The 135,273-nt window shown below is 62.7% G+C and overlaps 6 protein-coding genes across 8 annotated transcripts; 4 read left to right on the top strand and 2 right to left on the bottom strand.

Moving 5' to 3' along the window:
- The first annotated feature begins 29,713 nt into the window (after window positions 1–29,713).
- CBFA2T3 (CBFA2/RUNX1 partner transcriptional co-repressor 3) lies at window positions 29,714–81,860 on the top strand. Its single transcript, XM_060000409.1, has 12 exons — window positions 29,714–29,748; window positions 62,709–62,855; window positions 65,805–65,882; window positions 69,940–70,181; window positions 70,300–70,389; window positions 74,627–74,808; window positions 75,453–75,676; window positions 78,476–78,561; window positions 79,135–79,333; window positions 79,759–79,827; window positions 80,140–80,330; window positions 81,561–81,860. Exons 2-12 carry the CDS (start codon window positions 62,735–62,737, stop codon window positions 81,858–81,860), a joined length of 1,782 nt encoding a protein of 593 aa, XP_059856392.1. The 5' UTR covers window positions 29,714–29,748; window positions 62,709–62,734.
- A 7,896-nt stretch (window positions 81,861–89,756) lies between these two features.
- On the top strand, window positions 89,757–92,520 carry PABPN1L (PABPN1 like, cytoplasmic). The gene is made up of 7 exons (XM_059999308.1): window positions 89,757–90,005; window positions 90,421–90,559; window positions 90,880–90,932; window positions 91,432–91,538; window positions 91,635–91,722; window positions 92,209–92,351; window positions 92,481–92,520. The coding sequence occupies exons 1-7, from the start codon at window positions 89,757–89,759 to the stop codon at window positions 92,518–92,520; spliced, it is 819 nt and encodes a 272-aa protein (XP_059855291.1).
- A 4,385-nt stretch (window positions 92,521–96,905) lies between these two features.
- On the bottom strand, window positions 96,906–101,349 carry TRAPPC2L (trafficking protein particle complex subunit 2L). 2 transcript variants are annotated; one of them, XM_060000382.1, is made up of 5 exons: window positions 101,273–101,349; window positions 99,341–99,567; window positions 98,177–98,342; window positions 97,960–98,039; window positions 96,906–97,113 (listed from the first exon to the last, which is right to left on the bottom strand). In XM_060000382.1, exons 1-5 carry the CDS (start codon window positions 101,303–101,305, stop codon window positions 97,068–97,070), a joined length of 552 nt encoding a protein of 183 aa, XP_059856365.1. In that variant the 5' UTR covers window positions 101,306–101,349; the 3' UTR covers window positions 96,906–97,067. The 2 variants fall into 2 exon arrangements, with proteins under 2 accessions (XP_059856365.1, XP_059856366.1); XM_060000383.1 differs by having other exon boundaries at window positions 98,177–98,264; window positions 99,395–99,567.
- Window positions 100,833–122,905, top strand: GALNS (galactosamine (N-acetyl)-6-sulfatase). Of its 2 annotated transcripts, none has more exons than XM_060000380.1 (15): window positions 100,833–101,346; window positions 101,441–101,684; window positions 107,435–107,558; window positions 108,283–108,357; window positions 108,866–108,968; window positions 111,410–111,553; window positions 112,318–112,384; window positions 112,465–112,592; window positions 112,840–112,979; window positions 114,586–114,689; window positions 114,975–115,111; window positions 115,697–115,799; window positions 118,763–118,884; window positions 119,408–119,525; window positions 121,546–121,976. In XM_060000380.1, exons 2-15 carry the CDS (start codon window positions 101,568–101,570, stop codon window positions 121,705–121,707), a joined length of 1,644 nt encoding a protein of 547 aa, XP_059856363.1. In that variant the 5' UTR covers window positions 100,833–101,346; window positions 101,441–101,567; the 3' UTR covers window positions 121,708–121,976. The 2 variants fall into 2 exon arrangements, with proteins under 2 accessions (XP_059856363.1, XP_059856364.1); XM_060000381.1 differs by lacking the exon at window positions 121,546–121,976 and adding an exon at window positions 121,989–122,905 and having other exon boundaries at window positions 100,839–101,346.
- A 757-nt stretch (window positions 122,906–123,662) lies between these two features.
- APRT (adenine phosphoribosyltransferase) lies at window positions 123,663–125,961 on the top strand. Its single transcript, XM_059999677.1, has 5 exons — window positions 123,663–123,818; window positions 123,953–124,059; window positions 125,082–125,215; window positions 125,469–125,547; window positions 125,659–125,961. Exons 1-5 carry the CDS (start codon window positions 123,739–123,741, stop codon window positions 125,799–125,801), a joined length of 543 nt encoding a protein of 180 aa, XP_059855660.1. The 5' UTR covers window positions 123,663–123,738; the 3' UTR covers window positions 125,802–125,961.
- A 181-nt stretch (window positions 125,962–126,142) lies between these two features.
- CDT1 (chromatin licensing and DNA replication factor 1) lies at window positions 126,143–131,696 on the bottom strand. The gene is made up of 10 exons (XM_059999675.1): window positions 130,407–131,696; window positions 129,856–129,987; window positions 129,628–129,779; window positions 128,916–129,113; window positions 128,673–128,818; window positions 128,416–128,516; window positions 127,807–127,995; window positions 127,380–127,520; window positions 127,103–127,304; window positions 126,143–126,741 (listed from the first exon to the last, which is right to left on the bottom strand). Exons 1-10 carry the CDS (start codon window positions 130,995–130,997, stop codon window positions 126,578–126,580), a joined length of 2,016 nt encoding a protein of 671 aa, XP_059855658.1. The 5' UTR covers window positions 130,998–131,696; the 3' UTR covers window positions 126,143–126,577.
- Between the last annotated feature and the right edge of the window lie 3,577 nt (window positions 131,697–135,273).

Raw genomic sequence — 135,273 nt, 5'->3', positions numbered from 1 at the left:
ATGGGCATTGCCCCCATGCTGCTGAGCTGCGCCCCTGCCCAGGTCAAGGGAACACACCCAGCGGGCCAGGGCCAGGGCCAGGGTGGGTGGGGTGTCACCGGCCGGGTGGTAGGAGGAAGTTGTTGGAAAGTCAGGACGGAATGGCCGTGAAGGAAAGCCGGGCAGGGCTGGGCCCAGATGGTTCCTGTTGAGGAAGCAGTGGGCACAGCTGCACGACTCTTCCTGGCCTGGCCACACTATCACAGCGACACAGCTGGCTGCCTTGCTGCAGGCTGCAGGCGACCTCCCCCACCGGCGCGTCCCCAGGCCCGCCCCGCATCACATGAGCCCCTGCGGCCGCCCGCCCCTTCCCCAGGCCGGCGGGCAGCGACTGCTAGAAGGCCCAGAGCGGTCTGGGGGACAGAGGCCTCCGGCTCGGAGAAGCCCAGGCTGGCTGAGGCCCCTGTCTTTCCCTCGAGGGCTCACGAGGTCGGGAAGGACGCCCAGGGCCGTGCTCAGGCCCGGCTCCCGCCAGCAGCAGGATTCAGTCTCCTGGACCCACCTCCAGCTCCATGTCCCGTGTGTCCCCCGTGCTGGAGAGTGGGCTCACGGCACCCACCAGCTGCTCAGCGCCTAGGGGTCCCAGGAAGGGCGGCCCAGGTAAGGGGATGGGGCAGGGGGAGGGGCGGCCCGAGCAGGTGGCGAGGCTGTGACACCTCCACGCTGCCGCCTGCCTGGCCCTGTTGACTCACCCCCACCGTCAGCGCGGCCTCCCACCGGGCACAGGCCCGCACAGCTGGGGCAGGTGGCCGGGGAGGACCCGGCAGGTGCCAGGCCGGTGGGCAGGCCCCACCCAGAGGCGGATGCTAGAGGCGGGGGCGGCTCAGTCCTCTAAGAGGGGTGGGCTCTGTCGGCCTCAGGGAGCAGGGCCCCAGAGTCAGCAAGGAAGAAGGTGTGCAAACTGGTGGGGACCCCTACGACTTGGAGGTCGGATGAGGAAACTAAGGCCAGATAGAGAGGGCCTCGCCCAAGGCCCCGGGACAGAGTGATGGTCCAGGACCCAGCCCTGGGCCCCAGTGAGGAGCGGCCCTGCCAGGGCGCCCACCCAGTGGAGCCAGTGCCAGGGAGAAGTGGTCACATAGGGCTGCTGACTGGGGGGTGCAGGAGGCCGTGGCCCTCCCTGACACCGACCCCAGCTGCAAGGTCGCCTGCCCGGCTCTCCCAGGACTCGGGGGCCAGCAGGGCTGTAGGCAGGTGGCCCCGCTCCCCAGCCACAGCCATGTGCCCACGGTCCCAGGAGCACAGAGTCCCAAGTCTCACTGCGGAGTGCAAGCATGCCCTGCCACTCACCTGGCACCCCGACCCCAGACATCCCATCTCCCCTGCAGAGGGGCCGCCTCCCCGGGGCAGGTCCCCACCTGCCCCATCCAGGGCCCCAAGGGCCAGCTCCCTGCACAGGCTCTGCCAGGCGCTCAGCACATCCAGGACTAGAATCCCGGCGTGTAAGGCCCGCCTCTCCACACAGTAACGAGCGTGCTGCTGGCTTCTCCCGAGTGTGGGTGATTCAAAGACATCGCCAGGGAGGCACCAGTCACTGGCCTGGGACACGCTCGCCCTTCCCTCGGGCTGGCCAGAGGCTGCAGTCCCATCTAGCTCCAGCTGGGCCCCACACAGCTCCCCTCCTTTCCCAGGGCGGCCCCGCCTGACCCCACTGTTCTGGGACCACTCCCCCCTCCTCACCTGGGGCCGGCCCCTCCTCGTGGCGGCCTCAGTTTCCTCATGTGGCAGGCCCCGTCCTTCTGCCCACTGAAGGGGTCAAGAGCGGCTTCTCAGAGGCGGGGGAGGGAGGGGGAGGCAGACGAGACTGCTGGCTGCTGTGTTTGGATGGTGGAGTGCCAGCCCGTGCAAGGGGTTTGAGGCCAGGAGACACGATGGGCCCTCTGCGCGCGTGATGTCTCCTGCGGTGCTGGCCGGGCTGCGGGCCCTTGGAGAAGGTGGTCTGGGCGGGCCTCCGCTGCAGGATCCCAGCCGCCCCAATGGGGCACTTCCCACTTGGGAGGCTTTGCTGGGAGGAGGGAAAGCAGTGGCTCGTGCATTTGACTGGGGGCTTGCCTGGGCGCGGGGGTCCCAGCCCTGGGACATTGGCTTCTAGGAGCTCACGGCCCATCGTCTCTAAATCCCCTGGCCCCAGGTGATAGGCACAGCCACACATCCTGCTCCCCAGGTCTCCTTACGGGGGCAGATGCTGGGCCGTACAGCGCCAGGCATCCCCACCGGGGGAAGTGGCAGGTGGAGCTGGGCTGGAGGGAGCCCATGGGGGCCGGGGCCCGGGGAGCCTGGGGACTGGGGACGGGCCCGTGGATCAGTGCTGCTCCGTCCTGCAGGCTTCCCACGATCCCGTGAAAACCTTTGAGACCCTAAATGTTAAGTAGCACCCAAACCACAAAAAGAACAGTAAGCAGTATCTTCTGAAGCTGAGCCTGTCCCTCTGGAGAACAAACGTGCGTGAGCCCTGCGGCTTCCCTCTTGCTTAGCAGGAGGCGGGGCGGGGCTGAGGCGGGGGGACGGCAGACCTGCTGGTGTGGCCGTGGCAGAGGGTGGGGATCCGTCAGGACCCCACAGTGCGGTGGGGCCGCCGGCAGCAGGTGGGAAGGAACGGCGCTATTTAGTGCTGAGTGCTCACTGCCCTCAGATTTACTAGGTGCCGGGCCTCCTGGCGGCCCAGTGGTTAAAACTCGGTGCTTCGAACATCATGGTACATGACTCTTTCTGAATTACGGTTTTCTCAGGGTATATGCCCAGTAGTGGGATTGCTGGGTCATATGGTAGTTCTATTTGTAGTTTTTTAAGGAACCTCCATACTGTTCTCCATAGTGGCTGTACCAATTCCCATTCCCACCAGCAGTGCAAGAGGGTTCCCTTTTCTCCACACCCTCTCCAGCATTTATTGTTTCTAGATTTTGTGATGATGGCCATTCTGACTGGTGTGAGATGATATCTCATTGTAGTTTTGATCTGCATTTCTCTAATGATTAATGATGTTCAGCATCCTTTCATGTGTTTGTTGGCAGTCTGTATATCTTCTTTGGAGAAATGTGTATTTAGGTCTTCTGTCCATTTTTGGATTGGGTTGTTTGTTTTTTTGTTATTGAGCTGCATGAGCTGCTCATAAATTTTGGAGATTAATCCTTTGTCAGTTGCTTGCAGCTCTATTTACAATAGCCCGGAGATGGAAACAACCTAAGTGCCCATCATCGGATGAATGGATAAAGAAGATGTGGCACATATATACAATGGAATATTACTCAGCCATAAAAAGAAACGAAATTGAGCTATTTGTAATGAGGTGGATAGACTTAGAGTCTGTCATACAGAGTGAAGTAAGTCAGAAAGAGAAAGACAAATACCGTATGCCAACACATATATATGGAATTTAAGAAAAAAAAATGTCATGAAGAACCTAGGGGTAAGACAGGAATAAAGACACAGACCTACTAGAGAATGGACTTGAGGCTATGGGGAGGGGGAAGGGTAAGCTGTGACAAAGTGAGAGAGAGGCATGGACGTATATACACTACCAAACGTAAGGTAGATAGCTAGTGGGAAGCAGCCGCATAGCACAGGGAGATCAGCTCGGTGCTTTGTGACCACCTAGAGGGGTGGGGTAGGGAGGGTGGGAGGGAGGGAGACGCAAGAGGGAAGAGATCTGGGAATGTATGTATATGTATAGCTGATTCACTTTGCTATAAAGCAGAAACTAACACACCATTGTAAAGCAATTATACTCCAATAAAGATGTAAGAAAAAAAACGGTGCTGCAGGAGGCCAGGGTTCCGTCCTCGGTCGGGGACTAAGATCCCGCGTGCCGTGCCCAGCGGCCTTAGATTTCTTAGGTGCCAATTGTGTGCACTAGAAGCTGGGCTCCCGCAAACAAGAGGTGGGAACCAGGACACCAGCCGGGCTGCCTCAGGCAAAGGAGGTTTGGGGGCAATGCCCCGTGACCACCCCCGGGGGAGAAACTGAGTCAGGCCTGTTAAGTGTCACCTAAGAGGGACAGGTGGGGCCCAGGTGGCAGATTTCCAGGGAGACAGGGAGTGTCCCATCACCGGAGGGTCCAGGCAGAGGCAGCTGGGGCCTTAGGGGGTGTTGGGCGAGATCCCATGGAGAGCGCTGTCCTGGGAGCCTTGGGTCGCCTGGTCTCAGGGGGTGGGGTTCAGAGGTCAGCACTGTCACCAAGTGGGCTTGCCCTCCCTCTCCCCCATCCTCATCCTCCCCCTCCAGCTGCACCCCCCACCACCACAGGCTCTTCTCTGGAACGTTCTCTGCCTGGAATGCCCTTCCCTGTTGTATTAATTTCCTGGGGCCGCTGTAACAGACCACCGCAAACCAGGTGACTTACAACAGAAATCTACTCCCTCCCAGCTCTGGAGGCCAGAGACTGAAATGAAGGGGTCGCAGAGGCTCTGGGGGAGGGTCGTTCCTGCCTCTTCCAGCTCCAGGGGGCTCCAGGTGTCCTTGGCTGGCGGCCACGTCCTTCCAGTCTCTGTTCCCGTCTTCCCATGGCCTCTCCCCCATGTCTCTGCCTCTTCTCCTCTTCTTATAAGGAGATTTAGGGTGACCATTCCAGATGACCAGAGCTCCGACCGTCCCTTCTGCATTCCAGGCAGCAGGGTTGGGGCGAAGGTACCCACAGCCTGCAGCCAGCCACCTCTGTCACAGCCAGGGCCAGGGCTTGGGCACGTGGGCTCCAGCTGCCAGGGGGCCCAGTGGTGCATCCGGGGCCGCGTGGTGCAAAAGGGGAGCCAGGTTATCAGAAGCCCACATGGTCTCCCAACTGCCCACTGCCCCCTTTTTCATTCAGCCGAGGCCCCTGGGACATGCTTTCAGGGCTGTCAGGAGACGGTCAGCTATGGACGCTGGGGAATTCACACAGGGAGGGCCCGGGGCTTCTGGGGTTGGTGTGTGCATGCAAGGACGGCAGAGTCCACAGCCCCTCTCTACGATGCGGGACTGGGGGCAGAGCCCCACGGTGACCATCCATCTGCGTCTCTGTGCAAAGTACTGCAAGTGCTTTGTCATTTGATTTCTTCTGTACCGTCGTCCCGCTCAGGATGGCAGTCCTGTCCCTGCTTTGCTCACACTCTGAAGGGCCTTCTCCCCCTCCTCAGGCCTGTCCCCACGTCTTATTGACCACATGGTGCTGGGGGCTCCTGTGTCAGGGTCATGGCTCAGGGCTGCCAAGCCCCACGTGCTGCTGTGACTGCCATCTCAGAAGAAGATACCGAGGTTCTGAGGGGCACACAGCAGGCGAGAGCAGAGGTGTGATTGAACCCGGCTCTACTGACCCTGCAGGACCGATGGAGTGGGGGCCTATTTTGGGTGGAAAGCGGGCCCTAGACACCCTGCCAGATCAGTTGGTCCTGGCAGGAAATTGCTAGCACGACCGCCGGGCAACGGAGTGTGGACTGTGGGATGAGGAACCACTTACACAGGTCAAACAGAGCAGCCAGGTCAGCACAGGAGTCTGGGGGCTGATACAGCCTGACCTGAGGGGTGAGAGGGGAGAAGGGGAGGGAGCTGAGAGGGGCCAGGAAACGAGTGAAGTGGGCTGAGCCCCAGAGAGTGGACGGCAGGGCAAACACCCACGTCCTCCTTCCCCACCCCACATCTCCTGGGCCTGACCGGTCCCGGGCCAGCCTCCAGGGCACAGGGCAGGGGAGCAGGGGTGCAGCTCTGGGGCAGACGGAGGCTCTGGACTGAGTCCCCATCCCCCCACGTCCTGTGTCAGGACCCAGAACAAGTCTGGGGAGAGAGGATTCCACTCCCCTCCAGGTCCTGGGAAGAGTGGGGCTCCCTAACCCCCCTGCCCCGGGGTAACTGTGGAGCGTTCTTTCCCTGAGACCCGCAGTTTCCATGCTGTCCCTATCGCACAAGCCTGTGGGGCAAGACTTCTGGGGGCAGCCAGCAGGAGGACACTGGCCACCCGTGTCCTCCCCACCCATCAGACAGCAAAACTGAGCCTCAGAAGACAGAGCCGCAGGGCGGGGTGATGCCCAGGGGACAGGGTGCAATCCAGGCCAGCTTCCTGAAGGAAGTGGTCCTGCGGGGGCGGCGGGAGAAGGCAGAGACTTTCACTTCTTGAAGCGTCTTGACTGAGAAGAAAGGCACTGGTGCTAACCTCTCACACCTTCACTTCCGTGACTGCAGTGGAGGAGGGAGAGGCCAGGGCAAAGAGGGGCCTCCCTTGGACTCCGTGATGGGGCCAGAGGTGACGCTGCAGTGGTGCTAATGAAATTCCCATTGTTAAACCCCACCTAGGTCACACTGGCACAGCCAGGGCCGGCAGACACCCTGGGCTGGGCAGTGACCGTCAGAGTGCAGCCCAGGATGGAGGTGGCCTCCGTGGGGACCCCATCCAAAGGTCTTCTGGGGACGGGGTGGGGAGGGTTGACAGGCTCTTCTCGTGGGGCTCTGGGGAGTCACTTTGTCATTCCGCCGTTTGCAAGAGTGAGCCCAAGAAAAGGCAAGTGAGATCACCTCTAGCCTGTGTGCACGCCGGGCGGGGGGGAGCTTCCCCCACCCCGCGTCCTGTTCCCCCCCTGCCGTGCCTCCCTTCAAGTCTTTGCTCCGGTTACCCACCCCTCCCCCCGCACACGTGCACTCAGTCCTCCTCTCCTGCTGTTTTCTCCTTCACTTATTGTTCCCTCCTACAAGGGGGCGGCTCAGGGTTACTACCTCTTCACCATCCGTCTCCCGGGCGTGCTGGCCCCCCTGCCTGCTTGCCATGGCGCACTCAGCGCCCAGAGCGGTGCTGCTGTGGTGCCGGCACCGGGAGGTGAATGCATCCCGTGTCCAGATGACTTGACCACCCCGCACACAACAAGCCTGCTGACCAGCACGGGGGCTGTGGGGAGTGGCTGCGTTGGTCTCCAGATTCTAGATTTGCCATCACTGCCACTGTCAGACAGGACCTGAGGCCCAGAGATGGGGGCAGACTGCCAGGGGTCACACAGCAAGCAGGGCCGGGGCTCAGAGTTGGACGCGGGCCTAGCGGCCCCTCTCAACCCCTCCCAGCCCGAGGGCCTCTCCGTGGGCACCAGGGTCCCCTCCCCTGCAGCCTGAGGCATGGAGGGTACCAGACCACCTGCCCTCCCATCTTCTCTCACCGCGTCCTCTGCAGGGGGACACAGGGCCCAGAGAGGGGATGTGACTGCCAAGGCCACAGGGTGCAGTCACAGGACGCCCCAGGTGGGGTGGTCTATGAAGAGCAGACATTTATTTCTTGCAGAAGAGGAGGCTGGCCATCCAAGGCCAGGGTGCTGGCAGGTTTGCTGTCTGGTGACAGCTCCCTGGTCCATTGCCCGCTTGCTCCCCACCCTAAACAGCACTTCCGGGAAAGGGCCAGGGAGGGGGCTGGGGAGGGCCAGCGGGCAGAGGGCGATGCTGACTGGAGGAAGGGGCAAGCACCTCCGGCCATCCCAGCGGGTTCCGTTGCCTTGGAAACACTGACCTGCTGAAGGCCTCTGTCCCAGGCATGGAGGAACAGCCCCCGCTTCCTGCCCCCTGTCCCAGCGCCCACTTGGCCACAGGACCCTGGTGGGGCGTTTGTGCCCTCGCCTACCTGGCCCTGGGGCCTGGCTCAGGGGCCTGGGCATGCACACACCCCTCCCCCGGCTCCTGAGTCGGCAGGCGGCCCCCCTGCTCTGGGCGGGAGGGCTCAGGTGGCACTGCCAGGAGCTGGGCAATCCTTGGGTGACGAGTGGGTTGTGCACAGGAGGCCTGCTCCTTGGGCAGCAGAGGCTCCCTGAGTAGGCCATGACCTCGGATGCAGCCCCCGGGGCAGCGACAGTAGCAACACAGGAGGGTCCTCCGAGGTTGTTCCCTGAGAACAGGCTGCAGGCCTTGGACAAGCGGGCAGAGGGGATGGGCCACTCCATTCCAGATGCGTTCCTGGCCCTGGGCACAGCTTCTTCCCAGGAACCCTTCAAAGGCATCATTGGCCTGGCTGTACAGATGAAGACAAATCAGAGGGGTCAGGAAACCTGCCCAGGGTCACACAGCAAGTCACTAGCAGGGCTGGGGCCTCCCTGTCTGCCCAGCGCCCTCCCTGGGAGGAAACGCAGTTGAGGTAGGGCCTCAGGAAAGGGACCGCTTTTGCACCCATCATTCCCCATGTGGGAGCTGCACCCAGCAGTCCAGACCCTTAGCTGAACCCTCTGAGAGCCTACAGTGGGTCTGCTGGCTCTGCACTAGGGAGCCCAAGGCAGGTGCCGTCTGGCACCCCAGCTGACACCTGGATCGAGCGCTGCCCCAGCTGATGCCCGCAGAGCCACCGCCCGGCCTGGCCCTCGGGGCGAAGCCCTGTGCTGCCTGCTGCTCTGAAACCTTTGGAAGCGTGGGCCGGGCCTGCCCCGGGTTAATACCCCGTGTTGATACCCCGTGTTGAAGCGCCCGGGCCTTCGGAGGGCCCACTCCGTGCTGCCGAGGCCTCGAGGAGGGTGTGGCCTCTGGGTGTGGCTTTCACTCCATGTGTGCAGAAACGGGTCCTTCCTGAGAGGAAGCAGCGTCCGGCCACCTGCTCCGTGGGGCTCACAGCCTAGAGGGGCCGGGGTACGAAGGCGCACACGTCAGGGGGCAGAGGGTGAGGCCTTGCAGGTGGCCCGTCCTCGCCCTAGAGACGTGGCCAGTGTCCAAGCTGCCCTGGGCCTAGGCAGAGGGGGCACCCGAGGGCCTGGCCCTCACGCTGCCCATGTCCCTTCCCTGGGCCTCTGGAGCTTCACAGACGCTGCAGGGGAGGGACATGAGGTGCAGGGCCAGGAGACACGAGAGGGACAGGAGGGGTCTGCGTAGCCTGGCTCCCCCGATCTCAGTTTGCTCGTGGCAAGGGCAGCCGGTTGGACCAGATCATGGCCGGGAGGGGAGGGCTGGGCTGGGAGCCGGCTCCACCACTCACCCCGGGACCCAGCAGGACTGTCTCCTCGTCTGTGACATGGGGGTGGCATCCAGCCCCCGAGACGCTGGAGGATGGTGGGGGAGGACCCCGGCACCTACCTAGCCCTCCCCAGGTCCAGGCCTGCCTTTCTCGCCCCCCACTCGGATCCTGGCTGCGACCCCCTGCCTGCACCCGCTCCCCGGTCAAGGGCCCTCGCAGGGGTGAAGAGGGAGCCCCGTGGAAGGAACTGGGGATTCACCCGCCCTCGGACTCCCAGCGCTTCCTACTTCCCTCCCAAATTGGGGTGCATTTTGAGTGAGTGGAAAGCCCCGACCTCACAGGGCCTGGGAGGGGGCAGCGCGGTGGGAGGGGAGACAGTCAAGAGGGGTGCTGGGACCCTCGCACCTCAGGCCAACTTCAGAAACGGGTCCCCTCTGCTGAGCTCTGGGACTGGGGCGGCAGGGGTCTTCCCACAGCTGGGTCCTCTTATTAAGAGAAAAGATCTAAGATTCCAGCCTCACCCTGGGCAGAGTGGCCGGCTCGGACACGGGACCACAACACCCAGACCCTGGAGCTCAGAGAGGTCACAGTTTGCCGAGGGGTCCCTGGGCCTACCTCCCCGGGACGCTGCCTGCCGCCGCCAGCCCCCCACTGCTGGCCGCACGCCCACTCCTGCCTCAGGGCCTCCGGACAGGAGACATCCTCCCCCTGGAGGCTCAGGGCACCCGGCCCCTGCCTCTCCCTTCCTGTTTCTCAGGAGGGGGGTATGGCCTTGATGTACCCCCAGCCCTGGATAGATGGACACGCAGACATCAGACTCGTTCCCACCCCTCCACCACCACAGCGTTTTCTAGACCCAGGGTCAGGACCCGACATCCTAAAAGCAGGTGACAAAAAATGCAAGTCAGAACAGTATCGCTCCCATTCATGGCCCCCAGGTGTCCCACCCTGAAGTCCTCCGGGGCTCAGGAGGCCGGCTGAGAGGCTCTGCTTGGCCCTGGCCCCTCAATCGGGGCTTCCTAGTCTGCGGTGCAAGGGGCTGTCCCCACCTGGGGGGCTCTCCGGGCGGGGGCTGCCACCCGGAGCTGCAGGGCAGAGAGCACAGCTGGCTCGAGGGGAGATGGGAGCAGGCGGCTTCCTGTGGAAACCGAAACTGCCAGGTGCTTCCCTCCGTCCCGCGGGGACCGAGACAGCTGGACCCGGTCCTGCAACCCTGCCCCGCTGAGCTGCCTCTCCTTCAGGCAAATGCCCGAGGTCCAGACTGTGCTTCTCACCCGTCACCGCGACAACTGGGCCTCAGGTCACCACCTGCCCCTCACCCTCAGCCCAGAAAAGGCCCAGCGGCCCCGAGGCTCTGCCACCCCCTGGGGCTGCCCGTCCAGCCTGAGCCACCCTGGCGCGGATTTCAAAGTCTTTGGGCAAAAGCAGGATGCGAAACACCTGAGTAATCTTTAACTTGAATACACGCGAGGATGATGACATTCCAGATAGATCAGGTTTACCAGGACACAGCATTAAAGCCAGTTGCCCTGGCTGCCAGAATAGGAAACACTTCGCCCGCGGCTCGTGTCCATTTCCTACTGGACGGACTGCTGAGCCCGCAGGAAGCAGGAGACAGAAGGGGCAGGTCTGGTCGTTGCCCGCAGCTGGGCCTCCGACGCGCCGCCCGCTCCTAGCATCCCGTTGTCTCCTGGCCCACCTTTCATTTAAATCATGAAAGAATTCGCCCAGGCCGGGAAAACCCCATCCCAAGTCAGACGGGCGAGCTGAGGCTCCGCTCCGGAGTCTGCTCCCCCATCACCACTTCTTCTTAAAAAGGAATCGCTATAGATCCCGTGCCCCCTGCCCATGCTGCAGCAGCAAGACGGGACCAGAAATCCCTGAAAGCCAGGCTGCTGGGCCTGGACCCAGCTCAGGGTGCCCTGCGAGGTCCCCAAACTCGGACCCACGTCGTCATGTGTAAAATGCGGACGGTGTCACACGTCAGCCCTGGGAGCCGCCCACCTGTGGAACCGTCCAGAGGACTGTTTTTATCTGTGTGTGTCTTTCCCAGGTACATTGCGATTTTCTGTTTTAAATTGTTACATAGGAGTATCACGTTCTGCGCATCTTTTGCAATTTTCTGTTTTCTCTCCACGATGATACGTAACACTGGATCCGTGCAGGCGCTGCCTGCGTTGCCCTGCGGCCCCATGAGTCCCCACGAGCCCAGGCAGTGGGAGGGTAGGACCTCAAGGAGACCCCACCTGGCTCCCGTTGAGAAAGGCCTCTCGACAGCCACGTGTCCAGAGTCATGTGGGGTGTTTCTGGAGGTCATGAAATCTCCCTATGGCTCCTGGGGAGGCCCAGTTCACTGAAACTAGTGTGGGCGGGGGCGAGGCACCGGCACCTGGGCGGGCCTCAGCTCGACCTAGTCCGACCCTTTCTGAACGTGGACTCAGCGTCATCCCGGGTGAGGCTGTGGTGGGGAGTCCAGCTGTGACGAGCAGGGGGAGAGGCCAGTCGGTGTGTGGCCCCCTCGCTCTGCACCATCCCCTCCCTGACTCTAGCCCCGCTCCAGACCTTTGACATGAGGCCTGGGTGGTGGAAAGTCCTGGCGTGTGTGGGCCAGCGGGCCGGAGGCCTCCAAGCTGGGAAACCCCGCTCCTCTCCAGAAAGCCAGAAACGGGGCTCTCAGCAGCCCCTCCACGATGCTAGAAGGAAGAGGCGGCCGAGGGGACTTTTGTGCCTGCCTGTTGGCTGCCTGAGCCTCCACCCCTGCCCCCGTTCCCCCCCCCCCGACACAGCACTGCACAGAGGGGGCCTCGGCCTGTCCTGGAGGGGTCAGGAGACTGAGCTGCTGAGCACACATCCCCGTCCACCCCTCAGCGAGGCCAGGAACGTGTGACAGGCGGCACTGGCTGCAGAGGGTGGGCAGCTGGGCTGGTGCAGGCAGGACGGGGTCAGAGCAGCCGGATTGGGGCCCAGGGGGGCAGTGGGGGCCTGGCGGGGGCTGCTGTAATAATAGTGGCGTGTCACCGAGCTCTCCCTGCTCCCTGGAGGGAGAGCTCCTGCAGCCCCGACACCGTGGCTGGTGGGAAACGGGCCTGCCATGTGCTGGATGCCAGGGCCTACCCTCCAAGCCAGTGGCTCAGGGGATTTTTATTACTTTTGGCTGGCATGTCCCCTAAAATTTCTTTGAAAAATCAAACCCCCTTTAAGGTGATATTTCTTACAAAGCGGCCTTCCTGGGCACAGTCACACCTGACCCTGGGCTGCTGCCTTTTGGTGGATAACAGGGGCCCGGGGCCACTAGAGAAGTTTCGGAAGGTGACAGTTAGCTGGCCACAAGAAGGGCTGACCTTAACACCCCCCGTGAGACATTCGGAGTGAGCAGTGCACAGAGGCACACGCCAGTTTCCCAGACTCCCCACCCTGCAGGCACCCTGCCTGCTCCGTAGGAAACAGGCCTTGAGCCCCGGGTGGGCATCGTGCTGCAAATGTTACTGAACTGAACTTGGCTCTGCTTGCCCATGCGCAGCAGAGCTGATCTCCTGATACTGCGCTGTGATGAAGGAAAGTACAGCGTTTATTACAGGTGCCAAGCAAGGAGAATGGGCAGCTCATGTTCAAAAGACCCGAACCCCCCATGACTTTCAGGGAAGGGGTTTTAAAGGTCGTGTGAGGGAGGGCGATGCAGGGGGTCTGAGTAGCTCATGCACAATTCTTGTATTGGTTGGCATCACGGTGACATTTCGAGCATCACCAACCTTCTGGTTGCAACCGGTCTGGGGTCTATGTGCTTGTGGTCATCAGTTTTCACCTCGTGGGGGTCGGCTTCCTGTAAAAATAACTTAGGAATGTGCATCAGGCCTTTATCCAGATCTTTCAGGGGACTGGGAGTTCGGTGATTCTGCTCTGTGGCTGGTTTAGAGTCTAAACTATAACCAATTTCCTGCCCAACGAGTATTCTTTGTTTCTACATCTTCACATTTTGTCATCATTCACTCTTTTTTTAAATTTATTTATTTATTTATTTATTATGGCTGCGTTGGGTCTTTGTCGCTACGCACAGGCTCTCTCTAGTTGAGGCGAGCAGGCGCTACCCTTCGTTGTGGTGTGCGGGCTTCTCATGGCGGTTCCTCTTGTTGCGGAGCACGGGCTCTAGGTGCGCGGGCTTCAGTAGTTGTGCTCACGGGCTCTAGAGCGCAGGCTCAGCAGCCATGGCGCACAGGCTTAGTTGCTCCACGGCACATGGGATCCTCCCAGACCAGGGATCGAACCCGTGTCCCCCGCATTGACGGGCAGATTCTTAACCACTGCGCCGCCAAGGAAGTCCCTGTAATCATTCACTCTTGAGCCAGGCTTTTGAGGCTTGGGCAGGCCTGGGAGAGTAAAGCAAAAGCCTTTGACTTTAATGGACAGGGACAAAGGGGCCTGTATATGGGCTCACAGATATCCTTCTAAACCAGTGGGGGACATAGGACTGTGGGTGATGGTGGCGATGGGCCAGTTCAAAACATCTAGACATTGTGGTTTAAACAGTCAAAGGTCAAGTGGTCCAGCGTATCGTGTATTTTACGTTGCACACGTGCTTGGGACCTATTTTCATGACAGCCCTGAGGCTGCAGGTTTAGCGCCTTGACTCGTGGAAATGTTGCCACAAAACCAAATTGTCAGGACCCAGACGGACACTGTCAGCTTTAATTCAAATAAGCATGTTATTAATGGCTCAACTGTCTCACTTTGGAATTCCACTTCTGGTGTAAGTGGATGGATGGCAGATGGATGGGCGTGGGTGGGTGGATGAATAGATGAACAGGGAGAAAAGAAAGAAAGCAGGAAGGCAGGAAGGTAAGTTAAAGTAAACCTCTCAAAAAGCTATAAACATGATTCTTCTATGAAAGTGTAGCAAGCACGTGTCAGAGACATGTCTCCCTCATTGCTGAGGTAGCCAGCCAGGTGGCAAAGGCAACTCAAGGGAGGACACAGCAATTTTCCATCCCAAAAAGAGAGAACACCGCCCCAAGACCCCTAAACACGGTCATGAAGCACAATCTTCTCTACTGAGCAGAAACGGTCTGCAACTTGTCTGTTTCCCGCGAGTTAACACCTAACTTACAGCGTCTGGGACCCAATCAGCATCAACAGAAAGACACCCAGGCATGTTCCGGGAGGCCCACTGACCTGGGCAGCCTGGCTGGACATGAGGACACGGGTGGCCCTCTGCCTTGTCACTCATTTGGGACAGGTGTTTCCATCGACGAAGGCGGGGGAGGCCCGGAGACTCGCTGGGTCTTTATACCCTGAGGCAAAGCACTGAGATGGGTTCAGCCCGCAGGAGAGAAGAGGGTCAGGAAAGGAGAGGAGGGAAGAACGGGCAGACCACAGGCCTCGTTTCCTGCTGGAACCATCCGGAAGTTGAGGACCCCAGGATTCCTTCAAGCTCTCTTGCCCAGCTGCCTGGAGCGTCTGTCACAGGCCTGTTAGGAAGACCCTGGCCACAGCAGAGCAGCCTGCCCGCCGCACTGGCCAGGGCTTGGGGGGCCGGAAGGCTCTTGGTTCTCTTTCGTTGGAGGACAGAACCCCTCTTCTTTCTGCAGGTACTGCTGCAAGCCAACTGCCCCCCTCACGGTGAGAGATGGGGACCCCTCCAACCTCTGTGCAGGGGCCGGGCCTCGACTCCAGTCCTGCTGCCGCCCCCACCTCACCTCCTGCCGGCTCCCTGCCCGTGGGGCCCGAGCTGTACTTTCTGGATCATCAGGGAGCTGTCCTCTCCAGGGTCTGCGGTTCTCCTGGCCGCTCCCCCCAGAACAGAGCATGGCGCATCAGGTGCTGGAGAAACGTCAGCTGAGAGAGAGAATCTGGAGAATGGCTGAGTGGCTAGAAGCTTGGAGGAACCCTGGAAACATACTCACTGAAAGAAGCCGGACCCAAAAGGCCGTGTATTATACGACGCCACTCATACGAAAGGTCCCCAAGAGGCCACTCCACAGGGATGGACAGCAGATTCGGGGTTGCCAGGGGCTGGGGCAGGGGCGGTGCTTCCCGTCGTAACATCAGGCTCTTCGGACGCCTGCACTGGGGGGTGCCAAGCGCCCCCAGGACCAAAGGAGATGCAGAGAGTAACGACGTTCCTTGGGACCCAGTGAACGCCAGCGCTGACACGTGGGTCCTGGGAACCTGGACACGTTGCAGTCCTTTCACGTGGACGTTTGGGTGATTGGCCCACTGGCTGGCCTGGCTGCAGGGCACCCAGGAGCCTGCACCCCTCACAGCTTGCGGCAGGAGTGGCTAATCAATTGCTGCGCCTTTCTGCTGAGCGCAGAGGAGACCTCAGCATCCTTCACAGCACGGTGCTCCTGGGGCCAGTCCTGGCCGGCGGTCGCACACTGTCCATGGGGAGCTACTGTCCCCCATCCCCGGCTGGTACTTTTGTCAAATGGAATTAAAATGTCACGACGGCATCCAACTGGAGCAGAAGCTTCCACCACCACCGAGCGTCGCTTTCTGCACGACTCTTGTCTTTGGACCACTCTTAGCTCGATTGCTTTGTCCTGGGCGGCGAGTCACGTGGCTCTTCTGAGTCTCCTTTGTGCATCGTTAAGGCAGGGTTTAGGAAGCCCTAGAGGCCCCGGGGAAGGAGGACACAGCCTGTGCTCCACCGCTTGCTCAGGACGAGACCTCGGACGAGATGTGCAACCTCTCTAGGTTCTGTTACTTCATCCATGAAAGTTCACATTTCAGATAAACAATATTTTAGTATAAGTATGTCCCAAATACTGCCTGGGACACACTCGTACGGAAAATTATTCACTGCTTATCTGAAATTGAAATTTAAGCGAGCATCTGTATTTTTGTTTCCTAAGTCTGGCAACCCCATCCATGAAGGATTCGAACCCTGTCTCCAAACGGATTGTGTTCAGCTGCGAATAGCAGGAAACCTAACAGCAGTAGGACAGCGTTTGTATGTCTTTGTCCTCGTAACAGAAACTCAGAGGCAGGCCGTGGAGGCTGGTCAGCCGTCCGGGACACAGGCTAGTTTACTCTTTCTATCCTACCTCCTCTTACTTGTGGCTTCCTAGCTGCAAAGTGGCTGTGGCACTTCCAGGCATCACATCTGCCTCCCGAGCAGGAAGAAAGAGGAAAAGAGAAGGTGCGGAGGACAAAAACTGGACCAGCCCCTTCTTATAAAGAGAGCAAGACTTCTGTAGAAGCCCCCGTCGGCAGACTCCTGGTTACGCCCAGGATGGGGGGTCCGGTCCCCACCTCTGAAGCTCCTTCCCAAACCAGGACTTTCTGGCTTCTAATTTCACAACTTCTCTGCTGTTTTCAAAAAAGCGCCCAAGGTCCATCCACCCGGCCACGGCCCCATGGGGCCATTTCACAAGTGACCATCCCCGCTGAACTTGGAGGGGGAGGGGGAGACCGCACTGTCCAAAACCCGGGCTGGGAAATCACTGCTCTCCTGCCTTGTCTGCAGGGCCTCCTGAGCTCAGGCGGTGTGAGCTGGGACGGGGACCCGAAGGGTCTGCTCTCATGTCTGCAGGCATCTATCCCTCCGAGGGGCCAACGGGCTCATCTTCGCAGGAAATTGACTGGTCTTTCTATTTTATTTTAATTTTTTTTAAGTCTTTATTGAATTTACAATATTGCTTCTGTTTTATGTTTTTTGGTTTTTTGGCCATAAAACATGTGGGATCCTAGCTCCCTGACCAGGGATCAAACCTGTACCCCCTGCAGTGGAAGGCGAAGTCTTAACCATTGAACCACCAGGGAAGTCCCTTGACTGGTCTTTTTAAACAAAAATCCAGCCTTTCCCCACCAGGGTCCTGGACGCCAGCGTCTCCCTCTCCCCATTTTCTCTCCATCACTTTTCCAAGCAGCTGGGAGGAAAGAGGAGACTCCGAACATCCCTAGGACCCTTCTCCCCTAGTCCCCTCTCCTGCTCTCAGTTTCCCTCCGTCTTGCTCCCCATCCTGGCCTCTGCCGGTCACAGCCTCGTGTCCACCGACTTCCAGAGCATCTCTCCTGCGCCTGAGCTAGACAGGGGTAGCATGTCCATGCTCCTCCTGCCTCTGTCCTCACCTTCCCTTCGAGACCTCCGGGCCCCTGGAGCTGGGGGCTGCCGTGCCATGACGACCCCCCCCCAGGGGACTGCCCCAGCCCACGAGCCTCCCCTCAGGCCCCTCTGCACAAACCCACGTCAACTGCCAGGGTGGCTCTGAGCCCGCTGCCCCGAAGGGGAGGCGGCCGTACCCCTCAGAGCCCGTCAGTGGTCACAGCACCTGCTGTGTGCCCTTGACGCCCTGCACAGAGCCTCTCCCCACCCCCTTTATCAATGGGGAAGGGTGGACCCCCCTCGTGCTCTGGTCCTCCAGGGCCTGCTGGAACTCAGACGCCAGGAGGACCTCGTGTCCCCAGCCCTGGGTGCTGCCGGGAGCAGCTCTCAGCTCACAGATGAGCACCTGGCGGGGCCGGGGGTGGTGGGGCTCAGAGAGGAGCCCAGTGGGCCCGGGGGTCTGCAGGGCCCCTCCAAGGGCAGCAGCGGGCGGTGGGACCCCCCGCACTGGGCTCTCCGCCTGCCCCAGGCCTTGGTCTCTGATCTGGGGACGGAACTTCTCCCTCTCCTCTGCGGGCTCCTTCCACCAAAGTGCGTGATGCCTAAGGGCACTGGAAACATGAGCGTCTCCACGTCAGAATCCTTTCTTTGCCGCCTCCGCCGCCTCACCCTGACGTCCCCCAAATAAAACTTCTCCTTTCCCTCCGCGAGCAGATCAGTTCCCCATTCGCCGTGACCACACCACCCTCAACTTCTGCCCGGAGTTTCAGGTTCTGAGAGTTATTTTAGGTCTTCCTCCTACGTCCCTGCCTCTCCGGACAGCCCGGCCGCACTGACCTGCCTTCCCCGAGCCTCCAGACCCACGGCGGCCTGGCCGAGGGGGCTCGGCCCCCGCCCCCCGCCCTCCGCCGGCCCCTTGTCCCTAGGAGCCGGGGCGGTGCGTGCTGTTCAGAAGGTGCCTCAGTTCTGGGTCTGCTTTGAATTTAAAACAGCTTTCTTGAGATAACTCACAGAGCATACAATTCACTCATGTAACATGTCCAATTTCAGTGGTTTTTAGTCTGTTCACAGAGCTGTGCAACCGTCATCACCGCCTAATTTTAGAACACGTTCATCTCTCCTAAAAGAAACCCTGTGCCCCTTAGCAGTCCCACCCCACCCTGCCCTGGTCTCTTCCTGTCTCCTGGACCTGCCAGCTCCGGCTGGTTCACATAAGTGGGATCGTGTGAAACGCAGTCTTTGTGTCTGGCCTCTTACTCAGCGTGATGTTTTCAAGGCGCATCCACGTTGTGGCACGAATTAAGACCTCATTTCTCTTTCTGGCGAATCATATTGCATCGTTTGGACTGTGAGGCAGCCTGGGGGAAACCCAGCCCCACCACCTACACGCTGTGGGTCTCAGCGAGTGACCGCCCCTCCCTGGGCCTCGGCCTGGATGAGGACAGCCGCCTGGGCCTGGCGTGAGGCTTCCATGGGGGACCTGGGTGCAGTGCCCTGCGCGGGCGGGAGGTGACTGTCACCTTCTCCATCGTCCTCCCCACCGCAAGCGTCCGTGTTCCTCGCACAGCACCGCGTTCAGATCCTGCCCATGTCCTCAGCACCCTCCCTGTCACCCTACCGTGTCCAGACACGAGGGTGTGGGTGGGAGGGCGGCCGTTTCTGGCGCTCTGCCAACCCTGAACAGGGGTGTCAAGAGCGGGCTGTGGGTGGCGCGTCTGGGAAGGACTGGGGGGCACCGGTCAGCGCCCCGCATGCTTGCTCGGGCGGCTCATCAGCCCCCAGCTGGCGTGGCCCTGCACGGAAGTGCGGCTGCAGTGGTACATCCTCTGGCGTGGGTCTGTCTTCTGTGCAAGCCGGGGTTGCATCTCTTACACAAGAGGAGGGGGCGGGGCTGACTTTGGGGGACCAGGCGTGGCCACCTTTGTCTTACGGCTGCCCAGGCAGGGCAGGGAGGAGGGGACGAGGCACCAGGGCAGACCTGGCTCTTTCTCCGTCCAGCCTCAGAGCTGCTCCCGGACCAGCCCCGAGTGGCCACACCCCTGCTGGGCGGGCTCCCTGCCCCCAAACAAGCCGGGCATCTTGGCAGGAAAAGGTCCCTGGGGGTCACGTCCCACTTTGGACCCCCGCAGTCCCAGAACTGAGAAGGGCCCCCTCTCTGAGGCTCCGTCCGTTTCCCTGTCTGTGAACTTATTGGGCGGCCTGGTGAGCTCCGAGGCCTGTTCACCTGTATGTCCCGCCTCCCAGCCTCCCCTCCCAGGCAGCGAGGGCTTTCTCTGTGCCCTCTGTTGAGGGTCATGGGCTGAGGATGCGGAGGGTGCCCCCGGCCACACTGTGGACACATTGAGGGACAGGGAGGACAAAAGGGAATCCAGGGAGCCTGGTGGGGGGACCCTAGGACCCACCTTCCCCGCCTGCTGCCTCATCCTCTTTTAGTGCCCCCGGGCGTGGGGTGGGGGTGGGGAGGACGGTGTTCGAGGAATATTTGAGGCACAAATGAGGAGCAGGTGGGGTTTTCTTTGTGGGTGAGGATGGCCCTCCATCAGCCACTCCTTCTCGAGCAGACACAGTAAAGCAGTCCTGCAGAGCCTGTGTGTGGGTCCTGGACACTTGTACCCCAGGACAGGTGGGGGCAGGAAGCCATGGCCACGCGTCAAGGGGTCCCCTACCTCCTGGGACACGTGAGCAGCTGTGATGGGGCCATGATGCGAGTGCAGGAGGGCATCTCCCCCAGATTCGGGGAGGGCAGTATGGGAAGGCCTCTTGACAGATTCCTGAGGTGGAGAGGGGCTTAGGGCAGCAGTTTCCAGGTAGGAGGAGCGGCATGAACCTGAGGGGCAGACTTTTTCTCAGGCGGGAGTGACAGCACCAGATCTGTCTTGCCGGGTGCTCTGCAGGTCCCCTGCAGAAGGCCTGGGGGTGCCCCTGCTCCAGGGATAATAAACGGCCCGTCAGAGTGGGAGATGCATGTGGGCTTGGGATGGTCCATCTGGGCCTGCCCTGGTTGTGGCACCGCAGCAGGCAGGCTGTTCTCATCATTCTCACGCACAGAGCTCGGCTGCCCACAGCTGCTCCAGGCCGAGTTCCCTGTGTGCACGGTGGAGTTGCCGGGGCATGTAGTCAGGGTACTGTGCTTGCAGGTGATAGAAACCCTGCCCTGGAGCTCAGGAAGGACCCTGATGTGTTGGTTCAAGTAACAGGCTCCAGGAAGGATAGGGTGGGACTGGCTTCAGGGACCCTGGTCCAGCCAGCACATGCTCAGGGCAGGCCCTCTCCACCTCTCAGAGCAGACGGCCCCAAGCAGCTCTGGGGGCGCCTCCTGAGCAGAGCAAAAAGAAAGCTCCCCTTCTCTGGTCCAGTTCAAAAAATTCCAGGGAAGGATTGTGATTGGTCCAGCCGGGTCACACGCCCTCCTCGTGGCCCAATCAGTGCTGCCCCCAGGCTTCCGAGCCGGATGCCGCCCTGGTGCCAGGGAGCAGCCTGTGACCGGAGCCGGGACTGAGAAGCCACAGGCCTGGCACCAGAGCAGCTACCCTGATCGTGCACTGCAAGTGCACTTTGAAAACTAACTGCTATCTTCCATTACTTAAGAAAGCAAAAATAAAATGATAAATCCAAACATGCAGATAAGAGAAAGGAAGGTGAAGATAAAATAAAATGAGGATAATGAAACCTCCCAGAGAGTTGCATGAAGCTTAAATGAGGTCATGCAGCCACTCAACAAATACTCATTGAGAGTGTAGGCCACCTGAGGCCCTGGGGACTCGGTGGTGAACAGACAGACATGCCCTGCCCCGGGGGGGGGGGGGGGGGGACTAGGGAACAGGTAACCACAGGTAAACATGCTGTATGTGCAATGACGGAAAGACAGGCGCCTCGAGAGCTCACAGGAGGGCCGGAGTGTTCCCTATGGAGGGTGGGCCTGGGTACAGGCGCTGAGAGGGGGCAGCAGGTGGGCTGTGGCACCAGCGGCGCCCCAGCGCAGGGCGGATGCCCCACTACAGTGACTGCCACTATCGTTTTATTATCACCAGAACCTAGGAAGTGGATCTAGTGCTCAGGGGAAGTTTTGCAGGAAAACCCTGAAAGTGTAGGCAATTATTACGTGCGCACATCCTTTGCCCATTTTTACTCTGTATGTCTGTATTCTCCACTCCTTTGTGGCAATCTTCGCATATGGCGCCACAGTCCTTTGTTACACCCCCTGCTCCCACCTCCACACCCCCGTTCTCTACTCTCCACCTGCCAACAGAGCATGAGGTGCCCCACGGTCCCTTCCTTAGGTATTTAGTGTTCACCCAGCTACGTCTTTGGGGTGGGCTTTGTACCACTTCTGACGTTCACTGTTGCACTGTGATGTTTAAGAAGGAAACACGCAAGGATGTAAGAAGCATCCTCTGGTAGATGAACCTGAGCGTAGGAACTGCTGGGTCTGTTTACAGCTCTCGGCAACTACTGCTGAAATGCGCCGCGGGGAAACGTCACTCGGCCTGTGTACCAGCACCCTCACCCACACTGGACATCTTCACTTTTAAGTGTGGCCATTTCTCCAGGTGGGGAGCATATGTGGCTTTTTAGCCCACGGTCCTGTGATCACCAGTGAGGGTCCGTGTTTCCCACAGCCTTGGAGTCTAGGGCACTTAGGTGAGTGAAAGTCTGTGGAAACCTTCCTTTCCTGACTTCACCGAGAATCCCTCAGAGAACCGGGTGCAGGGAGCAAACTGCTGCTGTGACCATGTCCGGTCCCCACGGGCACTGTGTCTGCACTGCCGCAGCTCTGCCACCCCGGGCCCTGAGCAACATCTGAGTCTTCCTGGGCCTCCCAGCAGCGCCCAGCCCTCGAGAGCCGCCGCCTTGGTTCCTCCCTGCAATCTGGAAGGCAGACGGGCCGCCCTTCCGCAGCCTCCTTTCCTGTGACCATCACCCAAGGCGTGGACAGGCTGGTAGATGGATGGGCCAGGAGGTGGCAGGGTGTGACCGGCCAGATTGCAGGGCGGAAGCGAGCAGCGTAGGGCTGGCAGCGCCGTGCAGCTAAGGGGCGCCCGGGCTGGGGTGCTGGGAGAACCTCTGGGACCCCCGGCGCCACCACCCTCTGTGGGTTCTTGGTCTCTCTGGGCCTGCGTTTCCTCATCTGCAGGAAGGTGGATCATTACCTGCCCCGGGGTTGTTCCGGGGTTTGGATGAGAGCGTGTCTGAAGCACCTAGCACCGCCCCTGCGCAGGTGGGACGCCAGGTGGCTGCTCCCCCGCCACAGGAGAGCTCCTTTGAGAACACCTGGCCGGGGCTGCATTTGGCCCAGCCTGGAACTGGGATTTTAGCTGCCTGGCTTTGCACACAGGATATTTAACGGCTTTGCCCAGAGAACTTGACTTCACAATTCTCACAACGTGACCGTCATCCCGATTCCTGACAAAGCTTCGGTGCGGGTAAAAACAAATGACCTGGAGTCAAGGCTTGGGAGCCCCCAGAGGCATGTCCCAGGACTCCAGGATTCTGAGGAGCCCTGGGCCAGGTGGAGGGAGCCCCACGGAGGGATAGGGAGTCCAGCCTGGCGGCTCTGTCCAGGCTCTGCCTAGCTGGCCGCTGTCCTGGCGCTCCGCCCAGATCCTCAGTCCTACTCAGTCCCTACTCGGGCCGCGCCCACACCCACACCCCGCCCACTCCCAGCCCCGCCCATATTCTTAATCCCCACCCACGCCCCTAGTCCCCTCCCACTCCCATGCCGCGCCCACATGCCGTTGCCCCCACTTCCGGGCGCACCTGCTGGCTCGCGACCGCCAGCCCCCCGCTACTCTCACCTGTGTTCCCCCGGCACCACCGCCACCGCAGGGGAGGACGCAGGCGGGGAGCGAGGGTCCCTGGAGCAGCCCCACCGGAAGGGACAGGAGCTGCTGCATGAATCCGTGTCCTCCCGCCTCTCCAGCCCTGGGTGGACGGTGGCTTTTGCTGGTTCCCTCCCTCCGGGTCTCACTTCCACTCCACTGCCCCGCCTTCTGGCCTTGACCGAACTCTGGGAGGACCAAATAAGACAGTGCCGGCCACTTGTTCACATCCTGCCCCAGAACAAAGCATTTCCCAGAGGCTGTTTCCCATTCCCAGAATCCAGGTAGGAAGTTCAGCCTGCCCACCTGCCGGGCTGACTCCACCTGAAGGGCTGGCCTGAGCACCAGGGGGAGCCTGCCTGTGAGTGACCTGAGTCATGATTTGGGGTCCTGTTTCCCACAAAGCGGCCTTACCCTCCCCAGAATCACGTGGAGGAAAGGGCAGAGTGATGACTGTGTAATGCAGGCTCCTGGGCCTCCCAGCCCTTCTAATCCCGTCTCAGGGGAAGGAGCCAGGCAGTGCCCGGCTGTGGAGCCCGACCCCAAAGGAGAAATCAGTAATGGCAATCCCGTCTTTATTTAAAGTTTTGATACTTTGCTCGTATGGATTTCTGTCATTTATTCTAATATTTTAAAATATTGGGTTAAAATGGGATTTATCTTGTATACTGAGGGTTTCTGTACCTCAGTACTTGCCAGGTCCCCATCCCAGGAGCCTTCGTTTTCACAATCGCTCCAGGTGATTCTGATGTATATTAAATTTGAGCTCCTCTGCATCAAGAGTGATAATTAATAACCTGCAGCCGCCCTCAGACGGCTGAGATCAAGAGCCTCTGGAAAGGAAGGCATATAGTTAGAATGCTTCGGGTTGCAAGAAACAGACTCAGCTGAAACCAGCTCGAACAATAGGAAATGTACTATTGAACCAGCAGTTCCATAAGCATGGTGGGTTTCATGGTGGGTTTCAGGAAGCATGGTGGGATTCAGCAGCTCAACAATGCTCTGAGGGGCCCCCATCCTTTCCGTCCATCTCCCCCCGCCCCGCCCCGCATCAGCGTCATCCTCAGGGTGCTGGCCATGGGGTAGCAACAGGAGCAAGGACACAGGAGCTTCCTCTAGGCACGTGGGAGCCAGAAAATTCTCCAGAACCCCCTCTCCGCACATCCCACTGGCTGGAGTGGGATCACATGCCCACTTCTGAGCCAAGAACGAGCCACTTTCTGAACCTGCAGATGGACTGTGGCTGGCTGGGCAGGGTCCAGGGCTGAGCGGTACCCTGGAGCAGCTCTCGCGGGGATGTTTAGAATGGAGACCTACACCAAGTGGTGGCTGAGCCGGTGAGGAGGAAGAGGGGCGAGTGAGGGGTGGGTGGGGGGCCAGCGGCCCAGGAAGGCAGGCTTCCCCGTAGACACACCAAGAAGGTATTTCAGAGCTGGTTGACAGGGCCCCTTGGTGACAGGCAGAGCTGCCTTTGTGAGGACAAAGGAAGGCACTTCTGCCCCCAATGCAGCCGCACCTGCCTTCCCTGCCTGCCCTCTGGGGCAGTGTATTCCCTGCACAATCTTACTCTGCAGCCCTGAAGCCAGGTGGACAGGGTGACCTCACGGACCTCCCGCTCAGCCCTGCTAGAGTGTCTCTGCCTGGGGCTCTGGGTGGGCCTCCCCTTCTGCAGGAGGAGCCATCCCTGGATCGGGGTGGGAGGACCAGTCTTGTGTGAGGGGCCGGGGGGAACAAAGAGATGCCCCCAGGGCTGGGGGGGCTTCACACTGGAGCCCAGGACTCTCTCTGCTCAGGCTTCTTTCCCTGCCTTCGTGGTTGACTCAAAGCCCCAGACTCTGATGCCCACAGGTGGCTGATGGCCAGGGCAGGATGCCGCCCACCTGGGCCCGGGTGCAGCCCCTTTTCCCAGCTTCCTCTGCGTAGTCTTCCCTCTTTCACTTACCACAAAAAGGCCGGTGTCTCCCTGCTGGGCCCCCCACGATGCCTCCTCTCTGCCTCCCCACTTGCAGCAAACACAGTTTCTTGCAGTTCGGGCCATTTCCAGTCTTTGCCACAAAACTGAAGGAGGCCTATGGACTTGGCAACTGACAGTCCTTAAAAATCGCTCTTGTGACTGGTCACCCCGGGGTTCGGGGCACAAAACTGATGGAAGGAGGCCACGGTGGTACCACTAGGGCACATCAGCCTCTGATCCTGATCTATTTACTTGTGTGATTGGGGTTTCTCACACTTTCACATTAAAAACCCACGACAGGAATGGGATTAATGTGGAACTTTGTCTTTTCCTGGCAATAAGTAATATGGATGGAAGGATACACAAACTACTCCACAAAATCTGTCCATCCCTCTTTTTAGGAGAGATATTTCTAATAAAAATTTACCTTTTATGTTTAATAATTCTCAACATGTGTAATAAATTTGCACGGTTTGTATCAGCTGCATATTACCAGTAATTATAATGATAACCCAATCCAGATGGCAAACTGGAACATGCGAGAATGTTTAAAATCTTGTCATTCCAACGTTTTTACATAGTTCTGTGTGATAGCGGAATCTAAATACGTTAGGACAAAATTCTATTGGGTGGAATGGAAATATACGGTGAGGGGGGAAGGAGCTGTGTGAAAATTCAGGTGTCAGAGAGGAGGCTTTATAGACATATATTTTTTTAAAGATTTATTATTTATTTTTCGCTGTGTTGGGTCTTAGTTGCAGCACGCGGGATCTTTGTTGAGGCACGTGGGCTCTTTCACTGCAGTGCGTGGGCTTCTCCGCGTGGGCTCTAGTCGAGGCACGCGAGCTCAGTAGTTGTGGTGTGCGGGCTCAGTTGCTCCACGGCATGTGGGATCTTCCCTGACCACGGATCGAACCCGCGCCCCCTGCATTGGAAGGCAGATTCTTTACCACTAGACCGCCAGGGAAGTCCCTATATATTTTAGATAACAGTTCTTTATCGGGTATGTGTCTTGCAAACATCTTCTCCCATTCTGTGGCTTGTCTTTTCATTCTCTTAATAGTGTCTTTCACAGAGCAGAAGTTTTTAAATTTTAATGAAGTCCACTTATCCAATTTTTCTTTCAAGGATCAGGCTTTTGGTGTTGTATCTAAAAGCTCATTGTGTCAGCTAGGGAGCTGGTGAAAATTCAGATGTTAAGAGTTCGTGCGCGTATTTTTAAGTGGACAGTGATGCCTATCGAAACGCTATCACTTCTAGCCCATCAGCCACCCTTTTATTTCGAAATATTCATATTTAACACTATGTCAGATTTTATACTCTCGGAAGCTAATTTAAACTTCTGCTGAAGATTTTTACATATAACAGATACGTGTTTGAGGAAGTCCACCATCACTCAGAATTATTGTTTTTTAATATTTATTTAGGCTGCGCCAGCTCTTAGTTGCAGCACGCAGACTCTTAGTTGCGATATGCATACAGGATCTAGTTCCCTAACCAGAGATCGAACCCAGGCCCCCTGCATTGGGAGTGCGGGGTCTTACCCACTGGACAGGGAAGTCCCTCAGCATTATTTTTAAAGACAAGTGGTCTGCAGTGGCTGGTGGTCTGCACGCCCAGGCCAAGTTGGCCTGGTGGGACTCCAGCTCCGCCAAAGACCCAGGGGTTGTTCCTGGGCCATCTCCAGAGTGAGAAACCAGCCCACGGGAGGCAAAAGGGAGCCCAAAGTGTAGCGGCAGCGTGGGCATTCAGCCTCCACCCATGTGGGTCTGTGTGGCCATGCAGCCAGTCGGAGCCTCAGTCCCTCCACCTGTAAAATGGGGGTTCCAGTAGCCTCTGCCTGGCAGATAGGTGAGAACTAAGTGGGAAAATGCAGAGCTTGTGCTCAGCTCAGTGCCTGCCCCCAGCAAGCCCTCCTCAATGTGGCAGCTCCTGCAGTGACTCACCATGACTGTGATGTGGCCAGACTGGCCTGGCCGTCCGTCTGACCCAGTCACCACAGGCCTCAGTCCTCCCAGGTGGGGACACGGGAGCCTTTGGACTGGCTCGGGACCTGAGCGTGGTCTCTAATGATTGCAGTTTTATTCTTGGTGTTTTGGGATCTGTCACGTCTCCAGTGGTGTTCAGCACCCTGTTTAAATCAGTGACAATGCAACTGATAATCTTTTAAATATTTATCTATCTATCTATTTATGTGGCTGCACTGGGTCTTAGCTGTGGCATGCGTGCAGGATCCAGTTCCCCAACCAGGGATCGAACCCTGGTCCCCTGCATTGGGAGCGCGGAGTCTCACCCACTGGACCACCAGGGAAGCTCCTGCAATTGCTAATTTAACACAAAGAACTGACAACGATGTGCTGTTTGTAGGGGTCAAGGTGCAGCAGAGCCCAGGCTGGACCCAGCTTCTGCTAATGCTCTGTGAGAATCTGGTGCCTGTCCGTCAGTCCACCTGTCCGTCGGCCTGGCCGAAAGCCCCTGAGGCTGGCTTCAGGCTGTCTGTTCGATGCTCAATGCTCCACCTGGCCCACTGGTGGCATGTTAACATATCTGAAACCTAGAGGCATCTTAGGCTTACAACGGCGAGAGTGTTCTCTTTTCTTAGTGGCACTTAAAATGATGGTGCGTCTTAAAATGTATGGCGCCTCAGAGCCCACGAAGTAAGGGAGCCGGTGTGAATAAACGCCGATGTATGAAGTCCGGTCACGAAGTAAGGGAGCCGGTGTGAATAAACGCCGATGTATGAAGTCTGGTCACGAAGTAAGGGAGGCGGTGTGAATAAACGCCGATGTATGAAGTCCGGTCACGAAGTAAGGGAGCCGGTGTGAATAAACGCCGATGTATGAAGTCTGGAACACTTGCTTTTAAATCCACGTTCTTCTGTGACACGGGTTCAGGACCCTTTGCTCTTCCCCCAGGACAGGAGGGGTCCACACCTGATCACACTCTGAAAGCCAGGGGATGGGAGATGCCAGACATTTGTGTTCCAAGTAATCCTTCACCACACCCCTCATTTCCACAAGGACAGAGGCCCAGGAGGTCGAGGGACTGGTGGAGGCCACATGGCTAGTTGGTGACCCAGCTGACAGATCCCGGAGCAGTGCCTCTGGGGGTGGCAACCAGGATGGGACGGTGGTGCCCCGCCCCGAGCCTTGCACTGTGTTCCCACCAGCTTCCTCTGCCTAGCTCGCCCCGGTGGGCAGGGCTCAGTCAAGAAGAAGGATATTTTTTGGCACATTGCTGTATTTTTGTACTTGGGAATTGGGGACCTTGGAACTTCGCATGCAGATTTATGCCAAATGAGATGCAAACCAGGGCTGTAGTGTTCTGAAGTTCTGGCTCCTCTGTCTCCTAAGACCGTGACCTTGGGACCCCAGCTTGTCTCTAAGAAACAGCCTGTGTCTGTTGGAGGAAGAAGAAAGGGAAAAGGCACGGATTTTGCTAGAATGTACTAACCGGGCAAACGCACCAGATATGCCGCAAAGCACTTTAGGGAAAGAGGCAAAGTGGGCGCGGGTAGGGAGGTAGGGCGAGGGCTGCAGGCAAGGAGAAGCGGGGCGCACAGAGGCCAGGGCAGCGGCTTGGGCGTTCCTGCAGGGTGACATTAAACGAATGGGACGCAGATAAATGCAGAGCACACGCAAACGCCCCAGGCCAGAAGCTGTGAGCGGGAATCCTGCGGCCCCCGCACTCCGCTCCGTGACTCGGTCAGCGTGGGGCAGAGGCCACCAGGGCGCGCGGTGCGGGGCGCGGCCAGAGGGCGCCCCCTGCCGGCTGAGCGCGGAGGCGGCCCCGGCCCGGCCCGGCCCACGCGGCAGGCGGCAGGCGGCAGGCGGCAGGCGGCGGGCGGGGGGGCGCGGCGGCCGGAGGAGGGACGCCTGCCGCTCGCCTCCCGCCGGGACGCCAGACGCTGCGGCTGTAAAACTGCGAGGCGGGCGCCCGCCGACTGCTCCGAGGTGGGTGTGCGCGGCGGCGCGCTCAGCTCCAGGCCCCCACCCGCCCGCCCAGGGCGCGGCCTGCGGAGGCGGAGGCGGCGGCGGCGGCGGGGGTGGGCGCGGGCGAGGGGCCCGCCGAGCGCGCCACTCGAGCTCCCTGCACGGCACCCTCACGGCTATCCCCACGTCAGCCCGCGCTCCCGGCCCACGGCACCCACACTGCCACCCCCGCGGCACCCCCACCACGACATCCCGCGCTCCCACACTCTCCGCGCTCCTCGCTTCGCGGCACCCTGCGCTCCCCTCACGGACATCCCTCCCTACTGAGCGGCGCGCGTCTCTCTCTCCACAGCAGCCGCTCTCCCACCCCGGCACCCCGCGCACCCGCATTCCGCCCGCGCAGCCCCCACACTCGCACCCGCGCTCCCGGCCGCCGGCTGCGCCCTAGAGCTTGCGGCCCCCAAGGCTGGCCCGCGCCCTCGGCCGAGTTCTCAGGACGCGCCCCGGGGTCCGCGGCTGCCCGAGTGGCTGGGACGGCGGGGGCGGCCCTCGGCGTTGGGCGGCGGCGGGCGGAGCCGCTCTCCCGCGCCGACCCCGCACGGAGCCCGGCGCCCCGGGGCGGAGCTGAGCGCGATGGGCGCCGAGCGGGAGGCAGGTGGCGCAGCGGCGGCGGCGGCGGCGACGAGGGGCAGGAGGCGGAGGCGGGGCGCGCGGGGCGGGGGCCGCGGGGCCCCGTGAGACGCTCGGGCGAGCGCGCGGCAGCCGGAGCCGGCGCCCGCGAGCCAAAGGCGCGGCGGCTGGACCGGGCGCGGGCCGCGGAGGCCGGAGACCGCCCGGGGCGGCGTGCGCGCTTTGTTCCCGCGCGGGCGGCCGGCGGGCGGAGTGAGCGGCCCGGAACGCGACTGGGCATGGCCCGGGCAGCCGCCCTGCGCGCCCCGGCCCCGTCTCGCGCCTGAGCGCGGCCGGCGCGAGAAGACAGCGCGCGGTTTGCCCCCAAGTTACGGAGGCAGGGACCGAGTTCGAAAGAAAAGCCGCTTCAGGAGCCGGGTCGCGAGAGTGCAATCGCCTCCCGTCCGCCGGACCCCCGGACCGTAAGTGTCCCGTCCGTCCGCGCGCTGCCGCGCTGTCACCCGACTCCGCCCGCGGCTGCTGTCCTAGGGTCTCCCTGCAGCCAGGCAGAGTGCGTGGGCCTCCCGAGGCCCCCCCTCCCCACTTTGCAAAGTTGGAGCCCACAGCGGGGTGGGGCCAGCCCAGTCAGCGCCCGCCCACTGACCACCCCCAAGGTGAGCGGGAGCTTGACCTGCTGGGGGTGTGGTCAGACCTAAGGTGGGACCTGCGTGCGGAAGGTGGGGAGTCCTGTGGCTTCCCCTGCGGTGCCCGCGCTTCCCGACAAAGAGGCCTCGGGCCATGTGACAGGGGACTGGTTGGGGGGCAGAGAGGGTGACCCTAGGACAGATGGAGGTGCCTGTGGCCAGGCTGGGGAGGGCCAGCCTCCCCCTCTTGTTTTGGTTCCTGGATATGCCTCCCAGCGCAGGAGCCGTTAAACATTTTTAGGCGTGAAGTCCTGGGGGTTGGGTCCTGCCCCACTCCCCGTGGCTGGGGAGAAGGTCTTGAACAGCAGCCGCTGGATCCTGACAGCTCCGGGGCCTCGGGCGCAGCCCCGTGGCAGCGATTCTGCTCACACGCTTTGGGAACCGTCCATCTGCATGTTGGGCAGGCTGGGAGCCAGGCTGTGGGAACGGCGGGGAGGGAGGTGTGAGCCGACGTGGAGGGACAGATGGCTGGAAATTCAGCCCTAGACGGGCTTACGTGGAGCAGAAGGCGGCGGGGCTGGTGGCAAGCCACACTCTGAGGCACCGGGCTCTGAACACACAGCCCCAGGCTGTTCCGCCTTCCGGCCCCTGGGAACTGCGTGTGTGCTCAGACCCCTGTAGGAGTGGAGACCCCTGCCAGTCCCCTCCCCCCCCAGAATAACTGTATTCCCCACGATTTGGGCTGAGGCTGGCCGATCTCTGGCCTGTTACAGAGACCAGGGGGAAACATATTTCCTTTGAGAATAGAGATCTTGTGCTCCTGTGGGAGATGATCTGAGCAACCATCAGGCCCTGACTTTGACCAGCGGCCAGGACACCAAATCATTATGTCTAACTGGGCGTGTGTTTCCTCCCCTGGACCCAGAAACAGGAGGTTCCCAGGGCGGCCGCCTTCAGAGGACAGGGGCTGGCCGGGGACAGAGGGAGGGCAGCTATTCTGTGTCCCTCGTCGCTCTCCCAAGTTGCCACAAGTTTTGAGAAACTTCTTGAGGTTGGGCCCCTGGGGGGGTTAGCTCTTGCCTGCCCTGGACGCCAGGAAGCCCCCCGCATCTTTTCAGGGGCAGGGGCAGGGCACACTCATAGAGGGCTGGCACTGTGATGGGCACTGGGGTCTTGCTGTGTCACCCCACCTCCCACCTTCTGTCCTCTGCATGGGGGTCCCAGGGAGGCAGGGGGTTCTGTTCTCTGTTCTGTGCAGCTGACAGCCGGGTCCCTAAAGAGCCTGGCTGCGTGGGGCTCTGTTGCCGGGCCACCCTCATGCGATGCGAGGGAAGAGGAGGGTAGGGGCGCTGAGCAGAGGAACAGATGTGGCGCCTGGGGCTCCCGAGAGCTAGGCGGACGCTGGGTGGGAGGGGATATCACATTAGGACCAATTTTCTGTCGGAATCCGGCTCTCTCTGGAGTTGCCTTGATCTGTGTGTGATGGGGGGGAAGGGACGTGGTACCCGGTTGCTCACAAGCCCACCCAGGGTCCCCGGGCTGGCGAGCTGGAGGATGTGGGGCGGACATCTTCCTCCAGGACCCTCTGGGGCTGCTCTGGGCCACCCACCAGCCCTTCCTCTGTCACCAGGTGATCCGCATAATGAGTTACCACCTCCAGGAAATCTCTCTGATTTGGGTCCACATATTTTCATTTCTGCGTAACTGGAAGAAATTAATTTTCCTTCCTACGTAAGGATCTGGAGACGCCGGCAGGCTGGGTCACTAATCCGCGAGATCCAAGCCCACGAGGCTGCTGTAGGGGGCGGCTTTGCGCACTGGGCTCCGGGCAGCGGGGAGGGTGGTGTCGGGAGGCATCTCCCTGCCACCTGGAAGTGCCCTGGAGCTCTCGGCGCCCTCCCCCTTCCAGCCACGTGTCTGCCTCCTGCAGGACCTGCAGGGTGGCGGTTGAATTCAGTTCTTCTGAATTCCCTTGCCAGTCAGTGTGTGCACACGTGTGTGCTCAGAATCCGGAACATGGGCGAGGTGAAGGGCTAGCACACAGTAGGTGCTTAATGAGCGGTGCTCTGGGGGCGGGAACTGGCTTTCCATGGCCCAGCTCTCACTGTGTGTGGTCTGTCCTGCCGCCAGCACGAGTCAGCCTGGGGACCAGGCATGCCTTGCCCAGCGAGGCTCAGCGCTCACACTCACCGCCTGAGTCTGCGGGACAGCCTGCGGGGCGGTGGGACTTTCCCCGTTTCACAGACGCCCGCCCGGGGAGGTGTGGGCTGTCGATTCCATGAGGGGAGCCTGGGTGCCCCACCCCCACCCAGACAGCAGCCGCCTTGGCCTCCCTGTGTCTGTAGCCCTGGTCCCCGGCCCGCCTGTCAGGGTTCCTTCCACACCTGGAGGGGCTGGTGGTGACTGCTGGGTGCTAAGGGGGGGTTAACGCCCCAGTTGTCGGAACCCTCACCTGGACACAGTCTCAGGCTCGTGGGGCACAGTTGTAACTGACATCCAGGGCACCACCTGGGGCTGGGGGCCACCTGGGATCAGGGCCGGGGAAGGTGAGCACCTCTGCCGTGTCTGGGTCACAGAGGCCCAAGGCCAGCCCCCTCCCCCGTGCCACCACCCTGGACAGGGGAGGGGTGGTCATTGTCACTCGAGGCCCTCTGGAAGCCACTGGACGTTGTCTGTTAGAACGCTCGCATCGCTGTTGGGCAGCTGGTGTCACCTCCCAGATCCGGGTGGGGCGGCCTGAACTCTAACTTGTAAACGTGGGCAAGTGGCCACTGTTGCATTTACTGGACCAAACTGGCTCTGGAAGGTGCTGTCGCCCATCGCTGCATTGCTGGACAGGTAGTCGTCCAGGCAGGGGGTAGAGAGATCGGAACGCAGCACCAACAGCAGCTCACACCCCGATGGCAGGCTGTTTCCTCTCACGTGACCTCAGGACAACCCTGAAGTGGGCACCCTTGCTGCCCCATTCTCCAGACGGGGACATTGAGGCCGGGAGAGGTCCACCAGAGGGGGGACAGGCCCCTTGAGCTTTCCGCCAAGTTCCGACTCCGGAGGGCCAGTGTGGGGCCTGCAGGCATGCTTCCTGAGAGCCCCCCCCAGATTCCCATGTCCCCCCACCTGGAGCCTCTGCGTCCGGCTGCGTCCGAGGGAGGGGCAGGAGGAGGCTGGTAGCTCGCGATTGGTGGGTGTCCGTCTGGGGTGTGGCCCCTGAGGGCCCAGGCTCGCGGGGAGCGGGGAGCTCAGAGGGGTGGGTTGGTAGAGGCTCCTTTTTTGCACGAGGTCACAGCTCCTCGAGGCGTGGGTGTCCGGGTCCAGGCCAGGCTGCGCGGGCACCACGCTGCGTGTTCTGAGGGTCAGGCTCCGAGACAGTTGGACAAACCTCCAAATCCTTTCTGGGCCTCATGCCCCCAGACTTCTGGGCAAAGAAGGAGCGGGCGTGCTTCTGCTGCCACGGTTCTGAGGCCGGAACCCTGCTCCGTGGGGGCCCAGATGAGGCAGTGCGGAGGGCGGGGCCCCTACGCCAAGCACACAGATGCCAGCGCGGGCTTGGCATCTGTAAACAGGCTCCTGGGCAGGATGTCACCCTCGTAACCTCCGTGGAAAGAGCCAGGCGGAGGCCTGGCGCTAGGGATGGAAACTCAGGATAAGGAAAGTGAGGAACAGTGGGTTCCCGGTTCCCGCGTCTGAGTTCACGGCATACCCGGGGCACTCGGTGCGTGGCTGAGCGGAGCCTCCGACGGACGCACCGTGTGCAGCGGTTTTCTGCGGCGATAAAACAAGTCAGGACTTCGGCTCTTTGTACCCCGGCGACTGCACCGGCAGCCACGTGTCGGTGGGAAGGAAAGCAGAGATGCTTTTGGCTGCAACGAGGAAACCTTCTCTTGGGGCCAGGGTGCCCGCAGTCCCGCTCGGCGACCAGCCGCACGCTCTTGGCGTCCGGTGTCCATCCTGCTTACTGTCCACACCCGCTTCCAGCCTCCCCGAGCAGGGGTGCTTGGACCTCCCACTACCCCTGAGGCCAGAGCGTGGCGGACGTGGCAGGAGGAGGTTTGGGAGGACGTCCGGCACTGGGCGCCTTCTGTTTATTTGAGCAGAGAAAAGTCCACAGTGGGGGCAGGGCAGGAGCCGCAGCTTCCGGGGCAGGTCCGGAGGTCTCCTTGTGTACCTGACAGCCCTGGGCCACGTGCGGAACCCACGGGGAAGTACTCACCCTGTGGTCCCGACCCGGGAGCACCCGAGAAAGCCAGGGTGAAGCCACTGCAGGAAAGGAAAGCCCTCCAGCTGCTGTGGCCCCCCTTACAGGCAGGCGGGGGACATGTTGAGAGGCAGGAGGGTCGTTAGGACCAGAGGAGGCCACAGCCCCCCCCAGCTTGTTCACCCAGGCTGTGTGGAGGGGACGGGGCACCACCCTGGCCTCTCTGAGCCCCACTGCTGAGATTTGAATCCCAATTCCCTTCCTGGTCACTGTGTGACCGGCAGCACATCGCTCACCCTCTCTGAGTCTATTTCAATGCAAAATACTGTCGCACTGGCTCCTCCCTCTTTGGGTTGCAATGAGGGTGAAAGGTCGGGTGTATCTGGCTGATTGGTGGCTCCAGACCTGGCTGTCACAGCCCCTCTCTGGGGGCCACTCAGTGCCAGTGCTCCCACAGCTCTGCAGTCACGCCCTGTTTCTCCGATTCCCAGCCTGCGCCTGCGTCCTCCTGCCCAAAGTGGGGTGATCCAGCGCAGCTCAGGCCCCCACGCCTGCTGACCCGCCTCCCCACGCTGGGGACGCAGCTAGCTCAGAGCCAGGGACCGGGGCTGTGTGCCCTGCACGCCCATGCTCCGCTCCCCTCCCAGCTCACAGAGGGAAACTGGGGCTGGCGTCATCACATCCAGTAGCGTCATCACATCCCACCTCGGTGGCAGAGGTGGGATTCCAGCTCAGGAGCCCAGGTCATCTGAGTCCAGAGCCTCTGTGTTTCCGCCACACCTGGTTCCCCCAACAGCTGGCGCAACTTCTCCCTGGGCCTTGGGCTTCCCGAGCCCACCCAGCCCAGCCTGGACTCGTGAGCGCAGTAAACACAGGAGCCCTTTCCTCCGACCTCCCTGCCCCTGAGAAGTCAGAGTGGGGCACCGGCCACCCCTGCCCCGGGCAGAGCACAGACGGCAGCATTCCGTGTCTGAGCTGGCTGTGCACAGGGCGGAGGGAAGGGCAGGTGTTTGTGTGCTGACACTTTCACACCAGGCTGTGCTGGCAGCGCGGATGTGGACGGCGGGGGTGGCTATGGTCCTGGCAGAGAGGTCCTTCTGCTGTCGTAGAGGACATCTGGGCAGGAGAGTACAGGGTACGCGGTCCTATCCACTCCCTTGACGAGCAGCCGTGTCGCCCCACCAGGTGCCTGTCCACAGGCAGGGGCCAGGACGCCGCCGCCTTGCTGTGACCCCGTCTGCCACGCGCCTTGGAGTACAGACTGGACAGCACTACAGGCGTTGCTTTTACCTGGGGAAGATCCCGCTTGTGAAGGCTCAGGGTCGGGGGTCTGGCTGAGACCCTCTCCACGTGGCCCGCCAGCCGTTGATCTTGTCGCCTCACGAGCTCTTTGCGTAGCTGACTCCCCGGGGTCCGATCGTGTGTGGACGGAGCCCTGGGACGGCCTCTCTACATGCCGGCGTCTCTGGACTATTCAGGGACCTCACGGAAGTTTGGAGTTTGCTCGGTTTGTGATCCGAGTAGCTGTTAGGGGGTGGGACATGCCATGTGCCCTCTGGGACACCCGAAGCTGTGTCCCACAGGAGATGCTCTGAATGACGGCTTCTCCTGGGACGCGTCGGCCCCCACGGCCTGGTGAGCCCAGCCTGCGCCCAGCACCCACAAGCAGAGCAGACTGTGTCAGTTAGGATTGTGGCCGCAATGAGAAAAGGGGAAAAGGAAAAGGAAACCCACATAATTTTAATGATATCTGTTATTTAACCCAGTATATCCAAAATATTGTCATTTCAACAGGCAATTGTTCTTTTTCAATTATTGAGATCTTTTTTAAAAAAGACTTTGAGGGACTTCCCTGGTGGTGCAGTGGATAAAAATCTGCCTGCCAGTGCAGGGGACATGGGTTCTATCCCTGGTCCGGGAAGATCCGACATGCCATGGAGCAACTAAGCCTGTGCGCCACAACTACTGAGCCTGCGCTCTAGAGCCCGCGAGCCACGACTACTGAAGCCCACGTGCCACAACTACTGAAGCCCACGCGCCACAACTACTGAAGCCCACGTGCCAGGAGCCTGTGCTCCACAACAAGAGAAGCCACCACAATGAGAAGCTCGCACACCGCAACGAAGAGTGCCCCTGCTCGCCACAAGTAGAGAAAGCCCGCACACAGCAACGAAGACCTGACACAGCCAAAGATAAATAAGATTTTTAAAAAAAGCAAAAAGAGTTTGCGATTCCACGTGTGTTTTACACTACTCTGAGTTCTGAGCAACCACGTTGGCTGGCTGGTGGCCGCCATGTCGGACAGAGCAGGGTGCGGGCACAGGGAATTCTCAAGTGGCCACAGCAGTGAGGGCTGCTGTGATGCGATGGTGCTGGGGGTACAGGTGTGTGGCGTTGTGAGGCATGTGTCGGGGACGACCCTGCGGAGGTGACAGACCACACGGAGGCCAGGGGGCCGGGACCAGGCGGGGGACTGTGGGGCGTGATGGACCCGGAGGGGACTCTGGTCTTTATCCCTGGAGGCTCAGAGGCCCAGGAAAGCCCCTTGAGCTGGGCTGGGTGGGGTGGGGTGCGGGGCTGGTCAGGTTTGCATTTTGAGAAGATGGTCCTGGGGGACAGATGTGGACAGACACGGGCACCGAAGAGGGTGGGGCTCATCCAGGAGAACCGTGCTCCCTCTGCGCGTCGAGCCCGAGCCCCCAGCACGGGCTGTAGAGGCCCCTTCTGTCCCACAGTCAGCATGTGGGTAGGACGGTCTGAAGCCAGGGCACTTATGCCTGAAAAGGTGTGCTTCCCAGCTCACTGCCCTTCCGTCTACTTGGTGAGGAGGGGCCGGGCTGCAGAGAGGTCCCTGGTGGAGGGGGAGCCGCTCGCTCCGGGGCCCATGGTGGACCTCACCCTGCTTTGGGAGCCCTGTGTGTGAGTGGGCATGTGGGGGGTGCACACGGGGCACGTAAGTGTGTGTGCAAGGCTGTGAAAACCAGGCAGAAGAAGGATGTGTGACCTCCCTCGACTGTCCCGAGGGCAGCAGCCCCGGGGGCACTCATAGGGGAGCTGTGCAGCCAGCCTAGACTGTCCCAGGACACCTGTCACCACCACCTGCATGGACTGTCCCAGGACACCTGTCACCACACATGGACAAGGACTGTCCCAGGACGCCTGTCACTACCATCTACAAGGACCGTCCCAGGACACCTGTCACCACCATCTACAAGGACCATCCCAGGACGCCTGTCACTACCATCTACAAGGACTGTCCCAGGACACCTGTCACCACCACCTGCATGGACCGTCACAGGACGCCTGTCACCACCATCTACAAGGACCGTCCCAGAATGCCTGTCACTACCATCTATAAGGACTGTCCCAGGACGCCTGTCACCATTCTCAAGGACTGTCACAGGACGCCTGTCACCATTTTCAAGGACTGTCACAGGACACCTGTCACCATCTACATGGACTGTCCCAGAATGCCTGTCACTACCATCTACAAGGACTGTCCCAGAATGCCTGTCACTACCATCTACAAGGACTGTCCCAGGACGCCTGTCACTACCATCTACAAGGACTGTCCCAGGACGCCTGTCACCACACATGGACAAGGACTGTCCCAGGACGCCTGTCACTACCATCTACAAGGACCGTCCCAGGACACCTGTCACCACCATCTACAAGGACCATCCCAGGACGCCTGTCACTACCATCTACAAGGACTGTCCCAGGACACCTGTCACCACCATCTACAAGGACCATCCCAGGACGCCTGTCACTACCATCTACAAGGACCGTCCCAGGACGCCTGTCACTTCACGTGTGCCTGGCTTTGTTGTGGGAGAGCCTCGTTCAGGGTGTCAGGCACCCAGCTGGAACCCCGGCCACAGGCTTGCCCTTGGCTGGAACAGGTTATATGGTTTCTTGGGGCCTCGGTTTCCTCTCTGTTCATGCGAAACCTTTTCAGAATCTCTGCAGTCTGATCGTTAAATCCCTGCTTAGGGACCAGCACAGTTCCTGGCCCGGGGGGGTCGGTGGAGTTGTCGGGGCTTGTACGGCCCTGGGGGCTTCGGGGTGGAGGGGAGGACGGGTCAGGGTGGCCACGCGGTCCTGGGCTTGACCTGTGCCGACGCCCCGCGTTCCAAAGGCTTTTATCTGATTCTCAAAGCGGCTGAGCTTCCTTCAGTTGCCACCCGAACCCCTTTCCGGCTGCGAATCCTCACATCACAGGGGCCTTTGGTACGGTTAGGCCTCCTGGTTCATGAGGTTATTTAGGCGGACTGTCCTCAGGGTCCCTGCTGACTCCCGAAGGCCATGCCTCCGGATGCGGGGCGTGTGTTGGAAGGTCGTGGGTCACTAGCCAGCGGGGCCAGGCCTCACCATCTTCCTTCCTGGGACCACCAGCCCCAGGGGAGCCGGGGTTGGGGTCAGCAAGGTAGCCACCCTCCTGCCCACTTGTAGGGCTGGGACCCCCAGGTCACCAAGAGCCTTGCGCCTGGGAAGAGGGCCATGACCCTCCCAGTTTGCGCTGCTGTGGGCCAGCCCTGGCCGCCAAGCGGGGAGGGCAGCGTGTCCCCATCACACCTGGACTCCCCAGTCCTGGGCTGTTAGCAACACAGACGGGCCACGGGAGGAGGACAAGGTCGCGTCCTGCCTGCCTCCGTCTCCCCACTGGGTTTCTTTTTTATTGTAAAACACACAACATGACCTTTGCCACCGTAACCACTTTTGAGTGTGCGGTTCGGTGGCATTTAACACATTCACGATGTTGTACAACCAGCACCACCGTGAAATTCCCAAACGTTCTCATCACCCCAAAAAGAGGAGACCCGTCCCCACCAGTATTCACTGCCCCCGCCCCCGCCGCGCCCCAGCCCCTGGCAACCACTGCTCTGCGTTCCGTCGCCGTGGACCTGCCCGTTCTGGGCGTTTCAGATACACGACCGCCTCTGGCCACTCAGCGAGGTTCGTCCGTGTTGTCACACGTGTCATGCTTCATTCCTTTGTAACAACTGAGATTGGACTGCGCGGATCTGCGCGTCTTGTGTGTGTCCATCACCAGCTGATGGACAGCTGGGCTGCTTCCGCCTTCGGCGAGTGTGACTGATGTGCTGTGAACCTTCGTGTACACGTTTTTGGGTGCGTGTGTGTTTTCAGCTCTCTTGGGCTCACTCCTGGGACAGGAACTGCTGTGCCGAGTGGTCACTCGGTGTAACTCACTGTCCCCCAGGTTTCGAGGGATGAATTCACAAGAAGAGCCTCCCACCCTGGTCGCCCGGCTTCCCAGAGTCGCCTTCCACAGGTGACACGCCCTGGCCCGGGGTCGGGGCGGAGTGGTGATTCCTGGCTGTCGGGGACGCCCCGCCAGGAGCCTGGAGGGGGGTTGGGCGGCAGGGCTCGTCTGCCCGCAAGCTGTCCTTGTATTTGGTTCCGCAAACAGTTACCGCGTCTCCTTGGCACCTGCGTCCGGCGTGCGTGGCACGAGCAAGATTCTGCACCTGGTCTCCGGCTTCACCCTTGCCCTCCCCCCACTCACAGGCAGGCAGTTTGGGGCCTCCACGTGGCAGCCGGAGAGGCCCCCGGAAAGCTAGTCAGATGTGGCTCCTCCGGGGACAGAGCCGGATCGCCCGCATTGCTGCGGTGGCTTCAGGGCCACACAGCCCCGCCCCGCCTGCCTTGCTGTCTCCCCGGCACACCGGGGCCTGGCGGGGGCTCTGCCTGCGTGCTCCCCCCACCCTCACACGTGGCTGCCGGTGCCCCCTCCGCCCCGCCCAGCGTCCTCTCTGCCGTGAGTGCCCACGGCCCCCCTCCCCCTCCCCGCTGGGCCTCTTCTTTGCCCGGCGCCACACCTCCCTCCTGGAAGGTCAGCTCTGTGAGGGCAGGACTTCCGTCTGTCTGTTCGCCGCTGCCCCAGAGCCCAGGCGGGAGCCTGACACCCAGGAGGCCCAGGGGATCAGGAACGTGTGTCATCTGTGAGCGCCCCCATCTCACGCGCGGCGATGCCAGGGTCGCGGCTGCGGGGATGCCCTCGCCGGGTGCTGGGAGAGGGCTGTTTGAACAGCAGGGCCCGCCTGCCTGCAAGCTGTCGCTGTATTTGGTTCCGCAAACAGTTATCTCATCTGCTCGCCAGCCCTGGAGTCGGGCCGTGAGTCCTGCCTGCGTGGGGGCCACGGGGGGAGGCGGCCAGGGTCATGCCGTCCACCTCAACCTTACCCCGCGGCGTCTCGAGGGCTCACTCCAGGGGCAGCTGAGAGGCGGGAGAGGGCGCGCCCCAGAAACAACTCGCTGGGACGGGCGAGCTCGTGGAGAAGTCACCCAACTCCGGCTGCCGTGGCCAGAACACCCCTCGTTCCATAGCATAGAACCACCAGGTGCCGGCTCTCAGATTCCTGGGTCGGGAGTTTGGACGGGGCCCGGCGGGGACGCCCAGTCTCCACCTCGTGATGTCCAGACTCTCCCTCTGGCCACCCAGGATGGGGGACTCCTCGTGGGTAAGGAGCCTGTGTGGCGTGGGGAGGAGGCCCCCTCCTGCAGGAAGAATTACGGAGAGTTTCAGGGTGGGGGGTCAGGACAGGCCCCTGGGGGTTGGGACCCTGCAGAACCTGGGCCTGGGGCAGAGGAGGGGAGGGCGGTGGAGATCGCTCCGGGTCACCTCTGCTTCAGTCTCCCCAGCCAGGACGGCCCCGTCCCGGGAACCACTGAGAGATTAGGCATTTTCCTTCCCAGCTGCCAGGGAGCCCGGGCCTCTGGGGCCACTGCAAAGCCAGGAGCAGCCTGGCACCTCGTGGTATGCCTGTCCGCCATCAGCTGACACAGCTTGTCCCCCTGGGCACCCCGGCTCCCACCCCACGTGGGGCGGTCCCTGGAGAAGGACAGATGGACCCTCCCCTCCCAGAGGCGCCGGCCCCTCCCCTCGCCTGTCTGGACACAGGGCAGAATCCGAATACCCAGGGCCTGGCCAGGGTGCATGAGATGAGGATTTTTCATTTCTCTCCAAACTGGAAGACAGCGGAGCTCTCGAACTGCAGCAGAGCTTCAGTCCCTCACTCCTCCTCTGAGCCCCCTGCATGCTGGGGGTGGGTGGGCCTGGCCAAAGCCACCGTGCCCCCAGCTTCGGGGGGGCTGGGGGTTTGCGTTCTGACTCCAGGCGGTGCTTCCCCGCCCCCCACCTCCGCTCACATCTGCTCATCAGGGCTCCCCCTCCAGCGTGACCCCGCTTTCCAGCCGTTGCTTCCTTCCTGGACGAAGCCCGGGAGGCTGGCCCCAGGGTGGGGGTCACTGCTGCCCGGCACAGCGCACGCCCAGCGGCTGTGGGACGCCGGCACAGAGCTGGGTGACGTGGAGCTGAGACGAGCCGTCGATTAGAACGCAGTCGGTTCGGCGGTGCTTGCTCGTTCCTTCGACAGGTAGCGCCTGAGGGCCTGTCGTGCGTCGGTGCTGTTCCAGGATCGAGCGAACGGACCGCTGCCCTTGCGGGGCTGCTACTCTGTTTGGGGAGAGACGGACAATAAACGAAGGGGTCGAGGAACATTTTCTCTACCAGGGCCCGCGGGGAGGGCCTGTGGCTGGGGGGAGGTTGCTGTCCTTGCCAGGTCCAGCTTCTCTGATGAGGTGACATTGAGCTGAAGCCTGGAAGGGAGGGAGCCAGGAGGCCACCAGGGCACAGCCCCTCTGGCCTAGGGAACAGCCTGTGTGAAGTCCCTGGGGCACGAGTGTGCCTGGCACATTTGAGGACCAGCGAGGTGGGCTTGTGGCCGGAGAGACACGAGGGAGGAGTGCCGAGAAGGGCGGAGCACGGCCCGGGAACCGCCGGTGGGCACTGAGGACTTTGGCTGGTGGAGGTGCTGGCATCCACACTGAGGCGTGGGGACTTCCCTGGCGGGGGAGTCTAGCGGCCGAGACTCTGTGCCTCCTCAGCAGGGCGCGTGGATTCGACCCCTGGTCAGGGAACTAAGATCCCACGTGCCGCGTGGCCCGGCGAAACGTAGAGCAAAAACGATACTAAGGCATGCAAAAGCCGCGAGCTCCCCGTGCGCCCGGCTTTGCGCTGAAGCACTCGCAGGGCTGATCCGACGGGAGCCCTGGCATCGCCTGGGGTCTGCCTGCCCCCCACCCTCATGACCGCACGGCGGCGGCCAGTTTGTCCCTGAGGGAGATCCCCGCGTGGAGCTGCGCCTTCCCAGGCTCGCGGGCCTTCTGGGTCAGGCTGTGGCCCCACGACTGGCGGCTTCGGCTCGCCCTGTCCTCCTGCTCAAGCTGAGGCAGGTGCTTCTTCTCCATCCGCCCCGAGGCCTGCCGAGAGGGAGGAGGGGGAAGCTCACTTGTGCCCTGAACCCTGCGCTGCTGGGAGAGGGTCGGAAGATGGGCATTCAGAGACCAGGAGGGCCCGCGGGCGTCCTCACGGCGTTGCAGCTGAGTTGTGGAGCCGGAATAGGCCGGAACTGAGCCCGGGCTGCCCCTCGGGTCTGTCCCCGGAAGCTTGCTGTGCTGGACGATTGTGGGTCTGAAGCACACGGCTCAGAGCGTCTGCCCTGCCGTGGGCTGTCCCCGGATCACAGGAAGGGCAAGCGGGCGAGTCCCACACGCCCGCACGGAGCGCCGTCTGCACAGAGGCCGCCCTGCAGGCCGCGGGGGGCGGTCGGGGTGAGGCCTACGGACACAGGTGTTCCCTCCAAGGCGCTGGGGCCTCCTTAGCAGCTCTCTTTTAAAAAGAAGTCACATGGAAACGGTCACACTACCGGGGCGGGAGGGTGTCCCGTGACTGGGAGCGCCCCGCGGCCTTGGCCGCAATCGGGGCCCCCCACTTCTCAGCCTCGGGAAGCCCACCCTGAGGGGAACCCGGGAGATGAGGGCGCAGCCCCAGATAAAGCGCCGCCCGATTCCGCACGTGCCCGAGGCTCACGACAGGCCTGGCCTGGCCTCCCAGGGTCAGAGGGGAGACCCGGGGCCAGTGGTGGCCTCGGCTTTCCCTGCTGTCAGGCGGGGGGATGGCCTCACAGCCCGGCAGAGCGCTGCTCCTCCCTCCACAGAGAGCCCCGGGCTGTTTTGACTCAGCAGGGCCCCACCCCCAGATCTCCTGGAGGTTCTGTGGAATGAGTCAGAACACCCAGAAGCTTCCGCCCAGGAGGGAGGTGTGGAGCCGGCTCCCTGCTCCCTCTCCCAGAGCAGCTGCCACCGCGGCTGCAGCAGCGCCGGCCCATCTGCCCGCCCGGTGCCGTCCAAGGCGGGGAGGCGGGGCTGGAAACAGATCCTCTGCCCTTTGTGGACACAGCCTGTTCTCCAGATCAGGGGACTGAGGGCCGGCGGGTGAGGCTGCCGCTCTGTGACCCCGGGCTGGCTCCTGCCCTCTCCGTGCCCCTCGGAAGCAGCACAGCGATTCCACCTCGGGGCTGATGTAGCATGTGGACACTCTGAACCTTGCACTTGACCAGTGAGCGCCCGCTGGCCAGCAGCATCTCATTTCTGCAGGACCGTCCCTCTGTTATAACTGCCCACCCACGGCCTGTGTCACCTCTGAGGGGGCGGCTTCATCTAGCCACACACAGAGGAGGTCACTGGGGTTTAAACCCCGGGGTGCGGCCCTCCCGCCGCAGACGTGGCCTCTGGGGTGCGGGGTCCCTGTTCTGACTCGGGTCATCACGAGCCCTTGCCTCAGACCCGGGGCGTGGGGGACCTGAGGGTCCCTGTGGTCCTTTCCCTGTGGCCACTGCCCATCTGAAGTCCCGACCAGCAAGTCTGGGTTCCTCCCCGCAAGCAGGCGGGCCCTCTGGAACACGCGGGGCTGCAGGCTGCCAGCAAGATATCTCTTGGCCTGAAGGACGGGCCTTGGGGACGGCTGTCCTTCCTGGCCGCTCCTCGGAGAGCCCCCCGGGCATGGAGATGTGCTCAGGGTGAGCTAGCATGGGGCTCCCCACGTCAGGCCCCGCTGCCCCAGCGCCCTGTGCAGAGCTGCTGTTAATGCATCTTACGGCTCAAATTGGCCCAAAAACCCCAGAGAAAGGCCCAGATCCGTGTGAGGTTGATGGCCGGCGGGTGTTGAAGGGACAGCACGCTGCAGAAGGTCTGAAGAGGCCCCCACCCGGCGAGGCTGAGGTGCAGGCGGGCCCGGGCCCGTGCTGGCCTTGGCCTCCAGCAGCTCAAGGAACTGCCCGGCCACGTGCAGGAGTTCAGCCTGGTGGCCTGCCTGGAAGGGGAGGCATGCAGGGAGGCTGGCAGGACAGCCCCAGAATCCTCGCGCCCGTGTCGCGAGGCAGGGTGAGGGTCCCCCACTTCCCGGGGAAGATGCTGAGGCCGAGCGAGCGAAGGGACCCACGCGTAGCTGCGGCCAGAAGGTGGGCGGCTGCCCGACTCAGCCCGAAGGCTGTGGCTCCCCCCAGCAGCCCGCTGCTGGTCTGGGAGAGGAGCGGGTTGGGTCCAGGCAGCTGTGTGCGCTCAGCCTGGGCACACGCGGAGCTGCGTCTTTGGGTGGAGCCCCACCCCTGCGCTCCCCAGCCGTGTGCCCAGCAGTTACTGAACCTCTGTGTGTGAGTTGCATCTGTAAAATGGGGGGGGGTGGGGGGGGTGGGAGGGTAACACGTCTTATGTTTCGACTTTATCATTAAATAGCAGGAAAACCTCACGGGGCTGTTGGAAGGATTAAATGAGCTAATATATTGTTGGTTACTTAGCACTGGCTGCTCCCCTCCCCCTCTCCCAGGGTGGGACAGGATTCCAGGTGGGGCCTGTGAGCTGGGACCCGGTGTTAGAAGGGCTTGGCCCCTGGCCTCTGGCCTGTCCCTTTGTGGACTGTTCACCGCCTCTCAGAGAAGGCCTGGTGCAGGCAGCCCCTGAGCAGGTGCCCACCGGCAGCTGGAGAGGCAGACTGTTCTAGAACACCGTGGGTGAAAGGTGGACTGCATCCTGGGTTCCTCTCCGTCCACTTGCTATGATGCCCGTGGCAGACATCACCACGCAGTGGGACACATCTTGCCCTTTTCCCTTTTCCTCAGCAGCAGCATTCTCGCTGAGCGGCTCTGGTGCCCACCTGCCTGAAGGGCCTGGAGTGCGAGTGGAAGCCCACTGACCGCTCTGGCTGGGTGGGCTCTGACCATTTCTGCTTCTGTAAGCCCTGGGAACCTGGGGGAGATGTGGGGAGAGTGTCTGTGGGAGGCTGGGATGTGCCCCCCACCCTGGAAGGAGAGACCCGGGTGTGGAAGGAGGGGGCACCCCAGGGGCCCATCAGACGTGAGGGTTGAGATCCCACCAGCCCAGCCCCCAGGGACAGCGTCGGCTCCGGAGCTTGGCCTCTGTGATGTCCTCGGTGCTGTCAGTACACCCTGGAATCAGGGCTCCCCCGGGTTCAAATCCAGCCCCTCCGGAGGGGGGATGTGACCAGGTGACCCCTTGGAGGGGTTTCCGCCCTCCTGAGCCTCCCGAGTGGGAATGATGACATCGCCTGGGTAAGGCTCGCTCACAGAGCGGGTACTGGGCGCCTCCTGCCCTGGGCCGGGCTTCGGGGAAGCAGGCACAAGACGGTGAGAAATCACAGACCATGGTGAAGGCTGCGGAGGAGGGGCGCAGGCGAGGGGCGGGTGAGGGCACTCCTGAGGCGGCCAGGCCGGTGCTCAGGATGCAGCGATGCGATGCAGCGTCTGACCGAGCTGTCTTCCCCCCCACCCCGCCCCTCCCAGGCAGGCCTTCGTGGACCAGGCACAGGCCTCCACTCCCTGGCCGCCTCCTTCCCCCAGCAAAATATGGCCGAGATGTGAGTGGGGCACCCTTAAGGTCCCTCCTTGCTCTCCAGTGATGAGGGGGGTGGCTGGAGGAGATGAGGGGGGAGGGCAGAACGGGGTGTAGAAGGGGGCTCCACCCCATCCAGGGGCCCCTGGAGGAGGTGCCCACCCGGCAGCCCCAGATCAGGGAATCCCGGCTGGCACCGCGCCACCAGCTCCCTGCCATGCTCATCCTGCAGGAGCCAGACACAGCCCAGATCCTTGCCAGGCTGGGGGGAGGGCGCGCACGCGGCTTCGCCGACTCTAGGCATCCTTTCTGCTGCCTGCGTGTAATTAACAGGCTAATTAAAAGCAGGATGAGTTAATTGGTATTCATTTATGTGGCAGATGTTTTTAATTGAGGCAGGAAACAATTTACCTGTTTACATAAACAATGGCAAAGGCAGGCTTGTAAAACACATTTTTTAAAATATTTTCCTCCCCTTCCTAAAAAGAATGGAAATCACTTGGTCTCCCCGGCGCCTCTGTGTGAGAGCGCAGGCCCCGCCCGGGAAGTTCGTGCCAAGAGGAAACATCTGTTTAAAAGGTTTGCTTCCAGAGGACTGTGTTTTCCTTAAATCCAGTGAAAGGAGGTTGTTCCCAGCTTGTGTGGACGCTGGCTCACGGTTGCCTCCCCAGAAGGCTTTAGTGTCCCCTTAGTGTCATCCCCAGGGCCCGCTGGGGGCTCTGGCCTCGAGGCTGGGTGGGCCAGGCTGGGGGGAGACCACCCAGCAGGGTGGGGGGCAGGGCTGGGAAGTGGCAGGGGACACCGTCCTGCCAGGCTGGGGGCTCCTCTGGGTGCGGAGGGGGAGGCTTCCTTTCCACCTGCCTTTGTGTGGTGTGGCGCGGCGTCCCTCCGTCTCGCGGCAGGGCTCAGGGGAGCACCTTTGAGAAAGCCAGGGCTCGGGGAGCATCTTCGAGAAAGCCAGGGCTCCGGGAGCACCTTCGAGAAAGCCAGGGCTCGGGGAGCACCTTCGAGAAAGCCAGGGCTCGGGGAGCACCTTCGAGAAAGCCAGGGCTCGGGGAGCACCTTCGAGAAAGCCAGGGCTCGGGGAGCACCTTCGAGAAAGCCAGGGCTCCGGGAGCACCTTCGAGAAAGCCAGGGCTCGGGGTGTCTGCTGTTGTAGGTTGGCACTAATTTGGCACTTGCTGTATACCTGGCTGCTGCCTCTACTAGTTATTACTCTGCGTCTTATTTTTTTAATTTATTTTATTTATTTACTTCTGGCTGTGTTGGGTCTTCGTTGCTGCACACGGGCTTTTCTCTAGTTGCGGCGAGCAGGGGCCACTCCTCGCTGCGGTGCATGGGCTTCTCATTGCGGTGGCTTCTCTTGTGGAGCCCGGGCTCTAGGCTCACGGGCTCAGTAGTTGTGGCTCGCGGGCTCAGTAGTTGTGTCACACGGGCTTAGTTGCTCAGCGGCATGTGGGATCTTCTCGGACCAGGGCTCGAACCCGTATCCCCTGCATTGGCAGGCAGACTCTTCCCACCAGGGAAGCCCTCTGCGTCTCCTCTTAACCCTCGAGGGTGGGGCCCATCCTCCCCATTGCACAGGTGAGGAGACTGCAGCGGGAATGAGCATAGCCTCCGGGTCTCGTACACACACACACACACACACACACACACACACACACACACACAGAGTTGTGTTTACATAGAAGTGTCTGGAAGGATCCTGGAGACCCGTCAGCGGTGGTTACTGTGGGTGGGGGCTGGGAGGGGTGGGAGCGGGTTATAGTCACGGGTTTCCTGTGTGACTATGACCCCCACCTGGGGCCAGCTGCCACGCTCACCACGGGCACGTTGCTGACTCTCTGAAAGTAGGGAAATAGCGGGGTCCCGGGGACTGCGTGAGGTGACAGTGGGAGTGGGATGAGACGCATGGCCCATGGCACGCAGCAAACGTGCAGGAAGCTGTCTGCACTGGAAACGGGTTGTGTGTGGCCCCTGAGGCTCCTGGCCCCCCTGCGGGGGAGGGTCTGGGCCGTGACTTTTGGGTGACATGTGATCGGAATTTCTGGAACGTTTCGACGGTTTCTGGGGAAGAAGATGGACTGTTTGGAATCCATCAGGGAGAAGGGTCCTGGGAAGATGGTGCCCGGGATGCAAAGAGGCTGGGGCCCGGTGCCTCCCTCCAAGAGGTGGTGTGAGGCCACTCTGCCCCCAGGCCTCTCCGGCGTGGCTGGCGTTAAATTGTAAAATTAACCACAGGTATCTGAGGAGGTGAGCAGTAGACAGAGCTGCTGGGGCCAGACATGCCTGTTGTGTCCTTAGGAGCGCCCAGCCTGCACCAGTGCTGTGTGACCTCGGGTGCAGACCTGGACCTCTCTGAGCATGTGGGAAGGGAGGCAGTGATGGCCTCCCCGGTGCTATGAGCTTTGACCACGATAGAATGCTGTAGCTGTAAGGCCCCCAGGGTACCTCGCCTCCTGTCTTTACCGAGTTCTCTGCCAGAGGAAGCGTGAGCTTTTCCAGTGGCCCCCAGCCTCCCCCATGAAGGCAGAGACGGGAGGGCCTGGGGCCCAGGGCTGCTGCCCCCGCAGCGGTGGGGTCTCTCGTGGGCCCGGCTTCGTCCCTGGGTGTGTGGGTCAGGGAGGGGCCTGGGCAGGGCCTTCCACGTCCAGGAAGCGAGAGGGCACAGAAGGGGGGTTGGTTGTCTCTGGGTGGGGCGAGAGACCACAGGCCTGCCCGCACCCCAGTCCCGGTCCACAGGGGCTCCCGCAGCAGGCACGGGGGCAGCGCCATGTTGGGCTGCCCCTCACCGCAGAGCAACCAAACCAGCTCTCGGGTCATCCTTACGAAAGTGGGGCGTGAGAGCTGGAGACACCCCGGCCCTCGGAGCAAAGCCAGCCCGGACCACCTCCTCAGCCCCCACCTCTGCGGGCGGTGACGTCTAGACCTGCTGCAGCGGGTGCAGGTCACCACGTGGGATCCCTCAGGCCTCGCGGGCAGCATCCTAGGGCCACACCCCCTCGCCGCATCGGTGGCTCCCGTCACGGGTGACCGGGGTCCTCACGGGCCACGTGTGCCGAGGGCGGCGTTCTGTGTCTCGGGGCTGGCGGGAGGATCATGTGGCCCTCCGGAGAGACGCCCTCGATGGGCCGTGCGTGCAGGGTAAACCGCCGGTCTCTAATTATTATTTAGCATTCACAGGCACAGCCTGATTATTTTATATTTTGGCAACATTCCTCTGGGGCCTTCAAGGTGATATGCAGCCAGTCTGCACGTCTTTTAAGCAACGAAAATGCCTTGGGGTCGGGTAAGCCTTCGGGGGCGCCTCGTTGCCGGCAGGGGAATATCCCTAGGTTTCCAGACCCTCCGGCCTCCCCGCCCTGCTCTCCACCTTCGTGCACAGGCGGAGCTCGATACTAGATTGTTCCTGGAGTTCCGACCGCACTGCTTTGCCAAGCTGCGCCCTCCACCAGGAAGCCCTCCCAGCTTCAGCTGTGCACACCGCACAGGGGCAATGCACCTCTTCTTCAAGGCTTCCCTGCCTCTCCCAGTGACGCACCCTGTCCGGGTGTGCCTGCGCGGATGCAGGGCTTCCCGCTTCACCCAAGCCTGAGCACCGACCATCCTCAGAGGGTGTTGTGGCCAGAGTTGCTTGCGTTTTGTGAGTTCCTTTTTTAAAATAAGGGATCTGGACTAAGGCTTCTGTTTATTCGCTCAGTGGCACTTTGTCATTGTCTGTCTGTTGCTCACGTTACTGTCACTTTCGTTCAGAGCTGGCGGGGGGCACAACGCTGGTGGGCGGCAGGCAGTTTAAAAATAAATCAGGAGGTGGTTTAAAAGCGGGGCTGGTCCAGGAGGGAGGCAGAGAGGAGGGGGCCTTGCTGCCTTTGCCCAGGGGCAGCTTTTGTTTCCTTCTAGAGGTTCTCCGTGTACATATCAGATCCTCTTTTGTTCCCCGGTGTCCTGCAGTCTTCCTTGGGGTCACAGCCCCTCCCCCTAGGAAACGCACACACGTGCACACTCTGCGCGGCGGCCTCTACCAGGTGCTGCCGCAGCCCTTGGGGGACACGTCTTTTGTTCAGGCCTCAGTGTAGATGTCCTGGGCTCCAGGAGGACTTCCCCCACCAGGCGAGGCAGCTCCTGGGGTGGCGGGTTCCCCCACCCCATCACATCCCCGCCAGGTGTGTGTGTGTGAGCAAAGCAGGGTGTTGGGCTGTACGAGCGCACAGCTAGTCCTCACGGGGACGTCGGCCCGAGTGTGCAGTTGGGGAAACCAAGGCTCAGAGGAGGAGGCCCAGCCAGGGCCACCCCAGTGACGAGGCCACGGCTGGAGGCCAGCCTGCCCGCCCCCAAAGCTGGGCCTTTCCCCCCTACCGCGCAACCTTGTGTGGTGGCCTGTGTGTCCATCGCCTCCACCACTGAGAGCTGCAGGAGGGGACTCTGTCCATCGTGCTTGGGTCACAGCGCCATCCCCCCGCCTTCTGCTCACCCACTCGTGTCTGTCCACGTGCCCACACCCCTCGTGCCTGCCCAGGCACCACCACGTTTATCATCCCAGCCTGTTCACACTAACTAGGTGTGCCAGCCTGCAGCTGAGCCACTCCCCCTTGGGGGCAGGTGTGCATGGGTGGACGGGAGGGGACTCCCAGAGTGCCAGGACCGGTGCTGGGAGAGGAGGGCACCCTTCCTCCCACTGCTCCCGGCAACACACACACACACACACACACGCACACAGTCACACACACACGGCGGGCGGCCCAGATGGCGGGCGCCTCCCCCTCAGCTCTCAGGAGCTGCTCTTGGCCGCGCAGCCCGGACAGCTGGGCGAGGAATGTGCTTCCTCTGTGCGCCAGCCGCGGGGCGAGCCGGGGGACATCTGGATCACGTTTGCGGCCGGCGGAGAGCAGGGAGGGTTTCCATTCCAGCTGCTGTGAGCGCTCCACCCCGGCCGCCTCAGAACTCCGCTCAGCGCCGGGGCACCGTGGACTTGGCTCTGTGACCATCCCAGGCTTGGTCCAAGAAGGAAGTCTCGCCCCCCTCCTTGTTTGGGGCATCTGCGCTTGGCGGCAGCTCTGGCCTCCTCGCTCCAGCCAAACCCCCAGACCCCTCTTGAAAACACAGACATGGACAGAATGGCTCTGACCAGCCTTCTACCAGGAACCACGGTCACCTTTTGTTTCTCATCCTTTTTCTGCACGTATGTTTATTTACAAGATGGAGTTTCACGTGTTTCCAGCTCTTTTGATTTTCCCTATTATGAGGTGGTATTCTGGGGCACCATTTTTGCTAGTAATCGGGTATTTGAAGTACAGCACACACACAGAAGAGTGTGTGTGGGAGTGTTCACAGAGAGTGCAGACACCAGGCAACGTTCCCCGACCTGCCCCAGGCCCCGAGCCCTTCCCCGTCACTGCCTGTCGCAGGACTACCACCCTGGCCCTAATGCCAGCTTCTGAACTTCGTGTAAGTGGAATCACGTGGCCCGTCCCCTTTGGGATCTGGGGTCATTTACTCAGCCTTACGTTGGTGACATTTGTCCGTGTTGGTGCCTGGGTTACGTGTGTCCTTTTTCCTTGCTGCATAATATTCTGCCGTGTGGATCTGCCCCTTGACCTATCGATGGGCCTCTGTGACAGTGGCCAGTGAGTGTTCTTGTCCTTTGCTGCCGATGCCCGGCTGTTTGCACTTCCGTTGATTCCCCGCCTCAGAGCAAGCCACTGTGCCTTGTGTGTGCAGTGCTCCAGGCTTGTGGGCACGGAAAAGCCGTTTCCTGAGTGAAGGTACCCACCGTGTGACTTCAGGTTCCGTAGGGCCCCCCTGGCGGAGGATGTGTTTGACCTGTCATCTGTGGGCTCATCCCCCTCACAAGCAATGCTGTGGCGAGCTTCCTTGCAGGTCGCTGTCTGGGCCGGATGATGTCCTCAGACGTGGTCCGTTGGGTGGCCTGCTCACCTGAGCCCAGACGTCTCCACCAGAGCAGGGAGCAGAGGGCAGGAACCCTGGTCCAGCTGGAACCTGCCCCTGTAACATCTGATCCTTGGGTCTCTAAGGGCCCTCCCAGCTCCAAAATGTTGTGGTTCTAAGTACCAGTGTGTACCTGGTAGTTATTGCTGGGTGACAAGCTGCCCAAAGCTTAGTGCCTTAAAACAGCCACCTTCATCTGCCTCATAGTCTTTGGGCGACTCATGTGTGAGGTCCTGGTCCTGGCTGGCCTGCTCCTGGCTCTGCTGAGTGTGGCCGGGCCCCTCATGCGCCTGGACCCCCAGCTGGGGCAGCTGGGCCAACCCTGCCCCATGTGAGCCTTCCCCTCCAGCAGGCTCCACAGGACAGCAAGTGGAGCTGACCGCCTGGTGTCCGGCTCAGAGCCGGCTGACATCACTTCTGCCGCATCCTAGTGGCCAGAGCGACTCCCAGGGCCAGCACGGATCCAAGGGCAGGGAAATCGACTCCATCTCTGGGTGGAAAGAGCTGCAGTCACATTGCAAGGGGTGTGAGTGGGCGGGGGGGCGCGAGAATTGAGGCCGTTTTGCAATCCGTCCACCCCCGCAGGTGGCGGGTGTCCTAGGCAGCCACGAGCAAGCTTTACTGCTGTGGGGCAGGCTCAGAACAGCTCCTCGGCCCCCCCCGCCCCCCCCACACACACAGGGGCACTACCTGCTGGGGCCGCTGGGCGGGGCAGGTCCCAAGCCAAGCTCCGCCCGGGCTCTCCGGCCACAGCCACCATGCTCTCCGACGTGAACACGAACGGTCTGGGCCGGGGGCCAAGGCAGCACAAGGGCAGGCGGGGCCGCTCTGGGTTTCTCACAGGTCAGCCGGCACACCTTTGTGGAGCATCTTACGGACCACCAGGCGTCGGTGCTGGTCTGGGGTTAGCAGTGCACGGAAAGACGAGGCCCGTGTCTTTGAGGCGAGGGGTGGTGAACACAGGGACCTGCACGGACCACCATTGCGGGTGCTGACAGGTGCTCCCCAGGAGATAAAGTGGGTGATGCAGCAGGGAGGGCAGGGGTGGGGGCTAGGAGGGCTCCTTTAAGGGGGGACATTGGGACCCAATCCTGAGTGAGGATGAGGAGACAGCCTCGTGTGGACGTGGGGGGCGTCCCAGCAGGTGCGGAGGCCCTGCGGCCGCACAGGAGCACCTGGGACGGGGTCTCCCAGCCTGGGGGCGTGCAGCCAGACCAAAGGGGAGATTGGACCGCTCCTGAGGCGACCCCTGGGCTGGAGCACAGTGGGGAGATTGTGTCTGGCCCAGTTTCACAGCATCTCGGTGGTAGAAGGGAAACTCCCGTCCAGGCAGACGGCTTCCTCTCCGCACCAGCGGGATTCATGAGCCCCTGCTGATGCGGGGGGCGGCCTGGCCACTGCAGCGCCCCCTCTGAGGCTGTGAGGGGCTGCCCTGAGTAGCAGGACATTCTCTTGTGGCCCCTCCACCCCACCCCCAGACAGAGGCTCACCGCCACCCCTCTGGGCAGGCTCCGAGGGTCCTCAGTGAGGGACTCTTCCTGCGACCAGCAGGGTCGTCAGCCAGAGGGCTGCACGTGTGGGATCTGCTGCCTTATGGCCGTGTGACCCCGGGCACGCGCCCTGTGCCTCGGTTTCCCCATCTGCAACTCGGGTCTTACACATCAGGGCTCTGTCAGCATGAGGGGGTCTTGGCACCCAGGCACATACGCAGCTCCCAGCAAAAGGGAGCCCGTTTAAAATGAGAGCTGTGCCCCGCCTGGTGCCAGGCCCACGGGCCTCTGGGAGCCTCTGGCTGAGCATGTCCCGTCCCTCCGAGCCTCTACGGGGCGGCTCTGCTCTCATCCCCATCTCACAGGTGAGAAAACCGAGGCCTCAGGTAGAAAATCCACCAACACTCCAGCCGAGAGGCTGAGACGGGTGGAGGGAGGCCACCTGGAGCCTCCCCGACACAGGAGCCACGGTGGCCTTGCTCCTTACGCTTCCTTTTCTAAGACCACCCCCGACCTGAGAAGAGGGAGTCACGGGCCCATTTTACCGATGGGGGTATACCGAGGCTCAGAGCCATGCTGGGGTGGTTTTATGGATTCACAGTTAGTCGGGGATTCCCTGGTGGCGCAGTGGTTGAGAGTCCGCCTGCCGATGCAGGGGACACGGGTTCGTGCCCCGGTCCGGGAAGATCCCACATGCCGCAGAGCGGCTGGGCCCATGAGCCATGGCCGCTGAGCCTGCGCGTCCGGAGCCTGTGCTCTGCAACGGGAGGGGCCACAACAGTGAGAGGCCCGCGTACAGCAAAAAAAAAAAAAAAAAAAGCACAGTCAGTCGGTCACAGAGCAGGATGGGGGACCCAGGTTTCCTGGCTCCCGGCCCAGTGTTGTTGCCATGGCAACGGGTGACCTTGTTGTCACCCACAGGCCCGGTGGTCACAGGGTCCCTGGAGGCAGGCCGGCCGGGGTGGCTAAGCGCTCTGCAGCGGGAAGGGCGGCGGCGGCAGCAGCAATGCACAGAGGAACAGCCCTCCCGGTCAGACCCCAGGACCGGGAAGGGCCACGCGGGAGGATCCAAGGGACGTGGCTGGAGCGCCAGCGGGGGCGGGAGGGCCGCCCAGACCAAGGGAGGGAAGATACTAATCCTTGTGTATATTATTACTGGTTCGTCGGTCGGCGAAGACCTTGATTGAAACCAGATGTGGGAAGCGGCCCAAGTTCCAGCTCCTGGGACTCATTAGGGCTGCCCGCCCCCCAGAATTCGCGTTGCTTTGCAGAGCATTGGGGATCAAAGACAAGCCGTCCCCTGACCTTGGCCTTGGAGGGGGTGGGGAGGGGTCAGCCTCCTGGTCAAACCCGCCCATCTTGATGTGACGGGTCACCCCATGTCCTTGGAGCCCCCCGAGTCCCTCCGCCTCTGCCTGAGAGCCCCGTCCGGCGGGGTCACAGGCCCCTCTGAGACGCGGCTGCTTCCTGGGGTGCAGGCCTAGCTTTTCCCTTGTTTGTCCCACACGCGTCCACTGGGAGGCTCTGGGAGGGTCCCTGTGCCCCTCTTCCTGCTCCAGGACGTTAGCCCTCAGGCGGTTGCCCGGCTTGCTCGAGAGCCCCAGGGTCCAGGAGAGAAACCCCCCACCCACCCTCCGGGAAGCCTTGAGGGGAGGGGAGGGCATTCTGGGGGCAGGAGCTACCTAAGCAGAGGTGTCTGCCCCCGCTGTCCCGCCGCCCCCTCTGCGCGCTGGCAGTGGGTCTGTCCCGCCTTGCCCAGGCCCCACAGCAGCCAGTGTGCAGTGGTCAGTGAGCTCGAAGGAGTTGAATCTGTCCCCAGGGCGTGCTCGGGGCCGGCCTTCCGGAAGGACTCGCCTGCACCGCCAGCATCGCCTGTGTCTCTCACGGCTTCCAAGGTCCCGCCTGACGGTCATAAGGCCAGAAACCTGCCTGGGACCGCGTGAGCAGAACAACGTCCACCCCTCGTGTGGACGCAGTGGGACCCCGTGGGCGCCCGGCGCTCAGGAGGGCCGCTCGTGGGCCGAGGCACCTTGCTCTCACCTCCACGAGCTGTCACTGCTGGGGGACGGTGCCGTGCTCGACCACGCTGCACCGGGGTCCGAGGGCCCCCACGGTGTCCGTGTCTGACACACGGGCACGTCTTCGAGCGGGTGCTGCCCACGAGGGACGCCCTGAAGCCGTGGACTTAAGCGTGCGCTGCCTGACTTCCCCACAGACACACCCGCTTCTGTCTCCTCTGTGCTTGTGGGGGGTCGGGGGCTGTTGGTAGTTAGAGGGGGCTTTGGGGCTCATAGCGGTGGTGTGATAGGGGGTGTAAGAAGAAAGGAAGGGAAGGAGGGAGGGGAATCCTGGCCGGGACCCAGTGGTGCCAGAGCCAGGACTCTGCAGCCTCGCTGAGCTGTGGTCTTGCGTGAACCCCGACCTCCAGCCCCTCGATTTCCTTATCGCGTCAGCGGGCAGTGACATCCACCCGGACTAGGGCTCCGCCACGCGGAGGAGGAGCCTGAGAGAGCGTGGGCACTCGGGAACCGTCGGGGCCTTGGAGGACACGGAGATGAGGCCGTGCGGGCCCCGAATGTCACACACAGAGTTTGGACCTGATGGGAAAGCACCTCGCTTACTGTGACTCTGGGCCCTGCTGTCCCCATCCATAAGCGGGGTGATAGCGGCGTCTTCCTCGAGGGCTGGTGTGGGATGAAGGGTCCCAGGAGCCCAGGCTGGGCCCCGATGGATGGGCTGCCCCGCCCTGGGCAGGATGTCTGTGGGGATGGGACACTGCAATCCTCCCGGGAGAGTCTGGCCTGAGCAGGACAGAGTGTGCCCGGAGGCGCCGGGGACGGGTGGCTGTGTGCCCTCGCTGGGGACACCTTGGGCTCTTCCCGGGACACCTGACACCAGCCAGCTGCTGCCCTGCCCGCAGGCCTTCCGAGGACGGAGGACGGGGCTCCAGAGGACACCTGACTGGGAAGGTTCCCCTCGTCTCTGGCCGAGGCTCTGGGCTGGGGGTTCAGGACTGGCGTCTGCCGAAAGGGAGCCTGTGGGGCTGGCGAGGCTGTGACCGTCCTGCTGTCCGTGGACCATCTCCCCATTCCCTTGGTCCTGAGTCCACAGCATTTGTGGAGCACCTCCTGTGCGCTTGGCCCTACTTTGGGCACTTGGTTTCGCTGAGAAAGATGGTCGCATTCAGGCAAAGGCGTGGAGGAGAGTGTGGGAGGTGAGGGCAGAGGGGACGGCCAGTCACAGAGCGTCCTGGGGCACTCTCAGGATGCCGGCTGAGGGGCAGGGGGCCACCTGGTAATGCTCTTAGGAAACGTGTCTCTGGGGCCAGCTCGCCCCTCTGCCTCCAAGAAAGTCCGGCGTCCGGTCCACCTCGGCAGGAGCTTCAGAACCTCGGCTGGCTGCCCGGCCCAGGGCGGAGGCCAGCACTTCAGAGCCGGGCCCAGTGGGGCTCCCTCCTCGTCCCCTACCTACAGCTGCGGAGGCTGAGGCCGGGCAGTGTGCCCAGGGGCCACCCGCTCGCAGGGGAGGGGCCGAGGCGCAGGGCTTCTCCTCAGGGTGCAGGCCTCCTGCCGAGCCTACCACGGGCCTGGGGAGCCCTGCCTGCCTGCGGGTCAGTGCCAGGGACCGGGTGTGGGTGCGCCACAGGTCACGTCCCGAGACCCCACAGAGAGAGTGGCCTCTGGGCCCTGAGCCTCGGTCTCCTCATCTGCCACCTCCCAGGCCGGGGGACCCGTGTGGCCTGCTCAGCTCAGGCCCGGCTCGCAGTCCGGACTCTGTCACCGTAGCTGTGCTACCCGTCGGTACCGGCCCACCTTCCCACCTTCCCAGTTCCTGCGGCTTCTGTGAGGGTCAAATGAGGTAACGGCAGAATCAGAGCACAAAAGATGAAAGCGGGGCCCGCTGTTTCTGCGGCGCACGGATGGGGAATGGGCTGTGCCGGTGCTCATGGCCCCCCTCCCGTGGAGGGCTCTAGAACCCCAGGGCTGGGAGCGCTGGGCTGTGGCCGGTTCTCAGACGGGCAGGGCGGGCTGGGAACACAGGAGGCAAGGACAGTGATGGATGGGGCGGCTTGTTCCGCACCCTCAACGTTCTTTCCCACCGGCTGCGCCCGGCTCAGAGAGCAGCTTCCTCTGTCAACAGATTAGTGACGTGTAGTGGGAACTGGAGCCGCGGTCTGGGAAAGACGCAGGGTCTCCCGGGGCCCTGGGGAGCGCCGCAGGGGTCTGGGAATGTTCTCGAGGGCTGGGAGTGCGGGGCAGTGGGTGGGGCTGCGACAGAGGCCAGGGGAGGAAGTCCAGCCCCGAGGGGGGCCGCTCGCGTCTCACCCTCCAGCTCACTGGGTGTCACCAGCGGGGACCACCCCCCGCCCTACAGGATCGGAATGGGGCGGTGGGGAGCGGGGGACGGACAGTTAGAAGGTTGGACGGGGGCCGCCTCCAGCCCTTTCTCAGCTGTGTGAACAGAGCAGGTCGCCTAGCCCCTCTGTGCCTCGGTTTCCCCATCCATAGGATGGAGGAGAGCACCGTCTGCCTCCGAGGGCTGTGAGAGGGTCACGAGTCACTGGCTGGGCGCCTCGCCCCTGTCTGCCTACCTCTGAGCCAGGACCATGGGTGCGGGGTTTGGCACCCCTGGAGATGTCTCCCGCCCGGCAGCACAAGGGCCGCCGTTCTGGTCGAGGCGCTGTGGGGGACTCCAGGAGAGCTGGCGGGGAGCCCCGGTTGGGGATAAGCCCAGACGTGTCTTCAGATTCCGCCCCATCTTCTGCTTCATTTCTGTGTGGGATTCTGGGGCTGCCGTGGCTGCTGGCTTGGCCCCTGGCTGCTGACGGGGCTGGGGAAGGGACAGGGATGCTGTGGCCGGCCCGATTCTTCCTCCCTGGAGCTCTAACGTCTGGAAAGAGCCCGAGGAGTTGGGAAGGTGGTCCTTGTCCTCCCCTGCCCCAGAGTCAGGGCGCCCGGGGCATTACCCACTGACTCAGAGCAATGAACCTGCCCCGGCCTCAAACCCCAGGCAGCTGCCCTTTCCGTGTGCTGGTCGGCCCATGCAGGGAGCCCTGGGTTGGCTTCAGAACTTTCTAGTCTCCCAAGTGATTGCAGGGCGCGGGGGCCTGAGGCTCTGATGGAGAGTCCCCAGGCTCGGTCCCTGCTGCCCTCAGGCTCTGAGACCCTGAGCAAGTCACTTGTCCTCCCCGAGCCTCAGTTTCCCCATCTATAAAATGGGCGCGATGGCAGGACCTGCCTCCTGGGGCTGCTATTGCGGCGCAGTGTGTCCTCGAGCAGGGGTATGGAATTCTTAGTCAAAGTCGGTCCCTGGGGTCCTGAGGGGTAGGCAAGCTGAGGCATGAGGGGCATGCGCCAAGCCAGCGTGGGGGAAGCTGTTATTTATATATTAATCTCATAAGAAACAAGGAACTTAAAACTTGACATACATTCAGCTGCCTGGGCCCCATAACCAACTTGCTAGATCAGAGCTCCCTAAAAGGGGGCTTGTGTAGGAGGACCCCTGGTGTTGGGTGGAGGGTCTCGGGCTGAGGACCCCCAATGACCCTAGAATCAGGAGTGGGGGAAACGCAGACCCGGGGTGGGTGCAGGGGGACCGTTGGAGCCCGGGGTCCCATGGATGGGGTCAGTGCCTCTCATAGGCGGGGCACAGGATGCCACGGTACAGGGGCTCTGACAGCGCCTTCTGGGGGGGCCATGAGGATCCAATGAGATGCCGTGTGGACGTGCAGCACACGGGGCCTGGCTTCCCCCGGGGCTGAGGACCCCTGGGAGTGGACGCTGGGGGCAGAGGTACCTGAGAATGGGGGAGGGGGGAAGAGCTGCCCCACAAGGCCGGCCCAGGTTTTCTGGGTGGAGTCTGGAACTTGCCGGGACGTCCCCGCTGCCGCAGCCTTGGCGGGGGTGGGAGCTGCCCCCTCACCGGCCCCCAGCAGTCAGCACCCAACAGCGGGCCCCTCCCCAGGCCCCCGCGTCCTGGCCAGCTCCTGCTCGTGCTGGCTTGTGGGTGCAGGGTCCTGCCTACACGGCCCTACCCAGGCTGCCAGATGGGCAGGAAGGTTGTGCCCTAGCCCTCGGGGGTCCGAGCCTCGCAGTGGGTCTTAGGGGGTGAGGGAGCAGCCTTTGGCTGGCGCGGGCCCTTGAAAGGGGCTGGGAAGGAAGCCGGCTCCTGGGAGAGTGAGGCTGCCTGTCTGGCAGCTTGTTAGCCGTGTGCCCTGAGGCCACGCAGGCCAGAGGCGGGCAGGCTTGGCTCCAGCGCGGGCTGACCCGGGCTCCCCACTCGGGGGTGCAGAGGCGGCGAGAGGACGGTAATAATAGCTACCGCCGCGGGTGGCGTGACCACGGCGGGCGCTCGGCCCCCCACCAAGAACGCTTCTCCTCCTCCTCTGACCCATGCTGCACCCCGGGGAGGTGGGGAGCCCGGCTCAGAGGCAGCCACTCGTCAGGAGGGTGGGACTCCGCTCCCTCGCACCCTGCTGTCCTCGCTCGGCGAGCCCCAAGGTAGGCAAGGGTGCAGGGTGAGCTGTGGGTGCGCCCACAGCCCCTCAGCAGCCCCCGTGTCGGCCCACCTTGGAGGCAGGGCAGCCAGGACCCCCCGACCTGCCCCCTCTGGCCCCTGAGCAGGGAGACCCCTCTAGGAGGGCTGCCGGTGGTGACCTCATTCTCGTGGCTGGCCTTCCAGAAACCCTGCGACAGGTGAGCCAGGAAACAAGGTCATCTCGGGGGGTAACGTTCCAGGGGAGCTAGAGACCCTCATGTCTCACGTGGGGACCCCTCTCCTGAGGACATGAGGTCGGAGCTGGACCCCCAGGAGGGAAGGGGGAGTGGTCCGGGGGGGGTGTGAGGGCTTGGAGCTGGGGCTCTGGGTGTCGTGGGAGCGGGCCGGGGGGTAGGACCCTGGGAAGCCCCACGTGCAGGGGAGGAGGGTTTCAGGCAGGAGAGATGATGTCTACTGGATGCTGTGCAGAACCTTCACTGGCTCCCTACTGCCCACCGGCCCGGCCCAGCCAGCCTCCTGTCGATTCCCTGCACAGCTAGAGGCCTTGCACACTCCCTGCTGCCTTTGTGTTCTCTGTTCCTGGACCACAATTGCTGTCGCTCGCCGTCTCCACACCACCTCTGCTCTTCCCCGAGGGGCTCTGTCACCTTCTGCTTCATGGCTTGGGGTGCGTGCCGAGGGCAGCCTCCAGAGCAGGGTCCCGGCGCACAAGTTGCTCCGTAAACCGTGACCGAATTTCACTGAGCGCTTTGCCCTCAGCCTTTACAGAGTCAGCTCAGAGAGGTGAGGTGACTGGCCCTAGGTCACACAGCCAGCCAGGAGGCAATAGAGCCAGACTCAAACAAGATTCAAGACCTGTGGGGTTTCTTGTGGGGTTTCCACGGTGCACAGCCCTTGGGGACCCAGGACCCAGGGCTGGAGGTGGGACCTGGGAGAGCCGCAGGGGTGCCCCCACCCAGCCAGCCCAGAACCTCCATCCACCTGGGTTTGCTGCCTCTCCTGCAAGGAGGAGAGTTCGTGTTGATGTCAACCAGGCCTTGGAACCCTGCAGACCCACCCAAACCATACGTGCTGTGTGCCCTTGGTGGATGGCTGCACCTCTCTGTGCCTGTAAAACAGGGCTGGCAGCAGCGTCCCCCTCACAGGGTTTCCTGGGAACAGGAGCCACGACTGTCATCTTCCAGAAGCGTGTGTGTGTCTCCTTTGTAAGTGGACAGCCTCGGGCCTGCTTTCCGGGCACCAGCAGGGCACTGCCTGCTCCGTCCACAGGCCCGGCAGGCATCAGTGGGGTGGGCGCAAGACTCCTTGCGATGTGGCACCCTCGTCATCGCGGGCACACTCGGTCCACCCTCCCTGATGGCCCCCTCCCGCCGGCTTCTCTCCATCCACTTCTCTGGTCTGCTCCACCCATGATGCTCCGGTGAAGGCCCGACGTGGAAGGGCTTTGGAAGGTCCGACCAGGCCCTGCATCCCCGGCGTCCCAGTCTGGCACCCTAAGCGCCCTCCCTGGCCTGCTGGCGGGACTGCCTGCCCCAGGGTGGCCTGGTCAGATGAAGGGCTGGCCAGGATGGGGCTGCACCCCACAGAGGTGGCCTGGAGCCCACGGCGCTGGCCACGTTTTCCTTCTTTGGTTGTCACTGGAGACTGGCCGCCAGCCCCGTAGCCAGGCGTGGCGTTGACGGGCCCCCACAGCTGTGGCACACGTGTGCCAAGCCGTCAGCCTCCTGACAGACGGGCTGTTGGGGGGCAGGGCGCCCGGCGGGAGGGAGGCCAGCTGAGTGGACAGCAGGTGCTGCGAGGCCGGGTGGCTGCTGGTGAGCGGCTGCTTCCCCCTTCCGTGGGGCCCGGTGGGGAGGGGATTTCTCTGCTCTCACCCCCTGGGCCCTGGAGTGCCGAGGGCATCTCCTCTCTGTAAAGGAGGATGTGGGAGCGATGAGGGGAGGTCTGCACGGTCTGGGGCACAGGTAGCGGTAAATGCCGTTCATTAGCATCATCGCTGTTCACGGAGGTGGCTGCCCGGGTGCATGTGCGTCTCCACCTCTGCCCAGATCGTGCGGGACCCCGGGGAGGGGAGGATGGGCAGAGGCAGAGGGACAGAGCTGTAGTCCTGGTGGTGGCTGACAGGTGTCAAGCCTGGCCCCATCGGCCCCCGGCCCCCGGGAGACTCCGTCAGTGTCAGCAGGGCGAGCAGTGGCTGGGGCCACGTGGGCTGGGCCTGTTCGTTACAGGCGGGGACGCACCCACAATCCCAGCCGCTGCTCCCGGGTCTCTGCGGCCTGACCCTGAGCTAAGATGGAGGGGGGAGGCCCAGAGGCTCACCCCCCTCCACCTGCAAAGAATACCTGGGCAGCTGCGGCCCCGGGGGCCTCCCCGGCAGCCTGTTACAAGTGCGGAGTCTCAGGCCCGCTCCGGACCTGCTGAGTTCAGGAATGGGGGTGGGGAGGCTGTCTGCACATGCCCTCCAGGAGGGGCTGATGCAAGCAGATCGGGGTACCGCAGGCTTGGGGGATGCCGCCCGACTCCCTGGTCTGCAGGAGAGACAATCCAGGCTCCCCCAGGGCCACTTCCACAGTGAGAACTCCAGCCCGGCTCTGGCTGGCCAGAGTTCTGAAAACTACACCCTCCAGCCCACCTGATATGGGCCGACCCAAGCCAGCTCTCCGGTCCTAGGTGGGTGGGATGGCAGCCACCTGTGAGCACACCTGGGGCTTATCTAGGGCAGGCTGGGGCCTGGGACGGGCTCTGTAGGCAGAGCCGGAAGCTACCTGGGGGCCATCTGGGAGTCGCCCACCTGGGCCCCCAGCAACATAGGCCCACGTCCAGCTGCTGGGGCCCTTAGCCGGGAACCAGGTGGGGCTGGGCGGCGCCGACCCCTGTGCCCCTCGGCCTGCTTCACCCGTGCTCTCTCTCTCTCTGTCTCTCTCTCCTTTCCCCCACCCCGGTGGCCGTGACGCCCACAGCGGACCGGAAGGAGAAGGCCTCCGCGATGCCTGGCTCCCCAGCTGAGGTGAAGACGCAGCCCCAGGCCACGCCCCCCAGCATGCCACCCCCGCCGCCCGCCGCGTCCCAGGGGGCCACGCGACACCCCCCCTTCACACCCCACACAAGTGAGTAACCCCAGGGCCCGGGCCCGAGGGGCGCAGCAGGGAGAGGCACCTCCGGGGGTCCCTCGAGCCCATCAAGGTCCGAGCTTCCATCCTGGACCTGTAAACGCCCCTGTTGGGCCTTTAAGAGGGAGGATGTCATCATGGGTCAGGGCCCAAGCTTTGAGGTTCGGGTCCCAGCTCTTCTGCTTCGTAGCTGTGAGGCTTTGGGCAAACTTCTTAACCTCTCTGGGCCCGGCGTTCCTCATCTGTAAAGCCGGGCTGGCCATGGCCCCTGCCTCAAGGAGCTGCTGTGAGGGCGAGCAAGTTAGAAGTTCTTAGCACGGTGGGCACACGGTGAGCATTCTGTCAAGGTTAGCTGCTATACTGGAGCTCAGAGAGGGATGAGGGATTCCCCATGGTCACACAGCAGGTCACTTGCATGTGGGTGAATCCTTTTGGGCCTGCACGCCCTGGAGGGCCCATTGGAGGCAGCTGTGGCCTTGGAGGAGCTCTGCGGCCAGGCCTGAGCCGGGTGTGTGGGTGGGCCAGGAGCTGGGGTCAGGGGGGCCTCGGCTGCCAGCAACGTGGTGGTATCTCGCTGGCCCTGGGCCCTGGGTTGAACATCTCGGCACACACAGAGGGTCTGGGTGGGCTTCGGAATCCACAGGCACCACCTGAGCCCCGGTCCTTTGAGCCAGAGCAGTTGAGAAGGAGACCCCCGGCTTGGGCTGCTGGGGGGACCCTGTTCCCTGTCCCCTCGACCAAGGGCTCAGCAGTGTGTCCTAGGCGGGCAGTCCACGTGCCTCCCCCACCCACATGTTCAGAAGCCAGAAAGCCCCACACCGGGGGACCCTTCCCCAGGCTTTGAAACCCTAATGAAGCCCGTCTCTGGGGCAGGAACCTCAAATGCCTTGGCCTGGTGGCCCCTGGCTCCCACCGGCTTCATCGGGCTCCACTCCACCCACCCGGGGTCCTGGGCTGTGCTCAGAGCCCAGGGTGGGCCCCAGGGCCCGGCCTGCTCCTTTTATATCTGGGCGTGAAGGGTACTGGTTCTGCCCTCCGAGGCCAGGCAGCGGCCCCCACCTGGAGAAGGAGGTCGGGCTGGGCCCCTTGTTGTAGGATGTTGGCTGTGAGCTGGTCTCTGTTGGGAGATGGGACAACACCACCTGCTCCCGGGAGCAGCCACCTGAAAGCAGGGCGACCCCTGCACAGTAGGAGCTTAATGACCAAGCACCCCTCCCCACACATCGCTTGGCACAGAATGTTCCAGCTTCTGTTCCCCCGGGGTCGGTCTGAGTGAGGGTCCCCACATGTGCCGGAGACTGGGGTGGGCCCTGCCCTCCGCCATCCTGGGTGCGCAGCCTGCACTGGCCGCACGGGAGTGGCCAGAGGTGGCCGTGCTTTGTCTCATTCACTCTTCTCGCCCGGGGACTGTCACCCCTCCCTCTTTTCCAGAAGAGTCAGTCCTCACCTCGGGCTGAGCCGCAGGCCGGTCTCCGTCCACGGACCGCTGCCTCCGCGTGCGGCCTCGTGGGTGGAGAGGGGAGGCTGCAGCCTGGCGAAACTTCCCCCGCGTACGCTCAGCCCGGGCGGGAAAAGGAGTTCTTCCTGACGGGGCAACAGCAGCTCCCCCTGGGAAGATGACCTGCCCCGCAACTGTTGTCCGGGTTGCAAGCAGGAGAGACCAGCAGAGACCATCTGAGGTCGAGGGCTCCGACCCGGGGACCCCGACCCTCATGGGCGCGACTCCCTGGCCTGCTTTTCTTCCCGGTCCAGGAGCCCGTGTTCCAGACAGTGCTGGTCTGGGAACCAGATGTTCCAGGCTGTGGACTGGGCTGGGGTCAGCTGACACCACCGGCTCGCCTCCGTGAGGCCTGGGAACAGACGTGCGGGTGGCAGCCTGCGTGTGGCTCAGGGTCCGTCCCCTCTCGTTGGGGTCCCGGCTCCGTTTAGGGCATGGAGGTTATGAGAGACAAGAGCGTCTTTCTTTCCTAAGCTGACGCCTAGTGCTCTCTGGCTGCTGGGGGCTTTTGTCCTAAGTGTCAGGCTTCCTCCAAGGTGGCCTCAGATTCGTTCCCTAACCCACGAATTCCCTGAAAGCAGGGGGGTTAACCGCGTCTGTGCACCTGCTGGTGGGAGCCAGAGTAGACGGAGCCCCCGCGTTCCCTGCGGATTCCTGCCAAGAACCTCCCCAGATTCCCCAGGACCGGCCTGCGAGCCAAGCTGACCAGAGACTGACCTTGAGCCATGGCTTGAGGGCTGTGGTTCTCCTTGCCTGGTGACTGTCCTGGGCACGAATTCATTTTAGAGTTGAAGCTGTGGTGTGGCTCGGGACTGGGGCAGAGGGCTGAGAGAACTCTGGGGAGGGATGTAAGGAGCTACTCGGCAGCGGGGAGGACCCTTAAGGGGCTAGCGCTCCATCCTGCTCCCGTGACAGGGGCTCAGTCTCTGTTTACAGTGGTACAGCTTGTCTCCTTGTGGCTTTTGCCCACTAACTCCAGCTCAGACGAATCAAATCTCTCTTCCTCTTCGGTGCTTCTGCCCTTCGCGGCAGCTCAGACCTGGGCTTTGTCTCGGAACCACTATTGGTGTGTCTGTTGACCTCTAGCCCATCACCTGGGCTCCGGGTCCCTGAGGATGGTGCCGAGTGGGGTCACCAGGCGCTTTCCAGAAACGCAGCTGTTAAGAGCCAGGGTGTCCCACCCGTACCCAGGGAGGTGCCAGAACCCTTGTGGAGCCCCAGATGTTCCCGCCAGAAACGGCCCTAAGACATCCCCTGGTCCAGCCCATTTTCCAGAGAAGGAAGCCGAGGCCCAGAGAAGGTTGTGGACTGGCCCAAGGTGGTGACAGAGTCCCAATCCCCAAAACGCTGTCGAGAGGCAGGGGAGGGGCCGACTGTAGACACCCCCCAGGGCAGCGTCCGGTGCCGGCCTCCTTCCTCACAGCGTGCTTTTCTTATTTTGCTTACAGATCGAGAGGACGGGCCTGCGATGTCTCTGCCCCACGGCCGTTTTCATGGCTGCTTAAAATGGTCTATGGTCTGTCTTTGTAAGTAAAATAACAAAAACCGCGGCCTCCCGGGAGGTCCTCGCCCGGCGCCCACTGCTCTGCCTGCACCCCTGCGTCCGCCGGGCTAGGCCTCTCTTAGGGGATGGAGCCCAAGGGACAGACCCAGGAGAGCAGAGCAGCCAGGACCCCCAAGTCACAGACTGAGTTCACAGCCAGCCCTGCCGCTCGTACGCTCTGTGGCCTCAGGCAGGCGGGTGGCCTCGCTCAGCTTCCTTTTCCCCAACTCAAAACAGGGCGAGTCAGGCAGGTCCCAGAGTTGCAAGAAGGTCAGATGTCAGTGGCCAGTCCACAGCCCATCTCAAGGGCAGACCCCACGCTTCCCCTTCCAGGCACAGTGTCCACAGGCCGCGGCCGCCACCTGTAGAGAGAAAGTTATGGCGCTCGCGCCAGGGGTGATCGCACGAGGCCCTGGGCCACGTCAGCACGAAGTCTGGCCCACGCGGGGTGCTCAGCAGATGTTGGTCACTCGTGGACGTTCCCGTCCAAGCGCCCAAGCCGCAGCTGATGCCCTTAGGCGAGGCTCTCATGGGGCGATGCTGGCAGTGTGTGTCAGCCAGCCAGCGCAGCGGGCTCGCCCATCTGGACCGGCCCGATGTAAGCCCAGGTGTGGCATCATCTAGGGCCCGGCGTGTGCACGGAGCTGCGGTGCTGTGATGCCTGTGAGCTTTGTGTGGACAGGAGGATGGCGATTCCCAGCACCAAGGCTGGGAGGGGGGCTGGCGGGAGGGGCTGTTTTCGGTGCCTCGTCCTAGCCCCCCCGGCCCAGCCCCGGGACTGGGGGAGCCGTGGGGTGCTGCGCTGTGCCCCCAAACCTCGGCCGGGACACGTGTGGTCTATCTTAGTAACACACCTGTTGCGGGAATGAAAGCACTTGTGGCCGAGGGTTATTTTCGGCGTCTCTTTAGCAAGCGGCTGAGACTGCCCGGCAGCCTGGGAGGGAGCGCAGCGAGCGAGGGCAGGCCGGCCGCCGGGAGGACCAGGCGCCGAGGGCGAGCGGGTAAGCGCGCCACGGGAAGGCCAGGCCAGGGGCTGGCGGGCGGGGTCCCAGGAGGCATGGATAGCCGCACGTCTTCGAAGCCCCTGAGGATCCAGACCCCGAGCCACGGCCCAGCTCTGCCGTGAGTGACCAGGAGCCCCCGCTGCGGTGAGGTCCCCATGCAGCAGGCCACCTCCCGGCCTGTCTGGGGTGACCGCCAGCGGCTGTCATCAGTCTCGACGAGGGTGTGTGTGTGTGGGGGGGGGCATCAGCTCCACAATGACAGAGAAAATTAGCACAACAGCAGAGTCTTCTGGTCCAAGGGTGCCCTGGACACACCTCGGAGAGGGTGAGGGACAGGGCCCTTCGTGTTCTGTGTCTGGAGCTCCTTCCATCCCAGAGCGAGAGGAAGTCCCCAGAGTGACTGTCCTGTAGGATTACCCCTGAGCCGGCGTGTCACCTGTGGGTCCTGGAAGGAGCTTCTAAGGCCGCCCAGAGCAGGGGGGCAAACAGGTTTCAACCTGCACTGTGTCTCCAGGGAGGGAGAAGCGGGACCAAGGGCCGAGTGAAGGGCGCGGGCCCGGAGCGGAGCGGGTCACCACGCCTGCAGCCCGCCCCCTCTCGGGACACAGAGGCAGCACGTCTGTTTTGGCGCCAACCCTGGCTTTCAACCAGTGCTTCCCAAACGTCTGTTACGTGGGGCCGGTTATCGATGAGCCATCACCCAACACGTAAAAGCAATCAGGTCAGGCGTTTCCGGCGCCTTCCGGTGGGAGAAGGATAACCTGGGTCCTGCGAGGGGGAGCATGCAGCAGACGGAACACCCCGTCCTCCGGGCCCAGAAGCCCCACCTCTGGTTTGGGCCGAGGGCCGTGTGCTGATGAGGAAATGGGGGCCAGGCCCGAATCTCACCCACACGGCATGTCTGGGCTGGTCCAGGACGCCCACTCCCAACCAGGGTGCTTATCTTGCGCCCACAAGGGCTGGGCTGCGTTACTCTGCCTCTGAGGGTCTGCGGAGTGCCGGGGCCCCCGGGGGACGGGAGGCGACCTTGAGCACCGTGGGTGCTGCTCAGGGACTGCGAGGCCCCTTGCCTGGGGCTTAGGTGGCTGTCCCTGGCCCGCAGCTCAGGGCGGGGGGGCCGGGGGGAGCGTTCGCAGGTGTCGCTGGCAGGCGGTCATGGAAGCTGAAGGTGCGGAGCCGCCCAGACAGTGGGCTCGGGGTCAACGGGGGGCGCCAGTTCCAGCTCCGAGGGGGAGGGCACAGGCCTAGGGCTGGAGGGGAACTACCTCCCACAGGCCTGCAGAGGCGGGTGGAGCCGGCAACCGGGACCTGGAGAGCCAAGCCCTGGGATAGCCGAGGCGCAGGGAGGAGGGACGGGCATGCGGTCACCTCACGTGCTCCCGCCCTTGCAGGCTGGGCGAGGCCAAGACGGCGGAGGTCACCCCCCAGAGCCAGATTAGGATAGCCGGGTTGGCGTGGTCTGGAGGGGCAGGACGACACACCCTCCGCCCGTGCTGCGGCTGTTCAGAAGGGCCTCTTCCCAGAGCCGAGCCCAGCAGCATCCCCAGCCCGGAGAAGGGGGCTGCTGCTCCCCTGTCTCCACACACACAGGCCCCGGCAGATGCTGGAGCCCTGGAGAAACCCGGCCCTGAGAAAACAGCAGCTCTGAGCTGTCCTGCGTCCCCAGATCCCTAGTCCAGCGAGGCGTGAGCGCGCGGCCTCTGCACAGACCCAGCCAGACAAGGCGGGAGGGCCAGGGCACGGGCCTTGGGGACCACAGCTGAGTGAGTGAGACGTGCGCCTGCACGTGTGCGTGTGCTGTGTGGGTGTGCACATGGCTGCGCCGTGGGGCTACATTGCATCGTGCCCGTGTGTGCACACGCGTGCAAGCGTGCATGTGGGGTATGCTTGTGGGCACGTGTGTGCGTGTGTGCATAGGTCTTTGTGGGCTGTGCACTGGGTCCGTGTGCACATACGTGTGTGCATGCGTGCAGTGCATATAGGCCTGTGCGAGCACGCATGAGGTGTGTGCATGTGTGTGCACATTTATGTATCTGCGTGCACGTGTATGCGTGTATGCGAGCATGAGAGCACGTGTGTTTGGCATGTTGCGTGAGGTGCGTGCAGGGCTGCTGAGGGAGCGAAGGTGCGTGGAGTGCAGGGTGTGGGCGAGGGTGGGCTTCAGGACGGTCGTGTAGGGAGCACAGACGTGCGCAGGAGCGGGAGTTGGGTGTGCGAGCAGGAGTGTGAAGGCGCGGGTCCCGTGCAGCCTTCCCGTGTCCAGACCCCCTCCGCCATCACCGAGGGCCCTGGGAGCCCACAATCTCTGATCTCTGTGCAGGCCCTGGTGCAGGGGAGTGGGTGCAGGTGGTCAGGCTCTGCAGGGCTCCCCGGCCCTGGGGCAGACTCAGCTGAGGATCACGGTCCTGCCTCTGGTCCCCTTCACAGCATCCCAGTGTCTGTCACCACAGGCACCCACAGTGCTGCTCCGGGGCCCCCGCACAAGCTCAGCGCAAGCCCCTCGGGTCACCTGCTCGTCCTCCGCACGCAGCTGGGGCCCGTGTGCGCACACGTCCACCCGTGCAGCAGCCCCAGACAGCAGCTGTGCAGTGTCCCCCCGCCAGCATCCGACCCCGCTTGTCCCGGGGGTCCAGGCTCCCCTGCCCCACCTTGAGCCCCATCAGCCTGGCACCTGCGTAGGCACTGGGGCGTGGCTTTGGGCTGTCGTGGTGGGGGGGTGGTCACTACCCTTTAGGGGGGATGAGGGACCTCCCCGTGGAAGAGGAAGGTGGGCCCGCAGATCCCGGTTGTGGGGAAGCCCCTCTACCTGTTCGCAGGAGATGCGTGTCTGCCAGGCAGCGTGCGGCCGTGGTGTCCCCGGGTGTGGAGGGCCTGACTGCGTGGCCCAGAGCAAAGCCGAGGGGCCGCTGAGCCCGGGCCACGCCTGGATCACGTCTGTGCTCCCACCCTGCCGGGGCCCCAGTTTGTGCGTCTGTAAAGGGTGTCCGTGGGGCCCGGCCGCCCTGCTGCGTCTTCAGCCCGCCTCTCCCCGCGCAGTGATGAACGGCAGCAGTCCCTCGCCCACGGCCGTCAGCGGCACCCCATCCACGCCCAGCGGCTTCAGCAATGGCCCAGCCACCTCGTGCACCGCCGCGCTGTCCACGCAGCAGCTGCCCCCGGCCTGCGGGGCGCGGCAGCTCAGCAAACTCAAGCGCTTCCTGGCCACCCTGCAGCAGTTCGGCAGTGACATCTCCCCGGAGATCGGGGAGCGCGTGCGCACGCTGGTGCTGGGGCTCGTGGTGAGTCGGGTGGGGACGTGGTGACCCTGGGCCGGGCCAGCCCTCAGTCTCTGCCCTCCTCTCCCCGGGCTGAAGCAAGGTGTTTTCTCCCCCTGCCCCGCCCCGCCCCACCCCCCAGAACTCCACGCTGACCATCGAGGAGTTCCATTCCAAGCTCCAGGAGGCCACCAACTTCCCGCTGCGGCCATTCGTCATCCCCTTCCTGAAGGTAGGGACAAACCCACTTCCCCTGCGCTGGGGCCCTAGGAGCCCCGAGTCTTTTCTCTGCCAGCTCAGATCAGCCACTGTTCTCGAGACTCTGACTCCCCTGTCCCCCAGGGGGGATCAGTGCTGACCCGTCGTCACGGCCGACTCCTGCAAGCTCGCTGCCAGGCCAGAGTAGTCAGCCACCCGACCCTGTGCTCGGAGACCAAGCTCCCAGGCTCAATCCTGTTATATTAGTGACCAATACACTCAGCCGCTCGACAAGCTATGTTTTGAGCACCTGCTCTATTGCCAGCCGACAGCAACGGCCATAGACTCTGGAGCTACAGGGAGGGTGCCTTGTGCCTTCTGAGGATAGAGGAGGGCGAGGGAGGAGAGTGGGGGACAGAGCCAGGCAGTGGGGACAGCACGTGCAAAGGCCCTGAGGCAGGGGTGTGCCTGCTGTGTTTGAGGAGCAGCGAGGGTGTACCCGGAACGGAGCGAGGGGAGGGGGACAGTGGACAGACGGTGGTCATGTGGGTAAGCAGACAGATGGCTGAGCGGGTGTCAGTTGGAAGGCAGCCGTGTGGCCGTCACGGAAGGTAAACAGTGGACCAGGGCCTCTCGGTAGTTGGTGTTGGGTTGGCGGCAGCAACACCAGGGTGTGTGAGCAATGCAGGTTCCCGGGCCCCAGCCCAGACCCACTGAGTCAGAACCTGCGTTTTAGCAAGGTGCTGGGCGGCGTGTGTGCACAAGACGGGGACGAGCGCTAGACCCATGTCTCCCCTGCCGCGCTCCTCAGGGCCTTCGCTCCCCTTGAGGGTCGCACATCTCCCAGAGCAGGTGGAGGTGAAATGCTTCCCAAATGTATTTGACCACGGGTGCCCCTGCTGGCGCGCATCTCCTCAGGTCAGGTTCCACAGAGCTCGCTTGGGAGATGCCCGCCCTGGAGTGCCTGGTGGGCTCTCGTTTCCCGGGCCCAGGTGGTGCTCCCAGCCGTGGGCCGTGCTCACCTGCACAGCTGCACCCTGGTGGGGCCTGCCTTTCAGAGGGTCGTGAAGACAGGCCATACCAGACGCGCCCAGATGCGAGCCCTGACCCTGCCGCTTAGCCCCCACTGTCCTGGGCCAAGCTAGTTCACCCCTCTGTGCCTCCGTTTCCGCAGCTGTGAAGTGGGAACCGTTCTCAGGCTATTGGGAAGGTTGTGGGGAGACACGCAGGTAAAGACTCTGGGATGCGCTCGACTACCACTGGGCGTCATCACCTGGGGATTTCAGGTGTTCTGCAGACGACGTGTCCTCTGCAGCTGCCCCTGCTGGGCCCCCAGCAGCCCTCGGGGTGCGGGGGGGTGGCCCAGGCACTGCCACTGTTCCCGGTTAACAGGTGGGGAAACTGAGGCCCTGAGGTCCCCGCTGGTGGAGGGGTGGAGCAGAGCCGGAGCCCCGACCCCTCCAGCTCCAAGCCTCCCAGCCTGCCCGGGGTGTGCCCCAGGTCCGCACCTCGTTGCAAGGGGACCCCACATCCGCTCCCTCCTCCCGCCTTCCCGCCCACACCCCTCTGAGCTCACTGTGAGCTGGGCTGAGGGTTTGCCCATCTGGCAGTCATTTGCAATTCATCAGCAGCCCTTCCCTGTTCCTCCCTGCTTTCAACGTACTGCTGACTCCACGCTCCCCATCGTGGGGGACGCAGTGCCTGCTTATCCTGTCAGATTAGACATTTACAGCACAGGTCCCACCTGCCCGTGTCCGCTGCCCTTGTTTATCAGAGGAGCAGGAGCAGGGAAAACACGCCGCATCCCCGCGCGCCCCGGCCAGGCCCGCTCGCCCTGGCATCCCCGCATCCTCCCAGGCACACCCCAGTGAGGCGCCAGGCGGGACGCGCCGGCCTGGCAGTGCCTGCCTCTGTGCCCCCTGCCTGCAGCACAGTCATGGGGCTGTCGGAGCTGTGGCGCCCCGATTGCTCTCCTGGTGATGGGGCAGCTGGGTGAGGGCCCTGGGCCGGCGGGCTGTCAGGGACAGAGCCCATTCGTCTGCCAGACGTGGGGCTCCTGGGCATGGCCAGTCCTGTTCCCAGGGCTTGTGGACAAGTCGTCGCGGCCCTGCCTGGGAAGTGCCCCGCCCCTGCCCCCCCCACACTCACCGTGGGACCCTGGCCTCTTGAGCACGCAGAGTGCCGCAGGGAGCCTGGGGGCGTGCCGGCCTGCTGGGCGGCCTCGGCTTCCCCACCTGTGACCTGGGAGCAGCGGGGGCACCGCCTTCCTGGGGATTGACGGCCTCCTGGGCCCAACCGTGGCGCACCCACGTGGTGGCCCTTGGCGCCGTCTCCTATAGCAGAGGCAGGAGCAGTGGCCAGCCCGCCCGGCTCAAGCCCAGCTCTGCCCTTGGGCAACCGAAACTCCCACTTCCCAGTCCCCTCCCGGGTCCCTGGGGTGTGACAGCCCACCTCCTCAGGTGGGACTGGGAGAGTTAACTCATGAGAAGCTCGTGGGAGCCTCACACCCAGGATGGGAGGAGCCAGAGCTGCTTGCAGCTCCAGCTGCAGGTGAGGCAGAAGTCAGAGAAGTTAAGTGACTTGCCCACGGTCACACAGCACAGCCAGGGTGGGCAGACACAGGGCCTGCAGTGGAGTGTGGGGCAGTGGAGGAGATCCTTGGGAAAGCAGTGGAAACATCATAAACCCTCACCGAATGGGAGACACCTGCTCCAGTAACACTGACTGCGGGTGTTTATGCAAACGCTGACTTCTCTCCGGCCGGAGTTCCCGTCTGTGAAGGGGGCAGCATGGAACCTTCTTTCAGGTGGCAGAGCTGGGATTCACCAGCTCGGTCTGTCCAGCATCTCAGTGGCGAGGCCTCCGAGGCCTTGGAGACAGAATTGGGGCTGCTGCCCAGGAAGGAGAGGCGCACCGCCCCCCATAGTGTCTATGCATTTCTTCTGGGCCCTGGTCCCCATTCCCCCAGCCAAAGGCCCCAGGTCCCCTGCACCCTCTCCTGAGCCTGACGCTGTGCGGGGCTGAGTGGTGGGGCTTTCCGGAAGCTGGGAGATGCTGCCCCGCCCAGCCAGCCCTCCACCCGTGGCCCCGGCTCGCAGCTGGGTCCAGCCGGCCAGGAATCCAGATGTTTCCATGGCTCTAACACAACCAGCCAGGGCCCGTGCTGTCCCCCGCCCTGCTGCACCAGGAGAGGAGGGGCTGGCGAGGGGGAGGGAGGATGTTTGGCGTCCTCAGACCTCCTGGGACCTCCTTTCCCAGCTCACGCTCCTAACGTGTTCGACAGATGGCGGGCTGGCCGCTGTTCAGCTATCCAAGTAGGAAAAGAACAGGCCTGGCAGCCGGCGCTGCTTGACAAAAACACATTGGCTGCTTGATCGCGTCCGGGTGGATGCGCTAGTGGGGGCTGGTGGTGCAGAGGCGGGAGAGGCTGCCGAAGTGGCTTTGAAACACCGTGAGAAACTTGGGGAACTGCCTTCGTTACAAATACTCAGAACTCTGGCCCTCCCAAGCGGCCTGCCGCTGCGCCCCCACCCAGCCTGGGGAGACCGCCGAGCCCCCGGGGCCCTGCCGTGCTCGCCGGGAGGCCTAGAGCAGAGCGGAGGCAGGAGGGCACGGCAGTTACGCACGGTGGTCACAGGCGGGATCTGCGTTCGAATCCCGTGCCCACCCCCACGTGCCATTCTGCTCCCTGTGCTGTGGTGTCCTTACCCACAAATGTGGAACCCAGTGGTCGTGTCCAACCCCGGGAGGTGACACGCGTGACGGTCCAGAGCGGCGTGGGTACACTGATACCTTCATTCAAGGCTGGGCTGGGAACCCGCAGAAAGTGGGCAGGCAGGACCAGCCAGCGCACGTTGGGGTCTGCGGCAGGTGTGCTGGGGTCCTGCTCATCCACTGCGGGGACTGTGTGCAGGGCTGCCCCGTCCCCTCTGAGCCTCACTCTCCTTCTCCGTGCGGGCGGTCGTCTGGGGCCTGTTTCCTCAGGCGCAGGCAGCGGGTCCTGGTGAGGAGCCCGCCTCGATTTCTCCAGATGCCAATGCAGGAGGGAGCTTGGTGAAGGGGAGAAACCCCAAACCACTGGGTCTCCTGGGGGGCGTGGTCCCGCCCTCATCCCCAGGCTGTAGCAGAGGAACTCGAGGCCCAGAGCGGTCGTGCAGCTTGCCCAGAGTCACACAGCAAGGCTGGCCGCTGGCATCCCTGCCTCACCTCCAAGCACCTGGCGCCCTGACCTCAGTCAGCAGCCAGTCCAAGCCCCTCCCCGCCCCCCACAGGCTAACCTGCCCCTGCTGCAGCGGGAGCTCCTGCACTGCGCCCGCCTGGCAAAGCAGACCCCCGCCCAGTACCTGGCCCAGCACGAGCAGCTCCTGCTGGATGCCAGCGCCTCTTCCCCCACCGACTCCTCGGAGCTCCTACCGGAGGTCAACGAGAACGGCAAGAGGAGGACACCTGACAGGTACCTGGGGGGACGGTGGAGGGGCCGGCTCTCTCCCTACCTGACTCTCGAGAGCTGCGCTGGCGCCGAGGCTTAGCGGGCACCCCAGTTCCGGGGCTGAGAGAACGCAGGCCGGTACCGCGTTGCGTTCCGTGGCAGCCGCTGCCGGGTTGGTCAGGTTCAGCCTGAGGTGCGAGGCCGCCCTGTCTGGCTGTGGCGGGTTCTCCTGAGGACTCGGATGCCCCGGGAGGACAGGGGCGGAGGCAGGACAGACACTGCCTGGCCGGCATGCCCTGGCTATTCGTTCTGGACGTGCACCCCGAGTGTCCAGCAGCCCGAGGTGCCCAGGTGCCTGGGCTGGCCCGCACTGCTGGGTCATAGCGTGGGTACCTGTCCTGCTGATGGGGGAGGGTGTCTCCCCCACTCTCTCCAAGGAGGCCCAGGCTTCCTGACCACCTCACCCCAGGAGGCCCAGAGGAGGGGGAAGAGGGGCGCACCGGGCTGGGCCCCCAGCAGCTGGGTCTGATCTCTCCCATTGTTCACCTCGGTCTGTCTCCTCCTCGCTCGCTCACTCGCTCTCTGCCCGCGCCCCGACCTTCCCGTCACCCCTCTGTCCACGGATCGTGGCCCCGTGACCACTGTCCCCTGCCTGCTCTTGGGACCAGGACCAAAGAGAACGGGTCAGACCGTGACCCTCTGCACCCGGACCACCTCAGCAAACGGCCGTGCACCCTGAGCCCCGCCCAGCGCTGCAGCCCCAGCAACGGGCTGCCCCAGCCCACGCCGCCTCCGCACTACCGCCTGGAGGACATGGCCGTGGCCCACCACTTCCGGGACTCCTACCGCCACCTCGACCCCCGGGAGCTGCGGGAGCGCCATCGGCAGCTGGGTGAGCGGCGCGCTGCGGGGGTGCACGCGTGCGCCGAGTGGAGGTGGGGGCGGGCGGAGCATCCGGGGCTGCCGTGTGCTCGTGAACGCTGGCGCTGCCCGGCCGCGTCTGTCTGGGGAGGATGGGCACTGAGGACGTGGGTGCAGAGGAGAGATTTGCGCCCCACCCCGCCTGGGCTGCGCCCAGAAGCCTGAGGGACAGCCATCTTTCCCGGGGGGGCAGCTGGACGCCGCCACCTCAGGGCCAGGAGGGCCCCTCCCCATGGCAGGTGGGCGCCGTGGCTGCAGAGGTGCCTGTCCTGGGGACTCTGCAGGGCCAGGTATGGGATCTAGAGCCGCTCAGGATGCACTGGCAGCCGGGAGAGACCGGGCATGTGGGGGGTCCCCAAGTCGCAGGAGTTGCAACGCCCAGGCGCCCCGAGGGAAAGCAGGGCACCACTGAGCGCACGCGGCGGGTCCTGCTACACCAAAACACCAAATCCGTATAGGGTGGTCCGTGCAAGAAGGAAGGAGATCAGGGGGGCTGGGCGCTGGGGCGACACGCCCCGGGGGCAGGTGTGCCCTTGGGCAGGTCACGTGCCCTGCAGGCCTGCTTCCTCCTTGCTGGCTGGGTTTAAGAGCAGCCCCGCCTTCAGGGGGTGAGAGGGTGTTAATACAGGGCCTAGCCCAGAGTGGGTGCTGAGACCCAGCTGTCACTGGGGGTGGTGTGGCCGGTCCCAGGGGTCCTCTTGTTGGCATTGTATGTTTCGCTGGGTCCTAGAAGGCAGCACCCTGATGTGTTCTGACACACCCGTGTGATGTGTTAGCGTGCCCACATCACAGATGGGGAGACTGAGGCCCAAGGGGGTAACGGACAGGCCCAGAGTCGTCTAGCTACCACGACTGACCTTCTGACCTTCCTCTGTGCTGGGTCAAAGGGATGAATAGGATTAGCCTCCACCCCAGGGACACCCCCCCCCCAGCGGGAAACCTGGAAACAGCTGCCCCTGAGGCAGAGGCCCAGGGCGCCGATGGTGGGCCCAGAGGAAGGGTCAGCAGAGGCCTTGCCCCTGCCTCCTCCCCCCAGAAGCTTCCAGGGCCTGGGCCCAGGCCCGGGCAGCAGGTGACAGCGTCTGGCTCCCTGCAGCCGGGTCAGGCAGGTGCTAATTCCCACCCGCTTCTGCTAAAGCAAAAATAAACACCAGCTGTCAGGCAGATCTCAGCCACTAGTTTGGTTGGGGCGTCGGTGCAGGCCCCAGCTCCGTGGGCAGCAGGGCAGGGCGGTGCACCGCGGGCCCCAGCTTCGTGGGCAGCAGGGCAGGGCGTCAGTGCAGGCCCCAGCCCCGTGGGCAGCAGGGCAGGGCGTCGGTGCAGGCCCCAGCCCCGTGGGCAGCAGGGCAGGGCGGTGCACCGCGGGCCCCAGCTTCGTGGGCAGCAGGGCAGGGCGTCGGTGCAGTCCCCAGCTCTGTGGGCAGCAGGGCAGGGTGCTGTACCGCGGACTGTGGCTACTACCTCCCACCTCTGCTGCAGTTTGGGTAGGCATTTCAGGTTTGGGGGGTAAAAAAGGCCTAAGTAGACCCCAGCCCAGGAAGCATGGGCCCTGCTGGGTCACAGTGGGATGAGCATATTCAGTATTTCAAAAAGTGTAGGAGGAGCTGCTGTGAGGAAGCCAGACGCTGCCCTGCTGGTGTGAATTTCTCAGCTCTCAGTTGTTTGTTTTGTTTCTGATTACGGGGTGTGGGCACCCCATTGTTTCAGTCTCTGGAGCTATACCAGCCAGCGGCTAAGGGCACAGCCCCAGCTCCAGCCGACCTCGCTTTACTTTGGTCCACATGTCCCTGTAACCAGCCTCAGTTTCCTCATCTATAAAATGGAAATAACGGCAGGACCCCTCCCCTCACACACGGTTGGAGGTTGAGGCAGGGATGAACCCGTAAAGCCCTTAGCACAGAGCCCTGCTCCACACCCAGGGCCCTCCCCTCCATCTCGTCTCCCGGGAGTCTTATCACACCTCCGGGAGGCAGGCAGGGTGGGGGAAACTGAGGCCACAAGCAAGACAAAGGGCCCAGGTCCCATGGGGAATGAGTGTCAGGGCTCTGGCTTTTCCCGACCCCACTGTTTCCCAGGAGACCACACTTACACCTGCTCACCTGAGACCCAGCAGATAAGCCGGATCACCCCTCTTCCCAGGCTGGAGCTCGGCCCAGGGGACACAGAGGTGAACAGGCCACACTGGCCCTGCCCTGGGGACTGACACAGTCTGTTGGCAGGACTGAGGATAAGCAAAGTAGCACCTATAGTTACTACACAACCAGAGATACATGGGGCTTAAGGGAGCCTGAGAGCCCAAGGCTGCTGAGGAGGAAGGAGCCTGGGACCCGTGCTTTGAAGGACGCATAGGAGTCCGGGAAGCAGTAAAGTATGGGTGAAGCCAGGCAGCCACAGGAGGCCCTGAGCGGCGGGGAAGCCCCTTGACTGAGGTCTGAGGCCACTATGCCAGCAGCAGGGGGCAGAAAGAGTGAGAGTGGCTGGATTTGGAGGTGGGGGAGGGGTGGCCAAAGCGCGGGATGGGGACAGGGCTCCGAAGCATGAGTAGAGGCCAGGCCAGTTCCTGAGCCCCCAGGGAAGTGGGCATACGGTCAGTGCCCTGGGCTCTCTTCCTCACCTCTCCACGGGAGGGCACAGCCCGTGGGCGGGGCCTGCGGCAGGGGCGTGAGTGGGGGCGGGGCCTGCGGCAGGGGCGTGAGTGGGGGCGGGGCTTGATGAGCGGGGGCGAGGCGCGGGAGCGGGGGCAGGGCCTGACCATCGGCCTCCTCCGCAGCCGTGCACGGGTCCCGGCCTGAGGAAGTGATTGACCACCGGCTCACGGAGCGCGAGTGGTCAGAGGAGTGGAAGCATCTCAACAACGTGAGTGTCCAGGCCCGGGCCACGGGGCGTCGCAGCAACTCGCAGGCGCTCTGCCCAACCTGCGGGCGCTGCGCGGGCAGGGCTCGTGTGCGCCCCTTTGGCCCTGCGCCCGCCTGTCTAGGGTCGCCCGTGCGCTCCTGGTCGGCCCCTCAGCACCCTCCCTTCTAGGGCCCCGCGGACCGTCTCCCGGAGAAAGGCCCCCTGGCCGCGGGGGTGGGACCCCTTTAACACCGTTTTCAGGGTCATCCCTGCCCCGCGTCCTTTTGGGGAGGGGAGCCCAAGAGAGCGGCGCTGGCCCGTCTGCTTCGCGGGGCAGGCCGCTCCTCGAGGGCTGCAGGGAGAGCCCCAGCCCTGGGTCGGGACAAGCCTCCGCGCCGGTGTGGTGCCCCGGGCGCCCCCCCAGCCCCGCCCAGCTGCTCGGTGTCTTTCCGGGCAGTGGAGGTGGGTTTTCAGGCCGCAGCCTTGAGCCCCCTTGGGAAGGCCTGGCGGGCGGGCTGGCCGGGCCCGGAGTGTGGGGCAGTGTCCCGGCTGTCCTCGTCATCGAGTGGCTCACCCGGCCCCGCGTGCCCGCAGCTCCTGACCTGCATCATGGACATGGCCGAGAAGACGCGGCGCTCGCTCACCGTGCTGCGCCGCTGCCAGGAGGCCGACCGCGAGGAGCTCAACCACTGGATCCGGCGCCACAGTGACGCCGCCCAGGACAGCAAGAAGGGCCCCGCGCCCGCCGCCCGGCCCCTCGGCAGCTCCGCGGGCGCTGAGGGCTCTCAGCTAGGTGTGCTCTGTGGGCGCGCGCGGGGCACCGGGGCCGGGGACACCACTCGCCACGGCAGCGTTCTCACACGGCCCTGCAGTGAAATAGCACCCAACACCGTGTAACCTGGGAAAGAGGGGCTGCCTGACCCGCTGGGAGGCCCAGCTCTCGGCTCCGATAGGCCAGGGGCCCGGCGCTGGGAGGCCCCTGCATGATGGCCGTGGAGACGCAGAGGGGCCAGGCTCGGCCCAGCTCCCAGCCGAATCCAAAGCCCATCGGCTCCCGAGGGTCTCCCTTCCTGACATCACCCTGCTCCCCCCGCCCAGCAACTGATAACAGGGTTTCCACCATGGGTATCTTGGGGCCCCAAGATCACACACCCTGCCCCCATGGCCCAGTCGGGTGGGCCCCGTCCTGTGTGTGATGCCGGCCTTCCTGTGTTTCAGATGTCCACCGGGAGTCCGTGCCTCGGACCCTGTCCAGCTACGTGCCCGAGGAGATCTGGAGAAAGGCTGGTGAGTGGGGGTGGCCCGGGGCCCCAGACCCCCTCGCCCTCCCCGTCTGCATCTGCGTCTGAGTCTGCGTCTGCGTCTGCGTCTGCGTGGGGGTCCCTGCGGGCGCGCCCGGGCCTGTTGATTCAGAATGTGGGCGTGGGCCCGGTCCCCGCCCTCCAGGGGACGGTCCTCTACACTACAGTAGAGGGCTGGCTTTGCAGGTTTCCCCCCCCCCCCCCCCCCCCCGCTATCATTCGTGCCCCCGGGGCTGTGGGCAGGGGAGACCCTTCTGGGCCGGTCCAGGTGCCGACCAGCCGAGGGCGTCCTTTGCAGAGGAAGCAGTGAACGAGGTGAAGCGGCAGGCGATGTCGGAGCTGCAGAAAGCCGTGCTGGACGCCGAGCGCAAGGCCCACGAGCTCATCAGCATGGAGCGAGCCAAGATGGAGCGGGCCCTGGCCGAGGCGCGGCGGCAGGCCTCCGAGGACGCCCTCACCGTGGTCAACCAGCAGGAGGACTCCAGCGAGGTAGGGCAGCCCGCCCTCCCTGCCCCCACACACACACACCCAGTCCGGGGCCAGAACCCCACTCTACCGCCTCCCGGTCACGTGCTTCCCAGCCACGTGACCTTGGGCAGCCCCGGGGCCCCTTGACCCCACACGGCCTGGTGAGGCAGGTCCTGTGGGTGTCCCCATTGTACAGATGTGGACTCTGAGGGCTCCAGAGGGTAGATGGCTCACCCCAGGTCACTCCCTAGGAGGTGGTGGGCCGCTATTTGAACCCAGGCTGGCAGACACCAAGGTTCCCTCTAAGCTGTGAGAGCAGAGGCGAGCAGTGGGGCGTGAGAGTCACCGTGTTGGTACCTGCGCGTCCACTGCGTTCTCTCCTTGTCTGAGAAGCGCTTGGACGGCAGAGAGGCCAGGAGGAGGGGGAGGCTCTCCAGGGGTCCTGGGACTGTCCAAAGGCCCCTGGAGCCGTCTGTGCTGAGCTGGCCCCGAGGGGGCAAGGGGAGCAGGGACACAGAAGGACATCCTGTGGCTCTTCAGGCCGTGGACGTGCGCAGGGAGGACGGTGGGCGTCAGGGAAGCCCGCTAGCGGTACCGTCCGTCCGAGCAGTCCTTGAGGGAGTGAGCTGGCAGGAATCTGGGGAGCAGCAAGGGTGGGGCGGGGGGCATGCCTGCAGAGTGTGGCCAGCAGGAGGCTTTGGGGGCTAAATGGGCGCTTGGGCCTTTCTCCCAGGGTGGTTTAGCTTCCCTGTCCCACAGCCTGGGCTGCTGCCTCCGGCCTTTCGCTGGAATCCCTGCCCACCTTCTGCTCATGTGGGCAGCTGGGGTCGTCGCTTGTTACAGAAAAAAGGATCAGAGGCCCAGTGGTAGGGGAAGGACGGGACCTCAGCAGCTGTGGCTGCACAGCCCACCTCTTTACTCTGCCAGGGCTGCCACGTTCTGGTATCGGGGCCCTGGCGAGGCCAGGAGGGCTTCCTGGAAGAGAGGGAGGGGGTTGTGGCCCACCGTGAACCTGTCTGGGGTGGGCTGGAGTTGTGGGAGCCCGTCCCCCCAAACGGCCCAGCTGAGGGGCCGAGTCTGCAGAGGGTCATCGCAAGCTGGGGCTTTTCTCTTGTTGCCCGGTGATGTCATGGCTGGGTCTGAGCAGGTGTGTTTGGAGTGTGTGCTTCCCTGGTCCGCAGCCAGGAAGGGTACTCTGGGGACCTGGGGGGCCGGCCCGGGCCACCTCTGACCGTGCCCCCTCACATCCAGAGCTGCTGGAACTGCGGGCGCAAGGCCAGCGAGACGTGCAGCGGCTGCAACGCGGCCCGCTACTGCGGCTCCTTCTGCCAGCACAAGGACTGGGAGAAGCATCATCACGTGTGCGGCCAGAGCCTGCAGGGCCCCTCGGCCGCAGCGGCCGAGCCAGTGCCCGGACAGCCCGACGCCACCCCAGGCCTGGGCCCCTGCCTGCCCCCGGCCGCCGCCAGCCCCAGCGAGGCGGGCTCCACGGGGCCCTCCCGCCCCGGCTCCCCCGGCCCGCCCGGCCCGCTGGACGCCGCGCCCCGCTGACCCGCCCGGACCCGGTGCCCATCGACCCACCCGGCCCCGCCCGGCCCGCTAGACGCGCGCCCAGACCTGGGAGCCAACCTTGGGAGTCACTGCTGCTACTGCTTCTCTCCAAAAGAAAAGAGAACCAACAGGACTGCATCAATGCAACTTCTCAGCTACCTGACGATCACGCCTCAACCTCTCGCGCATCCCGAGAAACCACCCGACGAGCTTTAGGCAGCCGGCCGGACGCCGGCCGGAGGTGACCGGCTTGTCCACACCCGCCTCTCCCTCTTTCTTTCCTCTCATTTTTCTCTCTTTATGACTTTCACACACTTTCTCTTCAATGAAAAAATCTAATTGTTTGGTGGCTTATATTTTCATTGAAGAATTTTGGGGGGCTGTTTGGCAAAAGAGTTACTCAGAAATGGACAAAGAAAACTGTGGGGTTTGTCTTCCCCCTTCCTGATTCAAAAGGGAAAAAGAAAACTGTTCTTTTGTAGCCGGAGATCTGAGCCGCTGTGTCCCGGAAGCCACCCCCCAGGATGTGTGGCCGGTGCAGCGAGGACGGTTAGAAAGATGTCAATTTCAGACTCAAGAAGTAATTTTTGCTTTCAGGGTTTTTTTTTTTTCCTTTAATGTCAAACTGTTTGGCTTTAAGTAGAAATCCAAAAAGTTTTTTTAAAAAAAGGTGAAGGAAGCATACCTGTAAACTACCTTGCCAGCTAGCCAGCCAAGGACGCCGGACACACCTCTGCTCCAAAGGAAATCCAAAAAGCAAACACGACAAGTCCAAATCCACAATTTTTTTGTCGCTGCCAAAGTATTTATTTCACTGTCTTACTCTACGCCTGGGCTTGTTCAGATGTCGGTCTTTTGCTTTGATTCTGTTCGGGGGGGTTGGGATGTTGGGGTTTGAAGTGTTTTGTCCGACAAGAAGCGACTTCTTTCTTTTCAACTCGACAGCAGCACCTCCGCCGGGGCCGGGTGGGGTGGGCAGCTCGGCCCTCGGCACCCACGCGTGCGTGCCCGTCTGCGTGTGCACCCGGGGCACGCCCAGCGTGCGTCTGCACACGCGCAGGGAGGGTACCTCGTCTGTCCTCACTCCATCTGTGAATTTCCGTCACATTTCATTCTTTCCATTGGTGAAAAAGAAGTGCTCACGTGTCCTTCCCAGAGAGAACATAATTCTGAGACGAAACTGTGACAATCTTTTGGGTTGATTCTTGACTGCGTTTCAAAGCGCGAGGAGACAGCAACTGCGCCTTCAACTGTTGCTTCTCGTTGTCATCCTCTACCTCTGCTGCCCACTCCGAGAAGCCTCCCGCCCACCTCGTCTTTCCGTCCCAGCCCCTGTGTCTCCTGCAGCTCCACACTTCTGCAGAAAAAGGAAAAAAACGACAAAGGAAAGCAATCCGCCCTCCCCGCACCTTCTGGAGACTTGATCAGCTGTATATAAGCCTGCATTTCTGTCTAGCTGTTCCTCAGGGGATGCTCTCTCCGAAATCCCCCCACCAAGCCTAGCCCTGTCCCCCCACCACACTCAACGCCCCCAGCGATCTCAAGGAGGAAATAAAAGAATAAGGAAATTCTGATCTGTACCCAGTGGGAGAACAGACAGCAAACACGGTCTCCCATCTGTGTTTTCTTGCATGGCTGTAAGGAGTTCCCTGGACTGGAGTGCAATAGTGACCAGCTACTGAAACCGGGTGCCCAGGGGCCCCACCGAGAGGAAGAGGTCAATAGTCTGCGATAATGTGAATGTATATAGCCCTTGCAGAGGTCCAAATGATGATATTCATGATGATGATAATAAAGAAGAGATGTTCGCCAAATAAAAAAAAATTAAGAGAAACCATGGAAGTATGTAAAGTTCAGGAACTAGGTTTTCAAAGAAAGCCGAACTGCGGTCCTACGGGGAGCAATGGGTTTGTTGATCGCTGTTACTTTTCAGAGTTGTAAGAATTCACCCTTTGAGTATTGCCAGGAAGGATTCCATCGGTACACAGACCAGGTCCCATCCGAACCCCACCTGGCAGGAGCCCTAACTCTGACCATCGAGCTAGACCTATCTCACCCTCCAGAAAGCTCCCGGGCCGCCTGGGGCTGCAGGGCCACCCGCCTCTCAGAGGCTCGCTTCTGTGGGTTTCAGAAGACCAGGGGCCAGGTGGGATTCGGCTCTCGTGAGGCAGCGGGCGCCCACCCGTCATGTTTCCAGTCTGCTTTCTCTCTCGCGAGACTTGAACCTGTCAGAAGGGCGGTTGTGCACGTGCTGTGACGTAGCCCCGCCTCTCCCCTCGGACTCCGTTCCCAGGAGGTTGTGCCGGTGGAGGGTGGCGCCCTGGGCGCGCTGGGGTGTGGGTGTGGAGGTCTGAGGCCCTGATGTCAGGACTGCGGGGTGAGTCCTGGCTGGGAGGAGCCCCTCACCTGCAGCCCCGCAGGTGTGCTTTGCCGGCCTCTGTTCCTCTTCCCCTCGCAGGGTCCCCTTTGATTTCAGGCAGGCGCGCCAGGGCTGGCCAGCTGGTGGCATCGGGCCAGACCAGCCTGCAGGGCCGGACCACAGGCTGAGGGTCCGAGGTGGGGACGGCCCCTTCCACCCCAGCTGTTGGGAAGAGGTAACCTCAAGCCAGCTAGGAAAGGCCACCTTCTCTGTGTGACCCCCATACCCGTATCTCATATACCAAGACCTTCCTCTGGCCAGGGCTACAGAAGCCTGGCACGAGGGGCCGGCCAGAGGCCGACAGACGTAGCCCCGGCCAGCAGAGGGGGTCCGCAGGGTCAGAGGGTGGCAGCCAGGTGGGCAGGGCTGGCAGCGAGGAGGCTGAGGCCCAGAGGGGGCGGGAGGGGGTGTCCCTGGGGGCGACGTGTCAGCGGATGCCGGGTGTGGGCTGGGTCACACCAAGCAGGCGGCTCCTTCCGTCCAGGGCCCCTTCCGTGCTTCGGGAGCCGGCATGTCTGTTGGTCGCTGTGCGCAGGCCCTGTTTGGCCAAAGTGCTCACAGAGAAGGCAAACTCCCAATGAGCAGCTCTGGTCGGGGAGTGGGGGGGCGGCCGGAGCTGGGGCTGCTGGTGGTCTGTGTTCGCCCTGCCTCCCTTATGCAAAGAGGGCGTCTGGACAGAAGGGGGTCCAGCTCAGAGGCCGGCCTGCCCTGCTGCCTCCCAAGCTTGTGGGCCGTCGGTGTGCGCGTGAGGGTCTCTTCCCCAGGGGCCGAGATCGGACCCGCTGGTGAGCCCAAGCTCGGTGAGATGCGGCTGCTGGCAGACCCTCCCTCCCCCACAAGTCCAGCCCAAACGGCAGCATCACCCCGTTCTGAGGCCAAGCGCCGCAGGAGGGCAGAGTGAGGCGGGCGGCGGCCGGAGCTCCCGGCCCACAGGGCCGAGTCAGGGAGATGCACAGGCTGGGACAGCAGATGCTGGCGCCGGGGTCCCCTCACCCCCGGTGGAAAGCGCCCTGACGTGTGACCCTTGGACCTTTCCCACCCCCTCCTCTCTTTCTCTTAGGACGTGTCATTGTCCCCAGGGCGTGGTGTCTGGGGGGTGTTCTCTTGACAAAGACCAGAGCCTACCATTCCCCGTGTGGACAGGCTGGCACACCCCAGACCCCGTCAGCATCACGAGGGTTCCCGTCCCCAGGACCAAAGGAAAGCCTTGGGTGCTACCAGGGAAGAGAGGAGAGCTGGAGAAAGCCTTGGGGCCAGGAGGGTAAGGGCCGTAGTGCAAGAGGAGCCTGCCTCCCGGGAAGGGGCCGCCCTGTGGGGCTGCTCATCAGGGCCCGAGAGGTTCAGTGGCGGAGGGACACGGGTGGGAGGGAGCGCTGCTTCCGGTTTCATCCCAATGACACCGTGGAGAGGGATCGGGACAGGCCCTAACTTCCTCCTATTTGCCAGTTTCTCCAAATACATCCTCAAAATGACACCAAAGTCCAGTCCCTGGCGCCGCCCACCTTGCCTGCCCCAGCTCACTGCAGCGTGTCTGTCTGGCCATGATTCTGCCCGTCCCTTCAGCCTACCTACAATTACTTATTGATTCTTTTCTTTTATCAGTTCACCCTTCTGACCAATCCTGTCATGTCTCTGGCCATTCATCCATACACCCATTCCATCCATTCATCCATCCAGTCACTCATCCCTCCATCCACCCACCCATCTGTCCATCCACCCATCCATCTGTCCATCTATCCATCCATCTGTCCATCCACCCATCCATCCATTACTCTATCGCAGCTATCACTTGGTCCCCCGTTCATCCTTTCACCATCCACCTGTCTGCACACCACACATGGGTCTCCCGTCTAATCCACACAACCACGCCTCAGTCCATCCCCAGCCAGAACCCAGTGTAGCGTCACCAACTCCCTCAGTGATCCAAAGCTGTGGGGGTGCTTCGGGTCCCCTGTGGACTTGGCCACCCCCTCCCAGTGCCCCTCCCATTGGTCCAGGCCTGCTCCCGGGACAGATAAGGTTCTGCTGCAGATGTGGGCAGATTGGACCAATATCCCAGCAACAGCTCTGGCCAGTCTGGGCCCGCCTAGCAAGTGTGGTGGCCATGGGCCAGGAGAGGCGCTAGAGGTGGCCCGCACAGCTGCTCGGGGGCCCTGTGACCGGGACCACCAGTCGGGGAGCGCACATTCCCTGGCAAGTCCCAGACATTGCGGTTTGGCGCCACTCACTCCTCTCCTTGTCACCAGGGGTCACTGCCTGGAGGGGTCCCCAGGAAGGGAGGGGCAAGACAGAGCCCCGTGCTGGCCTCCCTAAGACACCAGTACTCCTGGAGCCCCTGCTCCCGGGGGCTCATGCCCGGCTCTGCCTCACCCCTATGCCCGTCTTCCATCCAGGGGTCGTGGGGTGGGTGTCCCTGTGGCCCTAGAGGCGCAGCACACTCTCCCAGCCCCGGCTCTCCCTGGGCCCCTCAGCCCCACACCTGCCTGCGGGCTCCCGCGACCTACGGGGCTCTTCCTGCGCCCCCCGCGGGATCACCTCCTGCTGGCAGGAGAGGAGGAAGAAGAGGTTGCAGCGAGCCTGGACACGGTGCACAGGTGAGGCCCGGGGAGCCGGCTGTCTGGGCAGCCACCTGCACAGTCCCCGGCGTTCCAGAAAACTCTGGAATCTGCCTGCTTCCCGTTGCTTTTGCTTCAATTCAGCCAGACCCTGGAGTGCCTCCCCAGAGACCCCTTAGAGCAGTAACTCGACGTCGGGACTCAAGGGGAGCCTGGCTTTAAACGTTAGAATGAAGGACAAGGGGGGCCTAGCCAGGCCAGCCTCCGTGGGCCGAGGGGCTCGGGCAGCCTCATGGGCAATGGATTGACTGTCCACTTCCTCTTCATGTGATTTTATTTTTTAATTCCCCCAGAGGGGTTGGACCGAGAGTGCTGGGTCACGTTCCTCGGTGCCAGGCAGGGTCCTGGTGGCCGCCCTCCCGTGTCCCCCCATCTCTCTGTTCGCGGCCGCGTGGGTTCTGTGTCATGGAATAAAGCCGCCGTTCACCATCACGGGCTCCGCCTCTCCTTGGGTCCCTGGCGACTCCGCCTAAGCCCGTTTCACACACTGATTCACCAGATTTGTGTTGGGGGGCTTTCTCGGTGACAGGCAGGAGGGACAAGAGGGGGTGCACCACGCCACGGGGGTGGACGAACGTGTAGTGCAGGGTCGGGGCGTGAGCGGGACGTGGTGGATGACCTCTGCCTCCTGAGTTCCGGCCAAGTGGGGTGAACTCTCGAAGGTTGTGTCCTCGAGGTGGTCGGGACGACCTCGGACCCCAGATGACACGCTCGTGGCTTCAAGGGCTCGAGCCCCCCCTGCCTGTGGCCATGTGGGCACCTCCCACAAGACCCTGAGGAGCCAGGGTGTCCCAGACGTGGTGTCCCGGCTCACAGGGCAGGTCCCACCCCTAGTGGGTGTGCAGGGCTAGGGCTCTGGGCTCACGGGTGGCCCCTGGGAGGAAAGAGGTGTTATTAATACTCGGGCCCAGCCTGGAACATGGTGTATTTTGAAAGGCGTCACTGGAAAGGCCAGCATGGGGGCAAGCCTGTCCGCACGCCAGGCAACTGGCCGGCGCCCCAGCCGGGCCTGGTGTGTCAGCAGTCCCGGCACAGAGGGGATGACAGCGATTTTCCATTGCAGAGGTCTGAGCTCAGAGGGAGGCTGGCCGGGCCGGGCCCGAGTCCAGCCGGCCCTTGGCTTGGACGCAGCCTCCCTGGTGTCCCGCCTCCCACCTGGAGGTAGAGGGAAGGGCCTGGGCGAGGGGCCCTCCGTGGGGTCTCGGCCCACAGGAGAGGGGGCCTGACTGCCCCGAACCATGGGAGAAAGACCTGCGGCAGCCGCACTTCTGTCCTCATCCAGCCAGCCTTGGGCTGGGGCCCTGTCCTCAGTGCTGCCCTTGAGGCACTCTGGCCATCCGGGAAGGACCTGGGGACGTGTAACTTACACAGGTCAGACAGAGGGTGAGGCCCGGGCACGGTGGCCACAAGAGGGAGATGGAGCAATCGGGAAGGCTTCCTGGAAGCAGCAGCACAGTGAGAATAGTGCCCCCTGGAGCCTCACACATGCAAGTGCATGAAGCCATGTGCAGCCGGGGGTGGGGGGTGGGGGGAAGGGGGTGTTGCAGGCAAGGAGGGCCGGGAGCTGGGAGGCCAGGCCTGCAGGCTTACAGCCAACTCAGGCCGGCTCCTTTCCCTGCAGGGCCCGGGGGGGGTTCAGCCTCCACGGAGGTGAGAACAGAGCCGGGAGGAGAAAGGCAGCCACGGCGGCCCCCACTTCCCTCCAGGGCGCACGCCTCGTCCCCCCCATCCACGGCCCCCAGGGTTCGTTCACAGGCTGCAACTCTCCCCTCCCCCAACTCCACATTCCCAGGGAAGAGACCCTACCAGCAATGGTCTGGAGGGTGGGATGTGGGCTGGGTGGGCACACGCGCCCAGAAGGGCCCCCCATAAACACGTCAGCAGGATGGAAAAGGCATGGCAGGAGCTCCCCCAAGACGACGCCAGGGGGAGAAGAGGCCAGAGCAGCTGCTAGGGAGGACAGACGGAGGATAGCAGGGCACCCAGGGACACAGGCCTGCAGCTGCCCTGGGGGAGAGAGAGGAATGGGGCGGGACTTGACAGACTGCCTTGAGGCCCCCAGTATCCAGGCCTGACCTGCACAGAATTCATCATCGTGCCCTGCGGCCCGGGCAGGGACCCGGCTTCGTTACGTGGTTCCCACCTAAGAGCTGGCCCAGAATTGGGGTGGGGAGGGGAGGGACCGCAGGGAATCCAGGAGAGGTCAGGAGGAGGGATGTCACTCCTTCTGGCCCAGGACCCTGCCCTGGCCCGGCCCGAGAAGCCGCTGACCTCGTGGCACTCCCCTACCCCCCACCCCCAGACCTTTGTTCAAGCTGTTTCCTCCGCCCAGGCCACGCTCACCCGGCTCTGCCTGACCCAACCCTTGAAGGCCGGCTCAAATGCCACCTCCTCCAGGAAGTCTGCTCTGACCCCCTGTGCCCCACCCGTGCTCTGCACACTCAGGTAACTTGCTTCCCCCCCGCGTCATCCTAACCGTGGCCGGCCACTGGAGGCGTGACACAGCGAGGTGGGGGGACCTGCGACCCCTTAGCTTCCTGGCTCCTGCATCGTGGCGGGTGAGGCCGAGCTGTCGCCAGGAGGCCCTCCCGGCTGTGCCGCAGCTGCACCCTCTCCACCTGGAGTGTCCCAGAGGGGCCGGCCAGTGAGGAAGAAGGGCACCGGGGCGGGGGTCCAGCCTCTGACCCCTCAGGGCCCGGAAGCCAGGGTGGAGGCTTGGCGCAGCCGGGAGGCCTCTGAGGCCTCTAGTGGGAACACCTGGCCTGGGGGAGGGCTTAAAGCCCAGGAGGGCGCAGGCAGGTGCCGGCAGGCAGCGTGGAGGCGAGCGCGCAGGCTCTGCTGGCCCCTCCTGCCCCATCCGCCATGTGGCCCTTCCTCAGCCGCGCTCTCTTCCCGCCCCCCACTGAGGCCTGGCTGAGGAGGGCTTCTTCAGATCCCGAGGCTCAGGGCTGGGGGGCCTGGAGCCAGGCCGAGAAGAGCCCTCTGGGCCCGGGGGCTGGAGACATGGAGGAGGAGGAGACGGGGGAAGCGGAAGAGCGCGAGGAAGACGCAGGCTTCTTGCTGTCTGTCCTGGAGAGGGGGGACCTGGCCAAGTGCCCGTTAGCTGACCAGGTAACAGCGGCGCCAAGCGCCTGGTGGAGGCCGGCCGGGATCTCGGGAACCTGGGGAACGCTGTGCATGGGGGCAGGGGGACAGACGGCTGCAGCTCTGACCCCAGGGGTGAGAGGGCCAAGAGGGCCACTGTCCCCACGCCTGGAAGAGGGTGTAGGGACGCCCACCTGTGCACGGGCTGGAAGGGGCAGGGTGGCCTCCCCGGCCTGAAGGGGACTTTGTGTGTTGGGGGTGGATTACAGGGGCTTCTCTCCAGGCCCGAGTCCGTGTGGTCTTCCCTTTTCCCCCCGCCCAGGGAGCCCCCAGCATGACCCTGAGAACAGGCAGGGTCAGGCCCCCTTCCCCTCTGCCCTCCCTCCAGTGGAGCCTGGGGGCTGTCCCGCCTCCGGGCTCAGCCTGGGCCGTGTGCTGGCAGGAGCTGGAAGCCATCAGACTGAAGCTGTGGGCCATGGAGCAGGCCCAGCGACCGGAGCCACCCGGGGAGCAGGGCCCAGAGGGGGAAGAGGAAGACGCCAGGGCCCTGCTGGCCGGGCAGCTGCAGAGCCCCGAGACGGGTAGGAGCCAGAGGGCCAGGCTAACCCCTTCCCTGGGCTGTGGCCTGCAAGTCCTCGGGCACGAGGGTAAATGCGGTTGAGCTGCGCGCTGCTGCAGGAAACGTGTGGGCTCCCGGGGAAAGGCCAGGGTTTCCATGAGGTCCGGCCTGGCAGTGGTCCTTCTACATAGGCCCCAAGGGGTGCTCTTCCCCAAGAACCCAGGTGCCCCTCTTCCCCGAGGAGCGAGGACTGAGCCACCAGCCTGGGGCGCCTGCCCTTAGCAGCTGCCGGAGGCCCCTGCCAGGCCAAGCCCCCTGGTCCTGAACCCCCTCTCTCCACAGACAGACCCACAGAGGCGCTGGAGGCCGATCACAGATCCGTCTACGTGGGCAACGTGAGTGGGGGGAGGGGGCGAGGTGGGGTCGGCCCAGCAGCACTGGCTCTGCAGCCGCCTCCTGGCTGTGAGGATTAAAGGAAGGGACAGTATGGGTAGCAGGCTCAGAAGCCACATAGGCCTGGAAGCGAGAAGCAGGAGGGGGGGCTCTGATGAGGGGGCTGTCCCCATGAGGGAGCGTGGACCCTCTGTGGTCAGGCCTGATTCCCCACTGTGGGCTGGGATTCGGAATTTCCACGTGAAATCTCCCAGTGGGCAGATTATTGGCAACGAGCTCCACTTGAAAAAGCCACGCACCCTTTGCATAGGCCAGTAAACTTGGGGAGCATTCATCTGGATATCCAGTCCGCTCCCCCGGCAGGGGGGCGCGGAGAGGTCTAGGCGACCACTCTCACCCTGGGGCCCAGTCACCCCCTCTCTACCAAGAAAACGTGCTGCAGGAGACCCTGGGAGGCGGGGACCCCTGCAGAAGGCCCCCCACCAGGGTCCATGCCTGTAGGTGGACTACGGGGGCACAGCCCGAGAGCTGGAGGCCTATTTCAGCCACTGCGGGGAGGTCCAGCGGGTCACCATCCTGTGCGACAAGTTCTCCGGACACCCCAAGGGGTCGGTTGGGGCTTCGGGGAGGGGCCGGGCGCCCGGGGGGCGGGGACGCCTCTGCGTGGGTGAGCGTGGCCCTCACCTGCCTCTGCCCTGCCCCAGCTATGCATACATAGAGTTTGCCACCGAGAGCTCGGCCCAGGCCGCTGTGGAGCTGGACAAGAGCGTCTTCCGAGGCCGGGTCATCAAGGTGCGTGTCCCCCACCAGTCACTGCGGGGGTGGGGGGGTGGGGGGAGCGCTCTGCTCTGAGCTTGTCTACGTTAACCCATTAAGCCCCGGGGGCACAGGCAAAGCAGGCAGCCGCACCAGCCTGACCCTTCTCCAGTGTCCGGTGTTTGGGCACATCCTCCGGCTGGTGTGGGGGCACCTCAGACCCCAGCGGGTTTGGCTGGGTGTATACCCTGGGGAGGCTTCCTTCCTGACACCCCCTGCAGGGGGAGATGTTGGCTTGACAGGGGCTGGGAACAGGTTAAGATCTGATGCCTCAGGCAGCCCCATGCCCTGGGGCCGCCAGGGCCTGGTGGGTGCTGGGGCCTGTGTTCACCTGCCTGTGAGCCTTCAGCAGGGAAACCCAGGAAGGCTTCCTGGAGGCAGCTTTAGCCCTGGTCTTGGCCCTGGGCTGGGGAGGAGGGTGTGAGAACAGAGGTCTCAGGCGGACTCGGCCTTTGGTTCCAGGTGCTGCCCAAAAGAACCAATTTACCAGGGATCAGCTCCACGGACCGCGGGGGCCTTCGGGGACACCCAGGCGCCAGGGGGGGACCCTTCCCCCACAGCAACTTCCAGGGCGGGGCCCGTTTCAGACCACGGGGTCGGAACCGGTGGGCCGGGCCCTGGGAGGGCGGGATCCTATTGGAGCGGGGCCCGGTGGGCGGGGCTCTGTTGGGCCTGGCTGGGTCCGGTGGGCGGAGCCCTGGAGGCCGCTCGCCCCCCGGCCTCTCTCCGGGCAGGGGGCGCGGAAGATTCTCGCCGTGGTATTCACCGTATTGAAGGGAGGGCCCGATTTTGAGAGTGGGGCTGCCTCTGGGTCAGGAGTAGACAGCCGTGCTCCTCGTGCGACCATTTACTCCGCGCAGAATAACTATCCGTCCCCCTTCCCTCGGCGGGAGGACAGCCCAGACCCCACGGCCGAAGCCGCCGGTCGCGAAGCAGGGCACGGGGTGGACCTGGCACGCGGGCTAGTCGGGGCTTTGGGGGGCACCGGGCAAAGCTGCGGGCAGGTGAGGCCCAGGCAGCGTCGGGTCAGCTTCGGGGCGGCATACTCAGGACTGTACCACTAACGCCTTTTACAGAAAAGTAGAAATGTGTGTCTTACTGGTAAAGCATAAATTATTAAACTTGAATATTTTTAAAAAGCACCTGGCGACAGACCGCCCCGCTTTGTTCGCCTCACCTGGACGCCGTTTCCTCGGTGCACACTGTGCAGAGAAGGCGGGGGATGGGCTGCGGCTGTGGATCCCAGACCCAGCTCTACCCGCTTCACTCCCGGCAGCCAAGCGTTAGCTTCGGGGTTTACAGCGTCACCGCCAGCCCCCGCGCCTCACCCGGGCCTGGTGGCCTCCGGGGCACACACTCCCCCGTGACGGGTGACACAGACGTCGCCTTGTGGGTCCTCACCTGTGAGGCCCCGCAGGAGGGTGCGCCCGGGCACCTGGCGCAAGCCTGGGCTTCTTCACACAGGGACGCAGAGGGGCTTCCATGACGGGCGCCCTGCCTGCGCTCCTCCCTGTGGCAGACGCCCCGCTCTCTCCCTCCCTGATGGTGCAGCGTGCTTTCTGCCCTCTGACTGCGTTGGGATCGGGAAAGGAAGCTCTGGGGCCCAGCTGCAGACACGCGCGGTCCTGGCCTTAAATAACCACTAACAGATCTCAGCCTGGGCTTTTCTAAAGCAACCCTCTCTGCCGTGTACTAATTTATTTATTATTTATTTATTTCTGCGGTACGCAGGACTCTCACTGTTGTGGGCTCTCCCGTTGCGGAGCACAGGCTCCGGACGCGCAGGCCCAGTGGCCATGGCTCATGGGCCCAGCCGCTCCGCGGCATTTGGGATCTTCCCAAACCAGGGCACGAACCCGTGTCCCCTGCATCGGCAGGCGGACTCTCAACCACTGCGCCACCAGGGAAGCCCACCTTGTACTTTTTTGACTATCAGGTCCTTAAGCTATCCACAGGTGGGCGGTCCCCAGTCCCTAGTGTCCCCTCTCCAGCACCAGTGTTTTCTCGGAAGGGCGCGCCTGTGCTCTCCATCCGCGTGTCCATCTGGCCAGGTTCACACTCCGCTTGTGATCTGGGGTCAGCACTGGCCCTGTGGTGGGGTGAACGAAATCCCCCCCAAAATATGTCCACATCCTAATCTCCAGTACCTGTGAATGTGATCTTATTTGGAAAAGGGGTTTTTGCACATGTGATTAAGCTAACGACCTGGAGATCTCCCTGGATCACCTGGGTGGCCCTAAACCCAGTGACACACACTGGGTACGAGACACACCGGCACATGGAGAACGTGACGTGGAGACAGAGGCAGAGGTTGCGGTGATGCGTCCGTAAGCCAAGGAACTCCAGCAGTCGCTGGCAGCCATCAGAAGCTGGAGAGGCTGAAAGGACCCTCCCTCAGAGCCTGCAGAAGGAACCGGCCCTGCCATCACCTTCATTTCTGACTCTGGCCTCCAGAAACGTGAGAGAATAGATTTCTGTTTTCATGTGCACACGTGCACACGCGCGCGCGCACACACGCACCACCACTGGCCCCTGGAGAATGTGGGTAGGAGGGGCTGAGTGGCAGGGACCTTGCCAAGGCTGCTGGGTGGCTCAGGGCCGAGCCAGGCCTGGATCATGTGCAGTTGGGGGCTGCAGGAGAGGGAGGCCTCCCAGACGTAGTTCCTGGAGCTGAACTTTATGAAGCACCAGCTCCTGCCGCGCCGTACCTTGTGCCAGTCTCCTCCTTGGCGAGGATGTGCATTGGTCTTGATGCATTCATTGTGCATTTTGCTTTTGTGGAAGGACCTGCAGACAGGCTTCTATCCCAAGGAATTGGTCCCTTTTCAGATGTATCTTCTTAATCCCTTCTGCGTGGCCACTGCGAGGAGAGTGGGCCCTTGAGTCCCTCCTTTCCTGTGGATTTCAGGCCCAAGCAGCCCATGTGGGTGGCCAGGGCTCCGACCCACACTTTCTCAGCTATGCCCAGAGAAAGCCAAGACACGCAGGATCCTCTTGGCTGTCTGGCCTGGGGAAGAAGGGAGAAGGAATGCTGATGGGGAGGGAGGACAGAACTTCAGCAGAAGCACCTGGAGCAGCAGCCAAGGGCTGAGCAGGGGCTGCATCTGACGGGGCTCAGCCCTGTGGGGAGGATGGGCAGGCAGGTGGCCCTCAGTGAGGCGAGCCTCACAGTACAGAGATGCAAAGAGTTAGGATGAAACTGCCATCTGACCGTTCTGCGGGCAAAGCAAAGGCCGGCAGGTCACGTCTAAGCCTTGATTTTCTCAGACCTAAACGGGAACACTACCTGACGATGCACGTGAAGAATCTCGAGTGTAAAACCATTATGGGTTGCTCTGGCTCCATCTGCAGAAAACCCAAACAGCAGTGGCTTCAACAAGACAGGGGTTTCATTTCCTCATTAAAAAAATGCTGAACATAAGTAGTCCAGGGCTGGTATGTCAGCAAAGACCCAGCCTCCTTCTAGCTTTCTGCTCTCCATCCTCAGGGGATGAATGTTGCCTGCATGCTCTCAAGATAGCTGCCTGGGCTCCAGCCATCACATCTAAGTTCCAGGAAGGAGGAAGGGTAAAGATGAAGGTACTGCCAGCTGAATCCCCCTTTTAAGTGTCCTTCCTGCAAGTGCTTCCCAACGCCAGCCACTTAAACGCCATAACCACCTACCCCTGTGCGGGCAGGAAGCGTATTTTGTCTAGCCAATTGTCCCCAGTAACACTAGGGTTCTGTTAGTAGCAAGCAAGAGAGAATGGAAGTTGCCTTGGCAACCTGTAGTCCCTGCCTCAGCCATCACTCAGGCAGGAGAGATTACTAAGTGAAAGCTCAACCAGAAAGTTGAGGATGGACGGTGGGGAGGAAGCCCGTGTGAGGGTGGCCTGCATCAGACCAGCACCTGCTGGTCGCACTTCTCAGCCCTCTTCTAGGTCTTGCAATTCCACCTGTGGCAGGCGAGGCAGGGTGGGGGGGAGCCCGGGACGTGTGTCTTTAACACACACTCTGAGCTGTTTTTTGTTTGTTTACTTCTGTGCTCAAAGGAAGGGAAGGAAACCCAAAGACGAGCAGAGTGCATCCCAATTCCAGCCCTGGGCCGACGACGCTCACGGCTCACAGCCTCCCTGTTCCTAGTGGGTCTGAGCCACCCTCCTACCTTCCTCCTGGTCAGAGACCCTCTCCAGAGTGACTGAGGGGGCAGGAGGGGCTCGTGGTGTCTTAGGGTGCCTGATCAAGGAAGCCAGCCACGCTGAGACCACACAGAGCAGACTGTGTAGGTGGCTCAGGCCCAGGAGGGCCTCTTCCACTTCAGAGACGCCGTCACCAAATGACAAAGTGCACTAGAACCTGGGTCACCTGATCCCAGAAGGGGCCGTGGCCTCAATCGTGGTCAGTTAGAACTGTGATCAACCTTGACTGAGCAGGCTTCTGGGGCAGCAGAAGGCGGAAATCTGATGACACCAGCCCCTCCTCAAGTGTAAGCGCCCCTTCCACAGCCTGCGCAGGGCCCTGGGGGTCAGCAGGGAAGGGGGCTCCTCTCCCAACACCCACCCGGCCCCGGGCCCTCAGGAACCTCAGGGCACTAACAGGCAGGAGGGGACTCTTGCACTTTGCTCGTTCGATGCCCAGCAGCAGCTGATGAGGACGCTGTAGTCACACGGTCTCGGGAGGGTGGCCTTCCAGGGCCGGGCCAGACCAGAAGGAGGAAGGGCCCTCCCGCCGGGGGAAGGTGTGCAGGCCGTCCCACGTGCCCCTCTAATCCGGCTCTGGGCACAGAAGGCGGACCCCTCCAGATTAGCCCACCTGCTGAGCCACTGGAGGGGGCGGCCGGCCCACGGGTCCTCTGCCCCTCCCTTCGCAGCCTCTTCTGGGCTCCAAGCTCTGAGAGCTCCTGCCACCCGGCTCCCCCTGCCCCTTCGTGCCTAGTGGGGACAACAGCTCCTGCTCTGTCTGGTCCCTGATCTGCTCTATCCCTGGAAAGTCCACATAAACTCCTTCCTTTTGTTTTTTGGCCATGCCGTGCAGCATGCGGGATCTTAGTTCCCTGACCGGGGATTGAACCTGCGGCCCCTACAGTGGAAGCGCAGAGTCCTAACCACTGGACCGCCAGGTAAGTCCCTAAACTGTCTTTAGTTAAACCTTCTGCTGACGCAGAAGGAAAAAGCCAAACCTGATCTCACAAGACCTTTAGTCAACAGGCACCGTGCATGAGGCCCTGCCCCCAGTGGCACGTCCATGACACCCAAGAGGAGACAAGTAGAGATAAAGATACATCTGAACAACACAGTTATGCACAGAACGATTCCTTCCAGCCACGGGCTGCAGAGCTCTCCTCAACAGACCTGTATCATCATGGACGTCACCATGCCATCAAAGGCCCTGCAAAGAGAAACAGACAATCAGAGAAGCAGACCCAGGCCCTCCATCCCTGGCTGGCAGAGATGTCAGTCTCTGAGGTCCAGGTGAGTAAAACTGGCTGAGGCCAGGACATGCATGCCGCCACATCAGGCGGTGAGAATCTGAGTGTCCCACCTCATTCCTGTGCGGTTTCCCACGGTGCTGCCCTTGCTGGGTCTCCAGGCGGGGGGGGGGGGGGGGGGGGCGGGGAGGGGGGCACCCAGGATGACCCAAGACACACTGTCACCACTGAGGGAAGGCAGCAGAGGAAGGGGTCATCTTCCCTGGCTGGGGTCACCGGGCGGCTACAAGAAACCCCTTGGGAACTGTGTCTGGGATGCAGGGAATTCCCAGAGCAGGTTTGGAGCACGTGCTCATGAATGCTTCTTTGGGAAGCATCATTGTGACATCCAGATGTTAGGTCTGTGTTTACCTGAAGGCTATTTGGAAGACACCTGCACCCTAACTTCCTAATCGTCTAAGTTCAACGTCAAAGACAAAATCGGGCAGCGACAGGAGGACGTTTTCTCCCGGAGGCTCCTGTCCACATGCCTGGGCCCTCACTGGGATCTGGGGAGGCACCCCAGGACCTGCTGGGCCGACCTGGGAGACCAGATGGACAAGCTCTGCGGCCCCCGCGCCCCAACTCCCCTTCTGCTGACCTGGAGATCCAAGGAAGCGTTTGTTTGGAAAAACAGGGTTCTGCCTCTTCAGAATGGCTGCCTTAGACGGACAGTGCCCGTCGCTTAAAAAGACCTTCCCTCCCTGCCTCTCAGAATCGCTGCCTCTCAGCAAGGCGGGGGCTACCCGAGAAGGCGCCACGCCCACCTGGACTGAATGCGGTCCCCCGGGTTATAGAAGGGGTTGCACATCACGTCTGTGTAGGAGTTGTGCAGTTTCCGGAACATCTGGAACAAGAACCAACAACGTGTTTAATTCACACGTGTAAGTACACACAGCCGCTGCCACGCTCGGGCTTCTCAGCATTTCTGAACAAAGACGGAAAACCGAGCGGCCAGGCGCACCCACCGGCCCCCACGCTCACACTGCGAATCTCGTTGTCTCTGAGCGCCGTGTTGGAGGAATCCACCACCATGACAAACTTCACCTTAGAGTTGGTCACGTAGCCGTAACTGCACAGCTGGTTAGGGAACACGCTCTTAATGCGGGGACTCTGTGACAACCCCAAGCACGGCATCACCGTGCAGAGCCTGCGAGAGGAAGGCCATCTGTGCATGTCCTCCGGCTGCTAAGCTCCTCTGCAGAAGCATGACACCTGCATCACAGCAAGTGGCCCAGGCTGGGCCACTCCCACAGTGCCAGGAGGACACAGGACTGCAGCAGGTGTGATGGACACTTCCTTAGACAGCTCTGGTGTTTACTGGAGAAGCAGAGGGCCTTATCATGATCAAGCCCCGGGGCAACCTGCCCAAACCCTGGGGCACCTCGCCTTCTCTCTGCATCAGTTCCCAGCTGGGAAGGGTTAACTGCAAGACCAGAGGTTGCACAATGAGGCGAATCCTGCCTAAGGTACCTGTACCTCTAAAGGCCACTCCATCTTGCGGAACAGTGGCTCCGGGCAGTGACACTGGGCGAGCTCGTTACTGCTTGTGGGAATGTCTTTGAACTCCATAGGTTTTGAGCCATTTGTCCCAAGGACTTGTCAAGATCTTACAGTGACTGGTGGGGCCGGGCCTGGCAAAGAGATGAGTGGGGACTTCCCTGGTAGTCCAGTGGCTAAGACTCCACGCTCCCAATGCAGGGGGCTGGGGTTCGATCCCTGCTCGGGGAACTAGATCCCACATGCTGCAACTAAGAGTCCACATGCCGCAACTAAAGATTCTGCACGCTGCAAGGAATATCCCACATCCTGCAAGTAAGACCCTGTGCGGTCTAAATAAATAAATACTAAAAAAAAAAAAGATGCGTGAACAATGACCCCTTGCTCAGGAGGTGGTGGCCCCGCTGAGACGGCATGAAGCCAGAGAGTCCCCAGTTCCTCCACAAACCCAAGGGACAGGTGGAGACTGTCACAAGGCAATTCAAGCCTGGCTGCTCCCACATTATCCTCCTAATTAAAGAAAAAGGGTGTGAGGTCCTAAGTGTCCTCAAGCTGCTCTAATTCCCCACTGGCCAAAAGCCTGCATCTTTTTTCTTTTCAAGTGATGTTACGAGATGCTTTTCAGGGGGACCTAATGCTACAGCGCACCCTGCGACTGCAGGGAATCCCCAGACTCGAAGCCACTGCCAGGTGCGAGGATACACCTTGTAGTCCTCTGTGGGGTACAGCAGGCCCAGGTAGAGCTCCCTCTGGTCCACCAGGGCCTTCCCCATTGCTGAGATCTTCTCGTCCACCACGTCCAGGGACGTATGCACCATGTAGTGAAACTTGAGCTCGTTCTCCGTGGGGACACTGCGGATGTAAAGAGGGTAATTCTGCAAGAAAAGGATGACAGCGGCTGAAGTGACAAGGATCCACCCCATGTGCGCTGGCCTGGAAAACAAGGCCACGGGGCACTCAGGAGGGCAGATCGGCCAAGTGCCAATTAGCCATGGAATATGCTCTCATTCCCCAAAACCCACTGCCTAATCCTCCAAACTGGGACTTCCCTGGTGGCGCAGTGCTTAAGAATCCACCTGCCAATGCAGGGGACACGGGTTCGAGCCCTGGTCCGGGAAGATCCCACATGCCACAGAGCAACTAAGCCCGTGCAACACAACTACTGAGCCTGCGCTCTAGAGCCCGCGAGCCACAAGTACTGAGCCCGCGCACCACAACTACTGAAGCCTGCGCGCCTAGAGCCCGTGCTCCCCAACAAGAGAAGCAACCCGCTCGCTGCAACTAGAGAAAGCCCGCGCGCAGCAAAAAAGACCCAAGGACGAAGACCCAACGCAGCCGAAAATAAATAATAAATAAATAAATAAATAAATTTTAAAATATCCTTCAAATTGCCGTGGGCATTGCCTTCAGGGCACCCAATCTAATCTGAGGAGGTTTTCATACTGTCTGCAAAGGGGCATGGGTAGGATGGGCAGAAAAGAGAAGACGCCTCTGAAGTGGGTCTGAGCGCAGCCTGTCACTCACGTTCTGAGCAGGGCCCCATCCTAGCACGTGCCCTCCTCCTGGCCCCGTCATACTGGCTGTTTCCCAACACTCCAGCTCCTGCAGTCTCAGAGGCACTGGCAGGCTCCCTCTAAACCCGTCAAGGCTTGTCTCAGACCTCCATCTCTGCAGGGCCATTTCCGAGCAACCTAACCCTGGAGTTAACAGCGTCTTCCCAGGCTCCCACAGGCCTGGCACTGCACAGATATAGTGTACACAACGCTGTCCCTACCCTGATGGAGATGACAGATGAAGGAGACAGTCCACAAACCCACCAACAAATAACGCAGCAAGTGATAAGACGGAAGTCAGCGTAACAAGAGCTTCACGGGAAAACCGCCGCAGAAGCCTAGTCTTCAAAAGGCCGGGGCGGACACCACGGCTCCGTGCAGTAGGAGCGCGTGGATGGCCACGCAGCCCAATCTCAGGATTCAGAAAGAGCTTTCTAGAGAAAGTGAAATCTTCGGTGGCCAGTGGAGGGGACAGGGGTGGGGGAGAAGGAGGAAGGGGTTCCAGGTGCAGAGGCCCAGACGTGAGGGAGCAGAGCCTGCCGGGGGAGTCCGTCAGCTGGAGTGGAGCGTGTCTGTGGTACGGGGAGGGGATTATTCGGACATGATCCTACGGCAATGAGAAGCCACTGTTGAGGCTTCCAGGCAGAGGTGTGCAACGGTCTGACTTGTGGCTGCTGAGCGGAGAGGAAACAATCACTCGTCCGGGGGTCGACGGCCTGGCCGTTGGGAGCGCGCGGCCGAGCAGGATGGACAGAAGTGGACGCCTAGACTCGGTAGCAGGAAACCACAAAGCCCGCGGACGGGGGGCTGGGCGGAGCGGCGGCCCGCACGGAAGAGGAAGACCCGGCCCGTGACGCTTCGGCAGCGGCAGGTGCAGGTCTGGGCGGCGCCTCCGCCGGGCCCGCCCCTGGCCACCTACGCTCGGCAAAGCCCCCGGGCCCACCCTCCGGAGCCCTTGGGGCAGGGAAGGAGGGGAACCGGAGAGCTAGGCTGACGCTGCAGCGGGCCTGCCCGGCGGAGTACGCACCTCCTTGGCGATCACCGCTACGCAAACCGCCATCTTGGGAGCCCGACAGGCCGCGTCACGTGACGACGACGACGGTAATGCGGCCGGCTAGGCCCCGCCCCACCCGCCTGTCACATCCCTGTCACTCAGCCGGTCTGACCCCGCCCCACCTCTCATTCTGTCGGTCAGGGCCCCGCTTCTCCTGTCACTCAGCCGGCATGGCCCCGCCCCATCGCCCAGCCGGAAGGGTCGCCCGCTTCGCCGGGCCGGGCGGTTCCCGCCGCTCCGGGGCTCGGTGGCGCTCGGCGTGGTTGCCATGGCGGCGGTTGCTGCGGCGACGAGGTGGCGGCTGCTTCTCGTGCTGAGCGCCGCGGGGCTGGGGGCCACAGGCGCCCCGCAGCCCCCCAACATCCTGCTCCTGCTCATGGACGACGTGAGTGCGGGTGTGGGCCGGGCTCCCGGGAGGACTGCGCTCGGGCGGGGTTGGGGGCGGCCGGCGGTGTGGGGGTCGCGCCTGGCCCTGCAGGCCGCAGCCTGGCTCGTGGGTGAGGGTTAAGTGAGGTGTAGTGTCCAGGCCGGGCCAGGAGAAGACCCTCCTGTCCTGTTCCCTCCCCCGCTCCTTCCGCTGCCCCTCAGGCGTGCTGCGATGCTGGCCGCGTGAGGACCACCTCCCCAGGACCCCTGCTCTCGCCTGCCGCCCCCCACTGCTGGGGGTGTGGGTGGCAGGGAAGCGGTGCAGAGCTGGCTAAGACCCCGCCTGCCTGCCCGCCCTGGAAGTCGCCTTCCCCGCTACCTTTGGCCTGCTGGACCTGCCCTGGGAACCGTAGGAGTGTCCCCGGATGGGTGTGTGTGTAGCCCCAGGCCACCCTGGTCACAGCGGCGGCCAACCCTTCCCACAGAGCCGTGCTGTTCGCGCCTCCTTTGCGACTTGGTCCCTGTGCTCCTTCCCAAGGAAGCGGGACTGTATTTGGGGGGCACTTTTTGGGGAGTGAAATGGAGGCTCTGGAATCAGTCCCTGTGGGGCGTTGGGGTAAAGTGGGGACGCAGGCAAACCTGGGTTCAGGTGCCTGCTGCCCCTGAGCTGTGGGGAGACCGCGGCCCTTTGGGCCTCCCCTCCGCCCCGTCCTGAGGGCTGAGGCAGTGCAGAGGTCCTGCATACGGCTCCTAAACCCTCGAACCCGGAGTGATACCAGTGTCTGTGGGGGGGGCCCTGGATGGCTTCAGGATGTGGTCGCCAGGAAGGCCAAGGCGTGACTGGAAGGTTAGGGCTCCAGGTCGGTGTACACGTGGAAGGGCTCAGAGAGGGCAGGGAAGTCCCCCCGACACCTCACCCTGTTGTCCCTGAGTTGTATCCTTGATAGTAAACAGGTGATAGTGAACACAGCGCCACCCTGAGTTCTGTGAGCCGTTCTAGCAAATTATCCAACTTTGGGAGCAGTGGGGGTGGGTTGTGGGAGCCTTGACTTACAGGAGGCCCAGGATGTGGGCCTGGCATGTGAAGTGGGGGCAGTCTTGTGGGGCTGAGCCCTTGACCTGTGGGGTCAGATGCCAGGTCCAGGTAGGTAGTCAGACGGAGCTGAATTGTTGCACTCCCAGCCGGTGCCCAGAGGCCAGAGAAGTAGTTGCTGTGGTCACGCACCCACACACACTTGGTGTCAGAAGTGTTGTGAGTAAAAATAGCTCAAAGTTCCCCAAAAGACCAGCAGAGACACTCCCGGGAGCCTTTGGACCAAGGCCACGGGCCTCACGTGGCTGCTGGGCGGTCCTGGCTGGTCGGAATTGCGAGGTGCTGTGTGTAAAAAACACGCTCGGATTTCAAAGACCTAGTACAAGAAAAAGACATAAAATATATCTCATGTAACTTTTTTATTATGAAAATAATTCTTTATTGCAAAAAGTTACCAACATTCAAATAAGCCGGAAAAGATCGCAGAAACCCGCCCATGGTGGCTCCGCCCAGAGGTGACGCAGACCGTGCTTCTCTCTACCCGTAACTGTTCAGACAGGACGGCTTCCGCAGGGACCCGGAAGCTCCTCTCCTCCGGAGCCCGCCCCAATGGCTGGTACGGAAACTTTGGTCGTGACGAACACGTGGGTCTTGGAAATGCTCGCTGTGTCAGCGGGTCAACCTTCTCAAAGCTGAGGTTCCTGGGCAGGAAGGCTGTTTAAGTACATGAATTACTGGGGCAAGCAAGGCTTTGCTGAGCACTTAGCCTCTCCGATTTCTGCCCCTCCCTTTCTCTCCAAGGTGACAGTTCATTAGTGAAGGTCGATGCTGCAGGCTGGTTGAAATGGTCGTTTTCTGGATTTATGGGGCTACAGAAAGTACAACCTGTGCCCACACCCACCTGTTTCTCTTTGCCCGTTACCGGGGCCGCTGGGCTCTGTCGGAGGCCCTGAGTGGTGGAGGGGGACCGGCACTGGGCACGTCTCACTCGAGGGGGGCTGACCCAGGGGCCCGTCTGCCTGGGTGCCCAGGGTGGGTCCAGGAAACAGGAACAGTGGGCCAGGAGGCCCCAATGCCCTGACTCTCCTCTGCGGCTTCCTCCTGTGACTTTGGGGTTCTTTGGCAGCTGAAGCCCAGAGAAGTCGGGGAGACCTCTGTCCTGGTCAGCGCATGACAGGAAACACACTCAAAGCGACTTTAGCAGAAGTGGGGGCCGAGGCTCTCCCAACTAGACAGGCTTCAGGCCCCCCAGCTCTGCGTCCTCACCCAGGCGGTCATCAGGCCTGGCAGGAGGCGCAGGCCCTGGTAGGCATCAACTTGTGGAAGAATTTAGAAGAGGCTGAGAAGCTCCATTCTCCAAGGCTGATGGGTGATGGGGCCGGGGCGCAGGGACAGAGCTCCCTCCTGCCCGGCTGGGCCCGAGTGCCGTCTGTGTCTCAGTTCTTTACTTGTAAAACAGGACTAAGGAGGACGCCCTGGGGCTACTGGGAAGGGTAAGGCCAGGCTGCACAGAGGCCAGCCCCTGTGTGCCCACGGTGGGCCCATCCATCCAGTGCCCCCGCCCTGACCCTCCAGGGCCTCGCACACGTGTCGATGTGGACACACGCACGGGTAATAATTCCTCGTAGCTGTGTGTGGCCCCTGCATTGCCCAGAAGTCTTTTTTTTTTTTTAATTTTTATTGGAGCGTAGTTGCTTTACAGTGTTGTGTTAGTTTCTACTGTACAGCAAAGTGAATCAGGTGTACGTATACATATATCCTCATTTTTGGATTTCTTTCCCGTTTAGGTCACCAGGGAGTACTGAGTCGAGTTCCCTGTGCTATGTTCTCATTAGTTACGCCCAGAAGTCTTGAAGTTCCCACCGAGTAATGGCAAGGCCGAGGCCAGGAGGAGGACCATAGGCCCGGGTTCCAGCTGCCTTGGGAGCGCGGGTGGGCGATCACGTGGGAGAGGGGAGACATCCTTCACACTCTGTGGGAGACCCTGCCCAGGGTGCCGTGGAGGACGGTCTCATGGAAGCCGTGATAGCCGTGCAAGGTGGATGTTAACATCCCTATTTTTATAGCCAAGAAAGCCTACCGATAAGTGATAATAGAACTTGATTCAGCAGGAAGGAGCTAACACAGCAGGCCAGTGACTGCAGGCCTCAGAGAGGCTCACCTGTAAATAGGTGGGCCCTTGGCCGCCATCTGGGAACTTGGGTTTGGGGAGTATCCCAGCATTCCCTGTGCCTAAACCGCTTATGCAGACGTGCTGCGGTGCCGAGCCCCACCTCCCTCCTGGGAGGCTGGGATTTGGGTGGTGCCAGTGGACCCAGCTCCTCTGCCTCTCTCTGCTCCTCCTACCTGGCCTGGGGGTGAGGGTCGGCAGCCTGCCTGTGCCCCGTGGGGTGCGGGGAGAGGGGGCAGCAGGGAGAGGCCTGGAGCCTCAGCCTCGTGCCTTCCACTCCACTTCCTGCCCCTGTCGGCCGCACTTCCCTCCAGGGGCAACTTTCATTCCAGCTCCTGTTGTGGTGAACAGAAAAGCCTTTTCAGTAATTTCAAGATAAACCATCTCCAAAGGGACTCTGTGGCTGGAAGGGTCTTTGAGAACACACTGCACAGTCCAAGGGCAAAAGCCCCCAGGCAGCTCTGGGACTTGAGTGTCAGGATGGGCCGAAGGCCGGGAGACGAGGGGACGTGTCCCCCTCCTGGCTCTCCCTGACAGAGAGGGCGCCGTGTGAGCTCCTGCCCGGTGCAGGGGGCATGAATGATGACAGCCAGACCACACACCTACCTGTGACCATCCTGGGCAAACCTGCATGCTCGGCCCCCACGTGTGACCCGGGGCTCCCCGAGCTTCGTGCGCGCCGGCCCCGCTCTCCCCAGCGTCTCCGTGCAGACCTGCCGAGCCTGCTGTGGGCTGGCAGGCCGTGGCCCGTGAGTCTGGAGAGCTTTAAGGGGCCCCAGAGAGACAGGCACGGCCAGGCCGCTGCAGCCCCAGGTGCCTGCGCTTTCCAGCGGCACTCTACGGAGATGCAGTGTCCACCATGCACAGTTCACCAGTTAAAGGGCACAATTCCGCGGTTTCTAGCACCTTCACAGCGTCGTGCAGCTGTCACCACGGTCAGCTGTAGGTCATCTTCATAACCCCGGGAAGAAGCCCCATCCCCGCCCTCCCCCCACTCCACCCCTCCAGGAGGAGCGGCCGGTGAAGGAGAGCCAGCTTGGAGGGGGCTGGCGCGTCTAGAGAATCCAGAGGGGAAGCAGGGCCGCGCCCGCCAGCAGCGCCGAGGGGAATCAGTTTGTCGGGGTCACTCCTGCCCCACGCCGCTGGCCGCAGAAGGATGCGTTGGGTCGTAGAACAAAGTCACGTCCCGTTGCTCTTTTCAGGTATTTCTTTAGCGCTTTAGGATGAAAGTTGTCGAACGCCCGTGCGGCTGAAAGGGTGTCGCAGTGCACACCTGTCGCCCCGCCTGGACTCTGCCTGCTCTGTCTCGCATCTGTCTGTCCGTCCATCCGTCCCCGTGCTAACCCACCTCACCACCTGGCGGGTTTTATTTCGGCACAACGCACATAACGCGAATTCACCCTTTTAACATTTTAAAGCGTGCGGTTTGGTGGTGTTTAGCACGTGCGCCGGCTTGTGCAGCGCCCCCATCCGGTAGCTGAGAACATCCCACCCCCCGAAGAGAAACCCCTTTCCCACTGGCAGTCACTCTCCTCCCCCTCCGCCAGCCCCTGGCAACCACCCATCTGCCTTGTCCCCGTGGACTTGCCTGTTCTGGACGTCTCACATCCATCGTACACCCTGCGGCCTTTTCTGACCGGCTTCTCAGCAGCCTGTTTTCGTGAGTGTCAGCACCTCGTTCCTCTTTACGGCCGAGTAGTGGTCCGTAGTGTGCGTATCAGGTCCCTCGTGCCTAACAGGTGGCCACAGACTTGGTGCCTTGGAATAGGAATCTGTTTCCTCCAGTCCTGGAGGCCAGAGTCTGAAATCAAGGGGCTGCAGGGCCAGTCTCTCCGGAGGCTCCGAGGGAGGGTCCTCCCTCCCCTCCATCTCCCGGGGGCTCCTGTGCTCCTTGGCTTGTAGCTGCGACCCTCCAGTCTCTGCCTCCGTCGTGGAGGCCTGGCCTCTCCTTGTGTGTCTGTCTTGTCTCTGTGTCCCATCTTCTCACACGGACCCAGTCACTGGATTTAGGGCTACCCTGGTCCAGTGTGATCTCATCTTAGCTAATTACGTCCGTATTTCCAAGTATGGTTACGTTCTCCGGTCCTGAGTGGACATAAACGGGAGGCTGCTGTTCACCCCGGTCCTGGATGGATGGACCACATCTGTCTACTGTTGATCAGTGATGGACAAAGGCTGTCTCTTTTGAGCAGTCGGGAGTCCTGCTGCTGTGGACATTCGTGCGGCGCCTGGGTGCCGGCCGGCCCAGTTCTCGGGACAGCGAGCTCGGGAGGACCGCGGGCCTCGGGGCCTCACCGGGTTAGCTTCATGGGGCCTGGCCACCGTCTTTAAGTGTGAATTCACACCGCAGAGTAGGACGGCCTTCTCGTCTGTGCAGAAGGCAGAGGTGTGTGTCTTGGTGCCGGTGCCCCGTGAGCACGTGGGGCCGGCGTCCGGGCCGGGAGGAGGTGGGCGCTGGGCATCTGCACCGGGGAGCGCTGACCGCGCACCTGCCGCACTTGGGGTGCGCTGGGGGCCACGGCTCCGGCTACGTTCTCATCCCACCTGCACACGCTCTTTCCTGCAGATGGGGTGGGGCGACCTCGGGGTGTACGGAGAACCTTCCAGAGAGACCCCGAATTTGGACCGGATGGCTGCGGAAGGGATGCTTTTCCCGAACTTCTACACGGCCAATCCCCTGTGCTCCCCTTGTAAGCCACGGCCTGCTCAGGCCACCAGGGGGTGGGGCCGGGCGTAGGGCATGCTGGGCGGGGGGACACAAGGGGGGTGGGCACGGAGCGCGGAGACTGAGGCGCGGTGGGGAGGCGGGGAATGCGTAGGCCAGAAGGGGCACAGGGTGCGGGCACGGAGCTCGGGGGTGGCAGCCCTGACTTGGGTGTCGGCTCCACCGGCATTTCCTGCAAGGGGCAGAGGGCTGGCAGGCGGGCTGCGGCCTCTTCTGTCGGATGCTGGTGCTTGGGAGCACCTGAGCTCCATGCTCTGGGGAGCGCGGGGCCATCAGGAGCCACCAGAGGCCGCCAAGTGCTCGGAGCCTCTGCGGGCGTTTGAGGCCCAAGCGGCCGCCTCGGTGCCGGCGGCTGTTCACTCGCGGAGCTGAGTGTCGCGGCTGGTTCGGGGGAGGTGCTCAGCCGGGGAAGGGATCGCCAGCTGGGGGGGTAGTGGCCTCGCAGGGGGGAGAACCTCTGATCTGGAGGACGAGAGGCGACCCCGCAAGGGGCGGCACCTGAGGAGGCCTGTGGGCTGTCCCGGGAGCTGGAGAGCCAGCGAGGGGGAGCTGCGTCCGGCCCCGCTGCTGGTCTTTGCGGAGCTGTGCTCCCACCCGGCTCTCAAGTGGCTGCCGGGGACTCGGGTACCACAGGGCTGGCCTCGGGCTGCACGCGTGACCCATGTTTCTGTTGTGTCCCCTCCGCGTAGCCAGGGCGGCTCTGCTCACCGGACGCCTGCCCATCCGCAGTGGCTTCTACACCACCAACGGGCACGCGAGGAACGGTAGGCTGTGCCCTGGGGCAGAGGGAGGGGGCGTCTGTCGCCTGTCCTCTCTGGTGACCTGGCTTCTCCCGGGCGCACTTGTCGCCCAGGGTTGAGGCTTCTGTCTGGGTCGTAACTCATGTTAAAACAGAATGCAGAGCTTCCATCAGAAACAATGTGTTTTGGGCGAATGGGGAGGACGGTGAGGGTGGGGCTGGCTCCCGCCCTGTCCCAGGGGCGGGGGCGGCCCGGCTCTAGGTGGGCTCCCCGACCAAGTGGGGCTTCAAGGGGCCCTTGGAGGAAGGTGTGGTCTCAGAGCCCGAGTTCTGGAGACGCCAGGGGCAGGCCCTCCCCTGACCCCTGACCCCTGACGTCCAGACCCCCTCGGGGGCACGTTTGCCTGTTCGCTCTGGTAATGGTGCTGGCTGTGATGAGCGCCGGAAGACCTGCAAAGTGCCCGGGTGGTGCTGCCCTGACCAGGGCTCTGCCGCTCGACCCTGCCGGCTCACACGGTGCATTGCTCCACCAGCCTACACGCCACAGGAGATAGTGGGCGGCATCCCGGACTCAGAGCTCCTGCTGCCGGAGCTGCTGAAGGAGGCCGGCTACACCAGCAAGATCGTGGGCAAGTGGTGAGTCCCACACCTGCCTGCTGGGCTCACCCAGCGGGTTCCTTACTCACGTTGCCCAGTGGGAGCCCCTCGGGTGGGAGTAGAGTCCTTGAATTCCAGGTCCGCTAAGATGTCCAAAGCATCCCTTTAAAAACTGCTGTGGCCGTGCCCGTGGGACCTCCCGTGGTGAGGCTGGGGTGGTGGCTGCCACGGCAGCACCAAAGGAGCCATGTTATTGCACACGCGTGCCGTCACGGTGACACGCCAGCGAGCAAAGCGGCTCTGTCTGGTGATGAAACCAAGAAGCAAGCAGGGATGGGGACGGTCGTGTGGTGTGGAATCATCGGGATCAAGTGATCGTGAAAGATCACGTTGTCACACGCGTGTCGTGCTGTACTCCCCGGGGATGCCTGAGTACGCAGCCCTAGAGGTTGATATGAAGGTCGGATGTCCTCTTTCCTCTCCCGCGTGTTGGAGCCCTTGGAGACCAAGCCTGCTTCCTACAGGAAGCCTTCCCTGACTTCCAGCCCTGATCGTCTCTGCTCGGCCGCTGCCGTGCTTTGGACCCTCTCGCCTTGACCCCTATGGCACTCACCACCTCGAGGGCAAGCACCTCATCTGCGCCCCTTGGGGACCACTGCCCCACGCAGTTGACAGTCCTAGTGATGGGGGATCTGCAGAAACCGGGAGAGGAGTCCTCAGGGAACCCAAGGACATGGAGGCTGCTTCCTCACCCCCGAGAGGGGCTGGCAGCTGTCCTGCTGGCCGAGCGGTCGAGCCTGGAGGCGGTGGGGGCTGCACAGCAGAGCTGACGAGGGTGCAGGATGTGGGAGCCTGCAAGGCCCAGCAGTGCCGGGAAGGCCCGGGAGACGGCGGTAGGGTGGCTACGAGGCCCGCCGGGGCCGTGCCAGGGCTGCGCCCGCAGAAGGAGGAGCCCCTGCGATGACCGGCGCTCTCTGCCCAGCCTGGCGGCTCTGCCCCGGTCCAGGGGCCTCCCGTTCGTGGTCACTGACACGGGGCAGCCAGAGCTGGAGTGGGAGCCTGTCCCCATGAGCTCCGGAGATGGGCGGACTCAGGAACAGGAAGGGACGCGGCAGGGCCTGGAGAGGCAGCTCCATGGATTCAGGGAGGTGGACGCAGAGCTGGTGGACCAGCCGGGGTCAGGGCGGCCATGGCCAATGGGATGACGGGCTCTGGGAGGCCCGGGGCAGGGGGCTCGGTCCCTCCTCTGCCAGGTGGGTGTGCTGGTCTCAGCAGGGTCCCATCAGAGCCGCAGGGGGTGTTGGTGGCCGTGGCCGTGACTGCCTGACAGCCAGCCTCGGGCCCCAGCACCACGGATCCGGATTTTGTCAGCCTAACCAAGGCCTGGGATGGATGGAGCCTGGACTCCCGCGAGAGGCTGCCCTGAGTCCCAGGGGCTCGACGTGCTGTCACTCAGCTCGCTGGCAGGCAGTACTGACCCCGCAGCTGCCCTGGGACCAGCACCTGGAATTGACAACTTCACACGAGCCGGACCTTCGTGGGTGTTTCTGTTTCGTGAAGGCCGTTTGGGCTGAAGGATGCAGGACGAGGAGTGTCCCACCCAGCGGTGTCCAGCATGGAGGGGGCGTCATAGCTGCGGGCCCAGAGAGGAAGCACGGGGCGCAGCTGGCTCTCCTTTGCAGAGACAGCGCTCGGGGCAGAGCCCGTGCGGGTGCCCCCGGCACAGGGGCTCCAGAAGCCGGGCAGCCATCCGGCGGAGGCAGAGTGTTTCGGGACCAGCAGGGGGCACCGAGAGGTTCACTTACCGGCGCCCAGACTCCGCTGCCGGCCAGCTCAGTTCCGGCGCCATCCTGCCCAGCTGCCTCGGGCCGCATCCACCTGACTGAGTGAGCGAGCTGTGCGGCAAGCTCACGGTGACGTGGAGTCGGCCTGGCCCGGTGCAGCCCCCCAGCGCTGCGCCGGCGATGCTGGCCGCGAGAGGCTTTCTGCAAACGTGACCCCAAGAAACCTGTCTGCTTCCCAGGGAGGAGGAACCTCACCCCGAAACCCCTTCTCTAAGCTGCGCCTTCTCAAGAGAGACCCTCCCACTGGCGAGAGGACCCGACGTGACGCACCTGCGGGGAAGGGGCTCCCGGGTGGGAGCAGGGGGCGGGTCCGAGCCCGGTAACAGCTGGGCCGTTGCCCCGCAGGCACCTTGCCGTGTTATCCTCTCGTCCCGTCCGGCTCCTGCCCAGGGCGCCGGGGCAGTGAGCCGCGCTCATGGGACCTGGTCACCGTCCCCATGTGCGCCCCTCGGTTGTCGCCTGGGTGGACTGTGCGGGCAGGGGGGCCAGGCCACGGGGCACCCGGGCTCAGCACACCCTGGGGCTGGCTGGAGCCTTGTCTCCTGAGCTGTTCTCTGAAAGCGAGGGTGTTTGCTTCCTGGAGCTCCGGGGCGCCCGTGCGGCGGTCCCTGAAGTGCCCCGGGTTCCTCTCTCTAGGCATCTGGGCCACAGGCCTCAGTTCCACCCCCTGAAGCACGGATTCGACGAGTGGTTTGGATCCCCCAACTGTCACTTTGGACCTTATGACAACAAGGCCAGGCCCAACATCCCTGTGTACCGGGACTGGGAGATGGTTGGCAGGTAACAGGCCCCGCCCACTGCTGCTGCCCACCCGCCAGCTCCTCGTCCTGCCCAGACTTTGTGCTGTGACCTCTGACTTACAAGAGCCCCGCGTCCGGGGGCTTCTGACTGTCTCAGGAAAGGTGCTGGGAGCCCCGGATGCTCCCCAGAGCGAGGCGCGTCACTTGGCTTCCGGGGTTTGGGCCCCGTGCCCTGAGGGGGCTACGCTCTGCACGGTCAGCCTCGCTCCGAGCCACCGTCTGGGGGGCCATCGGCTGCAGGACCGACCTGGTCTGGCCATCGGGTGGCTGCAGGCAGGCCCTGGTCTTTCCTGTCTGGCCTAACTTCCCTTTCTTCCTTTTTAAATTATTTTTGTTCTGGTGGAAGCGCAGTACACGTCACTGGACCACAGAGCTGGGCCAGCAGTGCTGAGGTGTAGCTCACCCAGCACCCCCATCCCAGACCGCCTCCGTCACCCTAGAGAGATGCCCACACCCGTTAGCCGTGCCCTCCGTGGCCGTGGACTGGCCGCTTCCTCTCGCACCGTCCTGCCTGTTCATTGGCGGGGCTCCCCTCCTCCCAGATGATGGGGTCACCGGGGCACCAGACTCCACCCCGGTGGGTCCCCGACGGGCCTGGGAGCTTCCAGGCTCCGGTTTTGTTCTGACGTGAACGTTTCCGTCTCTCTTGTAAACGAGGCCCCTGACTTGGCCCAGGAAATCGGGGGAGGGGGGGGCTTTCCTGCCCTGAAGGCCGACTTCTGCCTGGATCTGTACTGTTTTCAGATTTTATGAGGAATTTCCAATTAACCTGAAGACCGGAGAAGCCAACCTCACCCAGATCTACCTGCAGGTGACGACAGCAGGGGCTGGCCCGGCTCTGGGGTGGGAGGTGGGCCTGGGGCGGGGAAGACGGTGTGCACTTCTCCTCAGGAAGCACTGGATTTCATTAAGAGGCAGCAGGCAGCTCGCCGCCCCTTCTTTCTACACTGGGCCATCGACGCGACACACGCGCCTGTTTATGCCTCCAGGCCTTTCCTGGGCACCAGCCAGCGAGGGCGGTGAGTCCTTGGGCATGTAGACCTGGGCCCCGGGGCGGGGGGTCTGCTGTGCTTGGTTACCACCAGAGGCTGGGCCCTCGCTACCACTGTCAGCTGTGGACAGAGGGAAGCATCTGTGCCTCTGCCCCGATTCCGTCTGAAACTCGACTGGAACGCCCCCTCCTCGTCCCTCCCTGAGGTTCGGCTTCGGCCGCCCTCTGGTCCCGGAGGCCGCCGGCCCCTGCTGACCGCTCCCTCCTTCCCGCAGTTACGGGGACGCCGTCCGGGAGATTGACGACAGCGTCGGGAAGATCCTGCACCTCCTCCGGGACCTGAGCATCGCAGAGAACACCTTTGTTTTCTTCACGTCCGACAACGGCGCTGCCCTCATTTCTGCGCCCAGACAAGGCAGGTGACTTGAGCAGATGGGGCTCCACCCGGGGCCCCCCAGCAGCCCTCCACCGGGCCGAGTGTGAAGGGCTCAGCCTTGGGGAGGGAGAGACACCGGCAAGCGCCCCCCAGGTCCGATGCCCCTCTTCCCCACCGCCTGGCAGGTGCCTGGTCAGGAGGGAGAGCTCGGTGGGGCAGGCGGAGGCAGAGTCTGCGGCCCTCACCGCGTCCTGCCTCTCTACTGGCCAGCCCTGGGGCCAGTCGCGTCCGGAGTTCTCTCTCTGAAGCCGCAACGTCCCCTATCAGCGTTTCCGTTCTGATCTCAGCTGTAACACAGTGGCCGTTGTGACTGGACACGTCTGCCCCTTTTTCTGTGTTTGGGGGCCTCCCTTCCCACGGGGGCGATGACCCTGCGGCAGCCAGGCCCAGGCTTGGCGCCCACCCCGCCCCTCGGAAGCGCCCCCCCCAGGCCTCGTGGTGGGTGGTGTCGGGAGGGGAGGGAGCGAGCCCCCCTCCCCTGCAGTGCCGGAGCCCCTGGCGCAGCGCGGGGGGCCTGCTCACTCCCCCAGACCCTCCGTCTGTGTCCCTGCCAGCCTGCAGTCCTCCTGAGGACCCTGGCTCTAGGCCTCTCAGGCCTGAGGCTTTTCCACCTTGCGGAGCTGGAGCGAGGTTGTTAGAGCCCGCGTTTCACAGTCCTATGAGGGTTTCACACCCCCGTAGTGATGTCTCTTTTTCCCTTTCTTCTTAAAAAGGCTGGGCCCCAGGAGGGCCCTGAGTCACTCAGACAGCTCTGGAAGGAAGGCCACAGACAGCTGGAAACCCCACAGGGCCGGCCCTGTCTGGGGAGGCACTGGGGGACCTTACAGCCACGTGTCCTGGGGGCAGAGGGGCCCAGGGATCTCCAGGGACAGGAACAGCGCAACTGGCTTCGGCCGAGAAGGAGCTGCAGGGGCAGAACAAGACAATGAAAATCCATGTACCCACCCCCAGCTGGAGAGACAGGAGCAGGAGAGAAGTAGGCCCTCATTGGCCTCTGGCCTGTGACCCTTGCTGTCCCTGTGCTGACCAGCGAGGCCCATGCTCGGGGGTCCCTCCCTCCATCATGGCAGCGAGCCGGGGACGTGCGATTCGCCAGGACCGGGCTGTCTGCCCTCGGCACCGCCTACAGCCAGGTTCAGGGACCACCTGCTCAGAGCAGGGCGTGTCAGAAACACGGGATCTGCACCCCCAAACCCCAGGCACACAGGAGCTGCTTGTGCACAGTGACATTTAGGGAACCTGGCACCTGCCAGGCCCGGGGTCGGGACTGTGTCTTAACGTTTCCACGTCTTTCACTAACATGTCCACGTGCTGTGTGTGTGCGTGGTCGCGGTCTATGGGGGCATGACCTTATGACCACAGCTCTAGGTCAGAGCCATCTCCAGGCGTTCCGACCTTGAACTTGAGGCCTGAACCCCAGGGCTGGTCCTTTGTCTCCACAACGGCCTCAGTGCCTCAGTAATGTCACCTCCAAAGGGCCAGGCGGGGAGCCAGGTGGACAGACGTGTCCCGAGGGCGAGTGCCCGGCAGGGTGTTTATGGCCCTGGGAACTCAGGCACGTGGTCTGATGGGCGACTATCCCCAGGTGGCAGCAATGGCCCCTTTCTGTGCGGGAAGCAGACCACGTTTGAAGGTGGGATGAGGGAGCCTGCGATCGCCTGGTGGCCCGGGCACATCCCTGCCGGCCAGGTGAGTCAGAGCCGGCCTTGTGGCTGCCCTGCAGTCATCCTGGGGCGTGAAGCCGTGGTGCCCTCTCTGGCCTGCTCCCTGCACTCGTTCTGCCACGCACGTGTCATCGGGCAGGGAAAGCCTCTATTCTGCGTGTGTGGACGTGCAGCGGGATGTGGCTGCACGTGTGTGTGTGCGCGCGTGGGCGTGGGCGTCAGCAAGCACGCCTGGGGACCTGGCCCCTGGCCGCCATCTGGGCAGGGCAGGGCAGGCATCCTCAGCGCGTCTGCGCCACGTCCATTGCAGGTGAGCCACCAGCTGGGCAGCATCATGGACCTCTTCACCACCAGCCTGTCCCTCGCAGGCCTGGAGCCACCCAGGGACAGGGCCATCGACGGCCTGGACCTCCTCCCCACCATGCTCCAGGGCCGCCTGACAGACAGGTAGGTTCCCGCCGGGCACTCGCCCCGCCCGGCGCCCCGCAGCTGGCGCCGGGGCCGAGCTGGCTGACAAAGCAGGTGTCCTCGCCCAGGGGGAGGTGAGACCCGGGGGTCTTGGCATGAAGTGCTTGGTGGGGTGGAGAGGCCTTGTTCCTCCCTGCGGCGTCCCTCACCCTCTGCCCGGCCCCAGCCTACACGCAGCTCCACGCCGGGACGCTGTCCAGAGGCAGTTGCTCCAGCTCAAGATCTGCTACTGTTTTGCTCAAACAAAATGAGTTTCCCAGGCTGCCGTGAAGGGGCGTGGACTCTGAAGGGTGTATAGTGTAACCAGAGCAGGCTGACGGCCAGGAGTGGACGGCTCACTGTCTCTTTCCTGTCTTGAAACCTGGCATGAGAGCTTGCTACCCCTGGCGGGGGTGGTAGGGGGTGCCAGCCGCCATGCTCATCCCCACAGGCCCGCCTGCTGTGCCCGCGTGCTACCCCCTTCCTCCACCGCCAGCCTCTCCAGCACCGGGGATGAGGGGCGGCCAGGGGGCCCCTCCACAGCCCGGGGACCCTTTCAATCGACGCCGCCTGTCCCCCTGACAGGCCGGTATTCTACTACCGTGGCAACACGCTGATGGCGGTCACCCGTGGCCAGTACAAGGCCCACTTCTGGACCTGGACCAATTCCTGGGAGGAGTTCAGGCAGGTGAGGCGGTCCCGGCTCTGTGAATGCCTCGTCCCTCACGTCCCACCTTGGGGAGGCCTGTGTGCCCCCAGCTCACGTGCTGACCTGCTGTCAGGGACTTGGGGGTGACAAGCTGTGGCCACAAGGACAGCACCCACCCTGGCCCGCGCCACCCAGGCTCCGGAGACGAGCCTCAGGGCCGCTCAGCCCCAAACCCGGGTCAGATGCCTCAGGGGCCCAGGCAGACCCGGCACCTCCCCGGCCTCCCCTCCCGTCCACCCACTGGCCCGGCCAGGTGCTCGGCGGCCCCCCGAGACGCTGTCGCCATGTTTGCTTCCCCGTGTCCACCCCCAGTCCTGACGGTGGAGTGCCCCTGCCAGGCCCGGAGCCCCACTCGGCCCTCCCAGCTCGCGGCCGCCCACCACCTCCTCTCCACGTGCCTGGGCCGCCCCCCGCTCGCCCTCCCCTAGCCAAGCCTGTGCCTCCCCACGTCCCGTCACTGCTGAGCTGTCCTGAGCACCCGGCACCCCGACGGGCAGGGCTGCGGCTGGCTCGCCCTGAAGATGCCAAGGGGCCGAGGGCCTAGGAGCCCCGCCTGAGGGCCCCTGGGGACAGCGCGGCGGCCCTTGCCCCTCCCCGGGCCCTCCCCACCCCACCCCGGAGGGTCCCCGTTGCGTCCAGCTGCACGGGTTCGCCGGCATTCTGGAAGCCACCGCTCGCGCACCGTGGGCTGTTGGGCCTCTTGAGGGCAGGTGTGGTCAGCCCAGCCTCCACCCAAGCCGGAGCCCACAGGGGCTGGGGAGCCTCTTCGAGCCCAGCGTGTCTGCAGGCAGCGGGCAGCCAGCTGCACGGCCTGTGCTGACCCGAGTGCGTTCACGGTGGGGCCGGAAAGCGTCAGGAGGCCCCCTCGGCGCGGCAGGGACACCCGAGCGCAGGGCTCCGCGGGGAGCGCTGCTTCCCTTTCCCAAGGGTTATCTGTGGGGCTTCTGGTTAACGCGCAAAACTGCCGTCTCTTCTCCAAGGCGCGCAGGCGTGCAGGCACTGGGGGGTGCCCCCTGCGGTGGGTCTGCACGGTCACAGTTCCATTCAGATGCTGGGGGCGGGGGAGGGGGCCCCCGCACGCTGCTTTGATGGCCCCTCTCCCTGCAGGGACCAGTAAGGCGGAGGGGGTGTGTGCAGTCGGGAGGGGCCCCAGAAACCACGACAGCGGCCTTGTGGCCGTCGACAGCTCCCTGAGCTCTGTGGAGACTTGCCTTCGAGGCGATCAACACGTGAGGGGCAGCCTTGTCTGCAGGCTGGGGGCGTGGCTTAGCTGAGGAGGTCAGGGGTCCCCAGGTGCAGGGTTCGCCCGAGGGGACCTTGTTAACTTCCCCCTGTACCCTTGTCTGGGGCATCTCCCACCCCCTCGACCCCCCGACCCCCCAGTGCCTGTGGGCCCACCTGCCCGCGTCCTGACCAGGTACCAGAGGTGAAGGAGGAGTGAGCATTCTCCCTGTGCCAGGTCTGGCGCCGCCATCACCCCCAAGCCCGTGGCCTCCCCTCAGGAGGCGTCTGAGGCCCGGGGGACCGAGGCAGGAGGGAGGGCCCGTGTGTCCATGGGACCTTCTGCATTTCTGCACTAAATCCACGAGCGTTGGCTCAAGGGCACGGCTCGCCCGCCCCCCTCCTCCTTCCCGTCCTCCCAACGCCAGTGCTGTGCTGGGGCAGGGCGCCCCGCGCCCCCTCTGCCTGGCTGGGCTGCGTGGGGCTCAGCTGCGCTGCCCCTGGGGCAGGTCCTCCCTCCCGAGAGTGGCTGTGAGAGGAAACTCCTGCACGAATTAGCGGCGTCTTAATCAAATAGCTGATGATTTGCTTCCAAATGGTAATTCGTGTTTTCTGTCTAGACTTGGATTCTTCTCCATTAACTGCTCGGCATTTTTATGCTAAACGTGGTTGTTTCTCCCACCGTTAAATCCACTTTTGTTCTCCAGCTGGTCTCCTCCCAGAAGGTCAGAGGTCACTTACTTGGGACCCACCTGGGTGTCCGTTCTCCACAGCTTAGATTGCAGCCGCTGACTCAGGGGTCTACAGCTCAGGGCAGACGACTGGGACTTATCTCGCTCCTCACTTCCCTGCTCTACTGAGAAGCAGGGTATTCACTGCTCCGCTGCCGGGCTGTCCAGGACAGACCCGCGGGTGCTGGGAGGGTTGCCGTCAGGCTGCACCGCTGCCCGCAGGAGAGGCAGGAGGCACGTCTCTGTCCCCGGCCCCGTTTTAAGGTTAACGGGCCCCGCCACGGCCCCGCTCCAGACCCTGTAAACAGTGTCCCATGATGCCTGGAGACCAGTGCCCAGCTGCTTATGGGGCCCTGAGGTCCCCAGTGCTTCTGGGGTGGCAACCCTTGGCCTCGCCCCACTCTGCCCAGATGGCAGCAGGCCTTTCCCTAAACCAAGTCAGGGAGCCCCGGGGGGGCAGCCTTCAAGCCTGGGGGACACGCTGGCGCGGGAACCCCATCTCACGCGCGCGTCGAAGGCTGAACCCCGAGGGCAGAGGCCGCCTGGAGGGCGCGGAGCAGGGCTGCACACCTGAGCCTTGGTGGAGAAGACGCTCCGTCTCCTGTTAAGGGTGGGGGCGGTGCGTCCGGGTCCCCTGTGTCTCCTCTGGCTTTCAGGCCTGCGGTCCCGCCTCCTCAGCTGGCCAAGGAGTCTTGGAGGAGTGCCGACCGCTGCGCACCTCGTCTGCCACGAGGCAGATAGGGTGGACGTGAAAAGCTTTGCTCTAGGAATTAGATAGAAGATGGACTGAAATATTTTAGAGACTCACCACCCCCTCCCCCAGGAAAGTACCGAAGCCCTAGGGGACGGCACACAGGGCCGATGGCACGCAGCCCGGGGCTGGGTGGCAAGCAGGCTCCGCCCCACAGCACGGCATCCGCGGTCTTGCTGTGCTCGCCCGCCCGCTGCGAGCCCCGCACGCGTCACCTGCGCTCCGGCCTGTCGTTTCAGGGCGTGGATTTCTGCCCCGGGCAGAACGTGTCAGGGGTCACCACCCACTCGCAGGAGGAGCACACTAAGCTGCCGCTGGTCTTCCACCTGGGACGAGACCCCGGGGAGAGGTTCCCCCTCAGGTGAGCCGGGGGTTACGGGGCCCCAAGTCCCCTTGTGGGGCGAGTGCAGCCGACCGAGCAGGGCGCCGAGGGCCCGGGAGCCACGCGGTCTCAGGGCGTTTGGGGCAGGACCAGCCTGTCCGAGAGAAATGAACCGGGGCCAGAGGATTAAAAGGGACCCTGAGAGAGGAGAGATCGGGCATTGCCAAGCCTTTGCAGCTCAGGGCGCCTGCGATGCCGGGCGGTGCCCTGGTGGTTCCTGCAGGCAGCAGGCTGAAGGGTCACAGCTGCTGTCCTGGGCGTGACGTGGCTCTGTCTGAGCCCTCATTTGCTGGGTGGTTCCCAGGGTGCACGCCTCTCGGGGAGGGCGGGCGGGACAAGGTGTGGGCCCCAGCTGCTCTTCCCGGGAGGCTGCTGGATGGTGACCCCGGGGGGGGGGGGCTTGTTCCTCAGTCTCCCCCCCAACCCTGGCCTACCTGGGTGGGCTGCCCCACTTGCTCTGTCCCTCCCTCCACCTCGGTGACCTGGTGCCCCTCGCCTACAGCATTGCCAGCACCGAGTACCTGGACGCCCTTCGCCAGATCACCCCGGTTGTCCGGCAGCACCAGGAGGCCTTGGTCCCCGGACAGCCGCAGCTCAATGTGTGCAACCGGGCGGTCATGGTAAGTGGTTCGTACGTGAGCTGTGGGGGGCATCCCAGGGCCATGTGAGTGCTGACCGGTCTGCTGCAGGCACGAACTCCACTTCCCTCCTGCTTCTCTGTCTCCGATCTCACAGGAGTGGCAAGGGGTCGCTTGGTACCTCTGCAGGTGCAGGACGAGCCAACCCCATGTGGGATGTGGGTGTTGAAAGGCTGGGCAGATGGCCTGGGGTGCAGCAAGCCCATGGGCCACCTCCGAGCACAGCCTCCTCCAACTCCATGGGGGCTCACCCACAAGTCTGTCCCATAACTGGGGAGTCTGTGTGGCTCCCTGTTCCACAAAGATGGGCAGTCTCCCGTCCCCGCGGCAGAAGCTCCGGCAGCACCCCAAAACCCGCAGAGCAAAGCCAGTAGCTTAGCCTGGCTTCCAGCCCGTGAGTGCCCCCGCCCCGCACACCCCATTCCCCAGACCCACCTGGCGGTTGTGAGGACGGCTAAGCCCCTTGAAGCTGCGGGCGCGGCCGGGCCTGCGGAGCCGCTGCCTCGAGCCAGGAGGTGCCTGAGTGATGCCGGGTGGCTGTGATGGGTGTGCGTGAGGACGACGCACGGGTGTTGGAAGCATTCCCTAGCGGTGAGGTGTAGCAGGGGGCCGGTGGCCTTGGGGGCGGCCGAGGGTCGTTGGCCAGGGCCAGTGGGGCAGCCTGGTCGCTGTTGTCCACATCTGGGGCTCACAGGGGAAGACATTTGGGGCGGGGGCCAGCAGGGCCTCCCCCTTCCCTTGGAAGGACGCCAGGCTGGCATTCCGGCCTCTGGACTCAGCACTGGAGCAGAAGGGCCTCCCTGGCTCAGGACCACTGCGGCCCCTCGGGTCCGAGGAGCCCCTGGTGCCCCCTGCAAACCTGTCTTGTCCTCTGTGACACGGTGCTGTCCGCACGCCAGCACGCCATCTCCTGTCACGCCTGCCCTGTGGGCCGAGTCTGCAGGTAGCAGCCGTTGCCTGGTGGCTCAGAGACCAAAGGGGTCTTAGTGACGGTAGGGGAGATGGGGAGGGACTGACTCGGCCGGGGTGCTGCCGCCACCTGCTGGGCGCGGCAGGAATTGTCGAGGCTCGGCCGACCCCGTAACAGGAGAAAGCAGGGACCCCCGCCCCAAGTGAGCTGAGGACCCCGGAAGAGCGTGGCTTGGCCTCAGACTCTGAAGCGAGCACTGCCACCAGAGAGGTGCATGGACTTAACAGTGTGTGGACGCGTGTGGGCGTGTGTGTGTGTGTGTGTGTGTGTGTGCGCGCGCGTGCACGAACACACGCGAGCGTGCAAAGCCCTCCCCCGTCCCCGCACTCTGCCTGGGACCCGCTCGTCCAGGCCAGCGGGTGAGGACTCTGGGTAGCGACCTCTGCTCTTGGGACAAGAGCAGCCCGGGCAGCCCGCCTCCCTGAACCCCCAGGCTCCCAGGTTGGGTGCAGAATCTGTTTTCTGCAGGCACCTGGCCCCTTCCTCTGCTCTGCCTCAGAGGTTGGCAGCTGCTTCCTCATCTAACCCTGGCCCTGCCGGGCGGCCACTTGATGCTGTTCAGGGCAGGGGAGGGCTTTATTGCGGTTCTCACTGGCGCTGATGTTCTGATTCAGACTCAGGCCCTGGCAGGGGCGGTAGTAGGGGGAGTGCCCCCCACAGGGTGATTAGGGGGATGGGTGCACCTCCTGGGTGAGGTGACACGACAGCGCCACAAAGGCTCCCTCTCAGGGGCATGAGTGTCCTGTTTTTTTTTTTTTCTTGTCTTGTTTTTTAAAGGAACATTTATTTATTTATTTATTTATTGGCTGTGTTGGGTCTTCGTTGCTGCGCGTGGGCTTTCTCTAGTTGCGGCGAGCAGGGGCCACTCTTTGTTGCAGTGCACGGGCTTCTCATTGCGGTGTCTTCTCTTGTTGCAGAGCACAGGCTCTAGGCGCGTGGGCTTCAGTAGTTGTGGCACACGGGCTCAGTTGCTCCGCGGCATGTGGGATCCTCCCAGACCGGGGCTTGAACCCATGTCCCCTGCATTGGCAGGCGGATTCCCAACAATTGCACCACCAGGGAAGCCCGAGTGTCCTGTTCTGCTGCCGGGAAATCATGGCCACACAAAGGACGTCAGCCCATGAAGGTGCAGCCAGGAGAGCCTGTGCTGAAGCAGGCCAGCTCTCCCTGGGGCACCAAGGCCTCCACCTGTAGAGCTTACCGGGAGGCCAAGGTTGTGTGGGCAGTTAGCGGACTGTCCCCTTCAGTGACAGGCAGGCCCTGTTAATACCAGGCTGCTGTGGGGCAGTGTCTCCTGTGCCGGCCTCAGGCCTTGAGTTGCCTCCGAGCCAGGTGGAGACAGGTGATTCCACACTGCAGCCACCCATTGCGGTGGGGCAGGTCACAGGCCTGGGCAGGGCAGGAGTCTGGAAAGTGCTGAGTCCACAAGTGCTTGGAATAACTGCATGTCCCCTTTCTGAACTTTCATTACCCAGAACTGGGCGCCCCCGGGCTGCGAGAAGTTAGGGAAGTGCCTGATGCCCCCGGAGTCTGTCCCAGAGAAGTGTTCCTGGCCCCACTAGCACCGGCTTGGGCTCAGGACAGGAGCCTCAGGGCTCCTGTGCTGCAAGAGCCCCCACTCCCTCTGCCCTGACTGCTGCCAGACGGACGGCACCTGTAGCCAGCAGCAGGACCTGCAAGACTACGCAGCCCGGCCCTGGAGTCAGCTCCCAGCCCACCGGGCCTGTCTGACTCTACAGCCGCAGGCTCACATCAGCCCCTGAACCGGAGGCTGCCTGCCTCATGTCCTCCGCTCTGCTCCAGCTACCTCCCAGCTGCCTCTTCCAGGGCCTGAGCTCTGCCCAGGACCCAGGGGCCTGACTCGCCGTGGCTGCCCCTGCAGTCCCCTCAGGACTTCAGCCCTGGTGTCAAGGGCGGCCGTGCCAATCCTGTGTTGCCCCTTGGCGCTGTGCACAGGGGATACCCCAGCGCCCCTCCCCCGCGTACTCCCCCCACCATGGTCGAGGGGTGTGAACATGAAGGGGGAGGAGGCCAAGGGCCTCCCTGTCCCGGAGGAGCCTCGACAGCCGAGGCCTCCCCAGTCCAGCGCGGACAGCTGAAGCCACCAGCGTCCCTGGAGATCAGGACTCCCAACCCCAGCACACTGTGGGGCCCGCCTGCGCTTCAGCACTCCCGTCCTCGGGCCCAGGGTGGCAGCGCTTGAGGACGAGCCCATTCACCAGCGAAATCAGGAGAGCCTGAGCAGGACTGTGAACGGCCTCCAGGGACTTCCCCTTAAGGCTCGTGGGTCGTTTCCATTGTGTGGAGTTTCCACTCTGCAGACTGTCACACCAACTCTGTACTGTTGTAAGACTTGGGAAATTATGAAGAGAACAGGTTTAGAATAAAGTAACAGGCATTTTAGCCTTTTGTTTTTAAATGAAATTCTATTTGGGGGAATTTGTCCCCCCTGGGTACCACGGTGGGGGCTGGAGTGGGCCAGGCCAAGCATTCCATCACTCCCTCTGCTGCCCTCCCCCAGCAGGTCCCGGGGGAGCCAGGCAACAAACGCCTGGGCTTCCGCCTCTGGCTCGCCCCGCCCCCGGCCGTTGGTTCTCTGAACTGCTCCCTTCCGGGCCTCTGCACCGCACTCCTGCTCGGGGTCCCTCCTTGCTCCGGTCCTCAGGCACTGGCGCGCTCCTGGGGAAAGGGCCAGGCTGTGTGTGTGCGCCGTGCGCCCCGTGCGCGCGCTGGCCGCCTCGCACCGCGCTGCAAGAGCACGGCCGAGACCCGCCGGGGAGGGAAGAAGAGCGGGCGAGGCAGTGCGCGCCGCCCGAGGCCTGGGGTCCCGGCCACAGCTGCGCCGAAGACCTGCGGGCGCTCTCGGCTCGGCCGAACCGGGCGAGGATTTCCCCGACAGTCCGGCCGGGGCTGCGTAGACGCCGTACTCCATCAACCCTGACTCGCACCTGGGCCCCGCGCGAACGTCCTTGAGGCGGGGACGCTAGTGTTCAGGGCACAAGAAATAAGCACGTGTCTTAAGACCGACCGCACTTCAGATTCGATGAAATACGGTACCTCCTACGGGAGATGGTGGGCCCCGCCCACCCGAACCCAGACCCTTTCCACGCTGGCGCGGAGCCGCCTTGGGCTCCCGGCTCCGCCCCCTGGGGGGCTCCTCCCCCACCCCGCGCAGGCGCGGAGCCTACTAACCGGCTCTTGCCCTCGAGACGCGCGGATGCTGAGATGGCGGATTCCGAGCTGCAGCTGGTGGCGCGGCGGATCCGCAGCTTCCCCGACTTCCCCGTCCCCGGCGTGCTGTTCAGGTACGGGCAGCCGGGCCACGTGGGGCGCGCGGGCGGAGGAACGGAGGGACGCACCGGCCGCGCGGCCCCGGATGTCGGGGCGCGGTGGGCTCTGCCTGGGCCCGAGAGTCACCAGGCTTGTCCTTGCGTGCCAGGGACATTTCACCCGTCCTGAAGGACCCCGACTCCTTCCGCGCCTCCATCAGCCTCCTGGCTAATCACCTGAAAAAGGCCCACGGCGGCAGGATCGACTACATCGCGGGCAAGTGGCGCGTCAGGGCTCCGCCGGGTCCCCGGACTCTCCCTGGTGCTGCTCGAGTCTGCCATGAGGGCGCAGTGTCGGGAGTCCTTTACCCCGGGCAGGGTGGCTTTGGGGGTCTTTTAGGGGACCCGCCGGACGCCCCAACGGTGCTTGGGTTGTAAGAACAGACCCGCTGCCCCATCCCGACTTTGCAGCCGTGAGAGGGGCGACAGGCCCCTCCAGCGGCCGGGGAACGCCTCTGATGGGTGGGTGCCGGCGGCGGGGCTGAGGGCAGGCACGACAGGTGGGGGTGTCTGACCAGAATCCACTGGGCCAAGCATGCTTTCTTGTCTTACCGGCGGGTATTGAGCGCCTGCCGTGTGCCAGGTCCTGTACCCAGTGGTGGGTTTTAGGAAAACCCAGGAGATCGTGGAAGATCCTGGCGCAGGTCCTGTTTCTCTTTGAGAGCCCCCCCCCCCATACTCCCTGGTTCTTGGATACCCTGAGGGGCCGCAGCACTGCCCTGGAGGCTGGAGGGCTCCAACTGGTTGAGTCCTGCAGAGGATTCTTCCCTTCAGAAGCTCTTCCTCCCTAACCACACTCGCACGTGGGGAAGAGGCCCTTGAGTTCCCCCATCACAGCTCAGTCCGCCCCCGGAGGTGGACTGCCTCCCCTGCTGGACTAGAAGTTCCTGGGGCAGACGCTGCACCGTCTGCTAAGGGCGTTTTCAGGTACCACCAGCCACTGGTGAGCAGCTGAGCTTTGGAGAGAGGTCAGGTGACTTACCCGAGCCCACACAGCTATTTACACCGCCGTGTGCGGAGTGGCTCCTGACCTCTCTAGCACCTAGCAGTCCCTGTGTGGTAGGTGATCTGTCAACATTCCCAGAGTGGTTGGATGTCAGTGGTCTTTCATCTGGAGGCAGCAAGGCTGTGTGTCCTGTGTCGTGATGGCTACTTGTCACGGTTCAGCCCTGACCCATGGGGACCCCAATGCTACTGTACCACGCGGCTGCCCCCCAACACCCCAGGTCTCGCCGACAGGCCTAGACTCCCGTGGCTTCCTGTTTGGTCCCTCCCTGGCCCAGGAGCTGGGCTTGGGCTGCGTTCTCATCCGGAAGCGAGGGAAGCTGCCAGGCCCCACTGTGTGTGCCTCATACGCACTGGAATACGGGAAGGTGAGAAGCCTGGGGGCTGCCTCTGTGGACCCTCCATTCCCAAAAGGAGAGTCGTGGACTCCAGTGGAGCTGCCGTGGTTGGTTGGAGTGGACATGGGAACTCAGGCTGAGAAGCTGGGCCAGGCTGACAGAGCCAGGAGACAGGGTGGGTTGGAACTGGGGCCCAGGGGGTGGCCCCTTGTCAGTTCCCCAGCTCTGCACACTAAGGCCTTTTGGGGAAGCTGGTAGGTCACATGCCCGCTTGCTTCTGCAGGCTGAGCTGGAGATCCAGACGGACGCCCTGGAGCCAGGGCAGAAGGTGGTGGTGGTGGATGACCTGCTGGCCACTGGTGGTGAGGGCCTGGCCTCAGGGTCTGGGGGGGTGGGCAATGGGTCTCAGCACTCTAGCTTCCCAGGGCCTGTCTCCACACCACCCCTCCGTCCCTTCCTCCCTCCCTCCCCAGGAACCATGCGTGCAGCCTGTGAGCTGCTGGGCCAGCTGCAGGCCCAGGTGCTGGAGTGCGTGAGCCTGGTGGAGCTGACGTCTCTGAAGGGCAGGGAGAAGCTGGGGACTGTGCCCTTCTTCTCTCTCCTGCAGTACGAGTGACCCCGGCGCCAGCCCCCCACCAACTGGGAGAGAAGAGGATCGGCCGTTGGGGCAGGGCTGCTGCCTGGGGGGCCTGCGGGGGCTTCTGGAAGCCCCGAGGCCTGGAGCTGCAGGCTCATTGACAGTGGAATGAGAATGAGAATAAACAACTGACTTTCTAGAGCGAGTCTCCTCCCCAGCGTCAGTGTGGGAAGGTGCAGGGGCCCACCCGGCAGGCTGGGCGCTTTCTGACATTAGCGTTTGGTGGTTCTCGAGCCCTGTGAGCCGCCGTATGCACGCACAGGGGCAGCCCACCCTGGCTTCCTCTGCTGCTGTAACTCCACGCACGCGTGTGGATTTGAAACAACTTTATCTCACAGTTCTGGAGGCCAAGTACAAACACCAGGGAGTGGGTAGGCAGGGCTGGTTCCTTCTGTGGGCTCCAGGGGGAGCCTGTTCCCGGCTCTCGGCTCCGGGCATCCCAATCTCAGACCCAGTGTGTGCCTGCCCGCCTCTCACGAGGGCCCTGCGTGACACCCAGCCCGCCCGGCTACTCCAGGACCACCTCGGGATCCCACGTGTACACCTGGGAGGGTTAGCTGCCAGCCACACTACCCTCCCTGCACCCTGTGTACGAGGGGGGCCTCCACCACACTGGCCAGAAGCCCTCGAGCCCAGCAGCCACAGCCCTGACCCTCACGGGGACTCGGGACAGGGAAAGCAAAGTGCGTCGTGTTCCTAGTGTAAAACAGACACAGGTCCGGCGGCCCGGCGGTGTTGGCACCTGTCCGCCGGGCTCACAGCGCCTCCTCAGCACGGGCAAGGCGGGCCAGCTGTGCCGTGACACCTGCCAGGTCAGTGGCCTTGTCCAGCTTGACGTAGGTGTCAGTGCGGATGCGGTGGAGGCTGAGCCAGTTGGGCAGCAGCTCAGAGAGGAGCTGCACGTGCTTCTCCATCTCCCCTGCGGAGAGAGGGGGCACGTGAGGCTGGGGGTTGGGGCCCTATGAGGCCTCCCAGGACAAGATTGGGAAGGACTCCAGTAGTGACCTCACAGCCTTGCCAAGGAGCTGACCCTCCCGTGGAAACGCCACAATGGGAGGCGCCCCGCAGCTGAGGGACCAGAGACCTTGGAGGCAACGGGCAAGTCCTATGGGGCCTGGGGGCCGCTGGAGGGACCGCAGGGGAAACAAGGCTGGGTTGGGTCGATAGGGTGGGAACAGCCCCTCAAGGCTGCAGGAGGCAAGGGGGCCAGACAACCTCAGGTGAGCCCAAGGGTACGGTGCCCGCCCTCACCTGGGACCTGGGGAGGGCCCTGCACGTACCGGGGCTCATGGCTGCGCGGTAGCTGCCCAGCATCTTGGCGCAGGCCACCTCCATGGTAAGCGCTGGCTTGCGCTCTGACACGAAGACGCTGCGCAGCACGCGGGCCAGCTCGGGCAGCCGCTCGAGCCGCTGCAGCCGCAGCTCCTGCTCCGGGCGCCGCGTCATCTGCGCCAGCTGCTTCTGCGCCTCCTTGGCCCGGACCTGCCGCGGGCATGGACGGTCAGGGGACGTCTGCCTCAGCCCCACCACCCCCCCGCGGGGACGCCGAACACTCACCCGCTCCAGCAGGGCCTGGGACACCCCCTTCAGAGCGGCAGGCGAGGCGGCCGGCGGGGTGGCTGGCGGTGCCGGGCTGGGGGGCTGGGGGCTGCTAGGCTGCGCCGTGCGCTGCGCCAGGTCACTCAGAGCCTTCTGCATCTGAAGCAGGTCAGAGGAGAGAGGTCAGGAGATGCCTCCCCCCAGTTCAGCCACAGGGGAGGCTCCTCACACCCCGCCTGTGTGGACCCCCCCCAGGAGTCCTTTGTCTGGCCCAGGGTCACCCCGGCACATCGAGGGCCTGTACTCACCGCCCCAGGGCAGAGCCTGCTGGTGGGTGGTGCTCCGCTTGTGGGGAGAGCAGGTCTAGCTACCCTGAGGCCCACGGCCAAGGGTGGAGCCTGTCAGGCACCAACATGGGGGTCAGGCCGCCCCGCACCAGCCTTACCCTGGGTGACATCAGGCTGCGGGCACGGGCCAGCACTTCCTGGGCGGAGGCCAGCTTCTCCACGGTGGGCGGCTGGGGCAGCTCGGCTGGCTCGACGTCAGGCACTTCGTCCACATTGAAGCGGGGGTGCCAGCGTGTCAGCTGGTCCTCGGGCACCTCCATGGGGGGGTTCAGGGAGGCCAGGAAGGCCTGTGTGAGAAGGGGGGGCACCAGCTGACCCTGGGCACATCTGCCTGTGGGTGTAGAGAGCTGTCCGGGTTCCTGTCCCAGCTGGGCAACCTCGGGCAAGTTACTTCACTTCTCTGAGCCCCAGGTGCTCAGCTGGGCTGAGGGTACAGCATAGAGCACCCAGCAGCACCCACTGGACTCTCCCCAAGCTTCCCGGGACCAGAGGCTACCAGCCTCGAGCTCCCTGCTTGTCTGCTCAGGGCCAGGGTCCCCGCCCAGCCCCGCGCCTGCCCCGCGCCTGCCCACGTGTAGAAGACAGCCGTGGACAGTGGTTAAGAGAACTCTAGAATTCAGCCTCGGGAGGAGCCCATTTCCTGTGGCAGCAGATGGGGCCGCGACAGCAGGGACAACATGAGGACCTGAGCCGGGGGACCCGCTCACCCTGTGATGCTCCCGGACTCGGGCTACCAGCTTCTGGGTGAAGACCTGGCGCCGCTGCAACAGGTGCGACGCCGTGAGCCGGGGGGCCGCACTGCCAGCCTCTGTGGGGAGAGTCCAGGCCTGAGCCCCAGGGCCGAGCCTACCCAGTCACCCAGCCCACCCCACGGGTGTCAGACAAGGCTCAGTGCCTGAGGCCTTACACCCACGCTGAAACCGTGCAGCGTCCTGGGCAAGAACCCGAGGCCCAACACACTCACGCTGGTCCAGCAGCGGCTCGATGGTGAGCTGGTAATCAGACCTCCTGACGCCATCCTTGAAGGTGGGGATGTGGTGCTCCTGGCGGAAGCGGTAGGAGCCAGGGTACACGGTTTTGATCTGGCCCACGTTGCGCTCCTCAAAGCGCCTACAGGACGAGGGTGTGGGGGGTCAGAGAGCTGGGGTCGGAGGGCGCACAGACTCCAAGGGCAGGACGAGGCCCTGACCCCCCAACCCCCGCTCACTTGTGCATCATGTCCTGGACGCCCTGCTTGACCTTGGTGAAGGTCACAGTCTCAGAGCGGTTGTAGAGCATGCTCACGATGGTGTCCATGCTGCGGAACATCTCGGCCAGCACCTGGTACTTGTAGGGCAGCACAAGGCCCGGGGGCCCCGGCTGGGCCAGGGCGTGGAAGCGCTGGTAGGCAGGCATCTGCTCACCACTGCCAGGGAGGGAGCGGGGACGTGAGAGAAGCACCACACCCACCCCCTCCAAGCACCCAACGGCAGGCAAAGCGGTGGGGGAAGACCCCAGAGCCTGGGGTTCCACCCCCAGGGCTCACTGCGCACCAGTTTACAAAGCCCCTACGCACCCACTGTCTCCCAGTCAGGAGCACTACCAGGGCCAAAGACCAAAGCCTGGCCTCAAAGCCAGCTGTCCCCCAGGGCGGTCCCCGACCGTCCCCAGCCCTGGCTTCCTTGTCTGTAAGAGGCATATGATAACTACGTGACCTGCAAGGACAGACACGGCGCCAGGTCCTGGTAACCGCTGGCTGTCCAGGTGGTCTGCAATTCGCAGGAGCTGGCCCTCCCACAGACGGAGGCTGACACAATTGCACTGCACTGATCCCTTGGAGGACGCGGCCCTCCCCGACCCGAACCACCACAGCCCAGCCCCGCCAGGCCTCCCACCAGGCCACCCCTTCCTGGGTGCCTAGCCGCCCTCCCTAGACTCACCACAGCCCGGCTGGGTGCCCCTCGTCCTCCGGCGCGCTGGGTTCCCCGGCATTCTTCTGTGCACTTGCCTTCAGCTCCTGGACCCGTGCCCCCAGCTCCTGTGCCCGCTGCAGGCACGACGTGAGCTCAGAGAGAGTGACTTTGGAAGGGACCTGCGGACACAGAGTGCTGTCAGCCCGCCTGTCACCCCGGGCCAGTCCACCTCCCCTGCCCTCAGTCCAGCCTCACCTTGTCCTCGTCCTCCTGGGCTGCCAGGCAAGGTCGCTGGCTGGCCGACAGGGGGGCCTTCTTTGTCTTCTTGCTTTGGGGAGAAGAGTGCTCTGGGGAGCCAGCGGCAGCTGGAGAACTAGGGCCAGAGACCTGGTGGGAAGGACCCCAGAGATGATGAAACCATAAGACTCCGGGGTGCACCATCTCGCAGAAGGCCTGACCCCTCGCCCACTCTTGCAGACGAACCTGGCGTTTACCAGTCCGCTGGGCTCTGGCCCTCCCCCAGCGTGTGTCAGATCAGGCACCCCCCCGCTCCCTGTCAGTGGAAGTCCTCTGGAAGGGAGGCCCCGCGAGATTACGGGATCCCGCCTGCCAGGTGCGCGTGAGCTGGCCCTAGCCCCTCCTCCCGCGGGGGGCCTGGGTTCCACCTGGGTCGGTGCCCTCCTCCAGGGCAGGTCTCTCCAGCAGCCCCGCCCCCGCCCCACCCGGGCCGGCTCACGGCTCCACCGGTTCCCTCCCATCTGTCTCCCTCCCAGGCCTCAGTTTCCTCCTCCCCTCCGCGCCCTCACCGCGTTGGCCGGCAGCCGCAGCCTCCTGCGCGCGGGCGGTGCAGGCTCGGCGCGCGTGGGCTCGGCGGGCGAGCGGGCGCGCTTGCGGCTGCTGCCGGGGCCGGGGGCCGGGGCGCGGGGCGCGGACTTGGCGGGACTCGGGGTGCGCCAGGCCGGCTTGGTGCGCGTCGGCTTGGCCCGGAGCCCAGGACGGCGGCGCGCGAAGAAGTCGGTGAGGCGGCACTGCGCCATGGCGGGAGCGGCGGGAGCGGCGGGACCGGGGCTGCGGGACCGCGGCTGCAGGACCACGACTGCAGGACACAGGCGGAAGTGGAGCCGCTTTTCCCGCTGATTTTCGCGCCGCGCCCTGGCCCCGCCCCGGCCGTAGGCGGAACCATCGGCGCCTTGGCCAAGGGGGTTGGCGCAATATGGACGGGCCCGGGCGCGTGCGCGCTGGCCCTCTCGGGCTGCGCCTACCGCGCATGCGCCGCGGCGAGGGTCTCGGTAGTTTGGTGGTACGTGTGCCGTTTCCCGAGTGCCGGATGGGTCTGCACCGGGCGGCACGGTGCCGGGTGGCCGTCGAGCCAGTGCTGTCCTGGCAAAGAGGAACATGCTACGCTGCTTCCACCTGAAATTTAAACTGATACGGTGCAATGAAGCTGGCGCCCAGCTGCGCGGACTAGGAGGGCGCTGCGCACGTGGCCGCGGGGGCGGGGGTCTCGGCGTGTCCTGGGCCTGGCCTGGCGCCCAGTGTGCGGCCCAGGACCCTGAGGCTGGTAGATGCGCCTCGAAAGAAGGTGTTCGGCAGTTTTGCGAACGGACCGAGACCACTGAATTGCACACTTCTTTAAGGGTGAAGGTTATGTTTCAATCAAGCTGTTATGTTGCTCTCAAATGGCCAGATTGGAAAGAAAGTTCTTAAAGCCTGAAGCTGGGTTATCTGGCAGGCTCAATGTCTGTGGAATTCCCATCACAGAAAAATGCAGTCAGCCCGGTTCTGAAGTCTGACCACAGGTCTGGGAGGAAACTAAATCATAAGGGTTGTCTGTGGGAGGGGGTGAGGGCTGAGACGGGAGTTTTACTTTGCCATCTTCTCCAAGTTTTCTGTGAGGAGCATGAATCGTGCCTTTACAAAAGTAAAATTTAAAGGAACAGAAACGTCAGTTGGGGTGGCGCTTGCAAAGTGACGAGCGTGAGAAAGTTGGCGGCTGATGAGACGCTTTGGTAGAGAAGTATCGTTGCCCACATGTTAGAAAGGGCACAGCAACCACATCCATATTTTGTTAGCAGCCGGTAGCAAGTTATTGGTGGGCCGAGGCCAGCATTTTTAAGGCTACATTTTGTTACAGTTTTCTTTTGGTGTGTGTACTCTGATCCACCAAGTAAAGCATGTTTTTTGTTTTTTGTTTTAAGTGTGTTTTTTAAAATTTATTCAAGTATAGTTGGTTTACAATGTTGTGTTAATGTCTGTGGTACAGCAAAGTGATTCAGTTATACATACACATGCGTATTCTTTTTTTATATGTTCTTTTCCATTATGGTTTATCTCAGGAGATTGGATATAGTTCCCTGTGCTATACAGTAGGCCCTTGCTGTTTCTCCATTCTACATATAATAGTTTGAATCTGCTAACTCCAAACCCCCAAGCCAACCCTCTCTGGCTCCCACTCCCCCTTGGCAACCACACGTTTGTTCTGTGTCTGTGAGTCTGTTTCTGTTTTGTAGATGAATTCATTTGTATCATTTTTGTTTTAGATTCTGCCAATCAGTGATATCATCTAATATTTGTCTTTCTCTTTATGACTTCCTTCACTTAGTATGTCATCTCTCAGTCCATCCATGTTGCTGCAAGTGGCATTATTTCACTTTTATGGCTAATATTCCACTGTCTGTATACACCACATCTTCTTCATCTGTTCATATGTTGATGGACATGTAGGTTGCTTCCATGTGTTGGCTGTTGCGAATAGCGCTGCTGTGAACACAGGGGTGCGTGTATCTTTTCGAATTAAAGTCTGTCTGGATATAGGCCCAGGGTGGGACTGCTGGGTCATATGGTAGCTCTCTTTTTAGTTTTATGAGGAACCTCCGTACTGTTTTCCGTAGTGGCTGCAACTCACTTACATTCCCACCAACAGTGCAGGAGGGTTCCCTGTTCTCCACACCCTCTCCAGCATTTGTTACTTGTAGACTTTTATTTTTTTTTTTAGCAGTTATTTATTTGGCTACACCGGGTCTTCGTTGCGGCATGTAGGATTTTTTTTTTTTTTTAGTTGCGGCATGTGGGCTCTTAGTTGTGGCATGCAAACTCTTAGTTGCGGCAGGCGGGATCTAGTTCCCTGATCAGGGATTGAACCTGGGCCCCTTGCATTGGGAACGTGGAGTCTTAACCACTGGACCACCAGGGAAGCCCCCTGTATGTAGACTTTTTAACGATGGCTGTTCTCACCTCTGTGAGGTGATACCTCATTGTAGTTTTGATTTCCATAAAACGCATTTTTAATCAAAACAGTGGTTGGGGGTTGTAGGCAGGCATCAACCTGAGTCAAAGCGGAGCCTCCTGCGCGTTAAAGAGGGACAGCGTGTGGGAGTCTAGACCTGCCTGGGAGCCTGTGCCGCAGGCCTAGCCTCTTCTTGAGACCAGAGGCGATAAGGGGACCTTGTACGCCTCGGCTGGCTTGTAGCTGCTCATCGGGAGGGAGGGTGCAACAAGTTGGTTTCCCACTCTGTGTTTCATATTTTGAAAACAGAGAAACACCCGGTCTGGAGAGGTGGCAGCGCCAGGGCCTGACAGTAGTGACTGTGCGCTCGGCCCCCCACCCCCACCCCCGCCCCCGCCTGCCGTTTAGCCCAGCCCCTGCCCCCTGTAGATAAGCTGATGGACAGGAAGCAGCCGGAGGCCTCCCCGGTTTCCGCAACGCTGAGCTGGCGCCACCGGCGTTTCACGTGTCTTGCCACCTGCCCACCCACCAGCCTGCAGCCACAGAGTGGGCGCTGGCTCATGCCCTCCCAGAGGTGTGTGGGGCCCCAGGCAGGCCCCAAGGTCCTGAGAAATCCAGGGAGACGCTTCGGGAGGGGACTCCCTTCCCGCCTGGCCACCACACGCTTTGAGATAGGCACACGCGCGGCGTGTCCACAGCAAGGGCACTCCTGGGAAGGGAAAGCGTTGCACAGACTCACTCCCGCTGGGGGCAGCTCTGGGACTCTAGGATGAGCTGAGGCTGAGAAGGATGCCACTGGAGTCTCAAGTCCAGAACATGAGTGTGAACCTTTGTCTGCGGGGGTGGGATGAGGGCTGGGAAGTGCTGGGGGTCTGGGGACTTAGCACGCTGACCCCTCACAGCCAGCCAGCAGGAAGGGGGCAGCCCCACAGCAGGGGCCTCAGGACCCGCCCCGCCGCTGTGGCCGCCGTCCATGCCCTGGCGCAGCGTCTGGCTGTGCCACTGTGGAGTATTTTTAATGTCACCCCTGGAGAGGAGGCCTTTTGGGATGGTTTCAACCCTGGGGCCAGCTGCTTCTCAGAAAACTGCCCACCCACCTGCAGTGATGGAGTTCGGCAGCCGAGGCAGCACTGGGCGACACCCCTCCCAAACACCGCCCCCTTGTCTGAGAGGCGCACAGCTGAGCCAATCAGAACCTATTGTGGGACCTGGGCCTCGAGTTAGAATCCCCTTCTGTCTCCCCGGGTAGCAGCAAGTGAGATGGAGGAGGACAGCCACCTTCCACCATATGTGTGGAGACAGCGAGCAAGGGACCCTGTGGCCCCAGAGACAGCCAGCCAGGCAGCTGCTAACTCAGATGTGGTTTCTTTTGTTTTATTTTTGCCGTGCCGGGTCTTAGTTGTGGCACACGGGATCTTTAGTTGCAGCATGTGGACTCTTAGTTGCAGCATGCATGCGGGATCTAGTTCCCCGACCAGTGATTGAACCCGGGCCCCCTGCATTGGGAGCACGGAGTCTTACCCACTGGACCACCAGGGGTTGGTTTTTAATAGTTTCCAGTTTGGTCTCGTGAGGGCCACTTTTTTATGAGGTAGCCTTGATTCCTTCCTATACATTTGCCTCTTTTTCTTAAAGTGCCTCTGGGTGGGTTTCTGTTTCTTCCAACCCAAAGAGCCTTGATTAAAGCATGGTCACAAAGGTTGGTCCATTAGGCTGCATTAGTAAAAGTGTAGAGAAGGGAGGTGAAAGCCCTTCTCTGACAGGGTTCCACCAGCCATGTCAGGTTGGCATATAGGTGTGGAACGCTAAGAGGATATCGCCTGGCTGAAATGCCTGGATGGGAGAGAGACCAGATGGCAGAGGGGCTAGACCCCTCGTCTGTGGGTGTTGACCCTGGAGAAACTTGGAGATCTGGGACTGCCTTCATTCATTTGATCAACCAGCGTTTACCGAGTGCCCCCCGGGAACCTGGCTGCTACGGACCCGCTACGCACCAGGTTGAGAACAAGACAGGTGAGGCCCCTGCTCTCGAGCTCACATTCTAGTGGAGAGAGAGAGAAGCTAGTCATAAAGAGAGAGAGCGAATTTCAGATAAAGACTATGAAAGCTGGCCATGGGGTGGAGGGCCGGGGGGGCCACTTCACACCTGAGGGTTCAGGGAGGCTTCCTGGAGGCAATGACATGTGAACTGAGACGTGCATGGCAAGAAGGAGCTGCCAGGGAAGAGAATCCGGAGCAGGAGGAACTGCGAGTGTAGGGGCCTCGCAGCAGAGATCACGCAGGGCATAGCGCCTTTCATGACAGCGCCCTGGAAGTCCTGCAGTGCCACTTCTGCCCCTCCTGGGGGACGAAGGGGTTGCAAAGGTCCGCCCAGCCTCCAGGGGAGGAGACGTAGGCCCCACCTCTAGACGGAGCGAGGTCCAGGCCACATTGCAGGATGAGCTGCC

This window comes from Delphinus delphis, chromosome 20, assembly GCF_949987515.2.
Source record: "Delphinus delphis chromosome 20, mDelDel1.2, whole genome shotgun sequence".
In the NCBI taxonomy this organism is placed as follows: Eukaryota; Metazoa; Chordata; class Mammalia; order Artiodactyla; family Delphinidae; genus Delphinus; species Delphinus delphis.
The sequence above is the reverse complement of the archived record's forward strand: the minus strand, read 5'-3'. Positions and strand labels throughout refer to the sequence as shown.

Excerpts from the sequence above, each read along its gene's own strand:
- CBFA2T3 (XM_060000409.1), top strand. The coding sequence starts at position 62,735 with ATGCCTGGCTCCCCAGCTGAGGTGAAGACGCAGCCCCAGGCCACGCCC. Across the intron at positions 70,390-74,626 it reads TCGTCATCCCCTTCCTGAAG|GCTAACCTGCCCCTGCTGCA; the intron begins GTAGGGACAAAC and ends CGCCCCCCACAG. Across the intron at positions 75,677-78,475 it reads GGAGCGCCATCGGCAGCTGG|CCGTGCACGGGTCCCGGCCT; the intron begins GTGAGCGGCGCG and ends CCTCCTCCGCAG.
- PABPN1L (XM_059999308.1), top strand. The coding sequence starts at position 89,757 with ATGTGGCCCTTCCTCAGCCGCGCTCTCTTCCCGCCCCCCACTGAGGCC. Across the intron at positions 91,539-91,634 it reads TTCTCCGGACACCCCAAGGG|CTATGCATACATAGAGTTTG; the intron begins GTCGGTTGGGGC and ends GCCCTGCCCCAG. Across the intron at positions 91,723-92,208 it reads TCCGAGGCCGGGTCATCAAG|GTGCTGCCCAAAAGAACCAA; the intron begins GTGCGTGTCCCC and ends CTTTGGTTCCAG.
- TRAPPC2L (XM_060000382.1), bottom strand. The coding sequence starts at position 101,305 with ATGGCGGTTTGCGTAGCGGTGATCGCCAAGGAG. Across the intron at positions 99,568-101,272 it reads TAGCGGTGATCGCCAAGGAG|AATTACCCTCTTTACATCCG; the intron begins GTGCGTACTCCG and ends CTTTTCTTGCAG. Across the intron at positions 98,040-98,176 it reads GAGACAACGAGATTCGCAGT|ATGTTCCGGAAACTGCACAA; the intron begins GTGAGCGTGGGG and ends TTCTTGTTCCAG.
- GALNS (XM_060000380.1), top strand. The coding sequence starts at position 101,568 with ATGGCGGCGGTTGCTGCGGCGACGAGGTGGCGGCTGCTTCTCGTGCTG. Across the intron at positions 112,385-112,464 it reads TCACCCAGATCTACCTGCAG|GAAGCACTGGATTTCATTAA; the intron begins GTGACGACAGCA and ends ACTTCTCCTCAG. Across the intron at positions 115,112-115,696 it reads CAGGGCCGCCTGACAGACAG|GCCGGTATTCTACTACCGTG; the intron begins GTAGGTTCCCGC and ends TCCCCCTGACAG.
- APRT (XM_059999677.1), top strand. The coding sequence starts at position 123,739 with ATGGCGGATTCCGAGCTGCAGCTGGTGGCGCGGCGGATCCGCAGCTTC. Across the intron at positions 123,819-123,952 it reads GTCCCCGGCGTGCTGTTCAG|GGACATTTCACCCGTCCTGA; the intron begins GTACGGGCAGCC and ends CTTGCGTGCCAG. Across the intron at positions 124,060-125,081 it reads CAGGATCGACTACATCGCGG|GCCTAGACTCCCGTGGCTTC; the intron begins GCAAGTGGCGCG and ends TCTCGCCGACAG.
- CDT1 (XM_059999675.1), bottom strand. The coding sequence starts at position 130,997 with ATGTTCCTCTTTGCCAGGACAGCACTGGCTCGACGGCCACCCGGCACC. Across the intron at positions 129,114-129,627 it reads GGGCACCCAGCCGGGCTGTG|TGGTGAGCAGATGCCTGCCT; the intron begins GTGAGTCTAGGG and ends CCTCCCTGGCAG. Across the intron at positions 127,521-127,806 it reads GCAGCCTGATGTCACCCAGG|ATGCAGAAGGCTCTGAGTGA; the intron begins GTAAGGCTGGTG and ends GACCTGCTTCAG.